Source organism: Diceros bicornis, chromosome 21 (assembly GCF_020826845.1).
Source record: "Diceros bicornis minor isolate mBicDic1 chromosome 21, mDicBic1.mat.cur, whole genome shotgun sequence".
In the NCBI taxonomy this organism is placed as follows: domain Eukaryota; kingdom Metazoa; phylum Chordata; class Mammalia; order Perissodactyla; family Rhinocerotidae; genus Diceros; species Diceros bicornis.
Genome location: NC_080760.1, coordinates 52,458,760 through 52,600,496, shown reverse-complemented (window position 1 = coordinate 52,600,496; position 141,737 = coordinate 52,458,760). Strand labels below are relative to the sequence as shown.

General features: G+C 52.9%; 2 protein-coding genes across 7 annotated transcripts in view; both read left to right on the top strand.

Annotated features, from left to right (window-relative positions):
* Window positions 1–8,680, top strand: part of TRAPPC9 (trafficking protein particle complex subunit 9) — a 639,688-nt gene extending 631,008 nt beyond the window's left edge. For all 6 annotated transcript variants that reach the window (XM_058564989.1, XM_058564990.1, XM_058564988.1 and 3 more), the window contains 2 exons: window positions 7,041–7,261; window positions 7,909–8,680. In XM_058564989.1, coding sequence (XP_058420972.1) covers window positions 7,041–7,261; window positions 7,909–8,076 — 389 coding nt within the window. In that variant the 3' untranslated portion in view covers window positions 8,077–8,680. The remainder of the gene's footprint in view (window positions 1–7,040; window positions 7,262–7,908) is intronic.
* A 30,769-nt stretch (window positions 8,681–39,449) lies between these two features.
* On the top strand, window positions 39,450–128,484 carry KCNK9 (potassium two pore domain channel subfamily K member 9). The gene is made up of 2 exons (XM_058564457.1): window positions 39,450–39,732; window positions 127,643–128,484. The coding sequence occupies exons 1-2, from the start codon at window positions 39,450–39,452 to the stop codon at window positions 128,482–128,484; spliced, it is 1,125 nt and encodes a 374-aa protein (XP_058420440.1).
* The last annotated feature ends 13,253 nt before the right edge of the window (window positions 128,485–141,737 follow it).

Below are 141,737 nucleotides of genomic sequence, written 5' to 3'. Positions count from 1 at the left end.
CTCCAGGAGCGAGGCTGGGCCTCTGCGAGGGTGGGGCCACTTTGGTGTGGCAAAACCTGGGAAAGAGGGGTTCGAGGGCAAAAGTAGAAAAGTTTCGTTTCAGCCAAGTTAAGGGCGAGACCCCCTTAGAGGCCCCAGCAGAGATGTCCGAGTTGCCCAGAGGAGCCCACACCTGGGTCGCGGCCATCTCTGAGTCCCCAAGCACCTCCTGCACGGCCCTGCAGGGCGGCCACCTTTCCTGTCCATGGGTCCCCCTCGGTGCTCAACAGACACTTGTGGATGGTGAGTGCTGCCGTCTCAGCCGGGGCATGTGGGATTTCAGACACTGGGACGTGAGGGCGAGCAGAAAGGAACCTTCGAGAGCACCTCCCTCTGCCTGGCACTTTCACAGAAGATTTGACAGTCGCCACCATTCCACATGAGGAAACCAGGGCTCAGAGATGAGGCAGGGCTCTGCCCACCCCCCAGACTGGGTCTCCTCTTGGGCGCCTGGGAGGTGGTGGCCCGAGTGCCCCTGAGCAGCGCTCGGAGGTGGGGGGCTGCCCTAAGTTTCACAGACCCCATTGCATTGGTTCCTCGGCTGCTCCAACGAGTGAGCACAAACACGGTGGCTTAGAACAACCCAATCCTACGAGCTCACCGCTCTGAGGCCAGAGTCTGCCTTCTCACCTCTAGAGGCGCCGGCACCCTTGGCCCTGTCCTCTGTCTTCACGGCCAGCAGCACAGCACCTTCCAGCCCCTCTGCCTCTGTGGTCCCGTAGCCTTTCTAGATCGCTCTCCTGCCCCCCATCCCTTACAAGGACCTTTGTGATGACATGGGGCCCACCCGGATACTCCAGGATCATCTCCCCATCCCGAGGTCCGTAACTTCGTCACACTTGCAAAGTCCTTTTACCGTGTGAGGGAACGTGTTCCACGGCTTCTGGGGATTAGGACGTGGACATCTTTCAGGGGTGTTTTCTGTCTACCACACCACCCCCTCTGGTGTTAAAGCAAACCGGGGGTTCTAGAAGCTTTTCAAGGACAAGGGTTGACCTTCACAGAGTGGGTATTCTGTATCTCCCACCCGTGGGGCCTAGGAAAGGCTAAAAGGACTCGTCCCTGCTGCGTCTATCCTCTCAGTGGTGTCCGGCCCCTCGCTCTCCAAGCTCTGTTTTCCCCCCTCAGCGTTCACAGTCATCCTGGCATGTGAGGAAGGGCTCTGAGAAGCTATGTAAATGCAGTGTCGCTGCTGGCGGTGGGGAGTAGAGCTGGTGTGAGGGACCTGCCCTGCCCTGTGGACTCTCTACTCCCCATGGGAGGAGATGGGGTGATGACCAGGCCTCCCCTGCTGATGCCCCGTGGCCCCCGACTCTGCTCACACATTTCCAATTCTCCTAAAACCCTTTGAAGTGGGGTCTACTATTATCCCATCTAAAGGTGAGAAAACTGAGGCTCAGAGAGGGCAAGCGGTGGTAAGTCAGGGAGAAATTACTCAAACGGCAGGAATCCCCACCCAACCCCAGCCTGGAGCGGGTGGGGTCACCACCACCAGGAAATGGAGGGTAACAGGGGCCAGCCCTGGAGGCTAAGGGGAGACACTAGACCCCACAAACCCAGGACATCAGACCCAGAGCTTCTGTGGGGGTCCCAAAGAGCCCTTACCCGCACACCATGGGGAGGCACCCCGGGTGGTCATGAGGCGTACCTGAGGAGGGAACATGCCTGCTGCACGGGACACACTCACGACTCGCGTCCCTGCCCGTCTCCCTGGGGGCCAGCTGGTCGGTTGGCTGTGGACACACAGAAGGTGCTAACCCACCATCACTCACGGGGTCCCTGGTCTGGTGCCCACCTGGCTGTGATTGAGTAGATGAGGCACCCACCCTTACTGTCTGAGGGTGGAGGGGCTGCCCCGAGGACCATGGGCCTGACCCCTGGGGGGCCCTCGGGATCGTGGCCGGGAACTCAAGCTGTGCAGCCCAGAAGTCGAGGTGAGCCCTGCATGTGCCGCAGGGCAGGCTGAAGCCCCAGCTGTGCCTGAGGTTTAACATGTGGTTCTCATTCCCCCAGGCAATTTAGAAACTGTTCCAGAACGGCTTGCCTCTGAGAAATTTTTAATTATTTCTTCCCAGCTCCTTCCTAGTAAGCTCTGTGAATCGCTGGTAGACAGTCTAGGTGGAACTGGTAGACAGTTCTCCTCTCTGGTCTCAGCGGCTCCTTAGAGCCTTGCTCAGTGGGGCTTCCATGTGGGAACGGCACCCTTCTCCCTGGGGTGGGACACAGCTGCCCTGGTCCAGGGTCAGAGAAGCAAGTTAATTACAGCAGGGGGTGCGCTAGGACATTAGTGGTGACAAACCCCTCCTGAGCACAGCCGTCATCATCATCATTGACACCATTATCATTAGATTTGTTTCTACCACGTTTCCTAAACAGCACCTGGGGTCCCAGGAGAGGCCAGCCATGGCACCCTTCAATGCAGGAAGCATGTCACACTTCCAGAGAAAAACGGGCCTCAGCTCTGCTCTGCTGTCTCCTCCCAGTGATGGGAGGAGGTTTGAGTGTGATGGGAAGGTTTGGTGCCCTTGGACCCAGATCTGATGCAGGAGCTGCAGGGAGAGAGGGAGGGAGGAAGCAGCTGCTCATGGAGCTCAGACATTCTTTAATTTGGCGGGCAGTTACTGTGGGTGCCAGGCACTGGGCAGCATGACCAGCTGATCCAGTTTGCCTGGCACTGAGGGCTTCCTGGGATACCAGACTCTGAGTACTAAACCCAGGAGGATCCCGGGCAAATCAGCCTGGAGCAGGGTAACTGGGGACAGCAGGGAGCAAGGCAGGTGGGTCCTGCCCCTGTAGAGGGTCCCCCTTCTCCTGGGGGAGGCCGGCAGGGAAACAAGCAGTCACAGTGTGAGTAAGAGCCAGCCACCGGGGGCCGTGGGGGCAGCCTCAGCCCAGACCAGGGCAGGAAGGCCTGGCTGGGTCCTCTGTCCCCTCTCTGGACCTCGCCGCCACCCCCGGCCTGTGGGGCCAGGATCGTTATCCCAGTTTTACAGATGCGGTGAAGGAGACTCAGGTCAGCAAAGGGCCTCCCCGAGGATAAAATGTTGAGACAAAGCCAAGACCCCAGCCTGGCCTCCTGCTCAGCCAGGGGCCAGCTCCATCCATACCCCCTGCCACCCTGGCCTGACCTGGAGACCACAAGTCCCCTCTCCTTCTAGAGAGAGTGCCAAGGAAAGATTCTCAGCAGGAGCTGTGTTCACAGTCTAGTCTCCCCCTTCTCATCGCCCTGGGGGCCAAGCAGAGCAGGGGGCCAGGGAAGGGTTAAAAAGGGGCCCTGCCAGAGAGGCTGGGGGCGGCTCTGCAGAGGAGCCATAGGCCAGTCCTCAGCTGCCCTAGCAGCCGTGCAGTTCTCTGCAAGGAAAAAAAGAGAGAGCAGAGATGTAATGAGCCAGCCACCCTTCACTGATTTGCACATAATCATATCTTTCCCTTAATGGAACCAGCACCCGAGGCGCCCTGACATCTGCTCTCTCCCTTCCTCCCATTTGATTTGAGAGGTTCAGCCTGCGCCTGGCTGGTTCACTGTTCAGCAAACATTGCTGAGGCCCACCTGAGCGGGGAGAGAGACTTCAGACTGATGGGCACTGTCATTATCCCCCCTTCTCAGACAGGAAACAGAGGCTCTGGACGGAAGCCACTGTCCTGCAAGCTCTGGGACTTGAGATGCAAGTTCCTCGGACATTCGCCATTTGCTAGGAGAGGGGCCTGGGGTGATGCTGGGACAGGGACCCTCTAGAGAGGCGTTTCCAGAACCGGAACTCACACCTCTCGCACACTGTGGCCCATAGGACCATGTAGCACAGCAGTTATGTTATCTTATTACACTGTTAGTGGTGGTATCAGCTCCATTTTACAGAAGAGGGCACTGAGGCTCAAGAACATGGTGATGTGCCTCGGGTTACACAACTAGAAATGATCACAGCTCCTGTGCTCAGCAGAACAGAGCATCTGGGAGAAAGAAGAGCCAGTCTTTGTGCATGCCTGCTGTGTGCCAGGCACCCTTGGAAGTGCTTTATGTGCACAGCAGATAGACAGTGCGTGGGGTCCCAGCACTTCAAGTTTATCCCAGTCTGGCCAGACTCAGCTCAGGTGTCCTTGTACATCCCAAAATGTAGGATGCAGCAAAAGCAGGGTTTTGAGGGCAAATCATAGCCTTAAAAAACATATTGGGAAAGAGAAAGGCGTCCTCTCCTCCAGGAAGCCCACCCTGATGCCATCCCACTCCAGCATTGAGTGAAGGGCCTCTCCTCTGGGCCCCACAGGAAGCACCCCTCCATGCACACCTTTGCTCTGTCACTGCAGTCTCAGCATGGCCGGACCCGGCTTACCTCTCTTTCTCTCGCTGGATTGTGAACTTTCTCAACATTAGGACTTGTGCATCTCTGTGCTTCTCCTCACCTTGGTCGCAGGTGCTAGCAGCAGGTGAGGGGGCGTGGTGGTGAATGTTGGATGAATGAATGCTATCCAGTGATCTCCCAGCCTCTCCCAGCTCCCACACAGCCCACCCCAGGGGAGGTTCTGTCCCTGGATAGGGTGGGAGTGGGTTTGGTGAGATGTGTGCTGGGCAGGTGGAGCATGGGGTGGGTTCTCTACCTGGGAAAGGTGAGGACCCTGCAGGGCGCAGGCCCTGGAGCCTTCCTGGAGGGCAGTCTACCCTGGTATCAGCCACTCTCAGAAATATTTTTACTTTTGTCCCAGTAATTCCATTCCTGAGACTGTATCCTAGGAACATAAGTCCAGAATTCAGACAAAGCTCAATGTAAAAAGTGTACATCAGAGATATTTATATTCTGAAAAAGCGGACACAATCTAAATATGGCTGGGTGAATAAACTGCAATTTATTCCTTTAATGGAATCTTCTGCAGCCTTTGAAAACTTTCTCACAAAAATGTCAACATGTGGGACATGTATATGATCTCATGGTCCCAGAGAGCAGAACGCAGAACTGTGCATCAGCCATGGCAGCCACGTTAATAAAGAAAGATGGAGAAAGTCAAGGAAATATTCACTGTAATGCTGAGTGGTTGTTGGGGGAGGGGGCTGGAATTATGTGTGATTTTTTAAAATTATTTTTTTTACTTCTATAAACTTTCCAAATTGTTTACAACATATTGTAAAAGCTTATGACTTTAAAGAAACAAAATATGCGGCTAGGCTTGATCTCAGAAGGCTTTCCAGGAAAAGTGGACTTGGTGGGAAACTTAGTGGGTGGTTCCGTGACCTGCAGATACACCCCCAGCCCACCCTCCAGCTCCCTGCAGAGCCCAGGGTGCTGGGTGCTCTTGCTCCTGGCCTCGCTGTCTTTTGTTCCTGGTATATTCTCTCTCTCTCTCCACGTGCACACTCACCCCGGCCCTGGAATTGCTATGGCCATGTCAGCTGAAGAGATGCACACGCTCCCTGGGGACATCCACCGGCCTTTAGGGAGGGTTTGTGTCGCCCCTCCAGGGCCGGCCACACTCACGTTTCCTCCAAACCTGAGCCTCCAGGACCCGAGTGAGGAGTGGGCCTCCTCCTGTGGGCAGTGAGGCCCCACAGCTGCTGGGCCTGAGGGTCTTCCCTGCAGTTGCCTGGCATCAAGAGCATGGCAGTGACTCGGGAGTGTCCCCAGCCAGCCTCGGCTGCGGGATGCTGGTGACTACGGGGTCGAGCTCACGATGCCCGTGACGAACTGTTCAATGGCAGGATGGGCGGGAGTGCTCTTCACGTGTGAGGAAGTCCACTCACGAGTGTCACTGTCACAGCGTTACTCCCTGGGCCTGTGGACGTGACGGGGCCGACTGCAGAGGTCAGCCGTGGCAGGCCACAGGGCTCAGGGTCGGCCCCTCGGCAGCTGCACAGCCAATACAGGGGGGCATGAAGCCCCATTGCAGGCCATAGGCTCCCCTGCCTGACCTCCATGGCCGGATCAACAAGCCGGTGACCTTCTGGTGGCAGGGAGGGATCTTACTGACCATGTCAGTGTCCAGGGCTGCCGTAACAAATGACTACAGACTGGGAGCCTCAGGACAACAGGAATTTACTCTCTCGCAGTTCTGGAGGCCAGAAGGCCAAATTCAGGGTGTCAGCAGGGCGGTGTTCCCTCCAGAGGCCTTGAAGGAGGATCCTTACGGCCTCTTCTCGCTTCCTGGGGTCGTGGCTGCATCACTCCAGTCTCTGCCTGTCTTCACATGGACTTTCCTGAGTCTGTTTTCTCCTCTTCTGCCTCTTTTAAGGACACTTGTCATTCTGAAGTCCAAGCCTGTGCCTCCCACCCGTGCCTCAAAGCAGGTCCCCAGACCTCCCGCACCCCGCCATCCTGCTGGGATGTTCTGGTGGTCCGGGGCATGGGAGTTAGAGCATGGCCCTTTCCAGTCTGCCTGCCTCCATCTACCCCACCCCTCTCTCCCTATTCCTGCCTAAAAGGCTCTCGCCTGCTCTGTGACTCCAAGGCCTTTCCCCAGCTAGTGTCCTGCCATCTCCACGGTGTACCCAGGGTGGCCCCAGCCCTCGCTGGGGGAACCTGGGAGGTCATTCTGCGTGTGACTCAACAGGAGTGTGTGTGGCAGGGGCTCAAGCAGGTGCCTGGTGGTTCGTCACCTCGGGGCCCAGTGCATGGCCTGCTCCAGTTTCTGAGTCTCTCACCTGGCTTTCCTCCACCTGCAGGAGCCCCTGGGGCCTGTGGGCAGAGCTCAGCCCTTTCAGACAAGAGCATCTGGGAGGCCCTCCCACACCCCCAAACGACCTTGGGGCCCTCTTGGCCCCTCCGGCACGGCACGGACGCTCTGGGTTGCAGCTCTGGCCCCCACACCTATCTCTGCCAGCCTGCATGTCAGGAGAGCAGGCACAGGGCCACGCGTCTGGGTCCCAGCACCCAGCCTGGCACAGAGGGGGCGGCAGCCTTGGTGGGTGAAGGAGTGAGGGAATGAATGAATGAACGAATGGACAGATGGATGGATGGACGAGTGGGGGAACCAGCTGGGTGGTACCCCTGACAGTCTCGTGTCCATTTCCCTTGCAGACGTGCTGGTGGACGGGCAACCATGTGACTGCGAGGCGGCGGCCTGCCAGGTGGGCGACCCCGTGCGGCTAGAGGTGCGGCTGACCAACCGGAGCCCGCGCAGTGTGGGGCCCTTCGCCCTCACGGTGGTCCCCTTCCAGGACCACCAGAACGGCGTGCACAACTACGACCTGCACAACGCTGTCTCCTTCGTGGGCTCCAGCACCTTCTACCTCGACGCGGTGCGTGGTGGTCTGGGAGCCCCTGTGGCCCCATGCCTCCCCCAGGCAGTGGGCTTAGGGGCGGGCAGACACAGGGGCTTCTCTGTGTTGACCTTCATCTGCGGGACTGGCCGAGAGACCTTAGACAAGTTCATTTCTGTGTGTCCGAGTCCAGGATGGGGAGACCACCCCCGAAGGTTGCTAAGGAGATAAGGCGAGGGGAGGGGACCTGGGACAACATTAGATCCTGCCATGTTGCTATGGCCATTGCCCTGCCCCACACGGTCAGCTCCTCCCTGCCCAGCGGTTGCTGCAAACCGGCCCAGAGGGACTGATGTAGTCACAGTGCCCGCCCTGGCCCCCACCTCCACCCGCACACGGCACAGCCCTCATGCACCACTCACCGTCACTGCAGCTGCTCCCCACACTGCCTGAACCCCCAAACAGCTCAGGGAGGGAAGTGCTATTATCTCCTTCCCAAGACGGAGGCTGAGGCTCAGAGAGGTGCAGCGACTTGCTGGGGCAGTATAGCAGGGAAGCCCTGGAGGGAGCATGGGAGCAAGGCCGGGGGCCCGCCCTCCCTCTGTTGCCCCCATGTCCAGGCAGGTTCAGGGGCCTCCTGGTGGCTTTGCTGGCCTGGCCTGATGCCTCTCCCTCCTCCCCGTCAGGTGCAGCCATTGGGCCAGTCGGCCTGCCTGGGGGCCCTCCTCTTCCTCTACACGGGCGACTTCTTCCTCCTCATCCGCGTCCACGAGGACAGCACGAGCAAGGAGCTGCCGCCCTCCTGGTTCTGCCTGCCCAGCGTGCACGTGCGCTCCCTGGAGGCGCAGGCTTGAGCCGCTCCTGCCCCGTCTGGGTCCCTGTGCCCAGAGAGCCGTGGGGGCAAGGCCTTCGCTGCAGCTCCTGTCCCCTCCTCCCAGCCCCACCCCTCTCCTCCCCTTCCTCCTTCAGCATCCTTTCCAGGCTGTGCAGGAGACCCCAGACATGGCAGCCTCCCCTCTTCCCACACTGGCCACCGGGGTCCTTCTGCTGGAGCCTGGCATGCAGGTGGATGCTGACCAAACCCCAGAGGGTGGTGCCCGCCCAGCCCGGGTCCTGGGGTCCCTGCACCTCTTCCTGTGACCTGGGGCTCAGCCCAGCCAGTAGGAAGAAGAGGCGAGCGTGAGTGAGGGGCACAGCCCAGGTGGGCCTGAGGAGCCTCCCTCTGCCCTGTCGGCCACTGGAATCCTCCGAGGGCTGCCTCTTCTCCCAGAGGCCCTGAGGCAGTCCAGGCAGGAGAGATGGAGCCGTGATTGACACCAAGAGGGGCCACCTGCCCCCTGCAGGCGAATGTCTGGGCGGGTACCAGCTGTCCCGGGCCCTGGGCTGTTTCCAGAGGGCCGTGGCCTGTTTGTCTGTGTCTGTGACAAGTTCTCCAATAAAGAGCCTGCCTTGCTTCTCTGCTGGTCCAACTGCATCCGTGCATCTGCTTATCCAGTGTGGTCAGGGGCCGTCCCACCCAGCCCCCAGGACACAGACGGCTGGCGGGCAGCGGGTTCGGGCCTGTGTCTGTCCCCGGGAGCCTCAGCCCCTCTCATGCATGTGCCCTTTGGGCCTGGCTCCTCAACCCCTCTTGGAACACTGACTCGAGCCCCCTCACCAGGGTCCTCAGCCCCCCAGGATGGGTCTGGCCGTCTCAGCCTCTTGCTTGCTCCCCTGGGGTCTACACAGCATCTGCCTCTGCCTCCTGCTCCACACAGATGCTCAGGAAACGTTCAGGAGCGCGACAGCAGGCGTCAAGGAGTCTGATGAGGCCACAGCGGCCCTCGGACCCACCATGAGGGCTGGCTCTCCCCTCCTCCATCTTCTTCCTCACTCCCGTCAGGGTCGCCCAGGCCGCCCACCCCCGCGGTCCCTGGAACAGCCACCACCTGTGGCTGCCCTGCCGCCCTCACTCCCAGCCTGGCGGGTTCACAGAGTCCCTCCTCTGCCCCAGCAGCGTCAGTCTTCATTGAGCAAACATTACCCCCTGAGCAGAATTCTGGTGCCAGAGAGACGGCAGAGGTCCCACAGCACAGAGCGGGAGTGGAGTGAAGCCAGGGGTTTCCGAGGCTCCTGGGGTCACCCTGTTTCCGTGAGGCTGCCAGGCAGCAGGTACGGTGCCGACTCACACACGGGGATGGAGGAGGATGGACAGTCACTGGGCTGTCGTGGGACCTGGGGCATGTTGGCCCATGGGAGCCCTGTGACTTCGGAGACAGGTGCCATTTCACAGAGTGTGGCATGCCCCAATTAGAAAACACCCTGGCGAGAGCTCCTGGCTCAGGGCAGGAAGAACTTTCTAGCCCCTGCCTCACAAGGGGCTGCACCGTGTCCGCTGGGTCAGTGCCTCCCCGTGCCAGGCGTGGCTGGGACACTTGGCCCCTGCTGTGCATCCTCCAGCTACTCTGGGCCCAGGGGGCACTGCCCCCATCGCGGGAGGGGACTGAGTCTCCAGGTGCCCGGAGCATGTAGCAGGAGGCAGCCGAGCAGGATAGACTCCTGCCCGTGTCCTCCCTGTTGCTCGGGCAGTGTTACCGGAGGAGGCACTAGGAGGGGCCACCATCCCCCACACTTTGCCAGCTTGACGACGTTTACAGTCGTCATGTTGGCAGCCTCACCCCTTCCCACACCGTCCACCAGGGCCCTCGGGGCCCAGCCCAGGCCCCACAGGCCCGGCTGCCACCTGTAGTTTTCAGGCTGCTTGCTGCCCAATGGCACCCACCGGGAGGGCAAGCGAGGGCGGGGGTCCATCTCGCCCCATGCAGGGCTGTGCTGCCCAGAGAAGGGGCACTTACTCAACTTGCACAAAGCTACCCTGTGGCCCGTGGTGGCCTGTTCTCTCTGCTCCAGCAGCCCCTACCCACGCAGGCCTTGCCGCTCAGTGGTCGGCCCTTCACCGGCCCTCCCCTGTGTGGCCAGAGCTGCGGCTCCCCTCTGCCCAGGGCAGGAGGAACCATACGGAGCCCTGGCCATGCCTGGCTTCTCAGCAGAGGCCGGCCCAGGAAGGTCCGAGTGAGGCCCCTAGCAAACCCTGAGACGCGAACTGAGCACAAGAGCTTGTGGGAAAGTGACGGTCAGAGGGAAGGGAAAGAGCCAGCGAGGGAGCACCTGGGGCTGGAATCCTCGGGGGAACTTGGGGGACAGGGAGAACGCACACTGCAGGACACCCAGCCCGGGGGCGAGGGGCTGGTCTGTGTATCCTCCAACCCCCAGAGTTCAGTCCTGCATGCCAGCCTGCCAGGGGCCAAGCAGACCAATGCCCTGCACTTCCCGGGGACGAGGGAAACCACACACAGTCTCTAGAGCACATTATTAGCTGCAGTGGCTCGTGGCTCCTCAGGGAAAGCAACCCCAGGAGGCCTGCGCGTGGCAAGGGGTGGGGACCTGGGGAGGTCTCTTCAGCCCTCCCATGTAGGACGCAGCCAAGCAGGAGTGCCTGCAGCAGAGATGGCCAAAGCCCTTTGCTCAGGACGCAGGAAAACTCCTTCCAGGGCCATGTGACCATCCGTCCATGGCTCCCCCAGGACAGGGCCAGGCCTTAGCCGCTCCCTATCCTGGGCACTCCATACATGGAGGTCAGATGGACAAGCCCCATGCAGGAGGCCTTGGCCTGGGTCAAGTCCCAGCCAGCCATCTCCTCGGCTCATCGCCCAGGGCGTCTTCACTGTTAGGATTAGGCGGGGGATCCAAGAAAAGGGCTTACTGCACCACTCCGCACACAGCAGGTGCTCCATAAATCGCCAGTGAGCCCCTCGGGCCAGGGTCTGGGAATGCACCTTGTGTGTCCCCAGGTGGCCCGGGACTTCTGTCAGGAGGTCCCACTTGCGGTGTCCATTCTGCACGCCTGCTACAGGTGAGTCACCCCCACGGGGTGAGGAGCATGTGAGGCTGCTCATCATCGGCTCACGTCAAGAGACGCCTTCAGAAGGAAACCAAAACAGTCCCCTGGCTGTCATGGCTGAGCTCTGGGGGCCACCTGCCCAGGCCAGGCAAGCAGTAAAGTAGAACAACGGAAGGACAGGCCATACCCTGCTCAGGACACCCCTGGGTTTAACTGGATTGAACTGGACGCTGTGCTGAAAGCAGGTGGGAGACCCCCGCCCCAGCCAGCCAGGAACTATGAGCGCAGCTTGTCTGGTAGGTGGGCTGGTGGGCAGGCGCACAGTGCCCACCAGTGGGACCCAGGGCACAGAGCCCATGGTCTCAGTGGAGGCACCTGGGGAAACAAAAGGGCCTGTAGGCTGGGTCCAGGGGCAGGAGGATCAGAGAAGTCTTCCTGGAGGAGGTGGTGTGGGGGTGGAGGCTGGATGGGTGGGAGAGGAAGGGATCTCCAGGAGTGTGGGAGGGCTGAGCGAAGACCTGGAGGGAGGACAAAGGGCTTGTGAGCCCTGAGGACACAGTTGGACCACCGCCACTCCTCTCAGCCACTGCTGGGGCAGGACCAGTAAGAAGGCAATGACCTTGTGGGGACATGGAGAAGAGGGGCCAGCTCTGTTTGGGGTCAGAGGTGATGCTGAGCTGGGCCTTGCTGGAGTTCATGAGGGGGAGAAGATGGAGGAAGGGTGTTCAGGTAGAAGGAACAGCATCTGTGAAGTCTTGGAGGCATAGGACAGACCAGAGGGGAGATGCATGTGAATAATTAATATAACAGGAAGTGCGTGGTCCCAGGCCCTGAAGACGGCAAAGACTGCCCATGCGGTAGGGTGGGAGTCCCCGGGGCAGGTGAAGTGCTCCCCAAAAGGAGTCCCTGGAGCCCAGGAGAGAGGACAGGCCAGGAGACAAAGATTGGGAAGCAGACGGCAGAAGAAGGAAGAAGAGGGGTCCTGGGCAGGGGTGCTGGACTGGGTCTTGGTGGATCTGCCCACTTCTCCACCTCACGTCCTCGCACCCCCGCCCTGCCGTGTTCACAACGTGCTCCAGCTGCACCAGCCTTCTCTCCCTTGTCACCCAGCCTGATCCCCCCTCGGGGCCTCGACTGCTCTCTCTGCCTGGAGGGATGCTCCGGGCAGGTGGGAGGCCCTCACACGGCCTCTGGCATTGCAGTCTCAGCTCCACGTCACCTCCCATGAGGGGCATTTCCTGACCACCCTGGCTACGTTGGCCCAGCCCTCGTGGGGGAGATGGCCCAATCTGGAATGATCTATTTGATCATGCATTGTGCGCTCTGTCCTCTGCTGCAATGTGAGCACCTGGGAAGGTGTCTGGCACGTGGTGGGCATCGTGAAACTTGGCTGAGAGCCCTCCTCAGCCTGGGAGGCCCCCTGGGAGCAGGGCCCTGCGGAGCAGGCAGAGCATGAGATTTGGAGCTCAAACAGTGCTCCAGCTCTGCTTTGCTGTGTGACCACGGGCTGGCCACTTCACTTCTCTGAGCCTCAATTTCTCCTCTGTAAAAGGGAGATAATAAAGCTCGTCTCAGAGGGCGGTTGTTGAGGATCATATCTAAAGGGCCCGGAACAGTGTGGGCATGTCTGGTGCCTGGCAAACATCTGTTGAATGAAAGAATGAGCGGAGCCCTTCACTGGCTTTGAGGCAGTCTTGGCTCTGCCACCTACGAGATGTGGGACCTTGGCAACGTCAGTTCACCTCTGGGCCTCAGCGTCCTGCCTGTAAGATGAGATCTATCCCATTTCAGCCTCCAAACCCACTCCCTACAGGAGCAGAAGAGAGGGTTCTTGTGTGAAGGTCTCCTGACCCCCAAGGTGCTCTGTGCTCAGATGGGGCACTCTGAGGCAGGCAGGACCCCAAATTCCACCGCGTGCAAAGCCAGGACAGGAGGCTCTTTGCTCTGTGTTTACCTACCGCCCCTTACCCCACACACACACTCAGTGAAGAGGCCACGGGGTAGAGGAGGGGGCGGTCTGAGCACAACCCTGTGCCCGCGGTATGAGGGCTCTTGAGAGGAGAAGGCCTGGGCGGTGTCTCGGCTCTCTGTAAAGTCCCGAGCAGAGCCGACAGCAGGCTCCCTGTCACATAACAGATGTGATCCTGAGGACCATCCCCCACGCCCCCAAACAGGAAGAGGGGAACTGGAAACCAGGAGAGGGGAAAATAGGACAAAGAACTTGGTCAACCTCACAGAAGGCAAGACACCGCTTCATCGTGGCCTGCTTTGTCGAGAAAAAGATTAGCAACAACTTAAACAACCACTAACCGGGGACTGAATGAATCACCTGTGGCTTATGGAAATGAGGCTAAACAGAACGAACAGTGTCTATGTACATCAGCGTGGCCGCATCCCAAAGACGTGCTGTGGAACGAAACATCACGTTCCAGCGTGATGGGTGCAGCCCCACCGCACTCAAGGAAACAGCCCCCAACAGGAACATTATACATTTTCGGTGCATCAAAAGATATCCATAAGAACATGTTTAAAAGATGGAAAAGATACACACCTCCCTTTAAAAGAGTAGCCTCCTTTGGGGTTGAAAGAGGGTGTCAGAACAGGGTGCAGGGTGGGGGCACTTCAGTCATGTTGCACTTTCTTTTTAAAAGTATAATAGATAGAGAGAGAGAGATGATGGAGAGAGAGATGATGGAGAGAGAGATGATGGAGAGAGAGATGATGGAGAGAGAGATGATGGAGATAGAGACAGAGAGAGCTAAAAGAGATAGAGATGAGAGAGAGAGAGAGAGGGAGAGAGAGAGAGAGAAAGCGATTGATTAAAGCTGAGGAAAGCTAATACCTGGACAGGAAAACACTGACGTGTTTGATTCTGAGTAGTAAGTATATAACTGATTGTTATTCTTCTGTGATGTTGTCTGCGTTTTTTTACTTTCCAAACACAAATAAAAAAATACAACAGTTACCAGAGAAGAGACCGAAGGCAACGAGAGAGAAGTCTTGACAGGCAGGAGGCAAAGTTGTCTTCTTGGAGGAGGGGGTGTTAGAAATAACCCAGGCACTCTGAAAATCTCCCAAGACAAGGCCTGCACTCCAATGCCCCTGGCCCTTTCCCTGGCTCAGAATGCCCCTCCCAACCCTGTCCTGGAGTGGAGAAGATGAATTGAGTCAGGACAAGGACAGCCTTGAGTGTCCCATAAGGAGTCGGAGCTTTGTTGTGGGGTCGGGGAGCAGGGAACCGTGTAACACAGGGGAGCTTGTTGGCGTGCGTGTGGGTGAATTATTCCAGTCATGGGCTGTGTTAGCGGGCAGTGGCCGAGGCAGAGAACCCAGGAGCAGAAGTCTTGGTGATGGCGCAAGGTCGTGGTTCTTCCAGGTGCCCCTGGCACCGCAGTCCTACAGCCGGTGTATCCAGAAACCTCCCCGCTCCCCAGGGCCGGAGGAGGCTGAGCCAGGAATAGACCATGTCATTTTCACTTCACCAGCAGAGCCAGGTCAGTTTCATTCCCTGACAGTTGCTCCCTTCGGCCGGGACAGGCCTGCAATGGCCCCGTAATCGCCCAGCCATCATGCTCTGTCACCCGAAATTCACCAGTAGAGCGAGGATCCACAGGAAGATGTCCAAGGAGCTGAACCCCAGCTCAGCCACTCATCAACTCTGTGACCTCAGACAAGTAACTTAAATTAAGCCTCGTTTTTTTCATCTGAATAAATGGAGACAAAATACTTATTTCATGGGCACTTTTTTGTTCATAGTTTGATTTAATCTCCTCAGTGTTCCTACATGTGATAGCGACTCCTCAATAAATACTGGTTCCCTCCTCCAACTCGTCCCATTGCCTCTCTGTGTTCTCCCATCCACATGTCCAGCCCTGTGCCAGAAATTCCACCATTTCTCTAGGAAGCTTAACACGTGCCATCACTGTTCCCCGTTAGACCCCTGTGCTCGTTAATTCATTAGGTAACATGAGGTAATATAAGGCAGATCTTTCCAACACAGATGCTCAGATAGGAATGGGATTGCCTGACTGAGGAGTGAGCTCTATGACTTTGTCACCACGCGCTCTTTGTATTCAAGAAAAGGCTGGACTTGTGGATGGTTTCAAAAGACAAGGCCTCTGAGCCTGCCAGCCCAGAAACCACTGCTGTTACGATGTCTTAAGAGCCAGCCTGGCCCCAGTAAGCAGCGAAGAGAGTGAGGTACATGTGGTCACCTGGCTCCTGGGGCCTCTGAACAATGTCTTCAGGGATTAAGACAAATAATAAATAAAGATCAAAAGAGGGTGTCAACATGATGGACTAGGGGCCCAGACTAAGCTCCTACTGAAAACAGCTAAAAATGACAGTAATTTTATCAAAAACGCATTGGCGAGTACACCCATGAGCTGGCAGGAAAGTGAGAAATACCCACCCAGTACCTGTGTGAAGGCAAAATCCAGGCAGGTTTGATGGCAACTTTCACTTTGAGGCTTTTTGCCAAAGCAGGAGCATCCGTTTTACAGTCTTACAAAACTGGAAGGAGGAAGACAGATCCCAAGGCCCACCAGGTGGGGAATCTAATCAGAGATGCTCCCCATTAATTTGGGACCTCGGAGGATTACACCCTGAGTAAAGTGTGAACTGAAAATACCCCCTACCCTACTTGGAGAGTGGAAATAAAACTGCCCTGTCTCAACCCTCTGTTTCCAACCCAAATTGGCCCTTGCATGAGTCTGCAGTCCCAAGTCACTCTTCTTAAAGGCCTCCCCCAAACCTCAAATCATTCATTAATTTGAAAGCGGTCCTGGACTATAGCACCCCCCAACACATACCAGACATCTTACAGAAGTAAACACAACCTTTGTGGAGGAGCTGACTTTTGTCCCAAATCTCCAAGGATTTCTACAAGGAAAATGAATAATTCAGAGTTTTAAAAGAAAGAAAGGCATCAAACACACAAAGAAACAATGTATTATGTGTGAGAGCCAGAAGAAACAAAATCAGCTAACTCAGGCTTGAGAAAGAATCAGATATTGGCTTTATCAGACACAGACTATAAAATAAGTATGCTTAATACGTCACAAGAACTGAAAAAGAAGATTAAAATGGGTAAAGATCTAGAACATCATGAAATAATCAAATGGAGCTCTTATAACTGAAAAAAAGAATTGAAATGAAATAGTGAATAGGTTGAAGAGCAGATTAAATCCAGCCTGGGGGAGAACTAGTGAGTGAAAGATAGAGCTGAAGGCCTTATAAAAAATGCAGCCCAGAAAGACCAGAAAATATGAAAGAAACTTAAGAAAACATGGAGGACAGAGGGAGAAGCTCTCACATATTCTAATCAGCGTTCCTGGAGGAAAAGGTAAAGAGAGTGGAGAAAAGGCAATATTTGAAGATTAATGACTGAGAAGTTCTCAGACAAAAATCCACATATTTAGGAAGCCCAACAAATTCTAAGCATAACATTTAAAATACACAATAGACACATGAAAATGTAATTTTAAAGACTGGATGCAAAGGGACGATGTTAAAGGAGCTAGAAAGAGAAGACAAATTACTGTCAAAGAAGTGGCAATTTTACTGAGAGCTGACTTCACATCAGCAAAAACATAGTTCAGAAGTCAGAAGAATAATATCTGAGAATGTGCTGAGAGACATAAATACTTTCCAATAGGGGAAATAACAATATTTTTATATAAACAAAAATAGGGTTTCCCACCACCAAAATCTCATTAAAGGGAATTCCCAAGAGTGAACTCCAGGCAGAAGGAAATTGATACCAAATAGAAAATCAGAGATGCCAGAAAGAAGGAATAACAAATAAAATGGTACATACATGGGTAAATCTAAGCAAACATTTACTATATAAATAATAATAATTATGAATTATGGTGTTAAAACATAATAGGATCAACGTATATAACAAAATAATGCATAAATGTTGGTAAGGGGATGATTGGAATCAAAGTGTTAGAACCTTAGAAGATGCTTTAATTTTCACTTCAAAGGGTCAGGATGAGGGTAAAGATATTGATTAACTTAGACTTAAGCTTTGGTGCTTTAATTATGGAAGTTTCAATTTCTGGGGTAACCATTAAGAAAATGAGAAACAGCATCAACAGCTTCTAAACCAGATGCTCAAAAAAAATGGAATATGGAAAACTAATTATTCAGTCCAAAAGAAGGCAAGAAAGGAAGGAAAAAGGACCAAAGAAATAAATGAAATAGCTGAACGAGTAAAACAACCACCATAATAATGTTATTATCCTCATATTATGGTTGAGAAAAATGAGGCACAGAGACGTTAAGTAACAGCTAAAAGTGGTTATAAAATAAGTTGTAGAAACAAATTAAAGTATATCAGTGCTTACAACAAATTAAAATAGACTAAGTGTCCCAGATAAAAGACTGGACAAAAACCACAAAATCAGGCTTATGATATCTACAAGAGACACCAAAACATAAGGATATATAAGGTTGAAATAAAATGGTAGGAAAAGATGCACCATAAAAATCATAATGAAAAGAAAGTCTAAAGCAAAATATAAATAACTTCCAGAAATAAAGACAATAGTATCATGATGATAAAAGTAATAACTCACCAGGAACATATAACGACTCCAAATATGTATGCAACCAATAATAAAGCCTTAAATACATAAAGCAAAACCTGATAGAACTACAAGGAGAAATAGGCAAAACTCTCTCAGTAACCAAAAGATCAAGAAGACAAAAATTATTAAAGATATAAAAGATCTGAAAAGTTTAATCAATAAATTCGATATAATGGACTTAACTTATATAGAATACTTCTCTCAACAGCTGTAGAAAGAAATTTTTATCAAGTGTATATGTTGAGATTTGCTTTATGGCCTAGTATGTGGTTGAAAGATTATCATCATACAGACACATTCCTTGAACCTAATATACTTAAATTAGAAATCAATCACAAAAAGATTATTGTAAAAGTCTCCTGTATTTGGAAATTAAGAAACACTTCTAGATAACTCAGAGTTGAAGGAAAAAATCACCATGGAAAGTAGGAAATACTGAAATTGAATAATAATAAAAGTATGTATCAAAACTTGTGTGATGCAGATAAATCAGTATGCAGAGGGATGTTTTTATAAACTTAAATACTTATATTCAAAAGCGGAGAGTATGCAAGTTAGGGAACTAAGCACCATCCCCAGGAGCTGAAAAAGATGGCAAAAGAGATCAAAGAAAATAAAAGAATATAATAAAGATAAGATCATAAATTAATAAAATAAGAAAGAAAGGCACAATAGGGAAAAGCCAAAGGTTGTTTCTTGAAAAGGCTAATAAAATTGAGAAACCTCTGAAGAGATTAATAAAGAAAAAAGAAAAAGAACAAATAACTACATTACAAATAAAGAGGGGACATCAGATACTGCAGACAATAATAAGAGGATATTATAAGAGGAAATTATGAAGAACTTCATACCAATAAACTTGAAAACATAAAAGAAATGTACGTTTTCTAGAAAAATGTAATAAAAGTTAAAATTTATGGTAATAATAAATAGAAAGATTGAACAATCCTAAAGCCATTAAAGAAATCAAATCAGTAGTTAAAAATCTTTTTGAAAAGAAAACTCTAGGCCCAGATGGTTTTAACCAATGAATTCTAATTCAAGGAACAAAAAATTCCAATGATATACAAAATATTTCTGAATGTGGTAAAAGAGGAAAAACACTCAGATATTTTTTATGAGGCTAGTATAACCTTGATATCAAAATCTGACAAAGACCACATAAGAAAAGAAAATTTCATGGGCCCGCCCCGTGGCTTAGCAGTTAAGTGCTCGCACTCCAATGCTGGCTTATCGGGTTCACATCCCGGGTGCGCACTGACGCACCGCTTCTCTGGCCATGCTGAGGCAGAGTCCCACATACAGCGACTAGAAGGATGTGCAACTATGACATACAACTATGTACTGGGGCTTTGGGGGAAAAATAAATAAATAAATAAAACTTATGAAAAAAAAGGAAAGAAAATTTCAGGCTAAATTATACATCAAGGTAGATGCAAAAATTTGAATCTAAATGTTAGCAAACAGATCCAGTGACATGTGAAAAGATACCGTATCATGACCAAGCTGTATCTATTCAGAGAATGCAAGGTTGATTTTACATTGGAAAAGATATTAATGAATCCAACATATTAACAAACTAAAGAAGAAAAATCATATGATCACCCTTATAGATGTGGGAAAAGTCTTTGATAAAAGTCAACGTCTTTTCATGCCTTTCAAAACCTCCCAAAAAACTCTTAGCAATCGAGGTCTAGAAAAGAGTTTCCTTAACCTGATAAAAAGATATCTATAAAAAATATATATACAGAAAACTTTATTCTTAATTTTGAAATAGTGTAAGCACTCTCTTTAAGATCAGGGATGAAACAAGGATGCTCATTATCTCCTCTTTTATTCAACATTGTATAAGTGGTCCGTGCAGCACAGAAATCCAAAGAAACGAACAAATAAAAAGCATAAGGGCTAGAAAGTAAGAAACAAGACTGTCATTATTTGCATATTATATCATCGATTACATAAAAAATCCTGAAGAATCTTCAGATTTATTAGTATTAATAAGTGCTTAGCAAAGTTTTAGATATAAAATCAATATAGAAAAATCCACAGCATTTTTATACCACAGCAGCAAACAGCTGGAAAATAGAATTATAAAAGTTGCCATTTATAGAACTACAAAAACATACACAGAATCTGTGGTAGCCATAATAATGGCATCCCAAAGATGTCCACAACCTAATTCCCAGAACCTGTGCATGTGTTGGGTTATATGACAAAGATTAATTATAGGTACAGATAAAATTAAAAGTTGCCAATTATCTGACTTTAAAATATGGAGATTATCCTGGATTACCCAGGTTCACCCATATATTCACAAGGATCCTTAAAAGGGGAAAAGGGAGACAAAGGAGAACCAGAGAGAGGGCAGCATGAGAAGAATTTAGCCCAATGTTGCTGGCTTTGAAGATAGAGGAAGGGGCCACAAGCCAAGAGCTGCCCCAGCCTCTAGAAGCTGTAAAAGTCAAGGAAACAGAATCTTCCCTAGGGCCTCCACAGAGAATGCAGCCCAGCCAACAACTTGACTTTTGTTCAACGACACTCATTTTGGACTCCTGACTTCCAGAACTGCAAGATCATAAATTTTTGTTGTTTAAGCAACTAAGTTTATAGTAACTTGTTCCAGTAGCAATAGGAAACCAAGAATAAATCTTTTCTTTAATGTGCAAGACCATTATGGAGAAAGTTATAAAAATTTATTGGAGGACATTAAAGAAGATCTAAATAAATGGTTGGAAGACGCTGTCTCATAAAGATGTAAATTCTCTCTAAATTGATCTATAGATTCAATGCAACACCAATAAAAAATCTTAACAATTTTTTTTTGGTGAAACTTGGCAAGCTGATTCTAGAATTTGCATAAAAATGCAAAGGCCCACTAATAGCCAACATACTTTTGAATAATAAGTCAAAATAATAAGTCTAAACAAATAGACACTGTGGAATAGAAAAATGGACCAATGGAGAGCCCAGAAACAGATGCATGCATATATGAACACACGATATATGAAATATTGCTATCACATGTCAGTGGGAAGAGGATGGACTTTTCCTTTAATAGTGCTGGGAAAGTAAATGAGTAGCCACAGAAAAAGAAAGACAGTGAATCCTACTACACACAATATACAAAAATCTGTTCTAGGTTAAGACCTAAATGTGAAAGGCAAAATATAAAACATTTAGAAGACATTATAGGTATCCTTATGATCTTGGGGTAGGGATGTACAGTTTCCTATATAAGACACAAAAATCACAAGTCATAAAAAATGACAAATTCCACTACCTTAACATTAAGAACTTCTGTTCATCAAAAGATACCATAAAGAAAGTAGAAAGACAAGTCACAAACTGAGCGAAATATGAGGAGAGTCTGACACTGTAATGAGATTATTCAACCTGGAAATAATGTAAGCCTCTTATGCCCAGAATCCATAGAGAAGAGCAAGTTACATGGCCCCACCTGACTGCAAATGGGGCATGTATCCTATCAGGAGGAGGGGAGAATGGGATAGAGTGATAGACCAGAAGTCTCTACACTCTTAGTAAAGTTGAACTGGTCATACCCTATGACCCGACTATTCCACTACCATGTAAATATCTTAATGAGTACTTAGTGGCTTCTGCAACATGAGCCACATACCAGAATGTTTATAGCAGAATTGTTCATAATAGGAAAAAAGGACACAAAGTCGTGTGCCATATTAAGAACAAAATATGTAAATACATTGCAGCATATTTATATAGCAGAATACTATACAATGGTGAAAACATAACAACATGGATACACTTCGAAAACGTAATGTTGATGGAATAAAGCAGGCAACAGAAGAATACATGCAATATGATTCTAATTACATGAAGTCCCAAAAGCAAATAAGTGTATTTACTAAGGATACATACACAAGTTGTTAAAACAAAAAAGACTGTGGAGACAAACAAGTGAATAACTGACATAAAATTTAGCATCGATTCCCTCTGGGGTAAAGAAGAAGGATGGGATTTGAGAGGGGCAAACAGGGGGCTTTGGGAATTAGGAAATGTTCCATTTATTCACCTTGGCAGTGGAAACTTAATTCTATGCCTCTCTCCCAAAATTGAGATGTTTGATTCAGGCCCAGGTGATGAGGATTGTCAAAGACATGGCTTTTGGTAAAAAAAGAAAGATCCCTTGGCACTGATTCAGCAAACCAATAAAGAATTCTTCCCTTCTTCCACCTTTAGAATTTAGTTTGCCATTTCAAATCTGCTGATTAATCACAGAGTGTTCCTGGCAGCCGCCCAGGCCAGCTCCTCTGAAAATGGGTGAAGCTGGATCTCTCAGGCAGGAGCACCTTCAGCACCATGGACAGCGACCCACAGCTGTATAATGATCTCAGAGCTGCAGAGGACAGAGCATGAGCTAGAACCCAAGTCTCCTGATACCCAATCCAGTGTTCGTTCCGTTGCTCCTGGCTTTGGATAAACAGACTGGAACTCCTCCATGAACCAGGAAGTCACCGGGGGACTTACACGTGTGGCTTCCATGTATGCCATTGAAAGCTTGGGCTTTGCAGCCAGTCTCAGCAGGGTTTAGATCCGGGCTCTGCCCTCGCCATCTGAGCACTCTGGGAAGTCACTGCACCTCTCCAAGCCTCAGTGTCAATCATATCAACTCCCCACAGAGTGGCTTTGAGAATTCAGTGACATTAGATGTACCACGCAGCACATCTTGTGCACTGGTGCTCAATTAAAAACAAGAAAATTCCCTTAGCCTTTCCCTCAGTGGATTTCAAATAGAAAAGGAATTCATTTTATGGAACATTTAAAAGATACTGGAACAATATTACCTTTTAGAGCCTGTTTTGGAAATAAACCCCGTAAAATTTCTGTATAAAATCCTGGCATTTACTAATGGTTATTAAAACTCCCTCAGATGTCTTAGTTCTGTCCAGTCCTGTTCTAAGGGCTGTTGAACAGTCCCGATCATTGCCTAACATGCCTTTACTCTGTCACATCAAAAGATGCTCAGAGAAGAGGGGTGACAATATACCTGCAAAATGTCCCCAAGGCCAAGAGTCCTCAACCACACATCACATTCCCACAATAAATCTGAAGGATAGTGTCTTGTTCTTTTGATTAGTTGCTGGATTCTATTGGCTAGTATTTTATTTAGAAATTTTCACCTATAATCATAAGTGCCATCGGTCTATAGTTCCACTTACTTTGTGTTATTTGTATTAAAGTTATTCTAGATGCCCAGAATGAATAAGGGAATTTCTCTTCTATCTTTTTCTATGGCCCAAAATAGTTTAAACAGCGTTGAAATGATTAGTTCTTTAGAAATTAGATAAAACTCAGCTGCAAGCCTGTCTGATTGTGGTGCTTCTTCACCGATAGATCTCCAATCACCTTCTAATCTCTTCTACGGTAATTGGTCGATTAGAATTTCCCGTTTTTTCTTGGACTGATTTTGGTAATTTACTTTTACTAAGAAATCGTCCATTTCCCTGAGGTTTTCAATTTGTTATCACAGAGTTGCATATAATATTCTCTCATAATTACTTTTATCTCCCCTGTATCTGTAGTTATATTGGTATGCCTGCCTTCTCATTCCTAATCTTGTCTAATTTTGCTCTCTCTCTCTCTTCATTCTCCATAATTGAACTCACGAGGGTTTTTTTCTGTTTTATTAGCCATTTCAAAGAACAAGCTTTTTGCATTGACATATTTTTTCCACTATTTTAAATTTTTTTTCTATTTCATCAATTTCAGGTCTTATTTTTGTGAATTCCCTCTTTCTTATTTCTTTTATTGTTTCCTTTCCCAATTTCTTGAGACAAGTACTAAAAACAATGGTATGTTTAGTCTTTCCTCCTTTCTAATGAAGGCATTTCAGGCTGTGTGTTTCTAAGCTTTGTTAACTATACTCCATGTGTTTTAATATGAAGTATTTTCTTTTCCTTTGTTTTCCGGATAGTACGTAATTTCTCCTTTGATTTTCTGTTTGATTCAAGAGTTATATAGGAATGTTTTAAATCTGCAAGTTGTTAAAGTGTTTTGGGATCCCTTGCAATTATTTATGTCTACTTGTATCAGATATGACCAGAGCAGGAGGCCTGTGAAAAACTCTGTTCTTGTGTTCTCGAATTTGGTAAAGTTTTCTTGCTGGTCTATCAGATACTGATTTTCATCAGTGGCTTTTAGGCATATGAAATTGTATTCACTATTTGAGAATATGTATATGTACATTCACACTTATTGCTTGCATTATTCAATTCTGGTGTTATTACTTTGTTGTTTTTAAATTTCAAGTGTACAAAAAAGCAGAGATACAAGTGTAATGCATACTATATACCCATCACTAAGATTCAATAACTGTGTACATTTTACCATATTTGTTTTTTACTGAGGTATTTAAAATTAAATTATAGTCTTCATTGCATTTCATCCCTAGATACTTCAGTGTGCCTCTTTAATAAAGAAAGATCTTCCCTACATAAGCATGATACTGTCATTGCACATGAAAAAATTACAGTGATGTTCTATGAGCTTCTAAAACCCCATCCATATTCAAATTTCCCTAACTGTCTCTAAAATGACTTTTTAAAATCTGATTTGTTCAAACTAGGATCTAATCAATGGCCATACGATACATTGGATTGCTTCTTAATTTCTAACTCCTTCTTTATTTCTAATAGTTTTGTCCATTTCTGATAGAGCTGTGTAGTTGTCTCTCACTATAATTTTATTTTTATCAAGTTCTCTTTCCTAATAGATTTTGCTTTATATATTTAGCTCCTCTGTTTTAAAAAACATATAAGCGTATGGCTGTATATCACTTCATTGTATAATCTAATTTATCACATATAAGTATTTTTAAACTTTTTTGACATTAATATCTGCCAGTTCTACTTTATTTTCATTTGCTTTATCTTTGTAAATATTTTCCCAGCAATTTATTTTAAATATTAAAATATTATTTTGTTTCAAGTGTATTTCTGATAAACAGCTTATAATTGGCTTTGTTTCGTTATGTCTTTTGCTGTTGAACCCAATATGACAATGTCTGTCTTTTAATGGGAGAATTCAGTTCTTTCCATTTAAGATATTAACTCATATATTTAATGTGCTTCCTACAATATTCTATTGTTGATTATTTATTTTGCATCATTGTTTCTTCCTCATTTTTGGTGGTTCAATCAAGTTACTGTTCCTTCCAGTTTTCCCTTTGTTAATTTGGATGTCCCTACTTATGCCCTTCCTTTATGGACTGAAAGTTTGTGTCCCTCCAAAATTTATGTGTTGAAATCCTAACCTTCAGTGTGGCTGTATTTGGTGATGGGGCCTCTAAGGAAGTAATTAAAGTTAAATGAGGTCCTAAGGGTGGGGCCCAGATCCCATAGGATTAGTTTCCTTATAAGAAGACACAGCAGAGCTCTCTCTCTCTCCCTCCTTTCCTCAGTGGGTGCATAAAGAAGAGGTCATGTGAGTGCACAGCAAGATGGCGGCTGTCTGCAAGCCAAGAGATGAGATCTCAGAAAGAAGACCTACCTTGCTGGCCTCTTGATCTGGCACCTCCAGGCTCCAGAACTATGAGAAACAAATGTCTGTCATTTAAGCCCACCAGTCAGCGGTATTTTGTTATGGCCACCAGAGCAGACACTAAGACATCTTGCGTTGGTGGCCACCCCCTCTTCCCTGTTTGTATAACCAGACACAGATTTCTCTACGGTTAGTCGAATAAGATACCAACTATTTCACACAATAAGATGTTCTATTTTTACCCTGATTGTTCTTCCTCAATCCAATAAGATGATACTTCTAGAATTCTTTCATTTTCTTCCTCTCCTCTCCCCCTCTAAGATGAGATCCTTGGAAAGTTTATAATTTCCCCTTGCCCGTAACTCACAGACGTTGCTGAGCTATGACTTTTATAAATAGAATATCATTAGAATTTTTCCTTCCGGCATGGACCTTCTGTTTCAGGAACCTTTCCTTAGCACTTAGATTATACAGTCTAAGACAGGTCTGTCCTCATTCACTTTGATTTAATTTATCCACATATCAAGGTCTGCTGCTCACCACCTAGTCTTTCCCTTTTCATCTTTCTTCATTTGGGGCTCTGTTCTGTCTCATTTATTTTCGGGTTTGAGTACTCTCTTGAGTCTTTTCCTAACGAGGGACGTAGCGGGTAGAAAAAGATTCAGGAAGTGCACTCTCAAATGCTTTCCTTTTGTCTTCACAGGTGAGTGAGAACTTGTCTGGGGACAGGAGTCTTGGGTGAAGGTCTTTGTTGGGCATGAAGTTGGACTGAATTCCCAGGCTTGGGCATATGGCATGCTTTGGCCAACAAAACATATTCAGACTTGATGTAGGACATTCTGGGTAGAGGCTTTCAGGACCATGGCGAGATTTATTGAGTTTCCTTTCCCTATCAGGGATCAGGGAAGCCCATGGCAGGGGGATCCTCTGCCAGCCTTGGTCTCGGAGGGACCTCTATGAGCAGAGCTACCTGTCAACTCACATGAGCAAGAAACAAGCCTTTGTAATTTTAAGCCATTGATTTTTTAATTAAAAATTTTTGTTCCTCCTATGTCTTAGTCAACTCAGGCTGCTATAACATAATACCACAGACTGGGGGGCTTAACTAACAGACATTTATTTCTCACAGTTCTGGAAGCTGGGAAGTCCAAGATCAGGGTGCCAGAAGATCTGGTATCTGGTGAGGGCTCTCTTCCCAGCTTGCAGATGGCCCCCTTCTCGTTGAGTCCTCACATGGCAGAGAGAGAGAGAGAGAGCTCCAGTCTCTTTCTCTTTTATAAAAGATCTCCAATCCTATCATGGGGGCCCCACCCTAACGGCCTCATCTAAACCTCTTTACCTCCCAAAGGCTCCACCTCCAAATGCCATCACATTAGGGGTTAGGACTTCAATGTATGAATTTGGGGGGGACACTGACATTCAGTCCATAACATGCTATATAATCTATCCCATCCTGATTGATTAAGAAACTGATAGGATATGGGGTTCTATGTCTCTCAGGGTAGAGCGCTTCCCCTCCTGTCTGGCTCTGAGCCCCCTGAGATGCTGTGATTTTTCTTTGTCAGATCTTTGGGGGCCCAGATCTGATTGTTGAACGCCCCTTTGTTAGTCTAGGTTCCCCAAGAATCAGATGTTGAGATGCAGTTGAGCACACAAGAAATGTACTAGGGAGGACACCTATGAGAGAGAATGGGGAGGGAGCTGGGAGAGGCTGGAAGAGGCATCATGCCGAGATGCAGGTCTGACCCCAAGTGAAAGCGGGAGGGAAGGAAGGACAGTGGGGTGGAAGCCAAACACTCAGTTGAATTCAGTTGCCAAAAGGCTCCTGCTCAGAAAAGGCAACTAGACTGGAGGTGAAGAGAGGCCTGACCCCAGAGCTTGGTCTTGATCCTTTTCCTGGATCTCAGCCTGGATGGCTGAGAGATGCATGGACTGGGTGGGCTGTAGGTCAGTATGGTATGGCCAAGCAGGGGCTGCATGAGAGAAAGGAAGGGGAATGGGATGCATTTGGGGCTGAATTGTGGACAATATTGCTGAGGATGGACCATGGAAGCCAATAAGAACACAATGCCTTGGCCTGTGATGTGTGAGCGCCCTGACCTCATCTTTGCAGCCTCCAGGCCTGGACCAGGAACCGGCCCAGATGCTCAACAGAAGTTTGTGTTGAGAAAGAATGAACAAATGTATCTCTCTTCTGGTCCTGAGGCTCACAGATTCTAAGATCTAGTAGGACTCGGGTGGAAACACCAAGGAGGGGTCCACCTGGACCAGAGTCAGGGAAACTTACTCCAGGTCAACCCTCCTCTGCCCATCATCTCTCCCACCTTCTCTCTGATCTGCCTCCCTACATTCTCCCTCCTCTTTGATTCTGCCTTCTCTTCCTCCTTCTCTCTGATCTCCCCCACGCTCTCCATCCTTCTCTGGTCCTCCATTTCCCTCTCCTTCTCTCTGATGCCCCGATTCTCCTGCTGCTCCCTCAGGTCTGCTGGGTTTGGAATTCCCCAGGACTGTTGTGCAGGAGTCACTGATGCCCGTGTGTTTGGAGAAGCAACAGTAGCTCACGAGAGGGAGTCAGGTTCAAGGGTTGGGACAGAGACGAACATGACCAGCTCACCTTCATTCAGTGCTCATCTGTGCCAGGCACTCTGCCAAGAGCAAAATACACACCACATTCCCATTTCACACATGAAGAAACTGAGCCTCAGGTGAAGTGACAGGCCCAAGGTCAAACAGCCAGGATATGGTGGAGCCAGGATTCAAACTCAGGGCCGTTTGACTCCAAAGCCCACCTGTTTGCACTATTCCCCGCATCAAGTTCAGGGACTGTGCTAGGGCGGTACATGGTCCACCTTATGGATTTTCATCCTCCCCACCACCTAATTAGCCAGGAGTCTCACTGCACCCATTCTGCAAGGAAAGGGCCTGAAGCTCAGAGTCCAGGGTCCTCACCCAGGAAATGTTGGTGCTCAGATCTGAGCCAGGTCTGCCCCGTGTGCAGACTGAGTTCTTCACCATTATAGTCCATCTCTTCACCCAAGGTGTCCTCTCCAGACACTCCCTCCCCCAAGCATCGTGGTCCTGATGCGACCACGCTGAGTCAGTCTTGATTTGGGGATACTTCCCCGTGCTGTGTTAGGACTACCTGGTTGTCATCTACTCAGGAGGGACAGAATCTCTACCTGGCTCCATCCCTGCTGCACCACGGGACCTGAGTGTGACAGAAATGGGAGCACAGCCTGTATGTGGTTCTGGGCTCTACCCGGTGGCCTCAGTGCCCCCTGCCTCCTCTCCAGGGCTTCCTCCCTCCCTCTAATCTCCTCCCCGAACCCAAAGCAGACGCGCATCTGATTTGTTCTCCCACCTGTTCCCTTGAACTTGACTCTTAAGGGAGGTCTTACATCAGCACCATTGACTTCAGGGTGTAAAAGTCAGTGTTTCCCAGAGCTGGACTCCATTGCTGAAATGATGCGAACTTCCCTGGGGGAGGAATTCCTTAGGATTTGGTTTTTTTTTTTCCTTTGTTTCTTTATATTTTCCTCTACTTTTTAGATTTTATGCAAAAAGTATTGTTTGTGATCAAGAATAAGTAAATAAAAAGGTTAAAATGATTTTTTAAAAAGTCAGTGGTTCAACCCGCCACCGTTACAGAGATTTTAGGCATCGGGGTGGAGGTGGGGGAGGGATTCGGGGAATTCGGGCCCCTTTCTGGTGCTGCAGAAATCACACCGTGTCTGCCAGGCCTGAGCTGGGGCCCTGGGGGCCGGACAGCACCAGAGGCTGAAGCTACTTCAACCAACTTACCCCTGGTGGCCCCCGGTCCCCTGTGAGTGGCCCCTGGCACCAAGCAAGAGACAGTTGGTAGTGGCCTCGGGGATGCTGGTGATGTGAGCCCTGCACACCACAGCCCCAGTGCCTTCACAGTGATCAGAGATGGAGCCCTTATTGTTTTAATTGGCCACTCATTTCTTCCTCCAGGTCAGAGAGTTCCCGAGGCCCCGGCACACCGGTCCAGTGAGGCATGATGTGCCTCAGCTCCCCCCTCCACACACTGCACCGTGGACTTCTGTGATGCACAAGTGAAACCCGACTCCTCCTTCCCCATCAGCCTCCTGTCCTCCTGGGGCCCTCAGAGCCCTGACCTCTGACCTCATCTCGCGCTACCTTCCCCCTGGGCCCACATCCCAGCCACGTTTGCTTTCTTGCTCTTCGCTGTGCAAGCCACACTCGTTTCCTTGACCCCAGGGCCTTTGCATCGGCTGCTCCCTCTGTGTGGACACACTCCCCTGGATCCAAACACATCATTCAAATCTCAGTTCCAATGCCATCTCCTCGGGGAGGCCATCCCTGACTTCCAAACCCAAAATATCTCTCAGCCCACGCCATGTTTTCCACCATCCTGTGTTTTCTCGTCTTCCTGCAGTCGCCTGTGTCCCGCTTCACCCTGCTGGTTAGTTGGCTTGTTGTCCGCTCTCCCAGCAGGAGGTGTGCTCCGTGTCAGTGGGAACCTTGCTGCTGGCTCCCTGACACCCCTCGTCAGTGCTGGAGGCAAGGGCTGCGTGGCTGAACTGCATAGACTCCTGGGGACCCTCGGGGGGCCTGGGCTGGGCACAGGGGATGCCGGAGGTGGACGGTGTCCCATCTCTGCCGATAATGACTCTGTGACCTCCGGTTAGTCCCTGGGCTTTCATGGGCATGGTCTCATTCATCAAACGAGGAAGGAGACCTAATTGCCAGTGTTCCTTCCAGCCCCGTGGGAAGGGACTTCACCCCTGGATGAGCCCTACTATGTGCACATTCTCTGGGCATTACTGTCCTGCTCCACGTTGGTAGCAACCGCGAGAGCTAGAGATTGGCCTGTTCCATGGCCTGGGGACTGGAAGGCAAAGTTCCCTCTGCTGGGAAGCCCCTTGGGGTCCCCCAGTCTAGGCTGATCTGGGCTCCTGCAGACTCCACGTGGCCCACGGGTCTCCACCTCCAGACCCTGCTGTGTCTCATTCATCTTGCATCACAGACCGCAGCACCTGGCCGGCATGGAGACCCCCTAGTCCTTAGAGAAAGCCTCTCAGAAGCACCCAGCCACTTGCAGAGCCCACCAAGTGTTAATTCAACTCAGTGGATGCTTAGGAGCCCTGCTTTGTGCTGGGGACACAGACGGTCAACAGGCCCTGTCCTTAGGAAGCTCGAGGCCTGGAGCCGGGGATGGAGTGCCAGTGCCCAGGACAGGGGCAGTTTGCAATGGGAGTGCACAGGCCCATACTTAGACCCAGCCTGGGACCAGGAAGGCTTCCTGGGGGAGTTGCCTGTGGAATGAGGGGCTCAGGGTCCTTTCAGGGCCTCTGGAAGCACCCGCCCTGCCCTCCCTTCCCTCTCCCTAGGAGTTGACAGGCCTGTAATGATACAAACGATACACCTGCGAGTCCCCAAAATAGCAGCGGTGCGTACAGGGACGCCGTGTCAGGCTGCAAAATTGTTGCCACCTCGACTGCATTTGCAAAAATACCTTCTGCTGCACAAAGGTGAAAAAGGCAGAGGCGAGAACCAGGCTCTGAAAAGGGAAAATATTTAAACACCTTCCGCAGGGATGTGTAGACTTGCGGCACAGCTCGGCGCCCGCTCCATGTGACTGGGCTGCAGGCAGCTCCCGCAGGAGGGAGGGAAGGGCTGGCTGTGTGGTGGTCTCCACCTCGAGCCTGGGGCAGCTGGCCCTGCTCCTCAGCCAGTGGAGAGAGGAGGGCAGTGTGACTGGACACTCGGGAAGAGGGGCCACGTTGACTGAGTGCCCACCGGGCGGGCGCCAGGCCTCACCCAGGAGCCGCACGCACCTAGGGTCACTTCATCCCGATGGAAATGGTTGTTCTCCCCTTGCTTAGCCAACTGGGAAAGAGGCACAGAGAGGGTCCCTCACTTGCCCAAGGTCACGCTGGGAGGAAATGACAACCTTGGGATTTGGACTCCGGCCGCCTGACTTGGAAGCAGTACTTATTTCACAGCCTGAGTGCAACTTGGAGTCCATGTAGGGGAAGTGGTGCTGCAAATGGTGGGGATCCTGGCATACTGGGGTCGCCCTTTGGAACCAGGCTGCTTCTGTGGCGACTCCCCAGACCTGGCTGAGCCCTTCCTCTGGGTTCGACCTTTCCTGGCTTCGTTATCCAACCACATTCACAACTGCAGGAGACAATCTCATCTCATAGCCAAGTTCAAGATGAGGAAACTCAATGGGGTTGCTTTCCCAAGGTCCCACAGTTAGTGTGTTCTCAATAAACTATTGTTTTTGTTTATTTTTAAGAGCAGATTTTTATTCTTAATTTTTGTTTGATTTGTTATTATTATTTTTAAGAAGGCAGAAGAGCTGGCTTCAACAAATGTCCCCTCTCTATGGATAGCTAATTATTTTGAGCGCTGGGTGGTGGGGAGGTGACTGAGAGAAAGGTCACCAACGCCATTTCCTGGCCACCGGTATGTCATTCCTGTGTCATCTCATTAGTCTAGTCAGCAAACGCCCTGGAGCCTCTGCCCTGCCAAGCCCCGGGGCACCCAGAAGTGGAAGCCAGGGACGGGCTGCCCTCCCCGCTGCCCAGGAGGCCCAGCTGTGGGCGCGGACACTCCGCCCTCCCATTTCCTCTGCCTGGTTTGAGAACAGTCTCCCGCGGGTGTCGACCCTGCGCTCAGGCCTCTGTTAATGAGACCCTCCTGGTGGGCGCAGGGTACACACCACCCAACAGCCTCTCCTTGGAGCTGTCAGCTGGTGAAGCCTCTGCTGAGCTCCTGATTGATCCTGGCAGCACTGGGCTCCGTGGGGAATGTGGTGCAGCTATTTATGGATCAGGCATGGAGATGGGCAGTGGTTCAGCCCCCATTAAGAAGCCTGAAATCCACTAATCACATTTCCTCTAATAAAGCAAGGGCGCGTGTGTGCATGGGGCACTGGGGGCGTCCTTGGCTCGAAGGAGGGGGGCCCTCGGCCTGGCTTCACCTGTCATTGAACCCCTCATTCACCATGTGCCCCTGAATCCCAGAGAGGGCTAACTTGCTCATCCTCTACTAAATGAAGCTCCTGCTCTTAAAAGTCCCCTCCTCAGGCCGATTGGATCTGCCCTGAGCCCCGATTCGGCACACCGTTGATTCCTGCAACAGTTTAGAGCGTGGACCGCCGGGCACCTTTGCCCACGTGGCCACAGTTGGGTACCTCACTGCACACGAACAATTTGGAGCTCAGAAATCCCCAGCGAGACCCACCAGGGCTTGACATCTCAGGGAGGAGTCCCAGCCTGTGAGGCGCTCATGGTCCCACCTCACCTGCCAACATTCATGGCAGCTGGAGGCCTGACAACCCAAAAGGTCACAGGCTCTGACTGCCCACTCTCAAAACCACGTCCTCTGCCCCCTGACATAGCGTTCTGGAACCCTCTGGGCAGACTGAGCCAGGCCCGGCCTCAGTTTCCCTTTTCCACCCTGGCTCTGCCTCCTGTGACTCAGAAGCCGTGGGCCATTTTCCCACCTTCCCCTCCGACTCTCACCGCCTCGGTCACCAAGCCCTGGGACTAGTCTTGGCATCTTTTGGATTTAATCACGGAGCCAACGAAACACCTTTTAGCACCTACTGTGTACCAGGGGCTGGGCTGACTCTCCCCCTCCCTTCTCAGCCTTCCTGCCACCACACTGGTCCAGCCCCTTGTTGTCTGGCCTGGACAGGAAGGACACAGCTCCCCCACCCCCACCGTCACCCCTGCAAGGGCAGTGCCCAGCAAAGGACTTGAGTCATGGCTATTGTCCTAAGCTCAGAGAGCTTCAGCTTGGTCACTGGCCAGTGGGGATGATGGCCATCTCACAGAGTTATCCTGAGGACCTGATGCCTGGCTCAGGCCCAACATCCAGCAGGTGCTCGAGAAATGCTCACTTTTACTCAGATCAGCACACCAGGTGCCATACAGCAGCATCGCCAGGCCACTCTTCTGCTCAAGAACTTACCATGGCTCCCTATGTCCTCTCACATTGGATGTAAACTCTTCTTTGCCTTCTCAGCTGGGGCCAGATTGGTGATGGTCTTAAAAGGAAACAGGTCAGCGCTGAGCCCAGGATGAGCCCCGTGTGTGCCCCTGTGTGCAAGATTCTCAGGCTGTAATAGATCCCGGCCAAAGGCGGGGCTGGGATAGACTAGCAATGTCTGCCATGGGCACAGGCCAAGAGAAGGCAACCTACATGCCAACACCTTGGCGTACAGGCACCCTTGGCCCCACTCTCCTCTCCAGGCTCAGTCCCACGCCTTCCACTGTTTGAGCCTCTTTCTTGTTGGTGTCTCCTCTCCTACCTCTGTCTTGTTCTTTCTCCTCCGTCTCCACCGCATTGGACCCCCAGGGACATCCGAGTCAGGCCCTAACCCTCGGGGCTCCCTCCTGGGGTCCTGGCAGGCAACCACCTCTGCCTCTGCACAGCTTTTTTTTTTTCACTCTTCTGCATCGACTTCTCCCTGCCTTCCTATGAGAGATCTCACATGGGCCGATGCCCTCAGACCCACTGGCGAGTGAACCCAACCCTGTGCTTCAATTCCCATCAAACAGTTATTGTGCCCCTACCGTGTGGCAGGCCCTGCGTGACCAAGTGGAGGCCAGCATGGCCCTTGCTCTCAAGGGGCTCACAGCCTGGCAGGGGACCCCAGAGGGGTCACTGTGACATAAGTATGTGCAGGGACACGGGAGCCTAGTCCAGCCTGGGGACAGGAGAAGCTTCTGGAGGAGATGCTGCCAGAGCTGAATCTTGAAAGGTGAGGAGAGGAGAGCCTGAAGAGGACAGGGAAAGGACGCAGGCAGAGAGAACAGCATGAGCAAAGGCACGGAGGTGTGATGTGTTGAGGAAAGGACGGCGTTGGGTGGCTAGAGCAGGAGGGGGGAAAGTGGGAGGCAGGAGTTGAGGCGAGAGAGGTGATCAGAGGCCAGATCTGAGGGTGAGAATAACAGGAGGAGGGCCTGACGTGACCCAGGAGCCCCAGAGGGTTTTCAGCATGGAGGTGCGAGGGTGAGCATGTTCGGAAGGTGGCTCTGGCCACAGTTGGAGGAGACAAGGGGGTGCTCAGCTGCAGGCAGGGGGGCCAGTGGGAGGTTGGAGGCTGAAAGGACCTGAATGGGAGGAGGGCTTGTCTGTGTGGGACCAGAAGTGGCACCCAGGTCTCCTGCCTCCCTGTGCCCAGCTCTCTGGGCTGGGCCAGCGGTTCCGGAAGAGCTGGCCCCAGGACCTTGTGCTGAGGCTGACTCTACCCAAAGGCAGACTCCACGGTCAAGTGAGGTTGGGGAATGCTGCCCAGGCTCCTGTCCGGGGCTCATGATGCCTGTTAGCAGTCCAAAGGCTCTGAGAAGTCCTGAATCCACCCCTGTGAACCCAGTGTCCCCAAACTGTGTAACCACAGAAGGCTTCCTCGGTGACACGCTTATTCACATCCCAAAGGAGAGTCTGGGAAGCTCTGGAGGGCCCTAGCTGCCTGGCCTCAGAGGGCTTTCCTGTAGAATCTGCCACTGCAGGAGGTCTGAAGCCATGCCATCAGCTGCAAATGCCGTGGCCACAAGGAATGGGTGAGGTCTGGCAAAGCCAGGAGTGCAGGGGGGACCCATAGTGTTGGCACTGGGGCCCGAGGATGGGCAGATTCAGCACAGCGCCTCTCTGGGATTTGGGGGCCACTGGACTTGATGCCTCACTTTCCCTATCTGTAAAATGGGGACGATGATTCTGCATCCTCTGCCTGGTTTCGAAGACGTGGGCAAAAATACAACAAAGCACTAAACGCACCCAAGGACTCAGGATGTTCTGGGAGCAGCAGACAGCTCTGCTCCTTACCAGCAAACAGAACCTGCCCTGGGCCAGCAGTTACCGATATGCCCATGGAGACGCCTGGGCATGAGCCTGGGGAACCTGGCCTAGGGCGCTGTCCCTCCCTGCCTTCAGCTAGCAGCAGACTCAGTTTCACAGACACAGGGCTCATGTGGGAGAAGCACTGAATCAGGAGTCGGGTCCACTCTGACTCACTGCAGGCCCAGAATAAACTGCTCGGCCTCTCTGGGTAAGACAGGGTAATAATGATCCTTAGCCCTGGGGGCTATGGGCACGCCCAACGTGTAAAGAACCTAGCAAATAAGTAGGAAGCAGACAGAGTTATAAAACCACGACGACATTTATTATCTAATCAGATACTTCTGTTTTTACTAAAGAAGACACCGAGGTCCAGGGAGGCCCAGGGACAGACTGCTGGAGGAGCACAGACAGGCTGCCAGCTTGCGGGCACCAGCTGCATTGGTCTCGATGGGGACCAACTCACAGTAGCCTAAGCCACTAAGAGAGAACGCATTTGCTCCCCTCCAGGGGCGGCTCTCGTGTGCCTGGCGGGCCTGCAGCCTCAGGACCTGCCTCCCTCGCTCTGCCCGGCTCCTCTTAGAAATGCTGTCCGAGGGCTCTCATTGGTGGAGAGATGAGCCAAACTCAGCCAATCAGTGTGGCCAGGGCGAATCCTGGGCTCTGATTGGCCACACCTGAGCTCCGAATCCACCTCCAGTTGGGCTGGAGTTGGCGCTCCCACCACCACAGGGGCAGAGAGGGAGGTAGGCTCCCCAGAGGCACTGTCACGGGCCTGACCTCTGTGGACTGTCGTGTGGCAGCAACCCACAGTGCCAGCTGAGCAACTGCCTTGGGGATCAGTGCTGGGGACACAGGGAAAGAGAGGGCAGGGGGAGGAGGGGAGCGTGGATGCCCATGGACAGGCCAGGGAACCCACTTCCCCTCCCCAGGTTCTGCCCTGAGGCCCCGCTCCCGGCCTTGTTTCTCTTGAGTTCAAAGGTCTCATTTTGGAGGGAGAAGAAAAGCAAGAACCAGTATTTGGGGAGTGGTCTGTGGCTATTCAAGGCAGTGCGACCTTGGGGTCGGAAGGCAGCTGGGCGCTTGGAGCGCTGTACAGAAGCGGGAGGAGGTTCAAGGGCTAGTTCTAGATCGGAACTGCTGTGCGTCCCTGAGCACGTGACCTGCTTCCCTTGGAAGTGGTCCCACCTGTAAAGCAAGCGGTTTGGACGAGTTCGTCGCTGAGGTCTCTTCCAGTATGCACACAAAGCGGTTCCGTTTTCCTGAAAGGCTGTATGTAAACCGAATAAAAGTGGCTCTCTGCAAAGCTTGGAATCTGTCGGTGGAGAGCATCCCATCCCCCGCTCCCGCACCTGCCAGCGGGGACAGCCTGGACTTCCCTAGCAGCGTTGGCTCAAAGCGGGGCGACCCGTGGGTCGGAGTCCAGTGCCCCCTGGTGGCGCCCAGGCGTGCAGGCTGCTTCCGGACGGCGGAGGCCCGACGGCTGTGACTCAGGGGTGGCGCCGCTGCAGGGCGGCGGGAGGCCCGGCTGGGGTTCCGTCGTGGGCCGAGCCACGGAGCAATTAATTACCAGCTGCTGGGAATCCTTGTCGCCCGCTCGCGGTGACTCACCGGGCGGCCAGACTCATTCGGGAGCGCGGGGGCCTCGGTTTCCAAAATGATTTCTGGGGAGAGCGCCTGCTCAGGGTGGGGCTCCCCGCCCCCGTGCCCAAGGGCGCCCGCAGAGCCAGCAGAGATCAGACCGCCCAGAAGTCGCCCACAGCGCGGTCCCCCTTCCCCGGTGGGGCCGGGGGAGCAAGCACCCGCAAGTCCCAGAAATGGGGTGGAGAGCGTCCCAGCCGTGCAGCCTCGGTGAGGCATAGGGTTGCCAGACTCGCTGGGTCCTGAGTCCCTGCGACGACCAGCGGGGCTAGTGCTCCGGGAGCCCGCGAGGGGCCCGAGGGTTGATTCCCTGGCCTACTCTGCATGGCCCACGGCCACCTCTGCCCCGTCTCTTAGCCCGCCGCCGGGGGGCGCCCCTTTCCCCAAGTCGCCATCTCTTCCTTGGCTGCGGTCCAAGGGAGGTCGCCTGCCCCAGGGAAGGGGAGCTGGGGGTTCTCCGCGGCTCCGGCCTACTCATTTCGGGCTCCATTGCTCAACAGGAGATTAAGGGGGCTGGTGGTCGTGAGAAACCCCCTCAACGACCTGAAGGGAGATTGGGGGGGGAGCCCAAGAGGGCAAAGGAGGCTGAAATAGGAAGAGGATAAAGCAGGACGAGGCCTCCTCTCTGGACACAAGGAATAGCTGCGCCCAGATCCGAGCCTCGCCGTACCCTCCCTAGGCTCGTCCGGAGAGTAGCCGTCGCGCGGCGCATTGGGTTGCATTCCAGGTGCTCCCTGCGCCCAGCCTCAGGGAACCAAGGAGTGTTTCTCTGAAAAGCAACAGGAAGGGGACAGAGAAGGGGGAATGCGGCACCCTCCCCTGCGGGCCCAACCCCAAGAGTGGCGGCCCGTGCCATCCTCAGCGCTCTGGGCAACGACTCTGGTTGGCAGGTGCTGGGCCATCCGGCCTGCGACGCTCGCCGGGGCTGAGACGGCCCTCGGGACCCCACCACGCGACAAGGAGGTGCCCCAGGCCAGTGACACGCGCCCGCGCCAGGTGGCTGGTCCTGGTGGAACCGCGGGCGCCGCCGTGCACCCGGGTGCTCACAGCCCCCTCCCCTCTCCCTCCCCATTCTCCGCCCGATCTCTTCTCTCCCTTAAGCTGCCTGTCTGCCTTCTCGGCTGAATCCCGTTTCTTTCTCTAGCCCTGGGTCCCTCAAACTCTCCGCGCCGCGTGGCTGCATGTGTTCTCGGGGAGCTGGGCTAGAAAGACCCAAGCAGCCTCATTTATCCTCCCATCCCCCGCAGAAACCTGCTGGTGGCTCCGCACCCCACCCTCACTAGGGCTACACCCAGTCCTCCACCCTCCTCCGCCCCCTCCCCGGCGGCACCGGCCGCCCCTCCCCGGCTCCCTCCGCGTGCGCCCTGCGCTGCGCTCGGTCTGCAGCGGGAGCCGCCGCGGCCGCCTCGCCAGCTGGCTGGGGACCAGGCGGGAGGTGGTGCGCCCGGGAGGCTGCGGGAGGGAGGGAAGACAGGAGGGAGGTAGGGAGGCCGGGCCTCCGCGTAGCCCGGCCCCCGCCCCCCGCGGCCCTCCCGCCAGAGCGGGGCTGCCGCGCGCGCGCGCGCGCGCGCGCACACACACACACACACACACACACGCACACACAGGCACACATACGCGCAGACACACGCACACACACTCGGGCTCCCTCCGGCGCGCACGCACGCAGCGCCCCGGGCAGAGCAGCGCCGCGGCCGCCTCCCCGGACGCCCGGACGCCGGAGGGCCCCGACCCCGGCGCGGCTCATGCGCCCGAGCCCACCCCGCAGCTCCGCGAGGCCCGCGGGACCCCTCCCGCCTCCGCCGCCGCCTCGCCCGCCGCCCCCGGAGGAGCGGGCTGGCCGACCGCCGCCGCGCAGTCCCCCGACCGCCCCCGAGGCCGCTCCGCCGCGGGCCCTGCCGCCCCGGGGCCGCGCCCCGCTCCCGCGCCTCGGGGGCTGAGCCGAGCAAACTTCCTGGACCAGCCGACGCCCGACGGGGACCCCACCGCGTCCCTGCGCGCCCGGGTGGGCGCGGGGCGCTCCAACCTTCGGGCATCGGGCCGCCACGCCCGCTGCACCTGCTCAGCCCTCTCCCCGCTTGCTGGGGACTCCGGAGACGCCGCCGCTTAGCAAACTTTTGCACCCCCCTCGAGGGGGGGCGAGGAGGGGTAAAAGGGGCAGGAGGTCCCGCGGGGCGCGAGCAGACCTGCGGGCTCCTAGCTGGGCGCCGCCGCCCGGGAGCCGGACCCGGAGGGGCGGGGGCCCCGGCGGCAGCCCCCCGGCCGCGCTCCGGCTCCCGCTCCCGCCCCTGCTTTGCCGGCGGGAGCGGGGGGCGGGGTGCGGAGGGCAGCGCGGCCCGCGCGGTGACCGGCGGGGCCGCCGTGCATGGCCCTGCGCAGTGGGGCGGGCTGCTTCGGCCGGGTCTGGCGCAGGGTGTCGGGGCTCCCGGACGCCTGGCCCCGGCGCTCGAGCAGCCTCCTGTGCCTGTCCGCCTTCTCGCCGGAGCCCGGGCCCGCACCGCCCCTGCCCCGCCAGCCGCCTCGCGGTGGCGGCGGCTGTGGCGGCCCCAGCGGAGGGGGGCCCCCCCAGCCTCCCCGCCCCCCGCCTCCCCGCTGCTGCTGCTGCTGCTGCTGCTGCTGCTGCCGCCGCCGCTTACAACTTGGAGGCGGCGGCGGCGGCGGAGGAGGCGGCGGCGGCCGCCCGGCGCTGCAGTGGGACGCGCGCGGCTGCGAGCCTGCGGGACATGCCCCCCGCGCCGGCTCCTTGCTGGCGGCCATGAAGAGGCAGAACGTGCGGACTCTGTCCCTCATCGTCTGCACCTTCACCTACCTGCTGGTGGGCGCCGCCGTCTTCGACGCCCTCGAGTCGGACCACGAGATGCGCGAGGAAGAGAAACTCAAAGCCGAGGAGATCCGGATCAAGGGGAAGTACAACATCAGCAGCGAGGACTACCGGCAGCTCGAGCTGGTGATCCTGCAGTCGGAGCCGCACCGCGCCGGCGTCCAGTGGAAATTCGCCGGCTCCTTCTACTTTGCCATCACGGTCATCACCACCATAGGTAAGGGCTGGATGCGCCGCCGCCGGGCTCCTCGCGCCCCGAGAGGAGTCTGGGCAGGCGGCTGAGCGCGCGGCGCGGGGCTGGGTGCGGGGCGCCGAGGGTTAAACGCAGCCTGTCGCCGGGGCCCCTCCCGCAGCGCCCCCTCCTCTCTCGGGAGCCCCCGCCTCCCCTGCGCCTCCGCGCCTCAGTCTTCTGGGACCCCACCCGGTGCTCTCCTCCGCGCCGGTGTCTGGGCCGGGCGTGCAAGCCTGGAGCGAGCGTGCCTGAGCCGGGAGGGCGGAGGCGCCACTTTTGCGAAGAGAGTGGAGCGCTAAGAATAATCCCATAGCAGACACCCACCCACCCACCGCCCCGGCGCGGGCTGGTCTGCGCGGGGTTCCAAGCCTTACACTTACTACCTCTCCGGGAGTTGGAGAGGGCTGGCCTGGTACCCGCGGCGCGGAGACGGACTCAGGTGGCGGGGGACTGCTCCTGGAGCGTGGGAGGCGCTGACCCTCGCAAGCCTCTAGCCTTCTCTGAGCCCAGGTTTCAGCTTTCCTCCTTCCTGACTCCTCTTCTTCAAATTCTGGAGGCTGGTCGTGCCAGGCCCCTGGGAGGAGAGAGTTTGCTCTCTGCTGATTGGGTTGGGGGTGGCAGCCGGGTGAACTGCTCTAGGAGTGAAGTTGAGGAGGGGCCGGGCGGGACCTGCCCATCCCCAGGCTGTGACAGTGGGTGAGGCAAGTCCGCATATTGCCCAGAAACTGGGGCAGTTTAGCCCCAGTCTGGGGAGGGAGTCCAGTTGGTACACCTGGGGACTCCTGTGGGTCCTGAACCCAAGGGTCCTGTCCACGGAGCAAATCTCTGGTGGGTGCCTAGGGCAGCACCCCCACTGAGGCCAGGGGTTTCGGAGAACTTGCAGACATAACACTTTGAGAGAGACCTGTGGGAGCCGGAGGAAGTTGCTTCATCCCTGTGGATGTGGGGGTGCCCTCTGTGGCAGGAGGCAGGGTGGTGTCTCGGTGGTTTGCAACTTGTCCCAGCACGGCTCCCTGCCTCTCCACTGCCATCTCCTTGGACCTGTCAGGGCCACTGTGTTGGCTCAGGGTGGTCTCCTTTCTGCCCCCTGAAGTCCTTTGTGCCCCTGTGCCCTGAGCAGAAGCCTCTACCTTCCCACCCTTCTCTCATCCCTCCTGCCTTACTTCTCTGGACTTTTCTCCCCTAATTTTCCCCTTGATATTTTTCTTTGTCTGGAAAGCTGTGCATATTGAAAAAACAGGATTTCTCAGTGCCATATGCAGCAGGAAGCGCCAGCACAGGACGGCCTGTCTTTCCTTCTTGGTTGAAAAGACTTTTTAGAGAGTCATCTTGTTTGAAATGTTTAATTCATTGGTGCAGGCTTTTCTGTTTTCGGAAGGAAACTGTCCTTCTGTTGTCTACATAACCAGCTTTGCTCCCGCTTGTCCCACGCCCTTGGCCCAGCGGCCAAAACCCAGAAAACTCTTTCCTTTCCCACCCTGTGCTTCCAGTGCCTGAAAGGGCCAGTTGGTCATTACCATCATTTCTGTCTTTAAACTTCAAGCGTGAGCTGCAGCGGTAACACACAGATGTGCAGGGCGGTGATCCTGGGGGACAGGGGCCTGTTTGCTGGAAAGCCGGAGAGCAAAGAAATATACCTCCCAAACTGACTGCCCCTGGGGAGGCGAAAAGCCCGTCATTCCCTAAACGTGCCTTGAGTGATGTAGACCTTAGACAGGTGAAGTCTGCTGGCACACTGGCCCCCAGGAGTGAAATGAGCATGTAAAATGTTTGGCTGGTTCCAAGAGTTGGACTACAACATTGAGGAGAGGATTGGAGTTAAAATCAAATGCAGGGACATTGCCATTTACCTGAGGCTGAGAGAGGTGTGTTTGTAGATTCTGATGAGTCGTTCTGGGCCTACGCTTCTAACAGTCCTGACGGTGAAGGCTTCTGATGGTTAAGGCTCCGAAGTGAGCATCAAGGGGTGTGTGGCTCAACTGAGGGTGTAGTCTCAGCCAGGGGTGTGGTGGGACTGAATCAGTACAGGACCAGAGGGGCAGCTGATGACTCTGCTGATTTTTCTCACTTCCCTCACTGAGTTTTCAACTGGTGTTCTGGAAAGGAAGGTTGGACTGTGTTTGTAAGGGTAGGGAGGAGAGACATCCTGACTCAGCTGCCCTGCAGCGGGAAGACACTGGACGTGCAGCCCACTGCCAGGGCTTAGACCCTGAGCCCCGCCATACAGGAAGACGTGGGGAGGGTGTTACCTGATCCCCGACCTTAGTTTCCTCACCTGTGGAAGAGGCTGACATAGGAACCACCTGCAGGCCGACTCTGGAGGACCAGTGCCGTCCACCAACGTGCACTTAGTAGGTGCGAATCTGCGGTCTCTGACAGGCCGAGTCTTGTGCTCTCTGCCCTGAGAAGCTGTTTAGTGGAAGAGCTCAAATTTACAGAAAACAAAGCACCTTTCTAGTTAATTCTGTTTGTTTTCTTCTTTTTTTAATATAAATGCAAATTAAGGTGCTCCCAGGCCTAGAACAAAAACCAGCCCCAAGCCAGGCCCCCCGAGGAATTGTCTTCTATCGGACAGTGATATTAATGAGTCCGGTGAATCTTCACGGCCCTTCTTATTTTTCATCTAATCTTGGGCGCTTTCTCTGGCAAGCTTCAACTTTGAGCTCAAGTCTCCTGGTGGGGCAGGAACCCCGGCACTCGCTGTCCCCTCAGGTACGCTGCTTCTTGGATGCAGTTCTTAGCTGACTCTGTGAAATGGATTTTAAAAACGTATATAATTACCACTTCGCCTCGAGTCTGTGGCTGCGCCTTGGTGAAAGGGACATCACGCTGAACCCCGCCCCGCTCTCCGGGGAGCCCGGGCACAGCCGCTATTGTCCTAGGGAGGGAAGAACTCAGGTCCAGCGGCTGCGAAAGGGCAGATTCAGCTCCATCCTTTATCTGGTTACCATTCTCCTTGGTGTCCCTGCGACTTGTAGCTACTTCCTGGAAGAGTCTATTGTTGAGTTCTAAACTTGAGAAGCCCTGGACCTTTGGAATGCTCCACCGTGTTTATGATGGACAACCTCATAGGTACCTGCCTGCTTGTCTGACTAGCAGGACGGTTGGAAACCCCCGTGCCCCCTGCCTGAGCTGTTGGTAGAAGTGGTACGTGTGGTGGAGTGCTGGCCAGGGCCCGGACAGGCTTGGAGAGTGCTTGATTGGAGCGTCCCTGCTTGGGGCTAAGACCTGGGTGCCAAGGGACCCCCAACAAACCTGTAACCTTCCTACAGGAGTTGCCTTAGGTCAAAATTGTGTCCCACAATCAGCTGCTACTCCTGAACAGAGCAGGAATCTCCGCGACGCTTCTTCTTTGAGTCTAACATCTGTGATCTAAGTTGTTACCACCTTCAGGGTCATTAAAGAAGAAGAAACCATGCTCGGAAGTCAGATCTCATCTGCAGGGTCCAGGAGGATGATTCGAAAACTGGTCTGCATAAGGGAAGGAGGGAAGGAGGAGAGGAGGAGATGTGGGTTCTGCTTCTACCTCAGTTTGGAGGAGCGGGGAGACTTACGTCAGGGGCAGTGTTTCCCCAGGCCCTTTGGGCCCATCTGAAGCCGGGGTGACCGCCGCAGGAATTGAGGTGACTGGCTAGGGGCCAGGGTCTGCTGGCCGGGGGTGGGGCACACTCTGAGAAAAGTTCTAGGGCTCCTGGAGTTTCTGTGTGCAAGTCCTGCACCTGTCTGAAGCAGAACGCAGCGGGATGCCTCCTTTTCTTGTTCATAGACAGAACCTGGGACCGAGTTTTCAGAAGTGAAAGCATTTCCCACTTTGTCCGGTGCTCCAGGGTGTAGTTTTCAGTACGTGGTTTATACTCTTGCTGTGCGCCTGCCCCTGCACTGCCGGGCGGCTCCGAGGCTCTGGGGACAGTCGAGATGACGAGATAAGGCCTGGCCTTGAGGCAGGAGGGGAGCTGGAAACCCAGGCAGCTGGTTGTAGTCCAGCGGGAAGAGCAGGGACAGCTCAGCTCGGTTAACCCGTCCTGTGCCACCTGCCCAGGGGTGCAGAACGCCCAGAAGGAGCGCTCCCCTCGGCCCTTTGCACCCTTCTCACAGGTCCTGGCCTTCCATGAACTCTCCTCCTTCCCTCTGCCACTTGCTGCCTCCCTGAGTGTGCCCCGTCTCCGTGCCTCCCTCAGTCCCAGCATTGTGGATACCCTTTATTCTGCCCCCAGCCAACTGTGTTGTCTCCAGCACAGTGCAGCACCCAGCACAATGCCCAGGACAGAGCAGGCATCTGCTAAAGGACTGCGAGATAGAAGGGGCCCAGATGGACCGAGCAGGCTGGTATCAGAGGGAGCACAGAGCTTCCACATGCATGCACTCACTTTACTCTCCAGGCTGGTGGAAGTACTGCCCCACTTTACAGATGAGGAAACTGAGGCCCAGAATAGGCAGGCACACTGAGGCAGGGGACCTTGAACTCTGTAGTGCAGTCAGGATCTCCTTACCACAAGATTCAACTGTGGATTCATCCCGGGAGCAGGGATGGGCCTGTAGAATATTCTATCTGTGTCTTTCTGCTTCTCCCTTTAACTCTACAGTTTAGGAAACCTGCTCAGCCAGACCCTGGTGAAGGACCCACCCACCCAGCACGCTGAGGGCTGGACAGGATGGGGGGATTCCCTTGTTGCTTTCCAATGTGGCGGCTGGCAGTGTGCAGGAAGCATGAGAGGCCCGTGGTCAGCCCCTCCTCCCCAGGCCCTGCCCGGACATGGCCTGGCTCGATGTAGCACCAGCCCTCCGGTAAACACGGCCTGTTTATAGATATCGTTCAGGAGGCAGAGAAGTGGGGTTCCTTCTTTCTCTGGGTGACATAAAAGAGACGGCTCTCTGGAGCTGTATGGAGTCACCTAGCTGAGTGCACTGAGACAGGGACAGGTATCCAGTGAGGCCCAGTGTTCAACGCCCATTGCCTTCACCTGCTCTTTCCTGGGACTGCCTGGATCTCACCAGCTAAGTCCAGGGGGCCTCCGAGCAGGAGCAGGAGGTGAACCAGACCTTGGTGTCCATCTCCTCCCCTATGCGCCTGTTGTTCACACCTCCATCTACTCATTCCCCATGCACTCACTCACTCACTCCTCCATACACCTGTGTTTACACCTCTACACACCCATTCCCCATGCACTCACTGCTCCATGCACCTGTGTTCCCACCTCCACCCACTCATTCCCCATGCCCTCACTCCTCCATGCACCTGTGTTCACACCTCCACCCACCCATTCCCCATGCACTCACTCACTCATTCCTCCATGCATCTGTGTTCACACCTCCATCTACCCATTCCCCATGCACTCACTCATTATTCCATGCACCTGTGTTCACATCTCCACCCACCCATTCCCCATGCAGTCACTCACTCAGTCCTCCATGCACCTGTGTTCACACCTCCATCTACCCATTCCCCACAGTCACTCACTCATTCCTCCATGAACCTGTGTTCACACCTCCACCCACCCATTCCCCATGCACTCACTCACTCATTCCTCCATGAACCTGTGTTCACACCTCCACCCACCCATTCCCCATGCACTCACTCACTCAGTCCTCCATGCACCTGTGTTCACACCTCCACCTACCCATTCTGCAGGCACTCACACCCTGGGTCCTTCATGCACCTGTGTTCACACCTCCACCCACCCATTCCTCATGCACTCACTCAGTCCTCCATGCACCTGTGTTCACACATCCATCTACCCATTCCCCATGCACTCACACCCTGGGTCCTTCATGCACCTGTGTTCACACCTCCACCCACCCATATAGTCACTCACTCAGTCCCCCATGCACCTGTGTTCACATGTCCATCTACCCATTCCCCATGCACTCACACACTGGGTCCTCCATGCACCTGTGTTCACACCTCCACCCACCCATTCTGCATGCAGTCACTCACTCAGTCCCCCATGCACCTGTTTGTTAATGCTCCATGCAGCCATCTGTGCATCCATCTATCCATCCATCTATCCATCCTTCTATGCAGTTATTCACTGACTCACTCATTCGCTCATTCACTCACTCCTCTGAGCACTCACCCAGTCTTCCATTCACCCCTTCATTCACTCCTCCATCACTGGGTTTTTACCCAGCTCCTTCCATGTGCCGGGGGAGGGGGCACTATGCTGGCATGGGGTGCACAGTGGTGAGCCAGAGGTGCACAGTGCCCCTAGCAGGACCTCAGGTAGTGTCAGTGCCGTGAGGTGGAGATCTTCAAGGTGTGCCAGCCTCATCTCTGTCCTGCCAAATGGTCAGCCAATCACAAGCACTTTTGATTTTTAAAAATTTTTGGTAAAGTATGATGTTCATACGGAGAAGTGCATGTATCGCAAGTGTATTGCTCAGTGATTCTTGTAAACAAACCATGTCCATGTAACCAGCACTCAGGCCAAAAACATAACATTACCAGCACCCCAGATCCTCTCCCATCAGCCAGCTTCTTCTTGAATGCCTGTAGTGATAGGGAGGGAGTTCATTACCTTACAGGTGATGAGGTGGTGTGTGTTTAGATGAATGTTGAGGTTATTGGGTGAGCCTCTGATCTGGTGGGCCACCATGTGGAAAAGAGGAGTGTGTGTGGTGGGGGAGAGTCTTCTCTTAAAGGGCTGGCCAGTCTCTATGGCAGTCACCTGAGGAGGAGCCAGAAGATCTCCTTTTAGAAACTGGAACGTGGGGTCCCAGGCCCAGGGGAGGAGAGGGAACCCAGCACACAGAAGTGTGGATGAGTCTGGAGTTGTGGGGGAGTGTTGAGGTGGTACAGGCTATGATTGGCATGGGGAGCCAGGATGGACAGGCTGCCGGCCCCAGGGGACCTGTCCCTCTGAGAGGAGCGCAGAGCAGCCCCACGCTCTGTGTTTACACAGCGTCGCCAGAGGACCAGGGACAACGCAGGAGGGAGCAAATGCAAGCCTGGTCCAGCAGAGTCCTGGGGTCTAGGAGGCCGGAACCCTGGGCTGATACAGGAGGGGCAGTGGGCACTCTTGAGAGAGTCTTGAGAGAGTCCCAAGGGCAGAGGAATTCTGGGACATGAGAATTTGGGTGAGGGTCTTCCCCTCTGCCTGGTGGAGCATCCTCTGCCATGACATCCTTGGGGGAGGAGGGTCTGTTGTTCGTTTCCGTAAAGGATTTGTTCCAGGGTCCCTTTTCCTGCCTGTCCCCACTCTGGGACCTCTGCCTGTAGAGTGTCCTCTCCTTTTAGCTAAGGGAATGCACCCTGTGGCTTACAGTTCTCCAGAGGAAGGGTTGAGTGGAGCTTGGCTCACCTCCTGTCCCATAACAGTCTTTGCGAATTTGGAGATAGCCCCCGGGCCCCTGAGTTTCCTCTGATAATGCCCTTCATAAGCCTGGTCCCTCTCCTCTGAGCAATTTTGGTCGGTGTGTGTGCTCTCCAAGTCCAGTCTGACCACGCAGGGACAGCAGAACATCACCTTCCCTCACCTGGGCACTATACTTCTGTTAATGCCCCCAGTCGGTATGGCAGATTTTCTGGGCAGCTGCCTCCCTGCATTGACATGTTTTGAGCTTCTAGTTCATGCAAACTTCTATTGTGTGTTCGTTCCTAAGAGAATTCTACTACATTCTCTGTCTTGGATTGGGGTAGGCCCAAGTATAGGCCCTCACATTAATCTCTGAGCACAAGACAATTATGTGCCGTGGACCCAGAGAAGAAAAGATGGTTGATGGAAAAATCTGCAGCGGGGGAAGATGAGAAAATTTATGAGTGTCTGTGAGTGCGTTGGCCTGGCTTGTCAGGACATTGTGAGATGTGAGCCCCTGGGCCTGGGGGAAATGGAGCTCCCCCAGCTGACGAGAATTTGCTGGCCTTGGTCGCTTCCCCAACTGTGCTCCTGCCTGGGGTCAGCCAGGCCCTGAGAGATGACAGCCTGGCTGGGAATAGCTGCTCGAAGGTGGTGGTAGCCGAGTGTGGTGGGTGTGCCCTATCTGTTCTCACCCTCCTCATGTCCCCAGCCCTGGGAGGAGCCAGTAGGTGGCAATGGGGTGAAGTGTGGGGCCAGACTAGAGGAGGGTGAGCTGTGGCTGGTGTGGGGTGGTGGGGGGTGGAGACACCGTTGGTGTGGCAAGAAGGATGCTGGTCCAGGCAAATGGAGAGCGGAGGTGGGCAGGTCCAGGCCCTACCTCTGGCCTCGGTCTTCCTATCTGGATGAATGGATCGTGATACCACCTGCCTCCAGGGACTGAATGCAGAGGGACTCGGGAGCAGGCAGATCATGGGGTCCCATAGCCCTGGGCAGGACTGCTCACGTCTGCATCTCCTGGAGGCCCAATCCTAGGCATGTCCCTGAAACCTCGGCTTCCTCGTCTCTGAAATGGGGATGTAGACTTAGCGACTGTGGCACCGTGAGCATTGGAGGACACGCCTGTGAAAGGCCTCCTTGCTCTGTGCCTGGGCCTGTGTTGTTGTGATGACGATGGTTAGGAGGATGCCGTGAGCCTATGTGCTCTCCGCTGGCTCTGGGCAAAGTCGGGAAGTTGTTGTTTGCAGATTCCCAGCTCTGCTCTCCCGCCACCCTCTGGGGGACATCCCATCCCCTGCCTCTCTCCAGCCCCCGCCCCTCCTAGGTCCCATGGCCCTGACCCTCGGGAGGGCCTGCCCGGTGTCCACTTTGCATTTAGAGAGCGCCCTTGGAGGTGGAAGTGCTCCCGCCGTCTGAAGGAAGGAGGTCCTCATAGAGGGATGCCTGGCATAGAGTATGCCAGAGGGATGTGGCTTTTAGGGCCACAGGGTCCAGGCCTGGGTGTCAAGTTTCCCAACTGGGTCCTGTCGGGACAGCATGGCTTCCCAGGATGCCACCCTCCACCTGCCAGCACAGTGACCTTTCTGAAGCCCATGGCCGTCATCTTCCCTGGCCACACGCCCCCCAGCACCCCATTCTCTCTGGAGTCAGAGCTGGGTCCTCAGGCTGAAGCCCTCATTTGATCCTCCAGTTCCCACTGTGTCTGTCTGCCCAGGTCAGAGTTCACACTCGCTTCCCTCGCGCCCCCCCCATGCCATCCTCATCCCCTGATTGTCCCTTACCCCCTCTTGCATGGCACCCCACTTCTGTGTTTGTGCTGCAGCCTCCCCGGTAGACACCCGAGTCCCCAGGCAGGGCTGGGAACTTACAGGTGTCAGGCTCCCCAGGGCCCAGCCAGGCCCCAGGGGGGCTCAGGGCATGCCTGCTGGACACCGAGCCACACTCCTGGCCCCGAGGGAAGGAGGGCTGTGAGCTGAGGGGTTCAGGTGCCGTCTGTCAGCTCGGTCATGTCTCAGGGCCATGGGGCAGATGCGAGACGGAGGCCCCGGCCTTCTGAACTCAAGCTGTGGGTTTTAATGGAAGACGGCAGGTAGGGACCCGTCTTGCCAAATGGGGAGCTTCTCACTCCCACGACTTCGACGTGTGATCTCGGTCCCCAAGGCCACCGCTAGGGACAGGCCCACATGAGTCTGTCGGGCACCTGGTGGGAAGAGACACCCACCTGTGAAATGGCCCTTGGCTGTCACTGGCCCTGCCAGATGTGTGAGGTGCAACCCAGTCAGGGAGGTGAGAGCCTCTGAATGGAGAGCGTATCCAGAGACCCCAGGTCTCTCCCTGGGGCCGAGGGGCACAGGGGGCCGTACACTCCACGTGCACTGTCATGGCACCAGCCCTCCACCCTGCTGCGACCTTGGCCCTGCCTGACCCTCCTGGCCTCCCGCCCTGTGCCCCCCCACCTCGTTCCCTGCCTCCCTCCACCTCCCTCCCACACACCCTGTAATACCACTTGTCTGGTAGTGCTGACCTGGGACCGTGCCTGTGCTGTTCCCTCCACCCAGTCTGTCACAGTGTGCTCATAAGACGATAAGACTGTCCTCATGTCTGTCCCCTGGACACTGGACAGTAGGTGACAGTGATGCCTGGGCTGTGCTGGGTCTGCTCTCATGAAAGCCGCTTGAAGGCTGGCGTCATGCCTTTTATCTCAGGGTCCTTTGTACCTGACATACACTAGGCCCTAGAGGGTGTTTGTTGATTGACTGTCTGATGGCCTTTCAGGAACAAGACACTATGGTCGGGTACCGGGAACATTAGTAAGTGTGTGAAGCATGTGGCAGTGGTGTCTTTGGGTCCTGTTGGCCATTTGTTGGAGGTGTGGAAGGTGGGCACAAAACTGGGGTGCTGGGAGTTTTAGGGGTGGGTGAGGCCTGCTGGAGATGAGAGGCAGAGCCTGGGGCCTGGCAGCCACTGGGGGAGGCATCCACATGGAGGTGGTGGCTGCAGCCCTGAGGTGGTCTGGGTTGTGCAGTCACTCCCTGGGCCCCAGGCCCCCAGAACCATTTGTGTGTGCATGCCTGCCCCTCTTGCTGTCTCTCTCCCGTATCTTCGAGTCCCGGTCTTCGTGCACCGAGGAGCTGGGCAAGGATCTGCTGGTGACTCTTAGAGCCTCCGTCAGGTACTTCCATGATGCCTACTGGGCAAGACCCGTGACTGCTTGTGAACCGCAGTAGGGATGCTGGTGTGGACACTGCGGAGAGCGTGGGGCTGTGTGGAGGGCCCGGCTCTGGCCTGTGACACACTGGGTTCTAATCCCCACCCGGTGAGCTCGGGCTGGGGCAGCGTTCTCCTCGAGCACCACTGACACCTGGGGCCGGATCTTCTTTGCAGTGGAGCCATCCTGTGCCCTGCACCGTGTTTGGCAGCACCCCTGACCTCCACCCACTAGGTGCCAGTGGCGGCCCCCCGTCCAGCTGTGACAAACAAAGCTGTCTCCAGACATCGCCATGTGTCCCCCAAAGTGCCAAATGGCCCTAGTGACTTCTCTCCCCTGAGCCTCTTCTGCAGACTGGGAGAACAAGCCCCCTTCCAGATCATGGCGGGTGGGGGCTGAGTGATGGTGTGCGTGCGTGTGTGTGCACATGCACACGTGCGAGCGGTTCACAGTGTGTCTGGGAAGGCAGGTTCCTTCCCTCTGCCTGCCCCTCCTTCCTGCCCAGAGGAGGCCCCGCAGGGAGAAGCAGCCATTTTGGGGGAGTTCTTGGGGTGGTGACTCTTGAGCTTCAGGCGCAGCCCTCGTGTGGATGGGGTGGGGGCTCAGGTGGAGCTGAGGCCGGCCCGTTCACCTAGGGCTGAGGGGGCACGCTCGGCTGGGCGGGGCTTGCTCGGCAGTGTTGGCGAGGACGCGAGTGAGCGCTTGGCTCCCGCCCCTCAAGCAGAAGTTCTAGGCAGTGTCGTAGTGTTGGGGGCCAGGGCAGCATGGTCGCTGCTCCAGCCCAGCCGTGAGGCCCCAGGTGTGTCTGGAGGCAGCTTGGCGCCCGTGGCACGTGCGGTGTCTGGGCCTTCACATCTCCTGGACTCCAAGTGGGAAGTGACTGCTGGTGACGCAGGGCTGGCCCGGGCTGGGCTTTGAACCTTGAGTCTTGTCTGGGCCCTAGGAAAGGGCCTGGCCCGGGGACGCGGCGGGGGGACTTGGGAAACATTCCTGCTGAGTCTGGTTGTAATGAGGGGTCTCCCATTGTGAGTGTCATTTCCAGGGAGATAACGACATCTTTGACAGCATCCCCAGTGCTGAGGCCACTGGCAGCTGGCTAAATTGGTCTGGCATCTACTGGGGACAATGTTTAGGCCAGAGGGACCCACAGCGAAGTGAAGACCAGTGTGTGTTGATTCACACAATAGCTCTCACCTCCCTGAAGAGGGGACGTAGTAAGAGATGGCCAAGAACCTTGTATAAAGAGGAGTTCCTGTGGTCCCGTGGTCACATACAAGAATGGCTTTAGCTTTTCATGTTCACATTCTTGTCGTTGCCCAAATGTGCCCACTGTTTTCATCATTTCATCAGAATAAATCAGCTGCCTGTAGCAGAGTACCCAATTAACAGTGACTTGACCAAACAGCGGTGTTATCTTTCTCAGTTAAGAAGTCTGGGGCAGGCGGACCGGCTGACAGGCAGCTCCACAATGCCTTCCGAGACTCCGGTCCTTCTGTCTTCCTGCTCAGCCATCGTAACTTGGCTTTCATCCTCATGCTGGTGCCTCATGGTTCCAAGATGGCTGCATCCCCTCCAGCATCCCCACCAGCATCCTTCCTGGCAGGAAGAAGAGGAAGAACAAAGGACAGAGGCATGTGCCAGTTGAGCTTGCTCGTTTCTAAAGAGCTTTCCTGGATAGCCCACCCAAGGATTTCTACTTACATCTCACTGGCTGGGACTGTGTCTTGTGCCAACCCTAGCTGCAAGGGAGTCTGGCAAATGGGGCCTGTTGCTTCTCAAACCAAACTGGGGTTCTGGTGGTGAGGAAGGAGTGGAGACAGGTCTTGATAGCCTGCGGCTGTATGCCTGGCAATTCAGATCCCCTTTTCCCTTTAAATTTCAAACATTACTTTGCATTTCGGTGATCTTAAGGGAAATTTATTTTAATGGCTCCATATCCACGAAATGAACTTACTATAATCTATTTAACCACTCCTGTATTTATAGCAATTTAATGTATTTTTTTTTCCAATTACGGGTAGTGCTTTATTGACCCTCTCTGTGTGTCTAGACTCTGCTGGGTTCTCACTTAAGGGCTTGCTGTCAGTGGTGGGATTGCTGGGCTGGAGGGTACGAGCCGTCGATGGTGTGGTTGTGTTGTTCCCGTAAATAGTGGAAGAAGCGTGGTTGGTGTGGGTCTTCTGGTCTCCCAGCAACTTCAGCAGCCCTCGGCAATGTCGAAGATGTTTTTGCTGTTCTTACTATTTCAGAACATTTTCTTAGCAACCTTTGTGTGGCCCGGACCAGGCCATGCCAGGCTGGGAGGCTGTGCCCACAGTCGTGGAAATCTACCCTCGTCCTAGATGCAGCTGCGATCCGAGGGGGTCTGCAGGTCAAGTGTAGACACCTGGAGCACAGCCTCCTGGATGCCATGGAACCAGGTGGGGGCAGGGCGCCAGTGGACGTTGGTCTAGCTCCAGGGATAAGAGGTGTCTCCTCATCTGTCTGGTCCAGCCAGTTGGCTCTGGTCACTGGAACTCTGAATGGAGAAGCAGCCATAGTGGGGAAGAGCACTGTGTGTGATCGATTAGTCATGTCTGCCCTGGGTATAGACTGGGCAGTGGTAGCATGCTTGTCACATCCTTGCCCACGCTGGGCTAGTGAAAGAGAGAACTTTGGAGATATAGGGCTTTTCTGTCAATGTGCCCAGAGTGACATCACCATGGATAACTCTATGGATATTGCTTGTCCCTGGCATTGTCTAGCATACAAGGCAGGTTCCATCCACCACCATCTTTCATCCATGTTAACAACCTTGTCAAATAGGCAGGGTCAGGGATTAACCCCATTATGCTTATAAGGCTCAGAGAGGTCCAGTGACTTGCCCATGGTCACACAATGGGGGTGGGACTTGAACCCAAATCTTCTGCCCTCGAGCCCAACATTCTCTCTGTTACACCTACAGCCTCTGCCTTCTGCTGTCCCAGACACTGTTCACCTGCCTGGGTCGTGGTTTGGATACAGGAAGAATCGGCCTCAGTGATTAGTCTGACTGTCAAGAGGACTCAGAGATCATCTGGTCTTTCCCTCTCAGGATGGCATCTTTGCGTGACCCTCCAGTGACAGGGAGCTCACTTCCTCACTAAATTAGTAAGGAAAGGCAGATGTGGCATCGATGTTAAAAGAAAAAGACAAAAGGCCCCTCATCTGCTTGTCTTGGTCATCTGACCAGAGCTCCCCAGGACGAGTTTAATTTCCATTCTCTTGCCACCACAAGAAAGCTGTCACTCATGGTGTGTCTGTGGGGTTCTGGTTTTTATGGACACATCTCAATTAATTTCATGCTCTCAACAATCCTAAGAGATAGATATTTTCAGGTACCCCCATTTTATAGATGAGGACATGGAAGATCAGAGAGGTTAAGCAATTTTCCCAAGGTCATGCAGCTAAAAAGTCACAGAGCCAGGAGTTATGTCCAGGAAGCCTGACTTTACAGTCTGTGCTTGTGACTAGATGGTTATACACTGCTTCTTTTGACCTTCCGTATCAGCTAGCTAGTGACGTGTAACAAATCACCCACAAATGTAGAGGCTCAAAACAACAACCATTTATTATTGCTCACAGTCTGTGGCTCAGCTGGGCAGCTTTTTCTGACTGCTGATCTGCGGGCTGACAGGGGCAGCTCTCTTCCAAGCCATGGTATCATTGCGTAGATTGTTTTTTTTTTTTTTTTTTGGTGATGGCACAAGCGCAGGGGGCAGTGAAAGCAAGTGAGGTCTCTTATGCTGCGACCCCGCTCTTATGTTGCTGTTTCTTCCACATACCATTGGTTGAAGCAAGTCACATGACCAAGGCCAGGGTCAAAGGGCAGGAAATACACCTGCCCAGGATGAGGCCAAGACAATGATGAGTCTACTCATCGTGCTGGCTGACCAAGAGCTTGTCACACCCCTTGCCAAGCCGCTCTGTGTTCTCAGCCATTGGCTGCCTGGTGCAGTGGAGGGACAATGGCTCTGGACTCTTATCTGAGGTCGAGTGCTGCCCGTTGCACAGCTCTAAGACGACATCCTCATCTGTAAAATAGACAGTGCACCATCTACCTCTGTATCAGGCAGCTCGGGCTGCTGTAACCAAGCCCTACAGACTGCATGGCTTAAACCACAGAAATCTTTTTTCTGAAAATTTTGGAGACCAGAAGTCTGAGATCAAGGTGTCCACAGGGCTGGTTCCACCTGCGGCCTCTCTCCGTTGCTTGTAGGTGGCGTCTTCTCCCTCTGGTCCTCACACAGTTGTTCCTCTGTGTGTGTCTGTGTCCTCATCTCCTCTTCTTATAAGGACACCAGTCAGATTGGATCAGAGCCACCCTAGTGACCTCATTTACCTGAATCACCTCTGTAAAGACCCCATCTCTAAATATGGTCACATTCTGGGGTGCTGCTGGGGGTTAGGACTTCAACATATGAATTTGGGGGGACACAGTTCAGCCCATGACACCCTACAAGGGCTGAACAATAAATGAGAAAATGGAAATGAAAGCACCAAGTCCAGAGCCTGTCACGTAGAAGTCACTCAACAAATGCTGGCTCTCCACCCGATCCCACGGAGGAATGTGAGTTTATCTCATTACGGCTAAGGAGGTTTTCTTGTTAATCATCTGTTAATGATTCTATGGTTATTCTCAAAATCAGGTTACATGTTGGGTCAAAATGCTGCCATGGTAGAGTGGACCCAGCCCAGGATGTGTTGTCAAGAAACCCGAGCTCAAATCCCTGCCTGCCCTTAATGGCCAGGGCCGGCGGGCGAACCCCTTCCCTTGGCTCAGCCTCAGTGTCCCCGTTTGTGGGCTGCAGATGGTCCTGCCTCCTTCGGCGTGTTTTGGGGTATATGAGGTCTACTGTGCTGCTTTTAAGCTTTTTACTTAATTGGATTTTTTTTTGTGAGGAAGATCAGCCCTGAGCTAACATCCATGCCAATCCTCCTCTTTTCGCTGAGGAGGAGCGGCTCTGAGCTAACGTCTATTGCCAGTCCTCCTCCTTTTTCTCCCCCAAAGCCCCAGTAGATAGTTGTATGTCATAGTTGCACATTCTTCCAGTTGCTGTATGTGGGACACGGCCTCAGCATGGCCGGAGAAGCGGTGCGTCAGTGCGTGCCCGGGATCCGAACTCAGGCCGCTAGTAGCGGAGCGCACGCACTTAACCACTAAGCCACGGGGCCGGCCCTTAACTAGATTTTTTTAACAGGTCGTATGTAGTACTTCTGTAATTTAAACACACACATATTAAGGTTAATGTTTTAGTGTGATTATTTTATTATGGTTCCATATAATAAGTATGTCCTTATCTTTTAGAGATATATACGAGCACATTTAGAGGTGAAATGTCTGAGATTTGCTTCAAAATAATCTGAATTGCAGGAGAAGTGGGTGGGGGGTTAGATGAAATGAGGTTGGCCATGAGTTGTTAATTGTTGAAGCTCAAATATTTTTACAGTCACGTTCTGCATAACGATGTTTCAGTCAGTTATGGATCACATGTAGAACGGTGGTCCCATGGGATTAGTACCATATAGCTGAGGTGTGTAGTAGTCTGTACCATCTAGATTTGTGCAAGTACACTCTGTGATGTTTGCACAACAACGGGATCGCCTAATGATGCATATCTCAGTATCCCTGTCATTGAGCAATGCATGGCTGTGTCTGGGATCTATTGTACTTTTTTCTACCTTAGAATATATTTGAAAATTTGCATAGTAAAAACTTAAAAAAATCGAACAAAACATAAAGTAGAAGTGCAAGTCCCTGTTGTGGTCCAGGCTCTGGGCCCTGCCTCTAGGAGGTGACTCTGCCAGCAGGCTGCTGTGTAGAAGAGGATGGAACACTGGGCTCTGTCTTGCTCACGAGTTTTCTTTGGTTCCTACATTGCTTGAAAATATTTGGAATCAGTTGCCAACACATATTGATCTTTTCAAAGAACCAGCTCTTGGTTTTATTATATTACTTAGGTTATCCTATCTTATTGATTTTTGCTTTTGTATTTATTGCATTCTTCTTTTACATTCTTTAGGTTTACCTTTCTTTTCCTAGCTTCATGCACTGACAGTTATTAGACTTTTGATTTTTCAATAAATGTATTAAAGGCTATCCATTTTCCTCTGTGTGCTGCCATGGCTGTATCCCACAGGTCTCTCATTATCCTTATTTATCAATAATTTGCAAGTGGGTATAGTTTTCCTTAATCCAAGAGTTATTTGAAGTGTGTGTTTTAAAATTATACACATCCACAGGTACACATCCATGTACACACACACACACACACACACACACACTTTTGTTAGCATAGTGATTGGGAGCATGAGCTCTGGACCCAGACTGCCTGGGTGTTATCCTGTCTTGGCCATTTACAAACTGTGTGACCTTGGGCATGTAATGCAACCTCTCTGTGCCTTGGCTTTTGGCATCTATAAAATTGGGATAATAATATTAATAACATCATCATCATAATAAAAATAGCCCTCAAAGTTGTGGAGAAGATTAAGTTAGCAACTGTATTCCAAACATTTAAAATCGCTAACATTTACTGAGTGCTCACTATCTGTAGGCACATTTCTATGCATAATTTCTATGTTTTAAAATTTATTGGACTTTTTCTTTGTAGCTCAGTGATTATTTTTTTATAGTGTTTCACAGACATTTGGCAAGAACATTTATCTCTCTGTTGAGCATAAAGTTCTATGGGAATCTGTTACATCAAACTTGTTTATTGTGTTGTTCAAATCCTTTTCAAGGGTTGAAAACTAGTGGATACTGGCTAAGTCAGCCTGCATGCATGCTGAATTAAGCACCTGTACAGTCATGCGCTGCATAAAGACGTTTCGGTCAACGACAGATCGTGTATATGATGGTGGTCCCATAAGATTAGTGCCATACAGCCTAGGTGTGTAGTAGGCTCTGCCCTCCAGGTTTGTTCAAGTATACTCTGTGATGTTTGCACAATGACAAGATCGCCTAACGACACATTTCCCAGAGCGTATCCCTGTCATTAAGCGACACATGACTGTGGTGTTTTAAATGATCATTGTTTTGTTAACTTTTATGCCTTTGATGGAGCGTGTGCTCTGTCCAGTTCTCCACAGTCCCAGCATCATTTCCTTAGGTCACTTCATTTCCTCGCTCATTTCCTTCAGCCTCCTGGCTCCTCAGGCATTTCTACTTGTGCCCTCGCTTTGTAATCATCTGATTATTATCATTAGGTCTACCTAATTTCTGAAGGAGACCATTAGTGTCTTACAGTGCTTTGTCACTGTGGTTTGTCAGTTTCTCCTTGCATGTCTGACAATTTTAGTTTTATGTATTTTGAAGCAATGTGGTTGATGCATAAAGGTTCATGTTTGTTGTGTCTTCTTGGTGGAGATAAGCTTGCTTTAATAAAACAAGCTTCCTTATTGTGTTTGATACTTTTTGCCTTAAGTTTTCTTTTCCTGATATTATTTCTGTGCCTGTTTTCTTTTAGTAGCATTTGCTATATATATGTTCATGTTTTTAGCTTATTTTTACCCGTTCTCTTCTAGGAAGGTTTTGACGTGGCTTATAAAAGGCATAGAAGTAAGGTCTAGAACCAGGTCCAAGAATCTGGGGTGTGTGTGTGATTCATGTATATTAACCTTCATGGTGGCTGTGATAGAAGTTCTTATTTACCTGGAGCGTCCTTGGAGAAAGGACAAACTGGAACATGTCAAACGTTAGAGCTCCTGTTGTGGAAATGCGTGACACTAAATTGCACAAGAATGTGCTCTCCTGCTGTCACTGAGGGATCACTGAGTAATGTGTTGATGTCAGGGACATTGATGGGGACCATGCTGACCCGGAGGAACTGGAGGATGTGGAGTTCCCAGGGGATGTCTGGGTGGGATGTCCAGCAGTGATGGTGCTGGTCTCAGGGTACACTGTCCAGGCCATCTGGGGCCCAGGCTCCTTTGATTCTCCTGCTTTCTCTTCCTTGGTGTGTCGCCATTTGTACTTGTGTTGACTGCATCTCTGACCCAGGCAGGAAGGAGAGGATAGGGCAGAGGTCAGAAGGGTTGTGCCCACTGAGATTGCCCTTTGAACCAACTTTCCTGGGAGCCCCTCCCAGCTTCTGCTTCCACCTCATGGGCCAGGGGTGGGTCACATGGCTACACTTAGACCAATTGTTGGAAGATGACAGAGAACGGGGTGGGGCTGCATGCCCCACCCCGCACCTGCCCTGAGGCCTTGGGGATGTGGAGCCTAGGCTCCTGGGGTAGAAGGGACCTCCTGGAAGCCTGTTCAGGGGCCCTGCAGACTCTGCTCACACACCCGCTGTGACAGGGACAGTCCTCTGAGCCCTCGGCCGTGCTCAGCTACCACAGGTCCTGGTATGTGACACCATCTGGGCTTTATCCCCCTGTGTGGGAAATGAGCCTGTGGATGAGGTTGGCTCTGAGGTCTCCAGTGGCTGGTGATGGAAACCCTCGGACCTGCCGCTGAAGACACAGGCTACTGGCTGCTTTATTTGGCATCTCTGGATGTCCCAAGGGTCCCTTGTACGGGACTCGGAAGAGAAGATAGAGCTGAAATGGGGAATGCACTCCAGAGAGTGGAGAGCAGGGTAGGGGCGGTGAGCAGGAGGAGCTGCCGGCAGGGCAGTCACCCTCTCTCTGACTGCTCTCTTCTACCCTGGTTTCCGGACGCCTGCTCTCCACCTCTCCAGCAGGGAGAGGGATGCTGGCAGGACAAGTCCCTCATCCCCTTAAGCATTTCCTCCTGGGCCAGCCGTGACCCTCACTAGGAGGGGTGTCAAGTCTACTGTCAGTGTCCCTTCCTTTCTCCTTCCTGTCAGGCGGGCATTGGCCATCAGCCAGGACCCTGTCCTCATGGTGCTTCGGAAAAGACCTGTTGGTGTCCCCTGCCCCCAGACCCGGGAGACCCGGCCGTTGGAAACACTCTGGGATTTTTCCTTTGGGCTTTGTTTTCCAGCTCAGCTTCGGTCCTTTCTGGGCACACGAGGAGCCCTCTCTAATTTTTGGCTTCCTCTGGGGATGACCTAAGCATTTGTTTTTAACAGGCTGGCTGGGGGCCACGGGGCGTTATGCAACGCTGCACCGAGCCCACGGTATCCACTCGGCCTTCTCCCAGCGCGAGCGTTTCCCAGATGGCTCAAGGCCTGTGCTGATGTGCACCAGGCTCACCGTGGCCGCCACATCAGATCGAGTCACTTCCCCGCTTAGAAGCCGTCGATGGCTCCCAGGCGCCCACAGCTTACAGGCATTGGGACCCTGGCCCTTGGAAACCGAGCTCTCGCCTGCCACTCAGCCCCATCCTGCAGTCCACCCTGTGCCGTGCAGACCAAGTCGTGAAGAGGCCTCCTCTGTGCAGCCCTCTCTGGCTGGGTAGCTGGCCCTCCGTGTGTCCCTACAGCACGTGTCACCCGTGTCATGCTCGGCTCCTCCACGTCAAGCCTGGCTTCCCCCCCTGCCCCGGGCCCCTCGTGGAGGCCGGCCTCCTTCACCTCACCGTGGCCGAGGAATTCGTCTGCCAGAGGCTGGCACTGAGTGGGGCCTTGGAGAATGTTTGTTGAATGAACATAGGCATGTAACTGGAACTGCTTCCACGAGAGCTATATTTAATTGTTCTAGAATATTCTCCAGGTCTTTCAGAAAAGCAAATCCTTGAAAAACAACAGCCCACGAATCTGAACGGCAGGTGTTTGCGCGAAGTGGTGGGTAGTCCAGTTGGGAGGGAGGGCAGTCCCGCTTTCCGTGGGAGTCGGGGTTCTCCCTGCACCCCTCATCCTCCCTGATCATTCTGAGGTGCCTGCTCATTTTGCTGTGTTTCTTCCAAATCCCAGGGCACCTGCCGGGCCTGGCCTGGTTCCTGTGGGGCTGCCGGGAGCTTCCGAATGAGTGGCCATGTCAAGGGACACTTTCTTCCTCCCATGGAGGAAGGGGCTGGGCCCTTGAACATGGTGGCTACTTTCCTGAACTCCGAGCGAACGTGGCTCTGACCGTCCAGCCACGCAGGCTGCTGGTCAGTTAAACAGCTGCTCTCCACAGTGTCACTCCGGGCACTGGTCCGGGCACTGACTTCTCTGAGAAGGGGTGGGTCCAGGCATCCACTGCAGGTTGCCAGCCTTCCCCACCGGCCTCCCCGCCGTGAGGTAGGATTGACCCACCCCCCTCTCCATGGAAGCCTCTGGGACTCTTGTTCCTTCTGGCAAAGGGAGCAGTCAGCTGGCTGCCAGCTGCTGTGCCGTCTACAGCCCTGCATCGTGGGGTGAGCTCCCCAAAGCCAGCGGCCCTGGTCCCAGCTCCCAGACCCTCAGGGGCCCAGGGAAATCTGCAGGGTCAAGTCCAAACTTCCGAGATGTGTGGACCTCCCCACGTGACTCCACTCTCTCCGCCAGCTTCCTCTCTCCTTCATGGGAAGCTCCGGTTCCTTCAACATGGTTCGTCCTCCTGCCTCCCAACTTCGCTCAGGCTGGTCCCTCTGCCCGCCGTCTTCCAGGCCACTCGGCTGTTTCTCCATTCAACACGGATGTTGGAGAGAGAGCCCAGCCCGCTGGTTAGAGCCACTATGGGCTCAGAGTCCATCGGTGCACATCCTGGCCTGCCTCTTTCCAGTTGCTCAGACTCCAACGGACCACGTAGCTCAGTGTTTTCACCTGTAAAATTGGTAGAACGCAGCTGCTTCCTAGAGGTTTTGAGAGGATTAAATGAGATGAGAGTAAAGTGCTTGGCCTGGCACGTGATACTTAGCGAATGAGTAGTGGATGCTGTTGCTGAGGACAGGCTGTGCTAGACACTGTGCCAGGTGCTGCTGGCTCAGAGGTGAATAAAACAGACGCGAGAGCCACCTGTCTGCTGGGGAGACAGCTGTTGAACAAATAAAGACACAAGTCTGAAACCAGAAGTCGTGGGGGGTGCTGTGAAGGGCAAGAAATTGGTGCTACGAGAGCAAGTGATGGGGACTAAATCCTTATTGGGGGGTCAGGGACAGCCTCCCCGAGGAAGTGCCGTATAAGCTGAGACCTAGTGACTTAGGGAGAAGTTACTTGCCCAGGACAAAGGAACAGCGTGGCATGTGCAAAGGCCCTGTGGCAGCAGAAGGACTAAAAGAAGGCTGGGAGAGCCCTGGATGGGCAGGGCCTTGCAAGAATTGGAGGGAGGTGGCATAGCTCTGGAACTAGAGAATTACACCAACTGGTCCTGGCTCAGTCATTTACTAGTGAGTGGCCCCAGACAAGTTACTTAACCTCTTGTGCCCTTACTTTCTCAGCCACAGAATGGGGATCGTAAGAGTATCAACCTCAAAGGGCTGGGTGTGGATCCAGAGAGAGAGTATAGGTGATGAGCCTGGCTCACAGTGAGTGCTCACCTAACTAGAGACTCACACTCACCAAATAATACCGGCTGTGACGCGGTGCAAGGTGCACTTGAGAAAGATGCCTGTGGCTGCAGGTGAGGGTGGGCTGCAGGGCCCAGAGAGGAGGAGGGGAGGGGGGGCTGCAGCCTTCACCCCTTCATCTGGGGAGCGCGGATGGAGGCTGTGGTGGGGTGGTGGCTGTGGGGAAGAAGAGGGGCAGACCTGGGATCCTGAAGCCAGAGGAGGGCGGGGCGGCTCCTCCCTGTCTCCTCCACGGGGAAGGGATCTCTTCCTCCTGCCGCTCCCCCGGTCCTAGGCCTGTCCCCGAGGTGGCCTTTGGTGCCATCCGACCACAGCCCTCCACGTGGTCAGCACCCAGCCGGCCTCAGGGGCTGCCGCCTGCAGGCCCTGGACAAAGCTCTGCTTGGATTCCTGGGGCAAAGTGAGTGAGAGATCAGAGGCGGGGGGCAGAAGAGCGTGCCTCTGTAGCCCGGATGAAGGCTCCTTCCTGAAGGAGGGCCCTCCCTGCCCCCGTGCCACCCCTGAGGACCAGGCACTGGAACTTCCGGCCCCTGCACTCCTGCCGCTGCCTGCCAAGGCCAAGCCAGGAGCTGCACTTGGCTCGCTCTGGGCAGAGGCTGTGCCAGCCGGAAGGGCAGCTGCCAGCTCCTGCTGGCCCCGGGCGCAACTCCCTGAGTCCCCACAGGCCTTGGGGTGGACCAGGTGGCACAGGGGACGGGACCCAGGAGCCGCGGGCCCCCAGACCACATGCCCCAGGAAGGCACCGAGCCTGGCACGTAGTGGGTGCACACCTCACCTAGGACACCCCCTACTCGCCAAATAATACAGCTGTGCCGTGGTGCGAGGCGCAGCTGGGAGAGGGCCCCTGCGGCACGCGGAGTGCGGCTGCGGGGCCAGAGCGGAGGCGGGAGGGTCTGTTCTTGCTTCTTCCTTGTGTCATGTCCTCACTCAGTGCCTGGCACCCAGGAAGGGCTCAGTAAACCCGTGCTTACTGCCGAGTGAATTGTCTGGGAGTCCTGCTCTGCCCCCGGGTGTGTGGCTGCTTCCCTCTCTGGCTTCAGTCTCCCCTTCTGTGAAGGAGGAACCTCGGCTCCTCTGAAAAGATGGGTTCTGATCCTGACCTTTGCCCTCACGGGCTGTGTGCCTTGGCGAGCTCATTAACCTCTCTGAGGCGTCTTCTCATCTGCGAAAAGAGACTCCCAATGTGAGAAAATGCTAGCACGTGGTAAGTCTTGGAGACTTCCGCTGGTTCCTGCCAAGCAGTCTTCAGTTTTATCCAGGGATGTGCATGCCCAGTGGTCCCAGGTTGAATGACTACCCGTGTCAGGAAGGATTGTGTCGACTTCTTGTAAGAAAAATCTGACCACAGCGGCTTCACCAGTTTGGGATTTCCCCCAAAACAGGAAGTTTGGTGTCAGCAGGCCAGGCAGGGACAGCTCCTTGGAGAGGTCATCAAGGACCTAGGCCCTTCCGGCGTCCTATGCCCCCGTCCCCAGCGAGTGGTATTTGCTGTTCCTCATCCTGCCTCCTAGGCGGGAAGAAGGGAGGAGCAGAGGCTGGTGTCCGCTGCGGCTGCACCTGTGTATCAGGATGTAGAAGCTCTCCCAGAACCCCACCTGCCACAAACTTCTGCTGTCACTGGTCAGATCGTGGTCACGTGGCCACGATCTGACCAGTGATTTCTAGCTGGGCCTATGGCTGTCCGAATAAAACTGGGATTCTCTTAGTGAGGAAGAGGGGGGTCAGGTATTGGGTGGACAGCCTACCTGCAGTCCTGAATTGAATGCTTATGACTCTGGGATGGGCTTTTTGAAAACACAAACCTGCAGATGCATCCAGAATGTTCTTTCAGGCGTGCAGACCTGAGCCTTTGTAGCAGCTGCTCCATTTCTGCTGTCGTGGGATGTAAATGCTGGGTTTAGCTGTGTCCTGGTGAGGAAGAATGCAGTTTTCTTGCCACTTAAAACCTGGGGAGAGAGGACATTCATTGCTGCATCTTAGAGCAGGGACTTCGGTCCAGGATGGGAGCCTATGTGACAGCAAGGGCCCAGTGATGGCCCTCACCCTGGCCATGTAGCTTCAGAGGCCAGCAGACCTCAGACCCCCAAAGGGAACAGTTGTCTGTGGCCTTTAGAATGGACCATGCCGCTGAACCGGTCACCTTCCTAGCGGTGGCACAGAGGCCCTGGCAGAGGCACTCATGAGGGGAGCTGGGGGTCCCTGCGGAAGGCTATGGGCCTTGGAGCCAGACTGGAGAGGGCCCGAGCTGGCTACAGACTCAGATCCAGACTCACTTTGACGAGACTGGAGAAGGGTGTCCTGAGAACTCTTCTCAGGGTTCCGAGGACCTGGGGCAGAGGTCCCAGAGCGACAGTGACCTCAGGGCTCAGCCCACAGAGGGGAGGTAGGTTCAAATCCTGGACCTGAGAGGGGAGGGCACGAGAGGCACATCTACCAGGAGAGACCTCTCCTCGACACCCTGGAATCCTTAGCCCCAAGGGAGGGGAGCCCACACCTTGGGCAGAATCTTGATTCCAGACCTTCCAAGGGGTTCTTGTGGCCCTGGGAAATCTGGGGAAGAAGGTGGAGCTCTCGGGTCCGGCAGTCTCCAGGCCAGGCAGGTATGAGCATTTGGTGGGAGTGGGTGAGGAGGCCGGCCTGCTGCAGCCAGGCAGCCCCGGCGCTCTGGCCGTGGTGCTGGGCCCGTCTGGCTGGGGTGCCAGGTAGTGCTATGCGGCTGCAGGGATTCCGGAGTAACTGGCTTGTTTTTCTTCTTCCATGTAAGGGGGTCTGACCTCTTTCACCCTTCCCCAAGTGCTCGGCATTTAGAAGAATTATGGTCTTGCCTGGCCTAAGAGCTGCCTCTTAGGGTTTGAACAAACCATAGTCTGGGCAGTTTGATGAGCACTGGCCAGGTGACAAACACTTCTTGGCATATGGGGTCAGACTAGTCTGCAGGACAAATGTGTGGACAGAGCCACAGGCCCTTGGGTTAGACAGGCCTGCTCGGAAGTCCAGCGCTGCCCCTTCTCCTGGTGTGACTTGGTGTCTCGGCCTCAGTTTCTCCATCTGGTGCCTGAGGGTTTGCACACCCAGAGGTGGCAGTGAAAACATCTAACATCCGGCACAGGCACAGATGCTGGGCCGCAGGTCCCGCGGTGCCTGGCGTCAACCTCTAGTGGGTAGATGTCAGGGATGGGGCCATGGCGCGGGGCACAGGGTGCTGAGCACGGGGGTGGCTCTTCACCAGCTGGTGCAGAGAAATTCAGTGTTTTAGTAGCAGTGTTCCTATATTGGGAAGAACCACTAATGACATGTGCATCCACCTCTCAAGGGACAGCGGTGCCTGAGGCACCACGTGTGTGGAAGGCACTGTCCCTGTAGGTCCCCCTGTGGTCTCCAAGCCCCAGTGTGCTCCTGGGCCGTCTCAGGGGCCCACTGCCCCTCTCTGATGCCTCACGTCCAGTCAGCTGAGGGGCAGCCCTTGTTCCCGCTTGATTCCCTTGCCCTGAGTTCCCAGAATTGCACTCAGCTGAGCAGCACATGGGGGCAGCTCTGGGGACAATGGACCCTCGGGTCAGACTGTGACAATCTGGATGTGTGCCTTCAGCAGGAGAGGGGATGGAGCAGGAGAAGCACAATGCTGGACTGCCTTTCGGGGAAGCATGTGCATTCTGAGCCCCGCGGCCCGGGCTGTCATCCGGCCTCTGCACCTGCCAGCCGTGGGCCGGGGACAAGTGGTTTACCTCCTTTGCACCTCTGTTTTGTGAGAGGTAAAGTGAGCATGTCCTTGGGAAGAGCTTAGAACAGGCCTGGCATGTGGCTAACATGTAGTAATCACTTACTCTCAGAGAGGCAAGTGCACACTATTGCTGGAAGGCCCTTTGGGGACAAACTTCTCATTTTGCAGGTGGCCCTATTCTGAGGAATTCTGGTGTATTTATCAGGCAAAATTTATGAGTGCCCACTCTGCACCAGCCCCAGCTAGGGAAGCAGAAATGAGTAAGTCTCAGGTTGTAGCTCCTTCCTCAAAGAGCTCACAACCAGGGCAGGAGACAGATGAGAACCCGGCTAATGATGGCGCAGAGGGCTGAGGGCTGGGAGGGCTCGAGGAGGGAGCTATCACTGGACATTTGTATTGTTGGGAGAGGAGTCGGGGATGTGTATTAGCCAGCATAGTCCACCTGCGATAACAAACCACCCACTCATCTCAGTGGCGTAGCACAATACAAGTTTATTTTGCTCTCGCATTAATGCGGGTAGAGAAGAGGCTCTGCTCTGCTCCACTAGGTCATTCATGGCTCCCAGGCTCCTTCCATTTTGTGGCTGTGCCCTCCCCTAGGTTCTTGGTGTCCTTTCCATTCAGGTAGCCAGTGGGGAAAGAGAGCCTCGAGGCATGAACAGGGCGGTTTTTCATGGGACTGGCCTGGAATTGGTGTGTTTCGTTTCTGCCCACATTCCATTGGCTTGCCCACAGTCACATGGTCCTGCCTAACTGCAAAAAGTCTGGGAAATGTAGTCTAGCTGTGTGCCCAGAAGTCTGGGAAATGTAGTCTAGCTGTGTGTGTGAGGTTTGTGAGATTTGGCGAATACAAGCAGGGTGTCAGAGGAGGCTTCTGGGAGAAGCTAAGGTGGACTCCAGCTGTGGAAGATGGCTGGAAGTGGGGAGGGGAGACATGCTGTCCAGGCAGAGGGTCAGCGTGGGCAAGGGCTGAGCGTGCCCAGCACGTTTTGGGAAGACAAGAAGCCCGGGGAATGGGGTGGGTGGAAGCGTGTGCAGGAGGTCATGGGATGTCTCCCCTTCCCCTTCCGGAGAGTTTCCACGTTTGTTTCCAGTCCAGGCACTGCCTGTGCCCCTGAGCAGGGCCGGGCACAGACGTTATAACCTCATTCCATCCTTCCACCCCTGCTGCCTCTGGAGCTGGTGGACAGCCGGGGCTCCGGGAGATGGAGTAATTTTCCTGTAGCTCCTTCAGCCAAAAAGCATGGAGACGGGATTTGAATCCCAGTGTGTCTGCCTCTACGGCCAGCACTATTTCTAGTGCCCCACACTGCGTCTGTGTCAGCAAGGCCGAGAGGGCATGGGGGGTCCCAGGGTGGGGAAGGCTCTAGGGAGAGGATGAGCTACATCCCTGTACTCTCAGGGAGGCACTTGCCGTGCACGGGGCCTTTGCAGGCTCTGCCTGCCCTGTGCTGAACCCTGGTTTGCTGCTCCGCCTCAGGGCCACCAGGGTGTTTGAGCTTTGGTGACCCTGACAGCATTGGCCCCATCACAGTGCCGTAGTTCCCGTAAACACGTCAGCAGTGGAGGAGGGCCTCAAGCAGAGCCGAATTGGGGAGGGCAGCCGTCTGGCCCAGTGGGGGGCGGCACAGGTGTTATGGGCAGACCTGGGGTGCTGGGGTTGTGGGGTCCTGGATTCGTGTCCTGACTCCTCCCTCCCCTATCCGTGTGCTCCAGGAATGAGAAAGAACCTCAGGTTCCTCATCTGTGAAATGGGAGGACCAGGTTTCCTGCCTGGAAGACAGATGGTACTGGGGGACACTGAAGTCTGTCCATCTGGCCCTGGCACCCTGTGTTAGTCAGCTCAGGCCGCCGTGACCAAAACCACAGGCTGGGTGGCTTCAACAACACAAGTTCATTTCCCACAGCTGTGGAGGCTGGCAGTCAAAGATCAAGCTGCCAGCATGGCTGGGTGAGTACCTTCTTCCTGGCTTGCAGACGGCCACCTTCTCGCTGTGTCCTCACGTGATGGAGAGAGAGGGCTCCGGTTTCTACCTTTTCTTGTAGGGACACTAATCCCATCATGGGGACCCCACCCTCTTGACCTCATCTAAACCTAATGACCTCCCAAAGCCCCACCTCCAAATATATCACAGCGAAGGTTAGGGCTTCAACATATGAATTTTGGGGGGACACAGACATTCAGTCTATAGCACACCCCAAATGGGCTGTGCGAAGTAAGCATGGGGTTACTGTCACTCTCTCATACTAGACCTCGTGGTCTAGAGCTGGAGGGTCGGAGCAGAGCCCAGACAGAAGAGCAGGCGCAGGGCCGCTGTGGGAGAGAGCTGTCTTGGCTGGAGCAGTTGGGTTCCAGGAGGAGAGGCCCCAAATCTGGCCTTGGATGTCCAGAGGCGGTGGGTGGTGTGTGGGCTCGGTGTGATGCTGCGATGAATTCTTCTCTCTCTGTCAGACCCCGAGGTCCCACCCCTCTCCTGGCTGCGGCAGTAGAAAAGGGAGGCCAGGCCATCTCTTGGGTGGCATTTTTGTCCAACATGTGTACAGCTGACATCTTGCTTATGTATACAAGTTCTCTTTCCAGCCTGCCGTTTGCCAGCTGTGCGGCTCTGTGAGCCCTTGGAGCTCTCCTAACCCAACTGTCCCCATCTGCAACATGGGCTACTGCTGTGTACCAGGTCAGATTAGCAGGGCTGTTCAATGCAACATTGACTGTCAAGGTGGTAGGTGGGGTGTACAGAGTCCCTGCGGCTCACCTGGCACCTGCAGGTACAGCAAAGCTGTCCCCTCGTGACTCCTGGCACAGGCCTGGCAAGGTTTTCTTTCTTCTTTGTAGCAGTTTATTGAGATATACTTTACATACCATACAATTCCCTCATTTAAAGTGTGAGCGTATTCACAAATAGGTGCAACCATCCACGGTCAAGTTTAGAACCTATTTGTCCCCTCATACAGGAACCCCGTGCCCTTTGGCCATCACTTCCCAGTCCCCCCTCCTCCCCAGCTTGAAGCAACCACTGATCTCCTTGTCTCTGTCAGGCAAGGTTTTGGGCCTGTTTCTGCCAGGTGTTCATTTGTCCACTTGCGGGGAGTCAGCTCCCTGAATCCGAGGACCCAGGGCTTCCTCGAGTCATCCTGTGCCCGCATCCCCTCTGCACGGGCCGGGCGGGGCTCTGTCAGTGGTAGGCAGGTTGAACCTGTGGATGCTTGTTTATTTCTCCCGCCTTGTCTCATCCCCCCCACCAGACTGGCTGCTTCCCGACTCGCCCACCCCATCCAGCCTGGCACCGTGCCTCGTGCTACGCTGGGAAGATGGCTCAGGCTCAGAGAGGAGCCTGTGAAGGTTCCTCAGGCTCAGACTGCTTCTCGCTGTGCCCCTTTCCAGCCCACACGCTCTAGGATGTTGGTGATCCCCCCACTGGACCCCAAGCTCCTTCCCCACACCACCCCTTTCCCTGGAGAAGACCCGGGGCTGGAAATTGGGCCGGGGCCCTCTTTGCTCCCGCATCTGCTGTGGGTGGTGGGACGCCCCTCCTGACCCTTGTGGGCTGTGTCCTGGAGAGCCTGGGCCCACCCTGCCCCATGTCCCCTCCGCCCCCCTGCCCCAGAGGCGGCCCTCAGGTGCGGGGCCGTTGCCATGGGAATTGTGTATTGGGATCTATTTTGAGACCATTTTGTAGCGTGATTTTTAATACTGCCTGGTGTTAGCTGTTGGTTTTTCTCCATTTGCCCATGAGTGGATTCTGACTAGCCAGAGGAGTTTGGCCGGTTTTGTTTATGGCTGTGGCATTGCCCAGAAGATTTCTGAGCAATTAGTAACAGGTGACAAGGGTCTTGCGAGGACCCCCTTCAAAGGCTGTCCTCCCCAGCCTGCCACTGCTGGGCACGGAGGGGGCAACGCAGTGCCCCTCCTCCAGTTTCCGCCTCTGGCCAGCTGGACGATGTCGGTGGGCAGGGCGTGTGCCATCCGGGACAGATGAACCCACGCAGCCACCCCAAGGCTCCTGGCAATTAAACGGGAGATTAAGGGTGAGGGACCGGCTATTGAGCCTGGGCAGGTCCCTGCGGTGAGTGGCCGCTGTTGGCCTTAGCTCCAGCTGTCACCTGGCCTGATGCTGTCCCGGGCATCGGCTCTCAGAGCCCCCAGCCTCCCCTTCACAGTGTTCGTCGGAGCGTGAACTGTGTGTGTTTATACGGTAATGTCTGCCTCTCCCGCTGTACTGCAGACCCCACGAGGACAGGTGGGGCCCGTAGTGTTCCCACCGTCCCCATGGTGTGCCTGGCACAAGGGAGCCGTGAATAAATACTTGCAAATAAAAGAATGAACACAAGTGATTGGCCTTGGAGATGGGCTCCCTGCTGGCCGTGCAGATGGATCTGCCAAGCCTGTTGCTCTTGGGAGCTTCTGGAGGTGTTTCTCACCTTCCCTGGGCAGGCATCGGGGTCCTGCTGCGGAGGGCAGGGAGCACAGAAGTGAGGACTTTGGCCCAAGGGGGTCGAGGAGGGCGTCCCTTAGGAGGGATGAGCGGGGAAAGGGAGGGAGAGAGGGAGGCCCAGACTGTGGAGAGTCTGTCTCTGGGGCGAGGCCCCCTGGAGGCTGGGCACCCTCTGCAAGTGGCCTCGCTTTGCTGTCTCCAGCTCCAGGAGCAGAATGGCTGGTGACCCTCCTGCGCCCCTACAGGCCGGCCGTTGCTCTTGCACGCTTCTCATTACTGGTGTTAGAACAGACGTGGAGCCAGGAAAGAAGCCCACAGCGGAGCAGGATGCTGAGCAGGGGACACTGACACTCGCTCCACGTGGCTCCGTGGCGGGAGGGGTGGAGGCAGTGTGGCCTCAGTAGGTTGTCTTGGGCGGGCTGGCTCAGGCCACGTCCCTGCTCCGTGATGGGGATGTCCTGGGAGCGGTCATCGAATCCTAGAGCTGGGAAGATTCGAGGTGGGAGGTCAGGCGGCCCGAATTCGCCCCACCACGATGTTTCTCACTTTAAAAACAAAACATTTTAATCACACCAGGAAAACATAACCATTGCAAGGAAAGTGAGAAAATACAGATGAGGAAAAATCCCTCTTGATCTCCAACCCCCAGATCTCCGGTTCTTAGACTGCAGATGTTATTGGTCCACACTTTTCAAATATGCACACACACACGCGGCTCGTGTCTGCTTCTTGTTCTTATTGTCATTTATTTTGCAAAAAACAGGATCACACTACACTTACTTTCCTGTAACTTTGGTGTTTGCCATTTCATGTATCAGAACCCTCTTGCATGGACTTAAATATAAGACCGGGAATCCACAGCACAGCTTCAGAGGTCCATCAGTGCCGTGGAATCTTCATAAGCCACGATTAACCTTCCGCCTATGTTGGAGATTTAGATTATTTCAAGTTTTTGCCATCATAAGGAATGCTGTGATGGCCATCGTGTGCACATTTCTTTGTGCACTTGTCCAGTTTTCCCCGGAGCATGCGTTCCTGAGGTACAACTGTACCACACAGACGTCTTCTACAGCCCCATCCCGTTCCATCTTCATGAAAGAGGCTTTTAGGGCTGCAGCTGCCTAGGCCGTGCAGGTGTGTCAGCAGTGGACCCTTGCTGATGTGTGGGGCGCTCTGCACGGTGCGGGGTTCCCTCCCCGGGGAGCTGCTAGGCCTTCTTTGCTTACATGGTCATCATGCACATGCTCGAGAGCCAGAGACTTAACTTCCCTGAGCCTCTGTCTTCTCACCTCTGGAATGAGGGTAGCTGCCTTCACGTTGAGGTTCTTGTGCGGGTGAAATCTGTGGCACCTGGCCCCTCATGGTGTCAGGCGCTGGCCTCTCTAAGGAGACGCGTGGATGGTGCCTCTGGCTGGGTGCGTCCCCAGGTGAGCTTTGAGGGAGGAAGCTGGGTCTTAATTCTTTTCATCCCTGGGCAGGGCCGAGTCCACAGCAGACCCCGGCCACACATCACCAGAACCGACCTGGGAGTGAATCCTTGCACTCTGCACCCTGTGGTGTTTGAGATCGATTTTACAAAGGGAGTGTTTTGCAGGGATGGCAGATGGGGGTGGGTATGGACAAGGGGAGATCCAGTGCCCTCCTCTGTTACTGTTGGTGCCACCTGAGGCTCCTGCAGGTCCTTCGGGGAGGAGAGACAATGTGGTTTCAGAGCAGTGATTGGTGTCTTTGCTAAAGAAAGGGTTCTGATGTGGTGGGTCAGAGGCTTCAAAAGCCTGAGGGATGATGCGGTTCTGGGGTCTCTGGGTGGCCCTTCTTATGGAGGGAAAGGTGGGGAGGGGGTTGTCCTAGCAAAGGCATCGTCTGTTAGTCCAGTTTGCTCAAAGAGGAGAAGGCAGTAGCAACAGGTGGGTTGTGTCCTGTGGACAGCAGGGGCTCTGATGGCCCTGAGGCAGCTGGGCCTGCGAGGCCATTCTCTCGGCCTCATAGCCCGTGGCTCATGTGGACAGTTGGGCGCTTACACATGATGCCAGCCCCCTAGGTGAGCCTGACCTCAGGTCCTGCCTTGGCCAGGGTCCAGGAAGGGCACTGTGGGTGCCAGCAGACATTGCTGTGCCTGAGCACGCAGTGCAGGTGTGTTTTGTGGTCCCAGAACCATTTTTGGCTGATGCCAGTGGCAGCCCTGCCTTAGGGAGTGGGTGTAGGGTGCCCTGCCGGGCCATGCTGGGAAGAGCACAGGTACTGAGCCCACATCTGCCCCAGTCAGTCTGGGTGCTGCTGGCTCCTTCTTGGCCCCTGACTGAGTCCTTGTCCCACTTCGGGTTAAGGTGCTGGGGACGGGGGCACGTGGAAGGATGTAGTCACAGATGCAGAGGGACTTTGAGGGTGAGGAGGGAGTGTTTCCATTGACTCTGGGCAGTGGCACAAGGGGTGGAGGGGGTATGGAGGGTCCTGAGGGAGTGGCTTCCCTGAACCAGCTGCCCACAGGTCGCCCGGGGGCCTGGTGAAAAACCCTTTTACTGGAGGTTCCAGAACGGAGGGCGTGTCTCAGGATCCCAGCAGATGGGGTTCCGACTGAATTTGGAGAAAATGTCAATTGGTCCAGTTTTCTCACTGGGCGATACTCTCAGAGTTCCTCTGTTCCCCTGGCCCCCTTCACAACCATGGAGCTGGGAGGTTAAGTCAGGATCACACTCAGGATCACGGCCATCGAAGGCCTGAGACCAGAATCCCGACCGGGGCCACCCACCACCCCACGTGTTCCAGAGATGGCACTGGCCCCCTAGGCCCCTTAGAAGGGATCAGGGGCACATGCAGGTGCCGCAGGTTTGCAGCAGGACCCCCTCTGCGGATGCATCGTCCAGCAGGCGTGTGTGCTGCATCGACCCAGCGCAGGCCTGGGGGATAGGATGTGACGGCAGGGGGCTGCCAGCCCCGGGGGGCCTCCTCACTTTAACCGCAGGTCCAGGGCGGCATGGAGAGAGTGCTGGGCCAAGGCCTGGGTCTGAGTGCTGGCCAGTCTTGGCCACCCCCTGGCTGGGTGGCCTTGGTGGGCAGGACTCTGTGTGGGGCTTTGGTGCAGGGAATGGAGGGGCTGCTGGCAGCTCTCGGGGACGTCAGGCTGAAGGTGAGGAACACACTTTAGACTGTGGCCCAGTGCTTGCCCTCCTGCTATCTCGTGGAAAACTGAAAACAGGTCCAGGAAGTAGTGACTGCGATGCCAGCTGAGCTGTGCTCAGATCCTGTCTTTCTCTGTTCCCTCCCCTCCTGCCCTCCTCTCCTCTCCCCTCTTGTTTCTTCTCTCTCTCTCTTTCTTTCCATCATCAGAAAAAAATGGTTTCACAACCCGCGAAATCGATTCTCTATCTGCTGGCATGGCCTGTGGGTCTCTGATCCAGGCCTGGTGGGCAGAGTGGAGGTTCTGGCCCCGGTTGCTCTTCTGCCTCCCCCCTGCCCCGTCTCTCCCCTTCAGAATGCCCAGGGAGACTCCAGCAGAATTGAAAACGCAGGGTACCAGCAAGGCTTGCTTCCAGGAACTTCGTCATCCTTGACCGCGGCTCCTTCCCCGCTTTCTGGCCTCTGACTCTGTCTGTAGGATGGAGGGCCGGGGGGTCCTGGTGAGAGGAGTCAGCCGGGGGCTGCACAGCTGGACCCAGCGGCGTCTCCTCACCTATGACGGGTGAGAGGTGTGACATTCCTCCCGGTAATCCTTGGGGGCGGGATGAAGTGCTTGACCCGTGTTGCTGTGTGGGGACAAGTCAGGCAGAGATGTTTTAAGGTGTGGTGGGTTGCTGTTCAATAAGTGGGCACGTCTCTCGCCCAGCGGACATTTGTCATTTCTGAAAGTCCTTGTTCTCTGCGTCAGCAGCGCCAGAACCTCCGCGAGCCGGGCCCTTCGCTGCGTTCTCTCTTGCATCACAGCCACGTGTGGAAGGATTCACGAGCTGCCTTGTTCTACAAACGTGGGGACGGGGCCTGACTCCCATCCCCCTCGGGCCCCTCTGAGGCCATGTGGCCTTGGCCACGTCACATCCAGGCACTCAGGCCTGAGCCAGGCTGTGCTCCCCCACTGGGCCCTGCCGATGCTGGGCTGGGGTGGAGCAGCGGCCTGGGTGTGGCCTCAGAGGCAGCCACATGATGCTGCAGAGGATGGGGGGAGCTTTTGCTCAAGGGCGAGACCCAGCCCTCCCGTGGCCACTGGTGCCTGTCTTGGTCTTGTCTCAAAAGAGGCACGTGGCTGAAGGATGGAAAATAGATGAAGGAAACATAAGTGGAGAGAAATAAAAATCAGACTAGATGTTGGTGAAGAGTTGGTGAGGTGCCAGTTATTAGATACATTTTAACGTGGATCTGGATCTTTTGGTGAAGAGTTGGTGAGGTGCCAGTTATTAGATACATTTTAACGTGGATCTGGATCTTTCTGTGGGGCCAGGTACCTCTTTTGTTCAGTCAGCAGATGCTTGAGCACCTGCTGTATGTAGTGCTGTGGTGGCTGAGGGCACAGACTCGGGCCAGCTGCCAGGTTCACGTCCTGTCTGTGCCGCTCGCTGGCCTTGAGATCTGGGTGACTAACGGGTCCTTTCTTGCATCAGTTTCCTTGTCTATAAAATGGGGTGATCACGGGGTGCATAGAGCTCACCGAGAGTGCCAGAGCAGAGCTGACCCACACAAACCTGCCAACACCCAACAGGCAGGTGCTCACGTGTATGTATTTATTTAGAGTTAATAGACAGAAAGATCCAGCACAGCACTGCATGGAGCAGGTTAATACAGGACAGAAGTTCTGCTTATTATTTTAACCACCTGACACAGCAGGCTTTATTCCCATTTCCCAGGTGGGTAAGCCGAGGCTTGGGGACATTAGGAACTGGCCTCTGTCACCCTGCCAGCAAAAAAGGATGTGCATCTGTGTCCCTATTAGATCCTGTTCTTCCTTCTCAGTTTTCTTTACCTCATCACCACAGGACCTGTGGCTGGTAGCCAGGTGGCTGTGATCAGATCCCAGATGGGTCCCGAGTTCTTGCCTCACAAGACTCAGGGGACTCGGCTACGGTTCCAAGTGCTCAGGCACGGTGCTGATGGAGTAGAACGTGGGTGTTGATGAACTTAGCTCTGCCCAGGTGGTGTGGAGCTGAGAGTCTCACACTCACCATGCTACATGCAGTCCGGGCCAGCGGCACCCGCCTCACCTGGCAGCTGGGTAGACAGGTGGAGTCTTGGTCTCATCCAGACCTGAAGCTGCCTTCTGACGAGACTTCCAGGGACTGTGTGCACGTTCAAGTTTGAGAAGCGCTGGTCTGGACAGTGGGCCGTGAGTCTTCCTGCCTTGGCTGCTTTGAAGCAGATCTTGGGGGTAATGATGCCCCCCTTTGTGCCTCCTCACCCATTTCACAAAAGGGGAAGTTGTTAGGGGAGGGATGGGGGTAAGGAGCTAAGCTCTATGGTGACCACCTGTGAGGTGTCCTGGGCAGGATGGGCACCAGCAGCTGCAGAATAATGCCTCCCTCACCCGGAAATGTCCACAGACTTGTGATCGTGTTACCTTACAGGGCAAGGGGAAAGCAAGGCTGCACATGGAATTAAGGTTGTGAATCGGCTGGCGTTAAGATAGGGTGAGTATCCTGGATCATTCGGGGGGCCCCGTGTAATCACAGCATCCTTATGAGATGGAGGTGGAGGGTCAGAGGAGAGAAGGAGATGTGATGGTGGAAGCACAGGTGAGAGAGGGAGAGATGCTGCTGGCTTTGAAGGTGGAGGAAGGGACCAGGCCTCCAGAAGGAACGTGATCCTGCCGATGCCTTGATCCCAGCCCAGTGAGGCACATTTCGGCTTCTGACCTCTGGAACTGTAAGAAAATAAATTTGTGTTGCTTGAAGCCACCACATGTGTGGCCATTTGTTACAGCAGCCACAAGAAACCCATCATGCAGTGAATGTCGGCCGGATTACCTTGTGCACTGATGTGCTGGTGCTGGGGTCGGCCCACCCTTGTTTTGGGAAGGAACGCTCCTCCTAAATCCCTCATGTAGAACTACCCTCCGTGGGGGTCCTTTGTGGGGTGGGGAGGGGGTGCCGCCCTGGGGAGAAGCTGTGGGCAAGGGGCAGGAGCTTCCTTTTGAACTCCTACATGCTGAGGGGGGTCCTGGGGTCCACTTCTGGCCTGAGGTTTTTCCCCCTCTCCTCCCACCTCACCAGGGGGCCAGACTGTGTCTCTTTTGTTCTCCCCAAATGCTCTGTGCCCACTGGTGTCCGGCTCAGAGTAGGAATCTCATGAAACATTGGAGTCGCTTTCACAACGGTGCCCAGGCACAGCTGCCCTGGCTTGACCCCTCCTCGTGGCCAGGAGCAGCTGGGAGAGGAGGGCTCGGGGGTGGGGATGGGCTGAGGGGTGGGCAAGGCCTTAAGCTGGGCAGCCTAGGCACTCGAGGCCAGAGGCAGGGGCTGGGCCGTTCGGGTAAGGTCAGCACCTGGGTGGTGGCCAGACTTGAATCTCCTTTTTTGCATGTCCATGTCTTATTGACCAGAGCAGCTACTGAGAGCAGGGTCCACTGCCACGCGGCTCAGCATGAAGAGCTCATTCCCCGTCCCTCCCTCCTCCTCCTCCTCTCCACCTGGCCACATGCCTGTCCCCTGATCCTGGGTCCCTGGGCCACACCTGTGCCCCTCGTACCCCTTTGCCCTCCGAGCATCCTGCGGCTTCACTTGCTGAGCCCTGGGCAGGGAGGGTGGGACCAGTGGCCTCCCCTGCTCGCTCCACAGCCCCCCTTCTGCCCCTCCCTGCCTGCAGTAGAGTAGGGGTGTGAGGAAGGAGGCTCGGCCTGGAGGCTGGCCAGGTGTGTAGAACCTCAGGAGCAAAGGGACTGGGGAGGCCCAAGGCCGGCCTGAGGAGGAAGAGGCCATGAGAGAGGCCCATAGGGCGTGGGACACCTCCGTGGGCCGGAGCCCAAGCAGTGGAGAGCGAGGGGGCTCTGAACAGGGGCAGGCCCTGAGCAGGCGCTGGAGAAGGAGGACGAAGCTGTCTGTCCAGTGCAGCACCGTCCAGTCCTGAGCACCTTCTAGCCTCAGCTTATGGACCCAGAGGCTGTGTCCACCTCATCACCTGGGATTGGGCAGCAAGGCATTTTAAGGTGGTTTCCATGGCAATGGGGAAGCAGAGCAGGGTGGGCTCCCAGAAGGTGGGACCGAGTGGGCTTGGCCCCCCGTGGTGGTGGATCTTGGGCGCCCCCTGGGGGCAGTGGGGTCCAGGTTTCATTCCTAAGCAAGACCTGAGGAGCTGGGCCAGATCTCTTCGAGCCTCAGTTTCTCCACAAAGAAGAAGAGGCAGTGCTAAAGTCCCGGGTGCACCCTGGAGGCATGGGTGTTAAAGCAGCCGTCTGGCAGGAGGACTGAGCCCTGGTTCTTCAGAGGGCAAGTTTAACCTCTCTCTGCCTCGGTCTCCTCGTCTGTAAAATGAGAATGATGATGATGATCATTATCATAATTGCTCAACCCGGATCCTCCAACAGCTTCCCCTTGCCTAGTTAATGGCTTCTCTGTCCTAGTCTCTCCAGCTAGAAACCTCAGCTTCATCCAACCCAATACCAAAGCCTGTGGCTCCACCTGCAGAAGAGACCCAGCCTCCAGCCCTCTCCCACCACCTTTGCCGTCATCCTGGACAGGCCACCACCACTAGCCCTGGCCTCCTCTCACCCTGCGCCCACCCTGCCGATCCCCTTCATCCAGAGTGAGCGAGATCTCGCTTGCTGAAGCTGGAGGCTGAGTGCATTGTTCTGGCTTTCATTTGGAGGGAGATGGAAGCTTCCAGAGAGTTTGAGTCAAGTCCTCACAGTGGAACGCAGGGCCTTAGGTTACCTGCCTCCATGCCCTCCCCCCAGGACGTGGGAAAAGAGCAGGGGATTCAGTCACCCTGCTGCTGCCTTCCTGCTGTTCCGCGGACACCCGCCCACAACTGCATCTTCTCGGCAGAGATGCTCTTCCCTTGGATCCCTCCCCTTCCTTCCTCCATCGGCTCGCAAACCACCTTCCCACCTGGCCATACCTATCCATAGCCTGTACACCCCTCCTGTACTATGTAGTGATGCCCCGGCCCTGCCTTGTTCTGCCTCACAGACAAAGTGGTTACATCTCCCCTCAGGGCGCTTACCTTCTGATGGGGGAGACAGCATCCCCCCATCTCAGCTGGAACAGGGCTGGCACACAGCAGGAGCTCAGTGCATGTTTGTGGCTGCATGAATAGACCCCACTGTTAAGCCTGGGGCCTGGGGATGGTTGTGAGCTGGTGCTCTGGGGTCCACTGACCTCCGTGTGAGTCCTGGCTCTGCCATGTCCTAACTGGGGCCTTGGGAAGTTATTTGGAATTGAGCATTTTCATTGCATTTCTACCAAAGGTGCATGGAAGATGCTGGTGCCCCTCAGGAGCTGGGGGTTGAGGAGGCTCCCCTGGGAGAGGGGTGGGGGCAGCAAAGAGGGCTTTGATGCTGGAGGGGACTGGGCTCCTCTACCAACTGGCTCTGAGCCTCCTTAGGCAGATGCCTCGACTTCTCTGAGCCTTGGTTTTACATCTGGAAAATGGAGATGGTGGTAGACACGTAAGTTCTCAAAACAGCCCTTGAGGGAGTGGCTGGCTCATGTGCTAAGCCCCTTAATGCTGAGCAGCATGTGTTGATAATCAATAAGTGTTTGTTGATTGAATGAAAAATATATCCAATATATAGGCTTTACCCAGCCATTTTTGTGCTTTACATGAAGGAGTTTGGGCAAAATGACACCAGCTTTCCTTGTGAGCTGTTAGTACTGGGTGTTGCTACCTGTGACTTGGTGGTTTAGGTGCTGGTTAGAGATTCTCCCATTTAATCCACATCACACTATTCCAGAGAGGTTGAGGCTGTTTTATCGCTAATCGTAGTACCTTTGGAAATGTGTTATTCTCCCAGGGTCACAGAAAAATCAATAAATAAAACAGTTCTGACCAGCTCTTTAGTTGAGTAGGTAATACATTTACATAGTTCCGATATTAAGACAAAGTACAGAGGTGTTCATTGAAGCAGCTCACTCCCAGCCTGTTCTTCCCATCCTTTCTCCATCCATCCTGTTTTCCCCTGTTCTGAGTAAGACAGAGGGAATCATTTTTGCTACTATCTCATGTTTCCAATGCAGACACAAATGTTATCGCCCTTCCTTTCTTACACAAAAGGCAGCATACTCGATTGCTGCTCTATTGCTTGCTTTCTTCTCATCACAATAAATCCCAGAGATCTTTACACCCCAATGCATAACTGCCTTATTCTTTCTTTTTTTGACATTGGCGTAGTATTCCCTTGTGTGGATGTCCCAGAGTTCATTCAGAGAGCCGTCTACTAATTGATGTGCTATTCCTAACAGCAAAGGATTGGAAACAACTCACGAATGAATAACTTTGCACACACGTCATTTCACAGGTGTGCAGGTATACCTTTAGGGTGATGTGCAGAAGTGAAATTGCAAATGCATTTGTAATTTTGGGAGACATTGACAAATTCCCCTCCCCAGGCTTGTACTGGTGTGCCTGCCCACCAGTGATGCGTAAGTGAGAAATGGTAGCTTGTGTAGCTTAAGCATGAGGTTGAGCATTTTTCCCTATGTTTGGTAGTTATTTGTGTTTTTTCCCCCAGGAAATTGTCTGTTCTTGGCGTTTGTCCATTTTTTCTCCTGCGTTGTTGGTCATTTTAATGCTTCCCCTTTGGGGGGGGGGGCAGGTCAATAGAGAGGTTAAGAGCCCAGGCACTCAGTTTAGACTGCCCAGGGTCAAATTCCAGCTTTCCTAGAACTTGAGAAGAAGTGGAGGAGTGATAATAAAAAGAGAAGGGGGAACCTTTGAGAACAGTCCCCAGGAAAGGAGACCCTCCCTCCACTGGCCCCTTGCTGATCACCTGGCCTCGGTGTTGGATGGCCAACAGGCTGGTACCTGCGAGCATGGCACTGGGTCAGGGTCCAAGCTGGAGAGATGACAGGGGCCTGGCGCCCGGTTGCTGGAGGGTGGGGACAGGTCAGTATTTTCTGTTTTTAATCAACATGGCTGAGGCAAAGGGCAAAGAGAAGAGGGAAACCCAACCTGTGCCCTCAATCCAAGGCATGAGCTTTGTATCAGAAATTTGAAGGGGACCCATGTGGTAGAATAGAGAATGCCTTGGGTCTTGTCTCAGGGGTCTGGGCTCTAGCCTGGAGCTGTCCTAGCAGGTGGGGGACCTTGGGCCAGTCCCCTATGGGGTGCACTTCTTGCCTGTGAGCTCATTTGACACTCACAAGGCCCCCAGGCCTCAGTGGCTTTGTACATGCTGTTCCTTCTACCTGGAATACCTTCCTTGATAAATTGTCTTCCCTCAACATTTTATTTTTATATTCAGTCACTTCTAATCTCATCCCCTTGGGGAGCTCTCCAGGACTGCCTCCTCCATCACCCCGTGAAAACATTCAGCCTCCCCACCATTTGTTATCCTCTGAACTTGGGGGCTCAGCACCTGGGACAGCGCCCGAGTCAGGTGGGGGCTAGAGGGCAGGACCAGGGCTGGTGACAGACTGGGACTTTGGCAGGGACAGTCCAAAGGGAGGGCTGCCTCACCTAGCCGATGGGCACCTAGAGGTGACTGCACGCGGGCCGTTTCCACTCCCGGCCTGTGGGACTGTGAGTGAGTGCAGGCTGGTCAGCTGCCGAGCTTGGGTTCCAGAGTCTATTGACGCAGTTTACAGATGTGGTCCCTGAGGGCCCCTCTGGTTTGTGACAGTAGCAGCCAGAACCCAGGTCTTGCTTTTTGGAGGGTGTGGCTGAACCCAAGAAGGCAGGAGCTTGGCTGTGCTCTCCCCTCACGGATTTCTTTTCTGCTGTGGGAGGAATGGGAATTGGGGAATGGCTGCAGGAGTGGGCTTGCTGGGCAGCGAGGGGAATCAGGGGTGGCCCGCATGGTCTGAAGTCTGAGTCTGTCTCCATCCAACTTTCTTTGTGATCTGAAATATCATGGGGGGTTCTAGAGGAATGAGCTGGGGACCAGCTGCTGGGAAGGTCCCCCCTGCTCCCCTCCCAGAGACCTGGGCTGCTGCTTCTCTGCTCCATCCCTGCTCACTGCCACTTCTCCAGCAGTAGCTGCACTCGCTGCCCTTGCCCAGTGCTCCCACTGCTGGCCCCTCGCTGGGCTGCAGCTCTCCCTGGGCTGCCCTTGGCTCCTCAGGCCCATAGGTGGTAACGGCTCTCCCCTTCCCCTCCCTGGAGGCTGCACCATCCGCTCGGTGCCCTCAACCTCCCCTTGCCTCTGCGAGCCCTCTTCGCTGAACACTCTTGATTCGATCCATCTGAGTGGACTCCTGTTTCATGCCATGACCTTGACTTGAGACAGCTGAGGACTTTGACTTTATTCTAAACCCAATAGGAAACCATAGCCCACGCCCATCTGTCCACTCACCCACCGTAGCATCCTCTCCGTCCCTTCTGTGGGGGCGTGTGAGAATGGGAGCCGGGTGGCGTTCTCTGCTGTGTCCTCAGCCTGGCACGGGCTGGCCTGCTGGGATGGGGGACGGTGGGAGAGGCTGCAGAGAGGCCTCCTCACCCCTGCCACGCAGGGCAATGATGTGCCTCCTCTGCGAGGAGAAGGGGAGTTAATTCATGTGAAGCTCCTGGAATGGGGCCTCGTTGGCAGTGACTATGCAGTGCCACTCAGCAGTGACACCTCTGCTTGGCAGGTGGGGAAAGAGCTGTACCAGCCAGTGGCTGAACTCGCAGACCCGTTCGCCCCTTCACCTGTGGTGTGTGGCAGGGAACTCATTCCCAAGCTCCCTTGTGCTCAGGTCTTGGGGTTTTCGCAAGGGGAGGCAGCGGCGGAGTTGCAAGGGGCAGGGTGATGAGAGGGTGCCTGCTACGCTCTCTCCTGTGGCTTCCCTGGCAGCTGTTATGGGTCTTCTGTGGCTCCAGCTCCTTGTGGGCAGTCCCATGGCTCCTGTTCTGGCCCAGTGACCTGACCCCAGCCTGCCTCCTCACACTGCCCAAACCTGGTGGCAGCTTCTTTGCTCCCCGCTCCAGGCTGCCTCAGCTTTCCCATCACCTCTGTGACTGGCGCTCTGGGTGGAATTCCCTCTGTTCTGAATTCTTCAAGTGAGTCCTCATTTCCTAGTGAGATCCATGAGAAGTTAAACTCAGAGAGGTTCAGCAATGTGCCCAAGGTCACACAGCCCGTTAGGAGCACCAGTATGCCTGAGTTCAGTCCTGGCTCAAACCAGACAGCGCCTGCCTTCCCACCACTCTGTGTGGCCTGGCTTCTCTGAGGACACAAAGGCAGACTTCCTGGAGGCAGTGACACTGGAGCTGAGCCCCAGGGGAGGAGCAGGACTTAGCCAGGAGGACCAGGCAGCATGGTGATGGGCTGTTCTTGTTGGAGGACACACCAGGTGCAGGGGTGAGAGAAAGTGGTGGGTTTAGAATGGATCTCAAGGCCAGGGGGCTACAGGGAGGTGAGGCTGGAAGAGGGGAGCACAGGCTGTGCCAGGGGTGGCGGCTGAGTCCGGGGGGAGGAGACGGTGCCCCAGCATGGGGGGTGGTGAGCAGGGCCAGGGCATAATCTGATTGGTGTTGGAGAAGATCGCTGTGGCCGTTGGATGATCTGGCCTGTGGGGCCAGGGATGGTGAGGCCACGAGGAGGTTGTGGTGTGTGTCCAGGGGGGAGATGATGGTGGTCTGCACCAGGCTGCTGCGTGGAGGCCAAGAGAAGCGACAGGTCTGGGAGACGATCATGATCCTTTCGGAAGTATTTGTGGCAGTGACAGAGCATTGTGTGGGTGTGAGCCCCTCCAAAATTCAGCCTAAAGGAGAAAGTAATCAGTTGTTTCCAGGGAGAGGAGGGGGAAAGTAGAAGGTTTTCTGGACATGGGGCCATCAGACAAGGCGGCTTATTGTCTGCTGTTCCAGGCTGGGAGCCCATCAGGGAGAGTGGCCATGGCCACGGTGGTCCCTCCTGAGGTGGAGGGAGGGGAGAGCGGGTCCTGCCTGAGATGCAGGGAGAGGAGAGTGGGTCCTGCCTTAGATGGTGAGGGAGAGGTGAGTTCCTAGAGAATGGAGAAGGGCTCTTTGGGCATGAGGAACAGCGTGGGCGAAGGCCCAGAAGTGAGATAGTGCTTGTGCATCCTGACATCAGGCATGGCAGGGAGGGGGCATGGCAGGGAGGTGCGGGCTGGAAGACGCGGGCAAGTCAGCGTCCTGGGCTGAGCCACCTGTGGCTCCTGCTCAGGCTGCTCCCGTTTCGCTCCCCTCCTGTGCTCCAGAGGCCCAGGCTGGCCACGGGGAGGGGCTGACTGCTGCCTCTGCTCAGCTCTGAGTACCAGGCAGGGTCCATTCCCCTGCACCTGGGGGCATCAGCCTGTCCGCCACCCTGGCTTGTCCAAACCTCCTTGACTGTGCCCAGGAGAAGGGCTGTGCCCAGGAGAAGGGTGGCACCCAGGGGCCCTGAGTCACTTGAGTGCCTCCCGGTCCTATGGCTCTGTGCCCATTAGGCGGCTCCCCCACTTGGCCCCTGCCCCTGTCTGATTTGAACCTCACCTGACCTCCCTCACCCCTCCCTCCCAGGGTTCCTGTCCCCATTATGTAGATGAGGAAGCTGAGGCTCTTAGGTGCTCCAGGAACTTTCCCAAGGCCCTGCAGGATTGCTCTGCCTATCACTTGCTGTAGGTAGGAATCCTCTTTTGAATCCTGTTTTCTCCTCTAGGAAGCCTTCCCTGACTACCCTGGGTTGGCCTGCTGCATCTGCTTTCTCCCCTCCGACTCTGGTTGGCAGAGCCCTGGGATGAGGAGGCCCAGAGGTGTGATAAGAGCAGGTTGGTGGAGTTAGCCACACCTGCTTGTGCGACCTTAAACAGTTGCTTCCCTTCTCCGGGCCTCAGTTTACTCTTAAGAGAAATGGGGATGACAGGGTGGACTGGGGATTCACCACGTTGTGAAGCCACCAGCACAGGGCTTGGCACTGCTCGGCTCCCTACTTTCCCTCCAAGGTGGCACCGCCTTGTCATTCTCTCTTCTGGACCCTGTGGGAGTTGCAGCCTCTCCCACCGCCCCCTCCCTCCTCCTCCCCCGGCTCAGGGCTCTAGAAAATCTGCCTCGTCAGGTTTGAATGAGGGAGAGCCAGCCAGCCAGCGTGTCTGGGTGGCGAGAGAGGCTATTTCGGGAACGAGCCGGGAAGGAGTGTTTTGTTTTGTTTGCTCCTCGTGATTACAGGAGGTGGCAAAGTCCTGCCTCTTCCTCCCCTGGACACCGAGTGAGGCTAAGCTGGGGATGGGCGAGGGAAGGAGGGACGCGGTTCTCTGACATGGACTGTCAGACATCATGACAACCGGAGGCCACATCGGTCTACAGCCTAGCCCCCATCACTTGTTACTGTCTGCTTGTTCCCAACGGTGTCTGAGGGAAGGGGAGTGGAGGAGGGGAGGGTTGAGAAAGCAGGGAGCGTGGATTCTGACACACCAGAATTTTATTTCCAGCTCTGCCATCTGCCCGTGCGTCCACCCATCCACCCACCGACCTGTCCATTTGCAGCCAACCATCCTCCCTCCCATTCATCCACCCACCCATCTATCTACCCACCCATCCATCCATCCCCCAACCATCCACCCACCCATCCATCCGTGTCCATTCGAACCATTTATTCACCTAACCATCCACCCATCTATCCATCCATCGATCCATCCGTCCATCAGTCCATCCGTCCATCCTCTCATCCATCCATCTCTCCATCCACCCGCTCACCCATCCATTTACCCACCCAACTATCCTCTCACCTATTCATAGTCATCCACCCATTTATCTACCCGCTCATTTTCTACCCACCCATCCATCCACCCAACCACCCACTCATCCATCCATCCTTCTGCAGCAGACACCATAGGCACTCCATAAATCTGTGCTTGGTGTTGTATGAGGCCCCAGGATAGAATGGTAAACAAGACACACCATTGCCACCCGGCCTTCCCCACTAGAGGCCGTGATTAAACAACTAACAGCATTTGATGCTTATCCTTCTGGACCTTACAGTATCCCTAGGCTCTTGGAAGCATTTGAACAAGGTGCTGTGTGAGGGAACCACATAGGGACCAAAATGAAAGAGTCCTGGAGGAGGCGACACTTCAGCTGTGACCTGGGGAGAGTCTGGGAGTCTGCCCAGCACGCTCCTCCACTGCCGTCACCTTAGCTGAGGGAGGAGCCTGGGGGATGCCCTGAGGTGGGAAGGGGCTTGTTGTCAGGAAACCAGAGGGTCTGAAGCTCAGAGAGGGAGGCGGGGGTGGGAGTGAGGGGGAAGTGGGGGTCAGACAACGCCAGGCCCTGGGGGCTGGAGTGTGTCTGTCTGTCTGTCTGCCCATCAGATACAGTCTGTGGGGCACCTGGCAGGGTCTGGGCACATGTGCACACGTTCTGAGGCTGACCTCCTGTCCGGAAGCTCTGCTGTCTTTGACCAGGCAAGGCCATCCCAGATGAAGGGGGCTGGGGCAGAGGGACCCTGGCATCTGGTGGCTTGTGTTTTACACGTAAATGTTACACACCCTCCCCAGAGCCTTCCCTGGCTGTATAAGCAGAAAGTTCAGATAAACCTCAGCTACTCCTAGGATACCGTTGGTCTTCTTTAGTTAGAATTTTCTTTTTCTTAAATAAAAGCTGCTTCATTTTCCTCCCAGGTGTATTAAACTGGAAAACTCTGTTCCTGAGGGAGTTGAGTGGACAAGGCCTAGGGCCTGAGGCTCAGCATCCCGGCCTGGGCACTGACTTGCTGTGTGACCTTTGAGTACTCACTTGCCCGCTCTGGGCCTCTGCTCCCGCCTGGCTGAAAGGAACATGGGGATCAGATCTGGCCCTTTCGGCTCTGGGGCTTGGGGTTTGGGGCTTGGTGAGGCCTCTGGCAGCATGGAGCAGATGTTCTCAGGAGGGCATTGGGGACAGCTGAGCTGAGCTGGTGCGGGGAGGAGCGAGCTCGTGGGCCTCTGGACGGCGTGGAAGACGATTCTTCTTGAGCCAATAATACCGCCTCGTGTTTGTATAGCGATTTATGGATTTTGAAAGCACTTTCCCTCGTGTCGTCTGATTTGAGTCTTGAGTATCTGTTGAACATGTGTTTGCATAGAGGGGACAAGGGAAGCCAGGCCCTGTGGGGTCGGGAGGGGTGGGATTGGTTCTGTCCTCAGGGGCTCACATTCCCATAAGGGCCTCAGCCACACCCCAGAAATATCTGGAGAGAGCAAGAGAAAGGGTGGGTGTCTGGTGGGGGGCTCTGAGTGTGGACCCTGAAATGGAGAGGAGGGTCACCTGCGGAGGGGGAGGGACTAAAGCAGCGGGGGCTCTGGGTGGGGGACCTCAATTTGATTCAAAGCAAATAGGACAAAAAGAGAGAAAACATTTCAGATGCTCTTTTTATTACGTTAAGATAAAGTCAGATGTGTGTAAAATACGTTCATAACATTTTTTATTCCTGGCCATAGATTTGTGATCTCTTATAATAAAATAATTTTAAAAGAGTGGTCTCTGCCACTTGGAAACCAGTTTAAATCAAAGACCGACAGGGCTGGTGGCTTTTGTGACTGTTCTTCGTCGCTTCACACAATGAACACCGAGCAGCCAGGGTGTGCCAGGCACAGGGCGGGGCACGGCAGGCCGGTCCTTCTGCGCCCCATCATATCAACATCTAGAAACATTAGAGGAGAGATTGGCTGCAGGGGTGGGGGCAGAAGGAGGGCCTCTATGTGGCCCACAGGGTTCAGCGGCAAACTGTCCCCCCAGAGCCGTGTGGGCAGTGGCTTCAGGATCCCCAGCCCCCAAAATACTGAGGTCCGACCCTAGGAGACACGGTGAGGCCAGAGCCAGTGCCCGGAGCCCCTGCCTGCTTTCTGTGGTTTTGGGCTCAGAGGGACCTTCGGCCACTGCTGAGTGGGAACCCAGCTGTTGGGAGGGCCTGGAGTGTGCCACCAATGGAGGGGTGCTCCCGGCAGCCAGCGGCTGACAGCGTTTGGCTGCACAGCGCTGGGTGTATTTATGGGCCCATAAAATATTAAATTATCATCACGCAGCCCTTTTTCTCCTGAAAGCTCTTTAGGGTCCATATTTCCCCCATTTGGAAGGCAGAACGAATAACCGTTTAATCAACCTCCAGCTCCCAGCATGAGAATCCTGCCCTTGGTGGACTCCACGGCGAGCAACTCCCCCCTCCCTGAGGATCAGAGGAGGACCCCCTGCATTTTAGAGGGAGGGGTGCTGGTGGCAGGCAGCAGGCCAGCATCAGAACAGGGGATTGAACCCTGAGCCCCTGGGACAGCCGAAGGGCCAGGGAGGCAGGGCGGTTCCCCCAAGTTGGGCAGCCCCCACGTGCACGTGGTCAGTTCACCACGCCCAGTTTGCTCAGGTCTTAATTCTTAGAGTATTCAGCGGAGAAGCACTTTTTCGTGATCGAGGACACGGAATCCTGGAGCCATGATGGGCTGAGGAGTGAGCGCTGGGCTTGGAGTCAGGAGACCCGTGAGTGAATCCACCTGTACCCGTGCATTCAGGACATCAGGTCTTGAGCATCCCCGTGTGTGACCGATTCTGGGCCGTCTTGGTGCATGTCTGCTGGGAGGGCTCGGCGCCTTGTGGAACCTCTGGGGTGGGCGTGTTTCGCCTCCACCCCACAAGCCTGTGCCTGCTTAGCCTATCATTTAATTTTGCATAAAACTGGGGTCACGTTACCCGGCTCCTAGGGGTGGGAGAGTGAGGACATTCGAGACTCACACTGGTGACACGGGTTTCACAAGATCGGGGAGTTCAGGAGCAGACTGGATTTCAGGCACTTGGGGGCCTGGGGGCTCAAAAGATGTTGTTGGAGCAAGAGAGGGCGGCCAGGTGGTTTTCTCTGCAGCAAGGAGGACACGGTGGAGGAGTGGGGCTCAGACCACAGCATTAGTCCCAGCAGATGACTCCAGAGCGAAGAGACAGCATCCTTATGTGCAATACCAGAGCAAGCCTCGGGTCAAGGGGCAGGATGAGGCTGTGACTGGAAGCCCCCAGCAGGAGCACAGATGGGGGCGGGGTGGGGAGATGTTGATCCTGGAGCTGCACCAGATGCCTGTGTCTCTGAGCCTGGATGTCGGCCCCTGGTGCTGGAGGCTGAGTGGGAATGCAGAGCCCTGCAGTCACGCCACCTCCAGGCCTCCCTCGGGCTCCAGCCCCTCCTTGCACATCTGTGGACGGCTCAAGGGAGGTCACTGGGCCTTGGTCTTGCCACTAGGAAGAAGCGAAATGGAATTTAAAACTCGTTCTCTTGACCTGCAGCCCAGCATTCCTGCCTTTGCATTCATCCAAGTATTCTGGAGCTTTCGGTATTAGTAGGAAGGAATGTTCTTAGAGTTGGGGGGTGCTCTAAAGGCCACCCACCCAGGCTCATCCAGAATCACCTGTAAGGGGACGGGGGTCGGTAGAGTCTAGGTGAGTCTCCAGGCTCCACTCATCGAGAGCCTGTGGGCGGCTGCTTCATTTCTCCCAGGCGTCGCCACCAGCCATGGCCCTGCTACTCTGCCTTCCCCACTGGGTGGAGGACCCTCACCGACATCTTGGGTAGAACCTCTCATTTCCCAGGGACTTCTGGTTGTTGAAATTCACTCTGGGCCAGTTGCAAACTTCCAATCTCTATCCAGTCCAAAGCCAGTCCCTTCCTGCTATGGTCAGATGGCAAGGACCCTGAGGTAGGGTGGGGACGTGGTCCCCTTACTCTCTCTCCTTCCTCCTCCGGGTCGGCCTCCCTCAGTGGGGAGGACAGGGAGGGGGAGGGATGAGGGAGAGAAGGAGCGGCCACCAGCACCAGGGGGGCACAGGGGACCTGGTCTGCTCAGGCCCTTCCCCTGTCCTAAGCAGCTGCCCGCACCAGCCTAGCTCGGGCTCTTTGATGCGCTGTTAATAATCATAATAAGCGCTTAATAGACCATCAAATGTGCCAGGATATTGCAGTGATGGAGGCTTGGATGGGAGGGGAAATTACTCATGTCCCATAGAGCGGCGGTGCAGGTAACATGAGTGAGCTAAGGCTTTCCCTATGCTAACAAAAGGTGCCCCACCTTTGCCCTCCATAGTCTGTTCTTCAAACAGCAGCCAGAATGATCCATTGAAAATTGAACTCAGCTTCACTCCTCTGGGTCTTACTCTGGGTGAAATGAGAAGCTTTGGGGAGTTTTGAGCCAAGTTCTTCCCTTGACCAAAGGCCCCACATGACCTTAATTTGCCTGGGTAGGCCGCTCCTGCTGCAGGGCCTTTGCGCATGCTGTTCTCTCTGCCTGGAATGCTCCTCCCCTGGTATCTGCCTGGCTTGCTCTCTCACTGCCTTCAGGGAGATGAGAACAGAGGGGCCTTCCCTGACCACCCCTCCACACCCCTACCCCTTTCCTCTGTGAACGTAGGGTCCTGCTCAGCTTCTGTGGATCCTCTCTGGTGGGGACTGTTCACTGCCTGCCAGGTGCTGCTGCTTTGTTCTCTGCCATGCCCCCAGATCTTAGAACGTGCTAAGTGACAGTAAATATTCTCCTAATGAATAATTGAGGCAGAGAGGCTAAGTAATTCTCCTAGAGTCACACAGTGAAGAAGGAGGGTAGGGCTGGGATGGGAAGCCAGGCAGTGCAGGCCTGGGACTGGACACTGTTGTCTTGCAGGTGCTGGGGAGCCAGTGAAGGCCCTTGAGTGGGGGAGTGCCCCGGCTGTGACTGCAGGAGGAAAGGTCGGGAGTGGGACCAGGATGGAAAGGCCTCTCACTGGGCTGAGGCTGCCCCAGGGCCGGGAGGAAGAGTCCACAGCAGGCACCCAGTGAGGGACGGTGCGCGTTGGGGACACATCTGGGAGTGAGTCCGGCCCACCCTGGTGACTTTTGGTTTTTGCTAAATCTGTCCTCTTTCTACACCACAGTGTCCACTTGCTGCCAGCTCCCACATCAACTGGCCAGGGTTCACCGCGCAGCCTCCGGCCCCAGGCTTCAGCCTTTGCATAATTAAACACACACTTCTGACACGGCTCGCGGGCCAATTTCCCAGATCGTATCTACTTGAAAATCCTGTCATTTCCCACCAGCTGAGTTTCAGTGAAAAAGGATAATTTAACCGGAGTGCATCCATCTTCGGTGGAAGTGAGCAGTTCGGCCCATCTGTAGTAGAAGGTCCTGAAATTCGGGCTGTGGGAGGGGATGCTGCGGTATCGGGGAGGGGAGAGAACACTGGCTCTCAGCTCAGCCTTCTTTGATTATTCTCGGGGGAATCTTTCCCCTAAGTGAATTATGAACATCAGTGGAAATAATTCCATAGACTTCCAGTGGCTTCTTTCCCCTTCTGAATGGATGATCACCTTCCACAGGGGAGCTGTGAGGTGAGGACTGAAATCGGGAAAGACTGGGGTGGAGGGCAGCATAACTCCCAGCCCACTGCCCAGGATGGAGCAGCCACAGTCCGGTCTGCCCGTGGGCGCATGTCTCGGCCACCCCAGCCAGTCAGAACGCCCTCGGGGCTCTGGAGCCTGGCAGTGGGCTTGTTGAGGGCAGACGCTGTGTCCTTGCCTGTCTGCAGGCCAGGAAGCACTTTTTGCTGTTAATCCCACTCGCATGAGGCCCTGGGCTGAGACATAGCTGCTCGGGGACAGGCAGGTGCTGGCGGCTGTTTATGGTCAGTAGTGGGTGATGAGCCAGTTCCCGAATTTGTGTGCTGAGCTAGTGGCTTCTCCCACGGTCGGGGTGGGAGACAGGAGCCCCGGGTGGGAGGCGACGTTGGGGCTACCACCGTGTTGAGTCTGGATTGCTGTGGGAGGCCCCACAGCACTGTGGTAAACGATGTACCGTAAAATCAGCAGTTTCAAAGTGTACCACTCAGTGGCATTTAGTACATCACGATGTTGTGCAGCCATCACCTCTGTCTAGTTCCGAAACATTTTCATCACAAGGACACCCCGGACCCATTACACACCAACTCCCGTTCACCGCTCCCTCCAGCCCTGGTACCACCAATAACCTGCTTTCTGTCTCTGTGGATTTGCCTGTTCTGGACATTTCATGTAAGTGAACTCATGCGACGTGTGGCTTTTTGTGTCTGGCTCCTTTTGCTCAGCATTATGTTTTCGAGGTTCATCCACATCCTAGCAGGTGTCAGACCTTCGTTCCCTCCTACGGCTGAATGATACTCTGTTGCAGGGGTGGACCGCGTTTTGTGTGTCCGTTCGTCTGTTGATGGACACTTGGGTTGTTTCCACCTCTCGGCTGTTGTGAAGAGTGCTGCTCTGAGCAGGCGTGTGCAGGTGTGTGTGTCAGTTCTGTTTTCACTTCTTTTGGGGGTGTGCCCGGGAGTGGAATTGCTGGCTCACATAGTACTCTCTGTTAACTTTGTGAGGAACTGCCAGACCGTTTTCCACAGCAGCCGCACCACGTTATATTCTGCTAGCAGCCTCTTGAGAGGGGGCGAAGGCAGGACGTGGAGACCTGCGGGTTTCTTTTAAAATGGAAGTCAGAGCAGGACTTCCTGGGGTTCAGAACCTTCTAGAAGCTCCCTGCATCTCTAAGTAAAAGCCAAAGCCTTTACAGTGACACACAGGCTCTGCCGATTGGATCCTTGTGACCTCTGATGCCACTGCCTCCTCCTCCTCACCAGAAACCCCTAGCCACCCTGGCCCCTCTGCTGTCCTCAAAAAGGCCAGCATGCTCGTGTCTCAGGGCCTTTGCAGGGGGTCGCTGCAGGAGAAGGTGACATGTGCCCTTCCACCTTCTGTCTTACTCTCTGATTTACTTATTTACTGTGTTTGGTATCCATCGTCTATCCCCGCCCTTCCCCTTCCCAAAAGAACTCAAATGTCTACGACTGTGCCTGAGATAGAAAGTGCTCGTTAAGCATCTGTCGAACGGATGAGTGAAGATAAGGACGCAGGCCAGCTGCTTCCTTAAACCTCCCACCTGCTTCTCAGGGCGTACGGCGTTGGGGAGCCTGGGACTGCCCTTCAGACTGCCGCACCCCAGTCCCTCACGGCTTGGTCCCTGCTCCATCCCTGGGCCCGCTCCACTGTGTTAGCGCTCCCTGAGAAACCCACGCTCACCAGCGCACAGCCTGAGTGCCTCTGCTTGTGCCTTTGAACCTCAGGCTTGCAGAGCATCCTGCTGCCAGCAGAGGGTGGGAAGGCCGCTTGTTGAGGGTCCCGTGAGACCGGTGCACAGGTGCACCCAGCCCTCCTTCACGTGCATAGCACAACTGCGATGTGGCTGTGTCAGAGCTGGTGACCGGTTAGGAGAGTGAACCAGGAGCCCCCGGTAGAGATGTTAGGGGTCTAGACAGTCATGCCTTTTGGGGAAGCCGCATCAGTTTATTGTATTAAACTGAGGGGTACCCGTTAGTGCTAAGTCTATGTTTATGCCATAAATGTAGAGCCCATTTTTGGGAATTTGTGTTTATCATGATTTATTTTCTCTTGTTAGGTTCAAGATTTTAAAATTTTGGAAAGATAGCCAGAACTGCCATCCAGAATATCATTCATTCATTCATTCAGTCAGTTAGCAAATGTTCTTGGAATACCTATTATTCCCATGTCTGGGACACTGCTTTATACAAAGACATGGTACCATCTTCAAGGGCACTGGCCATCTACTGGTGAGCTGTCCCTCACAGCTCTGTGTGAGAGGCTTCTTCTGGGTCATTATCTGAGTCATTAATGAAAAATACTGTTCAGGTCAGGTCCATGATAGAGCCCTGTGGCTGGCCACTGGGGACCTCCTTCTGTGTGAACCTGGTCACTAGAATCTCTGTTAACAGAAGTTCAGAAGCCACTGACCTCTCATCTGCCCGTGTTCACCTGTCTTCACAGGATACTGGAAGAGACTCGGAAACTGACAAATTTGGCAAAATGTCTATTGTTCTTGGTCTTGGGATTTGCAAATTGAACCAGCACTATACACATGTGGGAGCTGGCCCAGGGCCACCAGGGGAACAAGATGAGGCCTGTGTGCCATGGGGCTGCGTCCCCGTGGGGCTGCAGGCCGGCCGGGCAGAGGCATCGGATACAGAAGCCCCCTGCTTACAGCGTTTCCTGACAGGTGCTGCCCCCAGGCTCCTCCTGCTCACTACAGCCAAGGCTTCCTGGAGGAGGTGACGTCAGACCCAGGCCTTGAACACTGGATGCAGGTCCAACCCGAGAAGAAGGGGAGGAGGGATTCTTCTGGAAATGAGAGCAGCAGGGCTGTGGGGTGAAAGTATCAGAGAGAGTGGGCAGTGGGGAAGCAGAATGTGCCCCGGGAGCCCTGGGCATGGGGGGCGTGGGGATGGGTAAGAACTGGAAGGACCTGGGGCGCTAAGCTAAGGCAGGGGGTGCGTCTCCCACAGGGCAGGGCAGCTTCTGGTCTGAGGTTCAAGAAACCCCCTCTTGCTGCCCTGGGGGTGGAGGCTGGGGAGCAGGTGGGAGCAGGTGGGAGGAGCCAGGTGGCGGTGGCGGATTCCTCCCGTCCACCTCGCCGGGACTCCGGCGGGCAGGTGCTCAAGATGGATGGCTGATTGGCTCCAGGTGACGTGAGGGAGCTTCTGCCTAAAGCTGTCCCTGGGTCAAACGTGTGTCAGGCTGGCGGTGGCCGTCCGGGGTGCCGGGAATGTGGGGGATGGGCGGGAGAGGAGGAACTGGCTTCCACGGAGCACCTGCTCTGGGCCTGGCATCGAGGTCCATGTTTCCAGGAATACCTTCTCTTGTAGAGCTCTCGGCACCCTGAGGGGCAGCAGTTGAGGCCTTGATTACAGACAGGGGAACCCAGGGCTGGGGAGGTCCCAGCCCTTCCACTGCCTGGCTTTGCCAACCTCCTAACCTCCCCGCCTGGACCCAAGAGGCCCTTGCCCTTTTCAGTGGTGAGGGCAGGTGGGCGTAGGTGGGAGGGGCAGGCGTCTCTGCCCTCTGGAACTGAATCCTTGAACTGGGGGGGGCCTTGGGCTCACTGGGCCAGCCCCGGCCTTCGGAAGGTGAAAGAATCCTGACCTCTTCATGTAGGTGAGACTACTGGGGCCAGAGAGGGTGAGTGAGGTGTCTAACATCACACAGCATGAGTCTTACCTAACCTCAGTGCTCGGGGCTCCACGGGCACCCATGGAATGCCTCCCTGTGACCTCTGAAGACTCTCTGGAGCACTTGGTGGGAGGCCCTGCTGAGGGGGCCGTGGTCCATGGTTCCCACTCTGCATTCTTAACTCTGAGACAGCAAAAACATACACGGTGCAGGGAAACAAACAGCCTTGTGTTTTGGTCTGATGCCAGCCTTCTGCTTCTGCAGCCTCCTCCCACCTGGTGTGGATGCAGGTGGGCCTGGCTGCAAAAGCCCTGTGCCACCTGGGGCCCCAGAGCAGGCCTCCGCAGCCTCTGTTTCCTCAGCCCGACTTGGGGGTAATGACACCTACTTTAGGAACGTGAGTCTAGGCCCCAGGACCTACCCAGATGTTCGAGCCTGCCCACCCCCGATCCCACCCCCATCCGCCTCTGGCTGAAGAACCCTGCCCATGAATATTGTCTAAACCGTGGGCTGTGATCCATTAGGAGGTCAGGAAATCGAATTAGTGGGTCACAACCCAGAATATTAAGAAACAAAATAGAATAGATGGAATCAGATAATAGAATAGAAAGAGGGGGAGCTGTGCTGAGAAGAAGTGCTGCCCCATGAGACGAGGCTGCTGGGCGGTGGCCTTCAGACTGTCTGGTGCTACCACCTACAAGCTGGGGACACTGGCTAGTTCCCCCCACTCTGTTCCTTGTCATCAGACAGGGATGATAAGAGTAATAGTACCTACACCCCATAGTCCCCGGAAGCCCCTTATCTGCAGAATGCTTTGCATGGGCCTGGCCATTCTGAATAACAACAGTATTAAAGCCGGGATTATCATTGTTTCAGCAATAGCTCCCAGCTCCTGAGTGTGGATACCATGGGAGGGGTGGGGACCACAGCCACGGCCCACTGAGACCACCCTAGGCCAAGAGAGCTGGAGTCCATGGCAGGCATGGAAAGAGCCCTCCCCACCCCCTGTGGGTACAGAGGAAGTGCTGAGCAGAGGGAGGGGCACTCTGGCTGGGCTGACCATGGAGGCCCACCTGGAGGAGGTGGCTGGTGAACCGGGGCTTGAGGGATGGGAGAGGCTTTGGGCAGGGGTTGGAGGGGGCGTGGGGGGCTGTGGGAAGAATTCCAGGCAGAGGGCCCAGGGAGCAGAAGCCCCCTGTGCATCTTGGGGTGGGGCAGTGGGGCTGCCCACAGTGTGGTTGGACTGGAGCCATGAGAGGGGGATTGTGGGTCTGTCCAGGTGACAGCTGCCAGTGGGGCAAACTGCACCCTGCTGAGGGCCATACGCCCTCCTCCTCCTCCTCCTCCCCCTTCTCCCCCCTTCTCCCCCTGCTCCCCCTGCTCTCTCCTCCCCCTCGTCCTCTCTCCTCCTCCCCCTCCTCCCCCTCCTCCCCCTCCTCTCTCCTCCTCCCCCTCCTCTCTCCTCCTCCCCCTCCTCTCTCCTCCTCCCCCTCCTCTCTCCTCCTCCTCCCCTTCCTCATCCCCCTTCTTCTCCACCTCCTCTCTCCTTCTCCTCCCCCTCTCTCCTCCTCCCCCTCCTCTCTCCTCCCCCCTCCCTCCCCCTCCTTCCCTTGACCACTGCTGCAGCTGGTCACTGAGTGTCAAGCCCTGAGCTCAGGTTCAGCCCACTGCATGATGAGAAGTCCCAGGTGGAGGCATTTTCAGAATTCTGAAAGCCCCTGTGTCTCTGTCCAGCTACCTCCTCCCCGCCATGCCCTCTCCATCCCTGGAGCCCCCCACTCCCTGTGAGAGCCTCCCCTTCCTCATCTCGCTAGGCTTCTGGCTCAGGAAAGGTGCATCATCTCAGGGAGCACGGGGATGGGCACCAGCCCCACTCCCCGCCCGGCTCTCTCAGGGCCTTCCTTAGAAGCTCCTTGCTGGGTCTCACCAAGGCTCTGGCTCAGCAGTCCTTCTGTCTGGGACCCCCTCCTTCTCCCTTCCTGCCCCAGAGTCTTGTCTAGCTGCAGCTGAGTCCTGAAGGGGGATGAAGTGTGATGTCATTTCCTCCAGGGAGCCCTCTCTAAGTCTCTGTCTGGGTGAGGGCTGCCTCCCGCCAGCTCCCAGGGTCTCTACATCTCCTCCCACAGCTCAGGGGCTGGCCAGGGTGGACCTTGAATCTGCCTTCCAGAGTGGGGGCGCTGGCTCTTCCCTGACCATCCCCACCCTGTTCACCAGCTCTCTGGGCTCGCATGACGCCAGCATGGGTGGGTGTTCAGCAGTGAGAGGAGTGAGCAGGGCAACGACTGCTCCTCCCCCACCTTCTGCACAGGGCTTCCTGTTGGGGTATCAGGAAGGCTTCCTGTAAGGGGGTGCCTTACGGAATGGAAACGGCTTGGGGGACAGTGTGTGCTGGGTGTGGAAACTGCCTTGTGAGGAGTACTCGGAGGTGGCCGGCTTGGCTGGCCTTTGGGATTTTAAACTGTTTACTGAGCCTGGTGTGAGCAGGAAGTGCCCGCTTTGTGGGACAGTGAGGGGATGGAGTGAGGGGTGTGGGACAGATGGGGAAGCCTGTGACCTTGGCAAGCTCACCGCATGCCTGCAGGGGGAGAGGCAGGAGGATGAGGCTGAGGGCATGGGCAGGGCTCACGGAGGCCTAGCCGGGTTTTGGGGAGGTGGAGAAAGGTCTCGAGTGTCAGACTCAGGGGTCTGGGCCTCGCTGGAGGGACTGGGGGCCCCCGGGGGTATCTGAGCAGGGGATGGACGGCCGTCGTCCCCTTTTTGACCGCAGGACACAAGTCACGTTCATTGGCCGCCTGCCCCCAAGCCTGCCCTCCTGCCCCACAGAGGTGTTTCCGGTGTCCAGAATGGGTTAAACATCCACCCAGGGTGCACAGCCAGTCGGACGGACGGACCCTCCCCTGCAGGGAGGTGGCATTTGGGGGCGTTTTTCTCTCTGGGGAGTGGGATGGCAAGGAAGGAGGCCGGAGTTGCTGTCCTGCTCGACAGTTTCACAGTGGAGAGAGTGATTAGAGAACAGGGTTGGCCTCACCCCCACACAGCAAATTCAGAAACAAAACCACCCCTTGGCCTCCTGGGTCCGGGTTCTGGAATTTTCTTTGCTTTCAGCCCCAGCCCCTAATCTGTGCAGTGTCCCTCTGTCATGGGATCCAGCTTGGGGCCACAGCCCTCCCACCCCCATGAGGCTCCTCACTGGAAGGTACATCCATCTCTCTCTTCCCCAGGAACAAGGGGTCAGTGGTTTGGCACAGTGGTGCTCACCCCCCACTCTCGCTCTAGACGTCCTGCGAGGGGGGTGGGCCCTGCTGCCAAGAGAAAGGAGCTTTTCTCCACATGAACCCTAACTTCCCCCTAAGCTTGTTGCTCAGGGTCCCTCTGGAGAGTCCAGTCCAGAATTGTCTGTGCTTGGGGCCTTCTGACCGCCAGGCCACACCAGGTGTGGGAGACCCCAGGGAGACACGGTGAGGACACGTTGACTTTCAAAGTCACAGTCGCTTCACAAACCTGGAATTAGTTTAAAACCCATAGCATCCTAGAAGAGCCTCACTTTTTTTTTTTTTAACTCACGGAAGTTTTTTAAAACATGCATTTCATTGCTTTTGAGCACCCTAAAATTGTTTATCGGTTTTGATGACAACAAATGAGTGAATTAAAGTTCTTCTTTTTCAATTAATTTTACTGTCTTGGTGCCATTTCCGATTTTTTCGGTGGGGGTAGAATCGCCTTTGTCCAAGGACCGCTGGTCCCAGCCACGTTCCAGTGTCTCCTGGGTCTGGGCAGTTGTCTCTGAAGGAGCCACTAAATTTGCACAGGCTTCTCTTGGTGGGGAATGGAATTTGGTTGATTTCAACTTCAGGTGGAGAGAGGGCTGTCCCCGAGTCATAGAAGTCACTTGGGGTTATAGGAGCACCTGAGCTGGGTCGACCAGGTGAGTGGTTGTCGAGCCCTGGCGTGCATATTCTCAGCCATGGGACGCTTACTACCACACCAGGCCGTGGCTGGCTGCCTCCACCGGGAATGCAGGGCCCTTGCTTCTGAGCTGAAATGGGCATTTGTCTGGCAGAGCCTGAGAGGAGCCCTGTTCAGTGTACAGGCTGGGCCGTGCCAGCTGGACAGCTCCTCCACTGGGCGCTTCCAGAGCTCTTATCTCCCATCTCCTGCGGCAGTGTCCTCGCTCTCAGGAGCTCCTGGTCAGGTGTGGGCTGGTGCAGGGGAAGAAGCATATTACCAAGGGGATCACAGTGCTGCCCAGGGACAGAGGTCAGGCACTGGGCAGAAGCAGGGTCAAGAAAGTTGCAATGGGCGAGCTGGCCAAGGTCAGCTTGTCCTATGAGAGCAGGGGCAGAGGTTCCTGGCGAGAAGGGGCTCGGTGTGCTCAGGGACGGGGGAGTAACGTGGAGTATTGGAATCAGGTGTGCATGCCTGAGAGGTGAGTGCAGCTCAGAGCAGAGAGGAACAGCGAACACCGTCATTTGGGGTGACCATCGTGTGCCGCGCCTGTGCTGGCATGCTCCTGTCGTTGAAGCCCCCCACCTGTTCCCTCCACGAGAAGAAAGGTCACTGAGGAAGACGAAGGGTGCCAGGGCGGGCCCAGCATCCCTCTGGTAATCAGCTGCAGGCTGTGTGGACTGCGCTGGTCCTGCATGCTGAGGGGTGGGCTTCCTAACACAAGCTAGGAAAGCCAGGGTGCTTTTTAGGAGGGCAGGAGTTCAAGAGGGAAGTGGTGAATGTTCTGTGCCCCGAGGGCACGCTGGGGTGGGTCTGGAGTGCAGCTTCAGGGTGTGAACAAACAGAACAGTTCCTGAGGGTGGTCCAGGCCTGGGGCCCTCACTGCAGCATCCACTGTCCCCTCAAAAGTGGGGGTCACATGGTGCCCTGACTCACCAGGAGGGACGAAGAACTTTCCTCGAGGCCTCCTCTTGAGCTCCTCCTTGGTGCCAGGCCCTGGGCAGGGCGATTCCCTGGTGATCTCATTTAATCTCTAAGAAACCAATGAAACTGAAACACAGGTATGAAAATCATGTCTAAAAATGAGTGATCCAGTGGTAAGTGTGCTCCCCACCTGCATTCAATAACAAGACCTATGATGAGCTCCCAGTGACGAGGTGCATCCTCGATGTCTCAAGGTGTGCCCAACCATGAACATGGCGTGGAAATACCTCTCATTTCTGTTGACATCGCAGTGACAGCTACTGCTGACTCTCTTCGGCTTGCTGTTCACATGCATAATAGGAGGAAAGGCTCAGTTTTGGCCAGAGAGTGGTGAAACAAAGATGGTGTATTTTTTCCCCTATCTAAGCTCTTGGACCCCCTTCTGAATTCCATCTACAGACCCCCAGGGTTCAAGACCCGTGCCCAGGATTGTCCTTGGCCAGCCCCAAGGGCAGCAGGCCCATGGTTTTAGGAGACACAGGCCCCAGTGAGCCCCGTGTGGCTCTGGGTACGAGTTTGTGACCAGGACAGGCACCATGGAAGAAATAGAGTCCTCTGGGTGACAGGCGCTGATGTGGGCCAGCACAGGGGCTGCAGGAGCCAGAGGAGGACCCCCAACCCACTCTAGCAGGGCCATGGGGGTGAGCCCTGACTACTCTCTTGGAGAAAGGGCTCTGCGGTGTCACAGGCTGAGGGACCAGCACATCCATCGTCCCTGCAGCTGTCAACAACTTGGCTTGTCCTGGGAATAAAAGGTGCACAGAGTAGCAGGAGCTCAGGGGTGTTTTGGGGTGGAGCGAGAGAAGAGGACAGTTAAGGAGGTGGGTTTGGTGACAGACGGTCTAGAGTTCTAGTCATCAGCGTGCCTGCTGACACTGGATTCTTCGCAGATGAGAAGGCAAAACGCATTATTTCATTTGAGCTCCACGGCAACCTCTCTGTGCTGCGCAGAGCTGAGCTGGGGCTGGGGGCCCACAGACACTCGTAAGTTGAGGTTGGCTGGTTTTACTGCTCTGCTGGGGCTGGAAAGAGGGCTGAGCACAGAAGGCCTGGTGATCTGAGCCTTGCCTGGAAGACCAGGGGGGAGGCTGGGATCGGGGTGGTTGGAGATGTGGCAGCGGGCTCAGGGGTGGCAGGTTTGGGAACCAGGCGAGCCGTGGGACCACCGTGTGGCCCTGGCACAGGCACGCCCTCTCCTGCTGACATCTCTGTGATTGATGGGGCAAAGCTGAGGTCGTCACCTGATCTCGCACGTGGGGATGCCGACCTCAGAGAAGTTATGTCCAAGGCCTGGCTGGGTGGTCCTGCTGGTCTGGCCAGGGCTTGCTCCTGCAGTGGTGGCTAGCTGGGGGTTGGGCTAGGGGCTGGCTGGTTCGGGGACTCCGCTGGGCCACCTGCTCCATGGGTCTCACTCCTGTAGGGCTGGGGTCTTGTTGCACACGTGGAGGCTGGGCTTCAAAGCAGGGAGGGCAAGCCCTGAAGCGGAGATGCTTCTCCAGGCTTTTCTTGTATCACATTTGCTGCTGTCCCTTTGGCTAAAACAAGCCACACGGCCGGGCCCGGATTCCAGACCCCCAGAGCTGTGGGGACAGAGCCAGGGCCAGTGCAGGGCAAATGGCTCTGTTCCTCGGTTTCGTCCTTCCCCAGTTGCTTGGCACAGGGCATTTATTCAACCTGTGGGCCTTGGGGTTCGTTGGTGCTTTGGGACAGAGAAGGGACAGCACTAGCATTGGTTTGTCACCTACTATATGCCAGACACACTTACAAAATGAGTGAATGCATGTAGTCAGACCACCTGGGTTCAAGTCCTGGCGTTAGCACTTGCTAGTGGCTGGGCCCTGGATGAGGTCTTTCACCTTCTCTGCATCTCCATTTCCACTTCTGCAAAATGGGAATAATGCTGGCATATGCCGAGGGGACTATGATGAGAGTTAACAGGCTTGTCCATTTAGTGTCACTTGGAATAGAGTAAGCCCTTTAGTGAAAGCTAGCGCTAATATTTGATATATGGGAAAGGTGGAGCTCAGAGAGGGTAAGTGATTTTCCCAAGACGGCACAGCTAGCGACTGGGCTTCAAAGCTCGTGTTTCGTCCTCTTCATTCCCCTCCCACTTATGTTAATTCACATCGCACATGGAATGTCTCTATAAACTATAGAGCTCCACGTGAATAGTGTTGCTTTGACATTTGGGGGAAGTTAACCTGGCAGCAAGTGCCCAGAATATGTAAGAGGTGGCCAAGGCCATAGGAGGGGACATGGGGCAGTAGTGACTCAGCAGGTACCAGCAGGGGATGTAGGTGCTAAGGCCTGGCAGTGGGCATGGGGTGTGGGCTGAGGGACGTGGATGGTGGAAGGCACGGGTCTGACTTGGGGGTCAGTTGGATGTGATGTTGGAGGCCAAGGAGGAGTCAGCGACATCCTGATTCTGACCTGGTGACTCAGAGAAGAGGCAGATCACCATTTCTAGCGTAGGAATTATGGCTGTGCATCCCTGCCCAACGAAGCAGGAGGTTCCCTTGCATCCAGTCGACCCTGAGGAAGGAGAGCAGTTGGGCCTCAGTGGCTGCTGCCTGGGGTGAGGGGACCCCAGTGGCAAGAGCTGGTTGGTGTGGGGGCACTGAAATAACCGAGGAACCCACGCGCATGTCCACAGGAGTGCCAGCCCTTGGCCACCTGCAAGGCGGAATAAGCAAAGAGGGAGTGACAGGTCACGGGGAGAGGGCTCAGCTCTTTCCTGCTGTCTTTTCCTGGTCTCCAACAAGGCTGGGTCTGTGAGGGGATGGGGAGGCGGTCTCTCACCCATCTGTGGGGTCCCTGCCATTTCTCTCTGTTCTTGGTCAGGATCCCAGCACCATTCTGCACTGGGCGTAGAGAGGGAGACAAGTTAAATTGAGTTTGAGATGACACTTTAGACTCTCTTGAGGTTTGAGTAACTGAAAGGGACTGGAAAGTTATGGAATCTTCCCTAGATGTCATGAAAGGATGATGGGAAAGGGAGCATTAACAGGGCGTGGTTGAAGGTGGTGACTCAAAACAAAATTAACCAGTCGTTATATCAGTGAGGTTCTGTTTCATGCATTTTGGGGCTCTGTTGTTAGGCACATACATGCTTACAATTGTGATAGCTTCCTCCCTGATTAAATCTATTATCATAAAATATCCTTCTTTGTCGCTTACAAAAATTTTTGTCTTAAAGTCTCTTTTGTCTGATAGTGATATAGCCACTCCAGCTCTTTTGGTTAATTTGCTTGATATACCTTTTTTCCCATCCTTTTACTTTAAACCCGTTTGTGTCTTTGAATCTAAAGCATGTCTTTTGGGTCATGTTTTTGTCCATTCTGCCAATTTCTGCTTGTTGATTGCGGTAGATAGTCAGTTTGTATTTAATATAGTTATTGATAAGGTAGGATTTAAGTCTGCCATTTTGCTATTTGTTTTCTGTTTGTATTATGTCTGTTTAGTGCCTTGAATCCTCCATTATTACCTTCTTTTGTGTTAAATAGATATTTTCTAGTGTATCATTTTGATTCCCTTGGTTCTTTTACAATATATATATATATTTTTAAATAATTTTCTTAGTAGTTGTCTTGGGGATTAAAATTAACATCTTAACTTTGAAAAGTCTAGTTTGGATTGATACAAACTTAATTTCAACCGTAAACAAAAACATTGCTCCAATGTAGCTCCGTTTTCTCTCTCTTCCTTCGTGCTATTGTTGTCACACAAATTACATCTTGAGGTATTATAAAGCCTTTCAACAGTGTTTTATTATTATTGCTTTATTCAATTATCTTTTAAATCAGGTGGGAGAAGAAAAGGGTTACAAAGAAAACACATTTATACTTTCTTATGTATTACCAATGTAGTTACCTTTACTGGCACTATTTATTTCTTTATATGGAGTTCAGCCTGAAGGACTCCCTTTAATATTTCTTATAGGGCAGGTCTACTAGCAATGAATTCTTTCAATTTTTTAAAATCTGGGAACATTGTGATTTCTCCTTTATTTTTGAAGGATAGTTTTATTGGATATAGAGTTCTTAGTTGATAGTCTTTTTTTCAGCACTTTGAACATGTTATCCCACTGCCTTCTGGCCTTCGTGGTTTCAGATGAGAAGTCAGCTGTTAATCTCGTTGCGGATTCCTTGTACATGATGGGTTGCTTTTCTTTTGCTTCTTTCAAGATTCTATCTTTGTTGATGACTTTCAGCAGTTTAACTGTGATGTGTCTAGATGTGGATCTCTTTGACTTTATCCTAATTGGAGTTTGTTACGCTTCTTCTATGTGCAGATTAATGTTTTCATCAAATTTTGGAAGTTTTTGGCTGTTATTTCTTTCTATATTCTTTCTGCCCTTTTTTCCTCCTCTCCTTTCAGAACTGAGATGAAATAAATGGCAGATCTTTTATTATAGTCTCACAGGTCCCTGAGGCTCTTTTCATCTTTTTTTATTTTTCTTTCTAGTCCTCAGACTGAGTAATCTCAATTGACCTGTCTTCAAGTTCACTGATTCTTTCTTCTGCCAGTTCAAATTTCCTGTTGAGCACTCTAGTGAATTTTTCCTTTCAGTTATTGTACTTTTCAACCTGAGGATTTCTATTTTTTAAAAAATAATTTCTCTCTTTCCTGATACTATTTGGGGAGACATTGTTCTCATGCTTTCCTTTAATTCTTTAGACACGTTTTCTCTTAGTTTTTGAACATATTTGTAACAGCTGATTTAGTATCTCTACTGCTCTCTGGCTTTCTCAGGGATAGTTTCTGTTGACTGCTTTATTTTCCCTGTGTATGGGCCATACTTTCCTGTGTCTTTGTATGTCTTACAATTTTCTGTTGAAAACTAGATATTTTAAAAGATATAATATGGCAACTCTGGGAATCAAATTTCCCATTACCCTCCAGGGTTTAATGTTGTCATTGTTACTTCTTTTGCTGTTGTTACTGCTGTTTGTTTGCTTAGTGACTTTCCTGGATGAATACAGATAAGGTCTATATTCTTGTCACATGTGGCCATGAAGTCTCTGCTTGGTTAGCTTAGTGATAAGCTAATGATTGGACAGAGATATCCTTAAATGCCTTGAGCCAGTAAGTCTCCCAGTCTTTGCCAAGACAATCTGTGTGTGTGTTGGGGTACACAATGCTCTGGTAGGCAGTTTACAACTGTATCTTAGCCTTCACTTTCCGCTTATGTAGAGTCTCATGGTCAGCCAGAGGTGAGAGATTAGGGCCATCTTAAGTGTTTCCTGGTAATGTGCACAGCCGTGTACATGCATGTGCCCTTCTAGATGCCCAGGAACATGTCAGAGCTCTTCTAAGCCTCCTAGAAATCTCCCATTCCCTTGTTATTCCTTTTTGGCTTTTTTGTTAGACTCTTGTTAGCACTAACTGGTAATGCTACTTCAGGCAGCTGCCGTGTTAAAAAAATTCCTCTGATTGTCTTCAACAACTGCCCAGGGGGTATGGGTTCTCACTCAGCAAGCTCTGAGTCAGGTCAAATAAAGACAAGCCATGGGAATGGAACTTTTCAGGGAGGTGCCAGACAGGTCAAAGAGTGACAGTTCTCTCAGAATGAGGTTTTTGGGGAGTTACAAACCTAACTTCCCCCTCCTGTGGCAGCTAGGATTCTGTTTTTCACAGCTATCATAATTGCTGAGCTGTTGGTTTTCAAGGCTACTGTGGAGCTGGGGACAGGGAGATGGAACCAGGACAAGTTAAAATACCATAAAGCTTTCCTTTCTGACATAAATTTGGTTATTTTTCTTGAATAAACATTTTTTGGGTTGTTGCAAGCCTTTAGTTAATTTCCAGAATTCAAAAAAGTTGTTTTTGACACTTTTTCCAGTGTTCTCATTGTTTTTTGGAGGAGTAGATTTTCGGAGGTCCTTACTCTGCCATTCTGGAGGTTTGCTGCCCATCAGCGAAGTTCTCTGACCTCAGAAAGCACTTTAAAGATTGGGTTCATCCTTAGCAGGGATCCACCTCTGCTGATAGAAAAGGGCCTTAGTGAGGGGAAAAAAAGAGATTCTGGCTCTGGCCAGGTGAGAGCCTCAGGAATTGACCCTACACCAGGGAGCATGGCGAGCACCATTCATCCCAGCCTGGATGTCTTCAGCCTTGGCTCTGACCATCAGTCCACCAGCAGAGAATAGCTGGGGCTTCAGGGTTCGAGAGATGAGGGTGGGAATCGCAAAGTTGCCACTCACCAGCTGTGTGACCTGGAGCAAATCACTTGACCTCTCTGAGCATGTTTCTTCATCTAGGGAAGTGGGAGTGATCATCTCTAGCAGTGGGAAGAAGATCATCATTAGACTGTCCTCAGGAAAGGGGATAATGAAGGATCTTTATTTTTTCATCTCTTGCAGAGCTCAGCCCAAGTTCTGGCATTTCATTGGTTTCTGGTCTTTTTATGTGATATGAATAAAATCCCAAGGGCCAGAAATGGTGTACTTTTGGCTAAAACACAAATGGATATTAGCAACAGAGACAAATTGGAGATGAGTAGATTCCTTATTTAGCCGATTTAGGTAAAGAAATTATGGCATGTCACATGTGTGTGGTGATGGGTTGTAATTAGTATTTGGGTGGTGAACATGATGTAATCTATGCAGAAATAGAAGTATAATGATGTACACCTGAAATTTATACAATTTTATAGACCAATGTTATTGCAATAAAAAATTAAAAAGAGAAAATAGATTAAATTAGGATTAATTATGATTAATATTATTAAATACTATTAAATATTAATCATTAATAATTAAAAAAAGAAATTATGGCATGTCTACTTGAAGTTTATGAAGAATTAAAAATGATATTAATGAAGAATTTTTATTGGCAATATAATGGCTTAAACATTTTCTTTTAAGTATAAAAAAGAAGGCTACATAATTGCTTATATAGAGCTTGCCCTCAGCTATGGAAGATGTATTTAGGAAATATAACAAAATGCTTATCTTGGGCTGTCTTTTGAGCGGTGGGATTATGGGTGATTCTTTCCTACTTCTGTAGACTTCTTTTTTTTTTTTTCTAACTTTGTGATTTTCTTCAGTGAGAAAGTATTATTCCTACAATTAGCAAATTACAAAATGGAAAAATCTAAAAGTTGGAAATAACATAAAGTGAAGTAGCTGGAAGTCTAGGCGATAAATTAAAGAGGATTAGATCGGTGGGGATTTTTCCATCCCTTGTTTTGCGTTTCAGCTTTTGATTTCTGCAAGGTTAGGTAACTTGCCCAAGGTCACACAGCTGAGATGTGGAGGAGGTGGCGCCAGGACCTGGGTCTTCTCTAACAGTTATGACAGAGCAATTATGACCGTAAAGCATTCCCCTCGGAGGTGCCAGCATGCTCCCCTCGCTGGTGGTGTCCGATGCTGGAAGATGATGGAGATTAGCAGTGACAGATTCAGGAGTCCACCCCAGCCACTGTCACTCTTGGCTTTTTCAGGAAGGGTGTCAAGGGCAATGCTCTAGTCAGGCATTTTTTGCATGTGGAGCTGATACAAAGAAGCTTAAATTGGTGGGTATTTGCCTTTGGGGACCCTGTGGACTTCCATCCAAACCGCACAACACTCGGAGATCTATCCAACTTTCCACCTCACACCAGGCCCAGAAATGGGCGCCAAACCCAGAGCCCAGCTCATGGTGGGGCTGCGGCTCTCCAACTGCAGTGTGGGTGGTTCTGGAATGCAGATTCCAGGGCCTTCTCCCAGGTACTGACTCCATAGGTCAGGGGCAGTGCCCAGAATCTGCATTTTGACCAGCACCCAGAGATTCCCATGGTCTGTGGCCACGCTTTCAGTAACACTGGGCTGGGGAGTGCATGAGTGATTGGCGTCTCAAAAGGAAGGGACTTGGGATTCTGTGTGCTCGGCCCTGGGCTGCATGTGTCACATCCCGTGCCCACTTCACCTCCTTTGCAGAAGACGTGAGTGGTTCCTTTTGCTTTGACAGATGAGGAAACCGAGGTTCACAGAGGCTTAGCGATTTGCTCATCCACACGACCAGGGTGAGGACTGCAAGTCCGACTTCAGAACAGCCAACATAGGGGTCCCCAGATGTCACCTCCATTCTGTTGGCAAAGGGTTGGACAGGCTTTCCCACTACAATGGCGATCTGGCTCTTCCAGCAGATCGTCCTGGGAGGAACAGTACTCTGGGGCACGTTTTGATTGGGGGATGATAGGAACAGGGGATGGGATTCGGTTTCCACTAAGATTTGCTGGAGACCTACTATGCGCTGCCTATCTGTGATGCCATTTCACGTCAACTGTGGTGCTCTGAGGAAGTTCAGTAACAAGTGGCAATGTTGTGTTGTTTTTAGTGTTAACAGCAATTTCTATACACCTGGCACTGTTTTATCAGAGTTCAAGTGCTTTGTCAGGCTACCCCATTTAGTCCTCCCAGCCACCTGGGCAGCGGGACCAATCTCATTCCCAAGTGACAGAGGGGATACTGAGTCCCAGAGAGGAGAGACCTTCCTGTGATCTGAGCCTGGTGTTTTTCCCAGGCCTGTTCTTCAAAGCCCACCTTCTCCCAGTGCAGTCCCCTGTGCCCAGCATTTGGCAGTCTCCAAAGAACCACCATGCGGCTAGGAGGGGACCTCACCTGCAGTGGCCACAGAGGCTGAGCGGGTCCTCATTTTCCCCAGGGGCGGAGTGGGGCAGAGCCCATCTTGGCAGTGAGCATGGCCATGTGGGCAGCCGGGCTGCTCATTCCTGCAGGATGGGACGGCCCTCTCCGGTCCAGCTCCCTTGGCCAAGGCTGAGTCTCCCTGCCCTGCACAAGCAGCTCTTGGACACCAAGCCACTAACAAGACAGATGCAGGGCCGCTCGCATGGTCCGAGGGCCATCCCTCATTCCCAGACAGCTGGGCAGCCACTTTAATTAAAAGGGTTCCATGGTTCTGGAGAGATGAATTGAGGCCAGTTTCTGTTTGTAAGCACTTCTTACAGCAGGGATGGAGGTGTCTGGGCAGGTGCTTCTCCACAGGGATGGGTGGGTGGATGGGAACCCTCCCTGTCTCAGATGCTGAGCCCAGGGCTGCATCCCCCATTTACAGCCAGGTGCTGGGCAGAGGGCTTGGCATGTGAGACCCTGGGTAAGTGATGGCCTCTCTGTGCCTCAGCTCCTCGTCTGTGAACTGGGGATATTATAGGCCCACCTGAGAACTCCTCTGTCTCACAGCCTTTATAACACCCTCGTGATTACCGTGCTTCCTGCTGACAATGCCGCTGATTTACAGCCTATAAAACAGTCTCGACACAGAGCATCATCCTCATCGTCATCATCATCATCATCACTGTCATTGTTATCATTACTATCTTGGGCTCCCCAGTGCCTAGCACAGTGCCAGACATATAGCATCACCATCATCATCATCATCTTCATCATGGTCATCACCATCATTATTATCCTCCTCCTCCTCATCCTCCTCCTCATCATCACCATGATCCTCCTCCTTCTCCTCCTCCTCATCAACACCACCACCATGATTATTGTCCTCCTCCTCCTCCTCCTCATCATCATCATCATCTTGGTCCTCCTCCTCCTCATCATCATCATCAACATCGCTACCATCATTATCATCATCATCCTCATCCTCCTTCTCCTCATCATTATCACCATGATCATCCTCCTCCTCCTCCTCACCAACATCACCATCATCACCATCCTCCTCCTCCTTTTCATCATCATCACCATCATCATCATCATCATCATCATCATCATCTTCATCTCCATCATCATCATCACCACCCTCTTCCTCCTCCTCATCACCACCATCATCATCATCACCATCATCATCATCACCATCATCATCATCACCATCATCTTCATCATCATCATCACCATCATCATCATCATCATCCTCCTCCTCCTCCTCATCATCGTCATCATCACCATCATTGTTGCCATCACTATCTTGTGCTCCCCAGTGCCTAGCACAGTGCCCGACATGTAGCATCACCATCATCATCATCATCGTCATCATCATCACCACCGTCATTATCCTCATCATCCTCATTCTTCTCCTCATCACCGACATTGTTATCATCACTATCTTGGGCTCCCCAATGCCTAGCACAGTGCCAGACATATAGTGCAACCATACTCCTCCTCCTCCTCATCATCATTGTCCTCATCACCATCATCATTGTTATCATCACTTCCTTGGGCTCCCCAAGGCCTAGCATAGTGCCTGACACATGGTAGGTGTTCAGCAGTTACCTTTGAAGGAATGAAATAAGGTGCCCACATGTGCTAGGCACTTGGAATGCAGAGAGGAAAGACACAACCATTTCATCCACCAAGACCTGAAGGAAGGAGACGTCCCCTGGACTGTGACAGTCTGTCCGTATAAAGGCAGGTGTACCCCCTTGGAGGTTCGTGAGCCATTGGCCCTGATGTCAGGACCCTCAGCCTTCCTCTTGTCCACTTCCACTCTCCCCTCCTGCTTCTTCACTCCTTTCCCTCCTCCCTGCCCTGGCCTCCTTCTCAAGGCCCTGCCCTGCACCTGCTCCCTTTAGCTGGTTGGGTGGGAGGGGCTAGCCTTCCAGCTCCCATCCTCCCCATGAGACAGTGGGCATTGCTTTGTCATATGTGGAAAACTTGACCCCATCCTGGCAGCAAGGTGGCCTGGGGGACAGGGGTTTGGGGCAGGCAGGTCTGCATTTGAATCCCCACTTTGCCATGTAGACAGCTGGGTGAGCCTCACTTTCCTCATTTGAAATGTGGTTGTAGCAGCCATGCCTCCTATAGGTACCTTGGTATTTAGAACAGCGCTCAGTACATCTCAGTACAGCGAACATCTGTCATGCACTTAATGGTTTCTGTTTGTTCATTCATTTTACAAATTTTTATTGAGGTTCCACTCTGAACCAGACATTGGGGATACATATGGCCTTGAGTCAAACAGGCTCTAGCATGCTCTGTGATGGGCCCCACATGCCCCTCACTCTGCCCAGAGACTGGCTGCCCACCCCTACCTTTCAGGGGTCCATGTGCAGCAGGGGAATGATGCAGATGGTGACTTGAGTCAGGGACCAGTCTGGGCTGCCCCTAGATCCATAGCCAGTGTTATAGGTGATTCCTACCCATCCACTGATCACCCCCTATGCCCCAGGCAGCATGCCTTTGACAAAGCTCTTGAAAGCTCTTGGCAAACACAAGTCCCATGGTGCACACCAGGAGAGGGTCCCTCACTGAGATCCCGGGGCAGACCTGGCATGCCTTGGCTCTTTCTTTGTAATCTACCCACTGCCTCTGTGCTCAAGGATCCCATCTACTCCCAGTTTCGGTCCAGTGTGGGATGATACTGGGCAGGAGAAACACCAAAGGGGACCTCCCTGTCCAGCCGTTTGGCAGGCAGCTACCTCCCTCGTGCCAGGCTTGGCCCTGGGGCTCCGGAAACAAATCAGGGTCAGAGCCTGCCCTTGAGGTGTTCCTGCTGCTCTGGGGAGGACAGATGGCCCTGCACGGCACAGCCGGCCCTCCAGCGCAGATAACCAGGCGGCTTCCAGAAAGTGCCCTTTGCAGGGGGCAGGAGGGAGTGGGAATCTCGAGAGGTGGTGCTGTCCTACAGGGCTAGCGACAGTGGACGTGCCACCCCCGAGACCCTCAGGTGGAGGGGAGTGAGGGCTACGGGGAGGACAAACGGCAGACCCGCGGTGCACACACACCGATGTCTCCTTGCCTAGAGGATGAGGAAGACTCATCGATAAGGCAGGGGCTTTGCAAACGTTCCGTCTGTGGCCCATTCACAGATGCATCTGGACGCCTGCCTTTCTGAGAAGAGGATGGTCAGGCCTCCTGGCCGGCCCTGCCTCAAAGCAGTACCTGACTGTAGCTGCGTGGTGGCTGCCCCTTAGATGGCACATGTTCTCTGCTTTGTCAGGGTCTCCACCTCCCTCTGACCTCTCAGAATGTCCTGCTTCCTCGTGACTGGCACTCACCTGCTCCCAAAGGCATTTGAGCTTGAGATTACCCGCCTAAGGGAGCCAAGAAGTAGGGGCACCTTGACTCAGCACCGTGGGACCCCTCTGTTGAGCCATCCCAGCCCGAGGCTGAGGGACAAGGGAGTGAACCCGCAGGCGAGGTGTGGAGCAGAGGAGGGTGCCAGTGTTCAAGCCAGCACCACAGCTTGAGCAAAGGCCCTGAGGCATAACACAGAAGAAATAAGAACTGTGTGTGCCTGTGACCAGCTCATTTATGACATCTACAAGGTGTCTGGGCAACTGAAGGCAAAATCAAAGACCGGAAGGGCCCAGGGAGAGCCCCTGACACTAGGGAGGCCCATGCTGGCGTTTCGTGGCTGTTGTCCTCCTTAACATTCACAGCGAGCTCCGGGAGAGGACAGACCAGGGCACAAGGTGCTGAAGCTTGTTCTTGAAGCCACGCAGATGGACAGGAGTCAGGCCGAGCTGGTCTGCCGCTAAGCTGGGGTTTTTCCACTCTGCCTGGAGCCTCGGAGACTCCTCAAGTTGCTGTTATGAAACAGGGGGGTCTGGGAGAGCCGTGGCTCTGGGCTGTGTGTGTGCATGTCTGTGTGTGTCTGTGTGAGTGTGTGCATGTGTGTGTGTGTGTGTATGTCTTCCCTCAGTTGCTGGCTGCAGCCTTTTTAGAAGGAGGTCGACACCGGCTGGTTTTGTGGCAGTCGGGGATGGCACACGTATTAGGTGTGTGTCCTTGGGCGAGTGACTGGCTGAAATCCTCTAATCCTCACAGCTCCCGGGGGCTGGTACTGTTATATTCTTGATTTACCAACAAGGAAACAGGATGGGAGGCTGGGAGCCAAGCATTTTTCTGTGCTTGTTATAAGACTCATGTTTAATGCACGTTTCCTATTAGTGATTAGGCGAGGAGAGAGGGGGCTTCTGAGAGTCTTCAGCTTTATCTTGCTTCTTTTCTATCAGCCACTCTCCGGTAGACTGTCTCAGGCCATAGAGGGGGTTGTGTGTGTGTGTGTGTGTGTGTGTGTATATGTGTCTCTGTGTGCGCATGTGTGGCTCTGTGTCTCTGTGTGTATACATCTGTGTGCACACTTGTGTCTGTGTGTGCTTGTGTGTATGTCTGTCTGTGCGTGTGTGCACACACCTGCCCGGGGCCGTCAGCATCATATAGCAGGCTGCACTGTGCAGTCACAGCCACGTCCCAGGCCTCACCCCACTGCTGATGGGATGTCCCAAGATCACACAGCTAGTGACATCCCTGAGACCCAGTTGTCTCACCTGTGAAATGGACATGGCCATCCCTGTCCCGACCGCCCCCTGGCAGATGTGAGGACAGGGTACAGAAGGGCTTTGTGTGCTGTCATGTCTGCAGCAACGTGGGGGTTCTCCTCGGGATCCTGTCAGACAAGATGGACAGGGTGGGTGACGTCAGTCTGTACATATTTGCTCTTCAAGTTCGGCCTCTACGCTGGTAAATCATAACCTCCACTAAGTCTCACTGTGAGCTGGGTCAGCACACACATCCCCAGTATCACTGGCTTAATGCAGTAAGTCACTTCTCTTCTCGTGTCGCAGTCCCTGCATCTCAGCAGGGGCTGTGTTCCATGCAGTCACTCAGGAACCCTGGCTCCCGACAGCTGGAGGCTCCATCCTCCCGGAAATCCTGAGTCCTCTCCATCTTCAGGCAGGGGGTGGGGGGAGAGGAGGTGGGGAGAGAGAGAAAGAGGGGAAGAGAGAGGGAAGGAGAGAGAGAGAGACTGAGAAAGGATACCATGAGGCTGGTTTTTATGGGCCAGGCCTGGAACCCTGCTGCCGGGCCCTGAATCGTATGGCCACGTTGACTTGCAGGGGACCGTGTGGGCCGGCTGTGTGCCCGGGAGCAGGAGGAGGTCATGTACGTGGGTGGGCACCTGCAGGCTTGGCTAGATCCCCCCTGCTTCTGTTGCTTCTTGATGGAGTGAGTGTCTCTCAGTGCGTGAGGCCCTAGACCCCAGCATGGGCCGACGTCGTGTAAGCACAAAGTGGGCTCAAGCTAACAGCCTAAATATGCTGAGGACAAGGCCTGGTAGCGTCTCCTAAGGTCAAGCATCGACCCCATCAGCTGTGACGTGCCCCTGCTCCTCTCTAGACCCCTTCCTACGAGATGTGAGGTCCACGGAGCTTGTTAGAAATGCAGAGTCCCAGGCCCCAGCCTCCTGACTCAGGACTTGCAAGGTAACAGGATCCCGGGTGATCCGATCCGTGTGAACACCGAAGACTGGGAAGCAATGCTCTAGAAGGCACAGGTGCGACACTCTCTCTTCATTTCAGCTGATCAGGTCTCTGAGAGGCACAGACGTGGTTGTGTATTGTTTTCAACTCTAAATGCACCAATGCCTTTGCTCCCCTGTTGACGCAACAGGCTTGAATCACACTCACTTCACAGATAAGGGACGTGAGGCTTGGCATCAGGCCTCCTAACTCCATGTCACCTAGATCCCTGTGTGTCCACAGCTCCTTGGGAATTTACAGTAAGGAGAAGAGAAACTTCCTGGAGAAGGAGGCGTTGAGCTGGGCCCTGAAATAGGAGGCTGTCCTGTGGGGGGGGGGTGCGGGAAAAGTCGGAACAAAGCTGTGGACTCGGCACATGGGGCGGGAGCTGTGGGGCCGTGGCGACCCGCCTGGTTTGGCCAGCATTTCGAGCCCTGAGTAATTTGGCATTCAAGGCTCTCTCTGCTCTGCCCCATCGGATCTTTCCAGTGTGAATTCCGCCTGCTCCCTCCCTCTCATGCGCTCCAGGTGAATTAGCCCCAAAAGCGATTCTCCACAGCAAACAGAAACAAAGCATGAGTTTTAATACTTTTGACTTGGTTTCACTTTTTTTTTAAAAAAAAGTATCAATTATCACTTAATGAGTGGGTATTAATGGGTAGTAAGCTTGACTTTAAATTTTCTTATTCTGCCATAGACTTTTCAAAAAGCCAAATTTTATGTAATTTTTTCCGTGAACTTTATTTTTCAATTTAGATTTGTTCCCCCACATTTCCTTGTAGTTTTTTTTGGGAGGAGGAGAGGTTATGTACTTGGGCTGGGGAGAGGAGAATAGAATGGAAGAGGAGGAACATTTTATTGGGAAGGGATCCAGGAGATCAGAAGGGAAGGACAGGCTTCTAGCAAGCTCCCTTACAAACCGGAAAGTCTGGGCACCAGGCTGCAGTGTCAGGGCTGGTTGAAAGCAGGGACTTCGGCTGGGAACCCAGGTCAGGCTAACTCTGGGGCTTAAAAAGATAACTCACTTGCCCCATGTTTCTTATCCGTGCTACGGAGATAACACCACTCACCTTGCAAAGAGTACCCCGCCCCCCCAGTAAAGGAGTTAACAGATGTACAACATTGTAGCTCAGATCCTGGCACAGTGTATGCCCTCAATAAATGGTGGTTGTGGTCGTCATCATCGTCGTCTTATTGTTGTTATTATGTTTTGTCAATGCTACCCTTAATTGATGGTGACTCCTGAGAAAAAATTCACCACGTGACACATATCATCCATGAAAAAGATGAATGACTCTTCCTAGTGGTTCCTGGGTTCTGGACGCCGTCCCAGGAGAAACGTGGGCTGTGAGCCCATGCGGCAGGATTCGTGTTTCTGCAGTCGGCCGAGCGCCCGCCAGAGGGCGCCCTTGCATCTTTGGTCGCTGACGAGCGGTCCGCGGCTCTGTAGCGAGCGGGCCTGGAGATGCTGCAGTCTGTAGGCTTTAACATCATTTCAACCGTTAAACTCTTTATTGGCCCCATTTTATATGAAGCTCTTCAAAGCAAACTTATTTGGTGGATGGGGGGACCTCTAGCCTCTTTCAACGGCGTGGTGCCGTGCTTCTGCGGTTCCAAGCTAAGATGTTCAAGTCGCTGCTGGGCTGGGAGGGGTGTGCCTTGACGGGGTCTTGTTCAGGTCGGAGCTGGGGCCGTGGTGAGTCCTCAGTAGAGCCCCAACAACCCTCTGAGATGGGGCTGCGTTGCCATCTTATGGATGGAGGGAGCTGGCTGGGCCACCACTCTTCTCAGAGCCTCGTCTTCACCTGCTGCTCAGAAGGGCTCAGCTGGCAGGCCTGAGCCTCGGACCCTGGTCCAGGCTCTTCCCCCACACTCTCCCACCCAGCCGTGCCCTCAAATCTGTGCTGCGGGGCCTTCTGTTGGTGGAGGTGGCCCATGGCTGACGTCTGTCACCTGTATCCAGAGCCCCCCGGGGCCCCCAGTGTGAGGCAAGCCCAGGCCAGCTGGCCCCTTATTTCCAGGACCCCACAAAGCCCCCTGGGGCAGTAGCCACTCTCCCACCTCCCTCATCCTTCCAGGCTCCTTTTACCCATGTGCAAAATGGGAAGAGTTTGGCTTTAAAAATAATGGCTTTTTTTCCTTTTTCGTTGAAGTAAAATTCACATAACGTAAAATTAACATTTTAATGTGAACAGTTCACATGGCATTTAGTACATCCACAATATTGTGCAACCACCACCTCTGTTTAGTTCCAAAACATCTTCATCACTCCAAAAGGAAACCCCAGACCCATCCAGCAACCACTGGGTCTTCCGCCCTCCTGCAGCCCCTGGCAACTGCTGATCTGCCTCCTGGCTCTATGGATTTGTCTATTCTGGACATTTCACATAAATGAAATCATACAATATGTGGTCTTTTGTGTCTGGCTTCTTTTGCTTCGAATAATGTCTTCAAGGCTCATCCACGTTGTGGCATGTATCAGAATTTCCTTCCTTTTTAAGGCTGAGTAATATTGCATTGTAGGGATGGACCACATTTGCTTACCCATTCATCCATTGGTGGACATTTGGGCTGTTTCCCCCTTTCGGCTGTTGTGAATAGTGCCACTATGAACATTCCTGTACAAGTATTTGAATACCTATTTGTAACTCTCTTGGCTATATACTTAAGAGTAGAATTGCTAAAAATAATTTTTAAAGAATATATTTCTATCCTTGATTTTTTGAGGAATCTCCATACTGTTTTCCATAGTGGCTGCACCAGTTTGCACTCCCACCAGCAGTGTATGAGAGTTCCTTTCTCTCCATATCCTCTCCAACACATGTTGTTTCCTGTCTTGTTAATTATAGCCATTCTGACGGGTGTGAGGTGATATCTCATTGTAGTTTTGATTTGCATTTCCCTGATAGTTAATGATTGAGCTATTCCACTGCTGGGTATTTATCCAAAGAACTTGAAAACACCAATGTGTAAAGATACATGCACCCCTGTGTTCATTGCAGCGTTATTCACAATAGCCAAGACTTGGAAGCAACCTAAGTGCCCATCAAGGGCCGAATGGATAAAGAAGCTGTGGTATATATACACAATGGAATACTACTCAGCCATAAGAAACAATGAAATCCAGCCATTTGTGACAACATGGATGGATATTGAGGGTATAATGCAAAGTGAAATAAGTCAGAGGGAGAAGGTCAAATATCGTATGATATCCTTCATTAAGTAGTAGATAATAACAACAATAAACAAACACATAGGGACAGAGATTGGATTGGTGGTTACCAGAGGGGAAGGGGGGAGGGAGGAGGGCGAAAGGGATAATTTGGCACATGTGTGTGGTGATGGGTTGTAATTAGTATTTGGGTGGTGAACATGATGTAATCTATACAGAAATAGAAGTAAAATGATGTACACCTGAAATTTATACAGTGTTATAAACCAATGTTACTGCAATAAACAAAAAATTAAAAAAAAAAGGCAACTTCAAAAAAAAAAAGAATATATTTCTTTGTTACTTGGGTCTGCACTGAGTAGAGAAGTTACAGAGCAAACCGTAGAGTCCTACTTTCTACGTCCCCACTGACTTCTGGGGTAGTCACCGCCGTCTGCAGCAGTGGCCTCATTCCCACCCCCACGGTGCCCCCTCGATGCGTCTACACCCCCATCTGAAGGGTTTCCTGATGCCCGCCTCGCTAGGTCCTTGCGGGAGCTGGAGGAGAAGGGCACGGGGCTGCCAGGCTGCGTTTCCTCATCCACAAGATGGGGATAACAACACTTCATTTGGTCCCCACTGGATCCTCACGGCATGAAGGAAGCGGGGCCCGGGAGGTGCAGCCACGTTGCTGGGAAGAGGCCCAGCTGGAGTCTGGACCTGGGTTTCTATGAGTCCACCATCTGCAAGACGCTCCTGAGTAATAACCACAGACTCCAAGAGATGAACTGTCCATTTCGCACAGTCATGGGGAGCGGGCGCCAGGCCGTCTGCTGAGCGCGGAGGCTCCCTGAGGCCAGGATCTGCCCTCACCCAGGGCCCCTCATCCCGGCCTTCCCAGCCTTCCAGGAAGGGGCTCTCTGGGCTCTCCCAATGGGGTCCACACGAGGCCACACATGGGACAGAAGAGGAGAAAGGCCTGTCATGAGCTGTAGTCAGGAACGTGCAAGCTTGCGTATTTTAAAGATATATATTTTTAGGTCCCCTTTTCCCCCTTAAGACATAAAATCAAGGGAAACCCCAAGGAAACTTTTTGGGAAGTTAATAATAATAAAAAAGCCTATGAGGGAATTGCTCTTTCATTAAATAAAACACCAAATCTGTGAGATTTTCTTCCAGGGAACACAGAGTGCCAAACCCGTGAGTAAGTCATTAGGGTCTGCTGGTGGCTCCAGGAAGGGCTATGGCTTTGGGACTTGGAATCTCAGCGTTCCCATCTGTGACAAGGGTTCATGTGTCCTGTGGGGTGGAGTTCCCACGAGGATTGTCGGCGGGGGGCGGCCTCAGTCTGCCCAGGATGACCATGCTCGCCTCTCCTTGGCGCTCTGCACCGGGCAGATGCTCTGTGGGCGGTGCCACCTCTTGCTGCCTTTATTTGTGCATCTGTGAAATGGAACCAACTGGCGATTCTTGCCCCAGCGGGCTCACAGTGATGGAGGGGAGGTGAATGTGGGGAAGTGAGGGGGGGCTTGGTGGTGGGGGCCTCGGGTCTCTCATTGGCCTCTGCTGGCTGGCCCCTGCTGCCCCACCTTCGCTGCCCCCGTCCCTTCCGTTGTTCTCTCTTCTCCATTTCTGGATCATCATGACCATCTGTTTTAGACAAACAGATGGTCTGTTTTGTCTTATTTTGTTTGGCCTGAGCCACGTTTTAAAATATTTAATTAGACATCAGTTAGATCCCACTTTTAAAAAATCCGTATTTCCAGCTTCTCTTTAAAAATCAGGGTCGCCCTGGCCCGCAGCCCTGGTTGCTGGGCTGGGGAGCAGCTGCTCTCTCAGAGGACCTGGCTCTCCAGCTGGCACCGGACCTGGTTCACCTCACCTACCCATCTCCCCTCAGACAGATCTGAGGCTGCTTGTAAGAAGAATCATGTGAGGTGCGGGGGCGTGTGAATTACAAAGCGCGTTGTTATCCACGCAAAACTGTTATTCATTATTTGTAGTCATGCTAAGGCGTAGGACCTGTTGAGTGTTATCAGTTGCCATCAAAACACTGGCTGAAGCCAAAAGATTTCCTGGGGGACAGACTGGAATGTCTCTGAGTAGGGCTGACTCTAGGCTGGCCTCAGACACAGGGGCTGGAATGACAGTCCCCGTCTCTCAGGTCAGGACATTCCCCTCTGTGGTTGGGTTCATCCTCATGGTGATGAAATGCCTTCAGTGGCTCCAGACATCACACTCTGGCACCCTTCAAGTCTGGCGGGAAAGAGCAAAAGGCTCATTGGTTCAGAGCTTGGCTGGTGAGCCAATCAGAGCCCACAAGAAACATCACCCCCTCTCAGGGATTGAACGGGAGACCTGCACATAAGCCCAAGCCCATGTGGTGATACCTAGTGGAAATCAGGGTTCTGTGAGAAGGGCGACTTGACCCGGGGCAGCTGCAACAAGGGAGCACCCTTTCAGATGAAAGAATGAATGCTTTGTAAAGTGCTGTGTAGCTGGAAGGGACCGCTTCATGCCTGTTCCCCTTTACGGAAGAGAAAGTAAGGCTTAGAGAGTCCAGGTGCCTTTCCCAAGGTCATGGTTGGTAAGTAGGAGGTGGAGCAAGATGCAGACCTTGGAGCTTACTGCTTCCTGCCCAGGAACCTCCTAAGGACACTCCTGCCCACTCCCCCACCTCCCTGTCCCCCACGGGGCCCATGAATCATTTTCCTTTTTGGTGTTTGCCGGCACCTGGGTGTTAGTAATCATGAGGAGATCATTCGAGGGCTTGAGCAGGGCCAAGGCCATGGTAGGATGGATGAGTGGGATGCTTGTTGCAGGCTGAAGTGGGAACCAGCCAGGAAGCACTAGGGGCCGAGGGCAGCTCCCTTCTCCAGCAAAGCCACCCTGAGTCATTCTTTAATGGAATTTGTGCCTATTTTAATTCCTACCAGCACAAAAACCTTGCATGTCCTTTATAAATATTTCATTCTCTTTCAGCAACAAATTTCCTGATGCCCAAATGTCTATGTGGCTATCCCCTTCCCTGTGCTGGGCAGTCAGACCCCAGCCCTAGGCCGCTGTGGGCTGGAGGAACAGTCACTACAACCCTCACCTGGCACCTGGCCTTGACGGCCGCTTCTGCTCAGGGAGCAGCCAAGCTTCCCTGGGAGTCAGGATCGCAGTGAACTGGACAGAAGAGACTGGGAGGCATGGGGTGGGAGGGGACCACCCACGGTCCCTAAGGGGCAGAGTCAGGGCTCCAATGCGGGTGGGCCCAATGCCAGGGGCTAATCTCGTCCACTCTGCTGCAGTGTCCCGGAGCGGGAATTCAAAGCAGGGTTGATTGCTTCTTGCAGAGGGATCAGGGCAGGCTTCAGGGAGGGGCACTCCACCGTCGGGGAAGCTTTGCAAACTGTGAAATGCTGTGTAAGTCTGGAAAGATCATTTTGGCCAGCTGTTGATGGGCCTAGATGTCCATGGAACAGGAAGGAGCCACGGACAGGTCTTGAGCACCAGAGTGTTGGGAACAAAGCTGGTCTGTGACCTGCGTTGCCCAGTGGCCTTATTCACGGAGGGCAGAGCCTACTGGATGCTCAGGGGTCTTTACCGAGGTGCTGCCCACAGCAGGAGCGGGGCCTGGAGAACTTCTCGTACCTGGTGGCAGTCAGGCTTCTGGGAAACCTCATTGGAGCCAGCGAGGAGCACAAGGCCTCCTGCAAACCACAGCTGGTTCTGCGAGGAGCCCCAGACCCAATAGAAACTACTAGTTTTATTACCCTCCTTCCCTGCCTCTCTCTCCTTGGGGAAGATGGAGCCTATTCATTTTGTTTTATTTTGTTAACCAGCTGCAGCCAAAAGATGCAGGTCTCTTCTCTGCAAAGCCTCTCCCAGGACAGATCAAAGAGACTCACGAAGTATATTAGAGGGACCGTGAAATCAAGCTGGATGATGCATTGTCTTGGGCAAAGCTGCCTCCAGCTGCACCGGGCTCCGTGGTGGGCTTAGGGATTGGCTCGGACCTCCAGGCAGGCCCTGGAAGACAGAAATCATTTTCATAGCGCTGCATCTCTCTAAATTCTGAGTGCCTTCTCCATGCCAGTCTCTGGGATCTGCAGAGGTGAGTCAGGATCAGCCTCTGTCCTCCTTGTGGCTCATGGTCTGGCCAGAAGGCAGTGAAAGGAAGGAATGACCGGCCCCCCAATGGCTGGGCCCACGGTGGCCTTAGCTGTGACTCCCCAGCGGGGTCATTCAGGATCTGTGAGTGAGTGAGGAGTGCAGTCTGGGTGGTGGTGCTGCCTTGGGGGCCCCAGCCCCCTATTCTGGATTTGGGGATGGCAGCAGGCACAGGATGAGCCAGCTGAGAAGGCCCAGGAGAAGCGAGTGGGCTGCTGGGCAGTTCCATCATGCCCAGACATCAGTGGCCAAGGACCAACTTGGGTGCTTGGGTGCTGACAGGCCTGCACCCAGCATCTGAATGCCAGCTTGGGGCAGGGGCTCAGCTCCAATGGGGCCTTGACTCAAAGGCCACAGAGCTCCAGGTGAGGGCACGGAGAGGTGCCTGTGAGCCTGAGGTCAGCTTTGGGTGGTGTCTTAGTCTGCGTGGGCTGCAATAACAAAGACTGTGGGGCTTAAACAACATTTATTTCTCACAGTCATGGAGGCTAGGAGTCCCACCCAGCCCTCAGATGTGGTGCTTGTTGAGGGCTCTATTCTTGGCTTGCAGATGGCCGCCTTCTTCCTGTGTCCTCACGTGGTAAGAGCGAGAGCAAGCTCGCTCCAGTCTCTTCCTCTTCTTGTAAGGGCACTAATCCCATCATGGGGGCCCCACCCTCATGACCTTGTCTAAACCTAATGACCTCCCAAAGGGCCCCCCCCCAAATGCCATCCCACTGGGGGTTGGGGCTTCAGCATGTGAATTTGAGGGGGACACAGACATTCGGTCCATAGCAGGTGGAGACCTGGGAACTTCGTGAGGGGTTGATTCTCTTTAGCTCTGTCTCTCTCTGCTCCATGTCGTTGGCCCCATTTTGCAGATCAGGACACCGAGGTGTCCTTGTAGGGTGCTCAGGAGTCATAGAGCGGACTCCAGAGTCAGCATTTCAAGGTGAGGTTATTTTTACAGTTACTATCCCCTTTTCAGATCTGTAGGTTAGAAAGCCCAGCACTGGCCTGCTGAATAGAGTTGGGCAATGCAGCCCTCTCTGATTAGCGGGGAGGCTGGCCAGGTGAATGGAGGTTCTCTTGAGGGGCTGATTTCACACATTCCTTTCTTAACAAATAACCTTTTTCAGCTCTTAGAATGTTCTAGTCCTCTCCAAGCTTAGCAAGTGGGTACCCTTCTAGGGGTTGGTTTCATGTGCTGGAAGGTGGGGCTGGGCACAATTTGATTCTCCTAAACCTTATTCACTGCACACATCCACATTCACTCTGCCCCCTCTGCCCACCTGCCCTGCCCTCAGTGCTCCTGGCATAAAGGCCACGATCCTGGGCTCAGGCCCCAAGCAGAAGCCCATTTCCTCTGCCCTCTGCCTGATCCTTGGCCCTGCCAGCTGCTGACAGGTCCAAATGGGCAGTGAAAACCCAGGTCCAAGGAGAGGGGCTGGTTGGTAAGAGCAAGACAGGACCTGAAGCATTGAGTGGTGTCCGAATTCCAGCAGAGGGGCGGCCTGAGCACACCCCACCCACCTCTTCTCCTGACGAATCCCTATTCATCTGTCAAAACTCTGAGGGCTCCTTGGAGACAGTGACCTCTGAGTTGTTCCCCAGTCTGAGTTGGGTGCCTTCTCTGTGCTTCCCCGGCACCCAGCATGGGCCCCGTGGTGAACCTTTCTGCCAGGCAAAGCAGATGACTCTGACACTGTGTTCCGCTTCCTCCAGAGTTTGCAGTCAGGTCCTTTGTTCATCTCTGATCCTCCAGCAGCTCACAAAGGTCCTGGCATGGAGAGGGTACCAGCTGGTGTCTGACCCGCGGCCCCCTCTTGTGCCCCCCTGACCCCACCGCTCAGGTAAGCTAAGCCAGGTCTCAGGTGCTGGGGTCATTCTGACAAGGGATCTACCTCCCATCATGGCAGTGAGAGGCCTTGAATTTGATTCAAAAGCTGTGTCCTTCTCAGCTCCAGCACTGGGCTGGGACCTGTGAGCATCTCCAGGGTGGGGCCTCCAACTTGGCCCAGCAGCACTCAGCTCCCTCCCACCTTGGACACCCCATGGTGCTCTGCAAACACTGCTGGAAGGAAGGATGGGGAGCGGGGACTTGGCCCTGGATGGGAAGTTGGGGTGATAATAGGTGCTGTGAGCGAGGGGTGAGGACACAGCAAAGGCTGGGGGCTGGCAGGCCCAGGAAATTGGGGTGGGTCATCGCCCGACACAGACCCTTGGGTGACTCAGAGGAGCTCCAGGGCCCTGAACTGAGCTGGTGTCCTGAAACTCAGGGAGCTCGGTGTTTGGGATGCAGTCGCTGTGTGTGCAGTGCTGGGGGTGGCTTTTCTGGCTGTCAGTGCAGTCACTGTGCCCATCAGTGGCCCCCACGACTGGCCTCACAGTTTGTGGCCACCCAAGTAGACTATTGGGGCCAACAGTGGGGCCGTCAACAAGTGTGTCTCTGACTTTGCACACACAGAGAGGTCAGCAGGAAGGGGGAGGCCTGACTGGGCAAGGATGAACAGTACCAGCTGCTATGTGCCCTGTGTGCAGGGAGCTTTGCACCCAGTGGCTTGTGGCCTTCACATTCCCCAGTGGTGGGGCTCTGGGTGGCAGTCATGCTGGCCACTGTTGGGCACCTCTGGGGGGTGCCAGGCATGGGGCTGGGCAAGGAATATGCCTTTTCTTGCAGGGTGGCTGTGAGCTGATCTAATATCCCGCTTTCACCCTCATCCTCTACATCCATCCAGTGAATGGAGTGACTCTGCCAAGGTCACGTGGCAGCAGCCTGGAGGCATCCATCTGGGGCTACCTGGTCTCAGCATCTTCTCTGTGTCCCGTGCATGCCTCCCAAACCATGTGTAAATCAATCTTAGACATCTCTTTGCTGAAATGACAAATTATTCATTTATGATGATGCAAGGATGAACAGCACAGTTGGGATTCCTGAAGTTATGTCACCTCTGCAGGGCTTGGAGATGGAGGAGGAACTGGCTCCTGGGGCAGGGGTGGGGGTAGGGTGAGCCTGGGGTCTTAGAGGGAAAACCCAGATGGTGATGTGCCTCCTGCACTCCCAAGATTGGTCCTCACAGATGGGGTAGGAGGCGACCAAGCAGAACAGTCAGCCCAGCCTGAGGGTCATCAGTGGCCTTGCGACACCCATGCCCCCAACCTTTGCCAAAGGCCCTCGTTTGCCAGGCACTGGGTGGGGCTCTGGGCATGGGCTGGCTGGCTGGAGGCCCCTGGGAGATTTTGGGGAAAGAAGAAGTCACTGTGGATCCCCTGTGTGTAGTCAACATTCTGGAAATGTTTGAATGGATAATGAATGAATAGATGAATGAATATGGCTCCCAACCCAGGGAAGCTAGGATGCATTCATTCATTCACAGATGAAAAAAGCACAGCCTTTCAGGCCTCGAGTTGTCACCCAGGTGCTGTGAGAACATCAAAGATGTGTACCTCCTTCTCTTTTTGGGGAGGGCTTAGCAGCCATCTCCCTGTCACGTATGTCGAGCATATGTGCATTTTGTACATTCTCCTCCGTGTATCTTATACATGTAACCTGTAGATATTGTGTGTACTATTCAAATCTAAATATGTGCAAACAGTCCCTGCAGCACATACGTAAATGTGGCGTCCACATCCTGGGCCTCCAGGGTACTCTAAATGCACACACACATATACTGCAGAGATGGAATTTGTTCATGAATGTGGGTGTGCTATGAGGATACTGTATATGCTTTTACTGTTTTGGTATAATAGGTATATATGGTATGTGTCTTGTGCCCATATGTTCCACACGCATGTGCATTTATTCAAAACAACACACACGTCTTGTTCACGAAGTTTCAGGTATACACATGTGTATTCTGAATAGGAATCCACAGATGCCATGTCTGTGTGTTCCATACATGTATGTGTGTTCAGTACAGATACTTTATGAATATTCTTTATGTAGACTTGATATGTGTAGACCTGTTTGCACGCAGTGCCCACAGTGTTGTATCATATGCAGACATGGTAAGCAGACCAGTGGAGAATACACATGGTATATCAGTTAGGGTCTTTTCAGAAAACAGTGCTCTCCAATTGAGCAATTAATTAATGGGCTATTCTTAAACTCTTCTGGAAAGTGTGGGTAGGATGGAGGGAAAGCAACAAGGGAAGGTGGGGTACCCAAGGTTGAGCAACAATGGAGAGCTGTCAACATGCCTGGGGAATAGTTACTGGAACTTGTAGAGAGTAGCTCTGTGTTGTGAGCCTGCTGGCAGATGCAGCTAATTGCCAAGGTCCCCATCTTCCTTCCTTCCTCTGACCTCCTACTGTGGCTGTCCATTGGATGAACTCAACTGGAAACCGAGGGCCGAGGAACACTTGATGGAGCTCATAAAGTCTCGCCTCCCAGGGGAGAGAGAGGGTCTGGAGATGGGTGTACCTAGATGGGAAAACTGAAGATATCTTGCAAGACCTTCTTTTCCCTGGAAGGCATTGCATGTTCTGCAACTTGCCTCCCAGTTTTGTAGGAATAGTCCTGTGTCCCAGACCACTGGGCCTCTAGGAAATTTATTAAAGGCCCTGAATTTTGATGGTGTTCATTTCCCACACTCTCTCACACACATGTCTCATTAAGGAATGGCATTGCTGTAATAGACCAGTGAGATATACTGTTGGGTGTCGAAATGATCAAGTTCTTTCATTCTGTAGTATGTCAGATAGCAGGAGAATTGCCATAACCCTGAGATGGGATATACAAGTGGACTGCTGTCCAGGCCACATCAAGGAAAATTGCTTCTGATCACCTTTACTGACAGGAATGTGTGTGTGTGTGTGTGGGATGCACCTGATGTGCAGTTTTGACCCAGAAAATGCTGTATTGGTTTCCTCCAGTAAATATATTACATCCGGAACTGTTAGCTAATATTACCACCTTATTAAGTTTCAACAATCTACTGTTCTCCAACATCCATCTGGCTTTTGTATCAGTTTCACAGGTGAGCTATATGGAGATGTAGTGGGATTCTCATCCCTGCGTTTTGTATAAATATAAACCCACTTGTTTACCAAGATGTGCTTCATTCTTTCCTGAAGACCTGTCCCCATCTGGTATCATTTCCCTCCAGGCAGAAGAACTTCCTTTAGTAATAATGCTGTGCAGATCTGCTGGTAACAAGTTTTCTTCAATCTGAAAATGTATTTTGCCTTCATTCTTGAAGGATATTTTCTCTGGATGTACAATTCTGAGTGAACAGTCTTATTTAAAATCTCTTTAAAGATGTTATTCCACTATTTCCCGGCCTTCATTGTTTATGATTAGAAGTCAGTTGTTTATCAAATTGTTCTTCCCCGGTAGTGATTTGTTGCTTCTCTCTGGTTGATTTCAAGATTTTCTCTCTTTGGCTTTCAGCAGTTTGACTTTGTTGTGTGGTTTTCTTTGTATTTATCCTGCTTGGGAGTCACTGAGCTTCTTGAATCTATAAATTTGTGTCTTTCGCCAAATTTGGTTAATTTTGGCTTTTATTTCTTTAACTTTTTTGGTCTCATTCTCTCTTTTCCTTCTGGGACACCTTTTGATATTGTCCTACAGGTCTCTGAGGCTTCGTATATTTATTTGTTTTTGATCTTAATTCTTCTCTGTTCTTCAGATTGGATAATTTCTATTGATCTGTTGCTCTTCTCTTCATCTTTCTATTCTCCATTCTATCCTTCCTGGTCTGACTCCAACTTTGTCACGTAATTTACCCACTTTTGTAAGGGCTGTGGGGTTTCTGAGGGGTCACAACTCAGTGCTGGCACAGTGGGATTGAGCTCCAGAGAGGAAGAGGAGAAGGCCTCCTGGAGACAAACATGTGACATCTCTCTAGGGAGAGCTTGTCCCCCGGGGCAGGTAGGACATGGCACATATTCATGCCAAGGGAGAGACAGGCAGACAGAATGTAAGTGATGAAGCCCTGGTAGAGAGCTGTGGGCTAGAGAGGTCAGAGAAGGCTTCCTGTGGGAGACAGTGGGAGGGGTGGAGGTCTTAGGGTCTGGTAGGTCCCTACTGAGTACCAGGCCCTGGGCTAGGTGCTCTCTGATCTCAGTAGATCCACACAACAACTCCACCTGGGAAATATTATTATCCCATGGAACAGATGAAGAAACTTGGGTTGGGAGAGGTTGTCTGGGGCCCAAGATAATGCAGCTGGTTAAGTGACCGTAAGCCCATGAGTTTGTGGCTCAGGGTAACATTAGAGAAGCCTTTCTTGATGGGGCAGGATTTGAGATGTTGGAAGGCCACCTTCATCCTCCAAATTCTCAATCCAAATACTCCCCATGATCCAGATTTTTTTTTGAGCAGCATTAGTCCCAGAACTTGAACTAGAACCTATTGGGTCCTGTGTTCCTTCTACCATATTGTGCAGACCCTATCCTGGCTCTGACATTAGCGTTGACCAGCTGGGTGACCCTGGCAGGTAACTTCACCTTTCTAGCACCACCTTCCTCATTTTGAATGTGAGGAAATACAGGCTCAACTTTGCATAGTTGATATAGGGGATCAGCAAAGTAATGTGCTGTGAAGTTGCATAAACAGTTTCAGAAGCACTTACAACACATGAGCTCTTTAAGGATTATTTGTTCCCTTTTTTCTGACAAGGGCACATTCATACAGTGACACAAATTTACTCATTCCTTTAGTAAAGAAATATTTTATGTGCTAGGTATTACTCTAGGTGTGGGGTATACAGCAGTGAACAGAACAGATAAAAATCCTTGTCCTCCTGGTGTTTATGTTCCACTCTGCAATTACCTCTCTGATTCAAACTCTCTGCTTTTAAGCCTCATTCTTGGTGGCTGAAAACTCCGAAGAAATCAAGTTACCCAGCTATTACATAACTAACTCAGTTTCCTTGTCAGTGGTGTCAGAATAATGCCTATTTTATAGGGTCATTAAGGGGTTAGAATGAGGCGGTGTATGACAAGGAATCAGCACAGAGCCTGGCATAAAGCAGTTAGCATTCTTGACTTTTCACTCTGAATGTTGATCTATGGTGGGCACATTTAATTTTCTCCCTTGGGCTTGCTACTTTTGCAATTTTCTTATTATTGAATATGTGGCTTTTCTTTTTAAAAACTTTCTATTGCTCTAAGAAAAACAGTGAAATGCTCCCAAAACTCCTCCTCTGAATTGCCCCACATGAAATGCTCCAAACCAGCCGTCCCAACTCCAAACCTCATGTGACATTTCTTCACTGGTTCTCATTGTTCTTCTCTTGCCCTCCCTCCAGGTTATGGGCTCCAAACTCACTCCCAACTGAAATTCCCCAATCCCCATCCCAACCGAAATGCCTCAAATCCCCTCACCACTGAAATGCCCCAAATCCACCCCCACCCCAAACCTCATGGGACCTCTCCTCACTCTTCTCCCTGTTTTCTCACCCCCTCCCCTCAGGTTATGGGCACGCTGCCCCCGGCACCGACGCGGGCAAGGCCTTCTGCATGTTCTATGCGGTGCTGGGCATCCCGCTGACGCTGGTCATGTTCCAGAGCCTGGGCGAGCGGATGAACACGTTCGTGCGCTACCTGCTGAAGCGCATCAAGAAGTGCTGCGGCATGCGCAACACAGAGGTGTCCATGGAGAACATGGTGACCGTGGGCTTCTTCTCCTGCATGGGGACGCTGTGCATCGGGGCTGCCGCCTTCTCCCAGTGCGAGGAGTGGAGCTTCTTCCACGCCTACTACTACTGCTTCATCACGTTGACTACCATTGGGTTCGGGGACTACGTGGCCCTGCAGACCAAGGGCGCCCTGCAAAAGAAGCCACTCTACGTGGCCTTTAGCTTTATGTATATCCTAGTGGGGCTGACAGTAATTGGGGCCTTCCTCAACCTGGTAGTCCTGAGGTTCTTGACCATGAACAGCGAGGACGAGCGGCGGGATGCTGAGGAGAGGGCGTCCCTTGCCGGAAACCGAAACAGCATGGTCATCCACATCCCCGAGGAGGCGCGGCAGGGCCGGCCCCGGTACAAGGCGGACGTGGCGGACCTGCAATCCGTGTGCTCCTGCACATGCTACCGCCCGCAGGAATACGGTGGCCGCTTGGCGGCACATCAGAACTCCTTCAGCGCCAAGCTCGCCCCCCAGTACTTTCACTCCATCTCTTACAAGATTGAAGAGATCTCACCAAGCACATTAAAAAACAGCCTCTTCCCATCCCCCATCAGCTCCATTTCTCCTGGGTTACACAGCTTTACCGACAACCACAGGCTGATGAGACGGCGAAAGTCCATTTAGGGTGTGGGGAGGGAAATACGAACAGAAAAAGTCACATTTGCCATATTTGATGTTACGTTCCATTAGCCCAACTCGTCTTTTCTTCCTTATTTATTTATTATTATTATCCTTTATTATTATTATCATTGTCATAATTATTACTTTCTCTCCTTTCTTTCTTGGTTTCATTGCTTCCCCACCTTCCCAGCGAGACAGAGCAGGCCAAAGGGAAAAGAAAGGCCCGTCCTCTGAAACTCGCATCTGAGCATGAAGCATGGATTTCTTCCTTCCTTCCCAGCGACGTATGCCTTACATTTCTCCCCAGCCTGCCCCATCTCTGGGGTGGTTTTCCCAGGACAAATGTGAGACCAAGATCAGGTGACAGAGCTGAGGATACCCAACCCAAAGTTGCACACCAAGCTGAGAGTTTTGAGTGCCCACCCACAGTGGTGTCTCTGACCTAACTCCTTTCTCTTTTCCTCCCAAGCAGTGGGTGGCTGTGTGTGTGTATGTGAGTGTGTGGTTTGAGTGTGTGTGAATGAATTCACACGCCAGTGTGCTTGTGTATGTGTACCATGCGACAAGATGGAAAGTATCAGGTATTCATTTTCCTTTTCCATCACACAATTTTGTTAATAGCCTGCTTTTGGCTGCTTCCAAACAAAACGGGAAAACAAAACCCACGAGGTTATTGATTTATCATTTTGCCAAATCAAGCATGTTCCATAAACAGTCTTTATCCCAGATGTATCATGATCATATTTTTAAAATGCTAGGTTCTAAATTATATTAACTTCTTTTTAGGGGGTGGGTGGGCAGGAAGACATGGATCATTTTAGCTTGTCAGTTCAAAAATTTTTAAAAAGCATGCACTTTGTTAAACTGGTATGCATTATCAACACAAGAAAACAAAACTAGCAATGGAATAATCAAAAGCCAATAATAACAATTTATTAAGACATTTTTAATTTTGTCATCTTCGGTTCCAACAATTTACCATGCAACTGGAAGTGTTAGAGGAAACTGGAAAATTGTTGGAACCACAGAATATCTATTTTATCATTTCCCTCTTATTTAGATGAAGATGATGATGATAATGTTGATGGTGATTTGTGCAGCATCTACCTGCATGAATAAGAATTACAGTTTGGGATGCTTGGATGAGAATGGGTATTAGTAGGTGGATGTAGTTTCTTTTCCTAATAAAAAAATGACAGGGAATCCTTTGTTTAAAAAAACCATATATATGTATTTCAAGAAAGATTGTCTCTAATTGCATTTGATTTGTAAATAAGGGAAAGTTCATGTTGGTCTCAGGAAGAGTTTAGAGGCAGGAAGATGTGTCTTGGCCTGCTGGGAACTTGTCAATCTCAGGGGACAATTTGTCTGAGTAGTGGAGAAATTCCTCCCCACTCTCACTAGGGGATGACCCAAAAGAGAAGCCCTGCTAATTTCCTGGGGGACAGTTAGGCTATACAATATGGCACATTGGAGGCCCTTTCAATGACAGAAGTAAAGGAAAGTGTGACCTCCAAATCCATGGAGGGGACTTGCATTTCCCCTGTTACCATCCCTGCAATTTCTAAAAACTATCCATCCTCCCACTCCTTTTTCGTAGACTGGAAGTTCATGGCTCTTGGATGGAAATGGGCTTTGGCTGTACTGCTCAGACGGAGCCCCCAGCAGGACCTCCCAGAGTGGAGGATCCATTCCCTAGAAAGAGTAGACCTACTAGTTTTTTAAAGGAGATGGCACCCAATGCCACCAGTCCCAAGCATTTGGGCCATTGGACTGAAACACAGCACTCAAGACTCCTCTGTAAAGGCATGCTCTTTAATGTTGCATCCTGTGTTGAAAATGTTCCCTTCGCCCAGGACGCAGGGCCTGTGGAAGGAGTCTGGGAACCTCAGATTCTCTAGGCCAAAGTGGACAGTTATCAGTCTTCAGAGTCTATATTGATTCATTCATTTTTAAGACTTTTTAAATTTTAGAGCTCTAAAGTCTGTCCAGAGAAGAGAAGCAGTTGCTCTTAAATTTTTTATTTTTTTCTCTTGGAAGAGATTGTTGGCTCTAGGGGGTTATAGGTGCAAAAATCCTAATGCATATTTGCAGGGTGCTTCATGCTTTGGAGCAGGCTGCTTGGAATAAGTGTGAGGTTTCTCCTGGACACCTTTGTAAGATTTGCCCTCAAATGAGGGTGTGTGAGATGATCTTTAATCTGTAAAAGAAATTGAGGCACAGAGAGGATGAGTGATTTGCTCAATGTCACACAGCTGATCCTTGATAGAAGTGGGATAATAGTCTCAGTCTGGACCCAAAAAGTGCCCAAGAAGCTGACTCCACCATGCCATGGCATCCTAATTAAGTTCTCAGATGAAGAAACCTGCTTCTCTTTCTCCACAGGTAAATACACCAGGCCTTTGGAGTCAGAGGAACAAGAGCTCAACCCTTCATTCAGGACTGGTTCTCCCACTAAAATATTCATGTAAAGTGATCATAAAGTGGCCTACTTCTGCTTGAATGCTTCCAGTGACAGGGTGCTCCTCCCTTCCTATGGAAATTTAGAAAACATCCCATATTCTATATTCCCACAGAGCTGACTCTTCTTTATAGGATTAAGGATTGTAGGATGAAGTCTTTTCTGTTGACCGCTGACTTAAGTATCTGAAGCAACTTGGAATTTGTCTTGGTTCTATAGCTCTTCTTTTTCTTCTCCCCTGTGCTACCAGTTTGGCCCTCTGAAGGACAACAACTGCGTCTTCTCTTCCAAAGTTAAACATCCTTGTTTATACTCAAAGTGTTCATGGAGCAGACCTGAACCTGGGTTTGCTTCCCGTGTGATGTCCATCTATTCCTCAGGTCATCCATCTGTCCCCTCCCATTGTCTCTGGTAAAGGAGTTCTCTAGGTGCAACCAGTGAGGTGCTCTCCTGGGGGTCTCCACGGTTCTTCTCTCTTGTTAAAACGGGACTGGGGCATTTCCATTTACAGCTTGGCCACCTGAGACTGGCTCACTCAATCAGCATTAGAGTCCTCAAAATGTCTGAGTCACCTTGCTGAGCCGCCTCATTTTCAGAGGAGGAAATTGAGGTCCAGAAAGGGTGGACACGTATCTAAGTTCACAGAGCCAGAATCTAGGTCTTCCCACTTGTTTCCCCTGCTGTTTTCCTGGCTGCTTTGCCATCGCTATTGGTTACACCCACCAAAGATCCCTCACTGCTGGACTTTTTAGCATCTCAGGCCCAGGTCTCTCATTCCCCTTCTTCCAGTTAACCATGCCCATGCGGTGAGGGGAAGAAATCACACCAGGTTGTTTGGATACAGGCTTCGACTTCTGTTAAGATGAGCTGAGGAAGAGCCGAATTCCACCAGAATCACAGGAAGTTGGCCTGCCACCCAATCCCTGGGTCAGGGACTAGAAATCAACCTGCCTCGTAGTATCTATGAGATACTCTCTATCTTAAAGAGATTCTGGACTGTCACTTGAATGTTTTCCAACTAAGAGATCTCAATCCATCCACTCAAAAACAGGAGGAAGATGGGCAGTGGTATTGATTATCCCAACAGCTCTGGGTTCCATGCTTTCTAGAGACCATCTGATTTTAATCTTCGTCACACCTATCCTGCGTGGAAGGTACTGTCATGCCATTGGACTGTTAGACTCCTTTTTACATAGAAGTGAACCACCCTGTCCGGGTTTTGAGATACCTGGTTAGCCGCAGAGCTGGGATCAGATCTCTTCTTCCCATCTGCACCACTCTGTCCTGAAGCCCAGGCAGCAGCCTTTTAAGCACAGCGGGCTGCCTGGTGCTCTAAATTTAAAAGCTCTTTCTGAAGCATCTGTTGTGCTCCTGCTGTGCAGCACCGATTTGGAGGAGGAGGGTATCTGCACTTCATGCATGATCAGAGAAGATCATTTGCAGCCCAGGAATCCCCACTGGGTCCCTAGTCCTTCCAGGATAGGAAGCAAATAGACGCAGACTGCTGCCCAGGAGGCCCTCCTTTGCAGTGCTCATTAAAAACCCATCCATGAAAAGGGGAGATTGACTGCTTAATCTCAGCTCACTGTTTGTTCTCTGCACATGGGCCTTGATTGGGAGAACATCTGGATGGTAACTCAGCAACCCACAGATAAGCCTAGGCAGGTCATTTTTCTCAGCCTTACCCAGATCTGAAAGCCTTGTGGGTCCTGATTCCTAGTGATGATCACCAGCAGCTGGAAGCTGGAGTGTAGGGTTTAGAGGCATTTCTTGTCTGTGTGCATTGAGTTGGAGAGGGAGATAAGAGAGCAAAAATCATCAAAGAAGGAAATCACTCATCGCTGAGGTTTATGGCCCCATTTCTTTATGCAATCTTCTTTTTAAATAATAGACCCTAATTAAGATACACATTAAGGGCATCCACAGAGGTGCGAGGTCTGAGACCTGTACTGGAAGGTGTCCATTCTATTACTGTGATGGGCACCGCCATCTGTGAAACGCTCCAGTTGAATTGTGGCTTCGCTCTGAAAGGGGTGTGACTTGGGGCCTGTCACATGCAGGCCTACTGCCTGGGGTCTAAAGTGTGTTTCTTCGAGAGTCATGGTTTGTGTGGGACCCCGGAAGCATCCTAGGCAAGCAGAAGTTAGCGGGACAGGGACCTGGCTGACACATCCTCCTTCATTGGGCTCCTGGGAGTCATTTCACCTCCCTGGACCTCTGCATCTTCCTCATCAACACAATAGGACAGTTTGGGTGGGATTTATGAGCATTTAGCACGAAATGAATTTGACGCTTGAAGACATTTGGCCTGGATGTTCTGGTTGCTGAGCATATTTGAAGGTTGAGCCACCAAAAGAAAACCAAAAATCATTTCGTTTGGCAGGGTACTGGGAGCTGGGAAGATGGAGAGAGAACAAGCCACGCAACCATTGCCCCGTGCATTCCGGGTTCCCAAATGCCCTGGGCATAAATCCATTTTATGTGGTTCTTTCTCAGCCACACCTTGGTAGAGGCTGCTGTTTCAGGGAAAAAAAATCTATCATCATGATTTCCTCCTCACCAGCTTTCTGTTTTGAAAATTCCAGATTTACAGAAACATGGAGAGAACAGTATGATGAACTTCCATATACCTTTCACCCAGACTCAACAGCCTATAGCACTTTGCCCCATTTGCTTAATCCTCTCCTACCCTCCCCACCCCAGACATTCACACTGGGAGGTATTTGGAGGATGAAGTGATGTCCGGAACTTGTAGGTGGTTCGGCCAAAAAAGAAGTTATTTATCTAGGAGAGCATTCTCCTAGATAACAGTGCTGTTATCACCCCTAAGAAATTTAGCATTCATACAATAATATCATCTAATATACAACCCATATTCAAATTTCCCCAATTGTCCCCAAAATGTCCTCTAAAGCTTGTTTGTGGATCTGAGATACAATCCACGATTGCATCCTATTTCGCTTCTCTGGTTGCCCCAGACTCCCCCAGTCTAGGACCTTCTCCCTCACCATTTTGTCCTTCATGACGTTGCCATTTTGAAGAGTCCGGGCCAGTTGTCTCTGGGTCACTCCACAATCTGCTTCTGTGGGCTGGCTTCCTCAGGTTAAGGAATTTTAGGAGAGAGAATGACGTAGGTGATGTTGTGTGGCCATGATTAATGCATTTGATAGGTTTGGCTCTCTGGAGACCTCTGTGATTACCTCTTTCAGTGTAGATAAATTAGTCATATTATATATTCTCCTCCATTAGAGAGACTAACTGAAGCTTCAAGAGAGGTGTCCACAAGACCCTGGATGCTGGGTCATTGCCAGAGCTGAACAAGGCTCTGCTATTTCTGACTTCACACGTGCATCTCTCTGCTTTCTGTCAGTAATCTTTCCCCTAAACCCACTTGGGGATGATCCAGCTATAAACAGACATAAAGCACAGAGACATGTTTTCATTAACTGTAAAGGGCTAGCAGGAGTAACTCAGTATGGTTGTTGTAAGGATCCCTAGAAGCCATTTGGGGTACTTTGGCACCCAGTAGCTTCTCAAGGGGTGGGAATGATTGCCAACCCTATCATTAGGAATCATGAAAATGTGATTTGTTGTTATGGCAGTACTCTTGACCATTATTAAGGCTATAATTTGTGACCTCTGTCTCTGAGATATTTACCCTGGAAAGTTCTATAGCACAGCCTTCTCAGTTCTGATAATACAAAGCAGTCCACCTGCTCTGGCTAAGTAACCTTTCATTTTGATCAAGAAAATGTGTCCATGCGGATTCTCACCTCTGAGCCTTTGCCCATGCTGTTCCTGCTACCTGGAAGGTCTCCCTGCTGCTCCCCAGCATGGATGTGGAGATGGGCGCATCTCACTCATCCCTTTGCCCCTCGAGGGACTCAGTGATGCCCTCCTCTGGGCTTCCCAGTCCTTCTTTCAGTCATGGATGAACATACTGGGAAGCAAACAGTGATGGCTCCGGCCTTTGGAGCTGCAAATGCTGGGCGGCACCCACATAGGGGAGTAAAGACGGATTTCTAGCTTCTTGCCTATGTGGCCATTTGTCGCTGTCATCAAGGCATGTCTTAACTTCACTGTAGGCATTTGCCCCATCCCTGGAAACCGATGCACATTAATGTGATGAAAACTCATGGCCCGCCGTTGGTTACTCAATGGCATTTGCCTTGCAGAGTTGCCTGTGCTATGTCCAGTAGGGCCATGAGCTGTCCACAGCTGGGCTTTTCCCATAAAGTGGTTGATTGGTATGTCTTCAGACTCCAGGAGCACACTTGCGACATTTCACCCTGCAGTGGGTGGGCCTTGTGATGGGAATGTCACCAGGAGCCAGGTCAGCACTGTTTTCTCGTGGAAGTACTTCTGATAGAGGCTGAGCAGTGTGGGAACAAGTGCAGTGAGTGTCAGGAACCTCAGGCCTTGGCTTTGCACCTGCCCAGCACTCGTTCTGGGGCCCTGAGACAGAGGCAAGAGCAGACTCTTCTTGCCTCAGTGGAGCAGCACGGTGGGGTGGAAGCTGTTCAGGTCATGGCATCTCGCACACCTGAGACTGGCTTCTGCCGTTTACAGGTGAGTGGTGGTTTTGGGTCTCTGAGCCTCAGTTTTCGCATCCTTAAGTTGGAGATTATAAATAAACTCTACTGCACAGAGTGGCTGTAAGAACTAGCTGTGATGAGGTTTACTGGGCACCTACCCTGTGCCTGGCGCTGTGCTAGTTTTCTTACACATGCTTGCACTTCTCGTAAGGACCTGGTCCCAGTCTCCTCCAAGGTTTCTCCTGAAAACAGATCCTGGGGTCTCACCAAACTTGAATTCTGTGGAGTCCTATTGTTTAGGTGGAGTTAAGTGTTTTGTTTTGTTTTTTTCTCTTCTGCACATTAGCTCTAATTTGCATATGGAAATATCTCTGGATAAGATCTACTTGGTCTTCCACTTAAGTGTCCTGGGGACTTGTTCCAATGAAGTCTTCTAACAGCTTTACCAAAAATTAGCATGAAACTAACAAACAGAAAATGTTCTGTAATTCTTGGGCATGAAGAGTTTGCTGTTTCCTGATTGACTCTATGAGTAACAGATTTTGTGACTGCCTGTGACCAGGGCCTCAGGGACTGAATGTAGCTAAGTCCGCGTGGGAGCTTGAGATGCTCGTATGGGCCCCTGCTCTCGTTCTGTGTTTCTCCCCTGGAGTTGGAGCCTCTTGGGGGTCTGGTGCTGAGGGCAGTGTCCTTTGAGGAAGGGTGTCAGCAGAAGAGCCGGGGGTTCTGCTGTCGTGGTAAATGCTGGTGGCTCAGGGGTGAAGGCTCACTGTCTGTTCTTTAGACCTCTCTTCTAACTGGTATGTCCAGGGTATGCCCAGGATTTACAGCCAAGGTCAAGGAGTGGTATCTCCTGGTGTAGAGCTCCCCTGCCCTGAGGCACTACAGTGTGGACTTCAATTTTGAGATGAGGCCTCTGGGTTGTGAGGGAAGACATTGGCTGGGAGGAAAGAAGTCTAGCCTAGGAAATGTGGGATGAAGCACAACTCACATCCTGCCATTGTGATTTGCTGTGTGACCTGGGGCAAGTCACTTCACTTCTCTGGGCCTGAGTTTCTTCCTTTCCAGACTAAGGAGTTTGGCCAAGTTCCCAAGTTCTCAAGGCCCCCCCCCCCGCCAGTGTCTGCCTGGTTCTCTCTGCCACCAACAGGAGCGTGGAAAGGACTGGCTGGGCTGATGTCTACCCAACAGTTTTCTCCTCAGACACCTTTTGCAGGCAACTCTCTCCTAGTTAGATGCTTTTTTTTTTTGGCATACGGCTCTTTAAGTAACCAATAGCTCCTTGCAGCGCATCTTTGCTTAGTTTCTTTGATAGGCTCTCCTCCATCCTGACTGCACAAAGTGCCCGGTTCTAAAGAGAGAAACCCTTAGCCCATCGGAGCCCTGGGGCATCCATATCCGCCAAGCTTGCCCTTCCTCGTAAGCAGAGGGTTATGGCTCCCCAGGATTTGCCTTTCAATTAAACCTGAACCCCCGTTCTGCCCTTCCGCCTACCTCTGCTCTTCCCTGCCACGTCCTCTGCTTGTCTTTATGTCAGGGCTCTCTCTGCTTCCTGGGAGGATATGTCCTCCACCCACAGGAGCCACTGGCCCAGCACGGGGCCTTGTGCCAGGCCCCATCTGACTCAGGTCAACCGTCTGTGCTCTGCAGGGGCCTGAGCCACGAGGGGATCTCAGACCCGCAGGCAGCGCGGCACTGCGCAAATGGAGACCTGACCTCCCATTGCTCGTCCACGCTTCATGTGCTGGGCAGGGGCGGCCAGAGGACCCCCATCCACAGGTGGGGTGACGAGGCTCAGAGAAGTGGCAACACTGGAATTTGAAACCAAGTGTCCTGATAGCACAGGCCCCGCCTTTCCTCCCCAGGCTCTGTGCTCAGCGTCACGGTGGGGGGGGGGGTTGGTGTGTCCCTCCCATGCCGCAAGGACAGGTCACTGGGGCATGCTCGTGGAGAAGGAAGGAGGAGGGGGTCACCTCCAGGTAGATCGGGGAGGCTTCATGCTCAGGGAGGGAACTTTTCAGATGGGTGGGCATCGGAGAAGAGAAAGTTCCAGGCCAGCAGGAAGAGTATCTGTTGAATCTGCCAGTTCCTTCACCTGGTTCAAAAGTCCAACTCTGTGCAAAATTCCAGGGACCAAACCCTGAGATGGGAGCCATGCTCAGATCCAGCCTTTGATTGTTATAATTAATCATTTAGACCTGTGTCCTCAGACATCTTTTCTTAATAGCAGGGGGCCCCAGATGGCAGACCCAAGCCCAGCAGTGTGAGTGCTCTGGCATAAAGGTGGGCTAGCAGCCCCAAGCAGGATGTAGTTTGAAGTAGAATGTGACTGCGGGAGCAGGCCTCCCAGGAAGGCTGCAGGGTCCCCCTGCACAGGACAAAGGTCCCAGCCGCAGTGGGGGAAAGAGCTTCCACTGAACTCCCTCCATAGTCTGTGCTGTGTCACCTGGGCATGTCACCTTTCCTGGGAGCTAGCTATGAGAACAATTTAGAAGAGGACTGTGATGTTCAAATATGCCATCCCGGTGAACGTGCCCCACCCTCTATGAGTCTTTGTTTCTCTATCTGTGAAGGAAGGGTCTGAAAATGTGGATTGTTCCAGAAGCAATAGGGGTGGAAACCCTAGTCCTGTAGATGCTGGTGGGACTGACCTTCTAAAACATGGAGTGGGGGACCTGCCCCTAGGGTCTGCCTGGATTCCGTCTGAAGCATCATGGGACACACGGGTTGACAGTTAATCGGGGGAGGGCAAACGTGGCTTTCCTGTCACATGTGCCTCCTTGACGGGTGACATCAGTTTCAGCATAGCAGGAATCGAGGCTGGAGGGAAGAGAGGAGGGTGCATCTGAGGGCGAGGTCACTTTATTTGGGAAATTTTTATTCTTCATGTCTTCGCATTCACTCTTGGATCCTAACTCCAGCCTCTCTGGAGGTTCCAGTCCAGTTTCTCAGGGACCTCTAAGCATCCAGAGAATGGCTCTTGGTTTTAAGGAGGGAGGTTTTGTGAAGTTGAGGCATAAACCTTGGCCACTAAAAACATAAAGCCTCAGCCTCGCCTCTTCCAGCTCCTGGTGCATCGGGTGGTGGAGACATCAGGGGCTTAGTAAGCACCTGGCCAGCTGTGGCTTCTCTTCCTTCCTCTTTGTAATCAGGCCATGTGGCCTTGGGCAAGTCACTTCTTATCCTCTTCTACAAAGAATTAAATGGCCAGGTGAGAAGCAAGTGTGTCCCAGACAGGTGCTGGTGAAGATGAAAGGAAATAAGTTTCATTGTGCGCTAGGCTCTTAGTTGACATTTCGGTGTCAAGGGGTGGTCTGGAGAGGGGACAGGACCAAGTCCTCCCAGCATTGGTTTCCTAAGCAGGGCCAGCCCATCTCTCCTGGGATGTCACATTATTCAGGTACAGTGTTATCTAGACCTCCTCACACCAAAGAATTGAGTCTCAACCCAGCTCCTCTGATCCTTCTATTGGTGGGTTCTTTGTGGCCCCAGCTCTCAGTTCTGAATGGACCAGATGCTTGGTGATGGCGGGGTGGGACATTTTCCAGCAAGCCAAAGCCCTTTCCCCTGACAAACCTTGCGGAAAGTCTTAACTTTCCCTAACCTGAAATGATGAAGCAGCTGCTAGATGTGAGCTGCAGCAGCAGTGGGCCTGGTGGCTCCTCAGGGGCCCCTCTGTGCAATATTGCCTGCTGATTGATCCATTTATGCGGTGATTATTTACGCAGCATTTGGGCATCTGCTATAAGCCAGAGAGGCCGTTGTGGTAAACTGGACGGTCAAGGTCCCTGACCTCATAAGTCTAAAATTCCAATGCACCACGTGCTTCCAAGATGCACGAGTTCTAGAAACAGAGTCAAATGATCAGGTGTCAGAATCAGAATATGCCTCAGCAATTGCTGCATTTTCTCAAGCTGAATTTTAGAAGTTGGGTAGAAAAATAAAAATCCAATGAAAGGATAAACACGATTAGTGGGAACCCAATGAAGCAGAACCCACAATTAACAAGATTTCTCTATAATTTCATGGCTCCTAAGAGAAGAACACACTCCTGAAAAACGCTGATTATATATTTGCTTATTCAGCCCACAAATAGCATTTGACAGCTGTTTTGGGCTGGAAGGAACCTCCAGGGGTCATCTCAGTCCACCCTCTGCTTTATCAGAACTCTCCATGGAATAGATAATGCATTGGATTAGGTGAAACTGTTGGTGTTATAGAGCAAAATTTAAGTAGGAAAACAGACTAATCCCAACTGGAAGATTTGAGGCTCTCTCGGATGTCCATAAATGTTGATCAGTAGGTGTGCATTTAAACAAACATGGGAGACGTGGGCAAAGACATCAAAGATGATGAGTAGATTTTAAACCACTGAACTGATTAACACTGAGGAATAATTTCTAGTCTATCCCCAGCAGGCCAAGAAATTGCTGATTCTCCCTCTAAGATGTACAATTTTTAACTTTAGCCAACTGTGTACCCTTGTACCTCAAAACATTAAAAATAAAGAAAGTGTCATTTGTGACCCCAGGCATAGAAGAATTTAAGCTTGAATTAGTTCCAAACTCACACTCATAAGCTTGATTGGCACCTATGCACAGGGGGTTCATCCTGGGGGTTGGGGGCACAGAGATGTGGATCCTCATGTATTCATTTGGGGCACGTGTGTGTGCACACTGACTGGGTATCTCTGGGTCTCTGAATTTCTCTTTTTTTTTTGGCATTCCTGGACATTTTCATGACTGTGTAGTAAGAGGACCTGTGTTTGGTTGTGATGGTGGTGCTGCTGGAGGCCCTCTGGAACATTCCCTGGGGAGGATGGTGGAAACCAGGAAATTTCTACCAGAAGCTGAGTCAGCTTGGCCACATTCCGGGAGGATGGAATGGTTTGTCCCAAACCCCTTGCAGGGACCTACCTTCCCACGTTGGTGGGTGTTTGGGATTTCGACGAGAGGCCCAACTGTGGTCAAGGCATCAGGCCTTCCATGAGAAGCCGCACCCGATTTGGCCAAACCAGTGATTCCAACTAGACCCTAGTGAACCAAATTCAAAGAAGTCTACTGTCACTGTTACTGTTCGTTTTCCTTTTGTTTTCTTCTCTGGCCTTCTCCGTCTGTGGAGAGGGTGCCTTCACAAATGGCCTTAGAATGCCGTTCTGAAGTTTAACGGAATGAGACAACCATCGAATGAACATCAGAGGTATCTATTATCGCAGCTTACCTGAAGAATGAAAAAACAAAACAAGACTGTATCACCAATGTTTACAAGTCCAAGTAGACATCCAGCCCATGTAAAATATGTAATTTATGCAAGGGATTGCATCTTTCTTTTGTAACGAATGCACTAAGCAACCCTGTATATATTTTACAATGTCTTTACAGAAAAAAGAAAGAATCATTTACTGTAGTGTTGTAAAATAATGCACTTTTCTAATTTTTTCATTAAAATCTCTATGGCACGTTTGCAAATGTGTTTTGGTCTTCTTTCACTGAGAAAGCCTGGATAGGAGCCTCCTTGACACAGCCTCCCCGCCTTTGAGAGCATTTGGAAGGCTGTCTGATGCGAGGCAGACAGAGAGCCAATTGTGCAGCACTTGCGCTCTTGGTCTTCCTCCTGGTGGGCCGGCCCACTGAGGAGCCTTTCCTGCAAAAACCCAGCAAGACCGCAGCTGAACTGACACCTGGTTTGTCGATTTTTGTTTTTCTTTTCTGGCTGAGGAATCTTAGCTCAACACATGAGACAACCCCTTTTGCCCTTTTTCACCTGTCTGTCTGTATGTGGAGGAAAGAAGGAAAAACAGGGAGATAAAATGTGCTCAGTGTTATCTCTACATCGAAGGCAAAATCTGCTCCCCATAACCTGCAGGAGCTGCCCGCATGTTAGGGGCTGCCTGACTTCACTCGTGTTCTGGAGGCACGGGCATCCGGAACTCCGGGAGATGTGCTGGGGTCAGAGCTCCCCCAGGGCGGTGGCTCTCCGACTCCCCTGGAGGCCTCCTGAAAACACACATTGAGGGCCCCGCCCTCAGCGTTGGTCCAGGATGGGCCCTAGAATGTGCGTTTCTAACAAGGCCTCAGGGGATGCTGCTGCTGCTGGTGTGGGGACCACACCTTGAGGACCACGGTCTTCTCCAGACTGTCTCAATCTGGGATTAAGGGGGAGATTCTGGCCAAAAGCAATGTCATGGCCACAGGTGGGGCCCCACAAAACCAGGCTCCTTTCTACCTGTCTTGTAGGAAATGCACTCACTCACGGAACAC

Bases quoted from the DNA above. Each gene is read 5' to 3' on its own strand.
- KCNK9 (XM_058564457.1), top strand. From the start codon at position 39,450: ATGAAGAGGCAGAACGTGCGGACTCTGTCCCTCATCGTCTGCACCTTC. The intron at 39,733-127,642 runs GTAAGGGCTGGA...CCCTCCCCTCAG, and splicing joins CACGGTCATCACCACCATAG to GTTATGGGCACGCTGCCCCC.